This window comes from Mesoplodon mirus (assembly GCF_964341445.2).
Source record: "Mesoplodon mirus genome assembly, chromosome: 7".
NCBI lineage: Eukaryota > Metazoa > Chordata > Mammalia > Artiodactyla > Ziphiidae > Mesoplodon > Mesoplodon mirus.
In genome coordinates, this window is record NC_138983.1 from 76953759 (window position 1) to 77097937 (window position 144179).

Genomic DNA, 144179 nt, shown 5'->3' on the forward strand with positions numbered 1-144179 from the left:
ATGCGCCTACAGCCCGTGCTCCACAACGAGAGAGGCCACTTCAATGAGAGGCCGGCGCACTGCAACGAAGAGTAACCCCCGCTCTCCGCAACTAGAGAAAGCCCGCGCGCAGCAACGAACACCCAACACAGCCAAAAATAAATAAATAAATAAATAAATAAATAAATAAAAACTGTCAAGGTTATCAAAAACAAGAAAAGCCTGAGAAACTACCACAGCCCAGAGGAGCCTAAGGGGGCTTGATAACTAAATGTAATGTGGTGTCCTGGATGGAAGCCTGAAATGGAATTAAGGACACTAGGCAAAAGCCAAGGAAATCTGAATAAAGTACAGACTCTGGTTAATATTATTTTATTAATATTGGCTCATTAATTGTAAAAAAGGTACCACACTAGTGTACGGTGTCAATAATAGAGGAAATTGGGAATGAGATATATAAGAACTCTGTATTATCCCCTTAATTTTTCTGTATATCTAAAACCATTCTAAAATAGATATAGTCTATTAGATAAAACAAAAAAGGTAATGATGATTTGATTGTGACATCAGAGTAGTGATACTTTGAGATATCTATAAAACTGCCTTAGGAAATTGTCTGTGATATCTGCTGGGGATATAGGCACAGGTACTCCTAATATTATTGTGGTTTGTTGTCTGCATTTAGATTTAAAGGACATGCTAAATACTAAATTGCAGTTAGAGGTTAGTGAAATTAAAGATGTAATATTCCCATCCAGATTCCACATACACTTTGATACATATTAAGAATCCCCTGCTCTTTGGTGAGGTCTAATTTTATGAAAGTGAAACACAGAGAGATGAATTAGGTTGTTCCAGCTTTTAAAAAGCCCGCATTCTAGGGTCAAGAATTCTTACTGAGCCTTGTTGAAACTGTTTGCTACACTACCTCCTAATTTTGGAACTGCTAAACAGAGAGTTGGGAAGGCTTCCTAGAGTAAAAGTACTGCCTTGGCCTTGTGCAATTATACTGTTTAGGTTGCTGGACAAATCCAAGGATAAAACTGGCCTGGACCTAGTGATGGGCAATTCCAAAAGCAAGCTGAATGTGAGAAGTTCACTCACAGAGAACCCTAGTGTCAAAGAGCCTCTCTACTTGGGAATGGCTCAACACTGGGAAAATAAACCCTGGTTCAGCTGTAAAGAGAGCACATCCTTGGCCTTTTTCCCCCTTAAATCTGGAAACTGATGATCTGGTCAGCTTAGGAGAGGGAGGGAGGGAAGGAGGGAGGGAGGAAGATGAGAGAGAGAGAGAAACCTGTTAATAGCTGGTGCCAATTTAAAGAGAGAAGGAAAGGGCTTATTATATACGTATATGCTAATATGATTCTTAAAGCCAATTCTGATCAATCCTTCGGGAAAGAAAGAGATGCAGCCCTCTGTTAATGTGGCTTCAGCTTCTTTGTTTTCAAATGTTACAGCTGTCACCAGACCAGCCATTCCACTTGGGGCGAGGCCAGGGGGTTAGAGGGGGAACATCTGTCCACTAAGGACACCACTAAACAGCAACAAAATCTTGGGGCGACCCCTCTCTCTTTCCTCGAGTGCTTTCGCTAGCCGGTCCTACTTCCCCACTCCTTTGGGAGTTTCGTGTTCCATTACGTAGGCAAGAGGGCGAGAGGTCCCAGCTTTCCTAATTGTGAGTGGTTTGGCTGGGTGTGTACGTGCGAGTAACTGTGTATGTGTGGGGGGAAGTGGAGCTCGCTACAAGGGGCTTAGAAAAACTAGTCGCCAATTTAAAATATTTTCGGAGTGTTTGAATGATATCTTAAGAGCTAATCCCACTCTCAAATTCAGCGAAATGAACAATACAGATAAGGAAGATGAAGAGGGTGGAAAACCCACACAGCGGAATGGAGCCGTCCATGCCGCGGGAGTGACAGGGGAGCGCTCAGAGGAAAGGCGCTCTGCAGGGAAAGTCACTCTGGCTCTTCTCTCTCGGTCCACCAGCCGGCGACGCTTCTTCTGTAAAAGCATTCCTAGAAAATAACCCTACAACCGGGAAGGGTAGCGATCGTTGAGCGCAGTTTGCAGGAGCCGGTGCCCGCAGCCGGGAGAGGCCCCTCTCCCCCCGCGGCTGGCGCGGAATGTGGCGATCCGGCCAGGGGCGGGGGATGACTTCCGGCGGCCGGAGCTCGGCGCCGGGAGCAGCTGCTGCAGGTGGCAGGTGGGGTGGGGGCCGGCCGAGCTGACCACACACAGACGCGGCGCGGCGGCGCTGCGGCCCCCGGGCAGCCGGCGCCGGGGACATGCGCTGATTCGATCCCTCCGGAGAAGGTAAGCAGCCCGGCTATTATTAGCCTCGGCCACACTGCGCGGTGCTTTCTGCTTGGTTAGTAATGGGGTTTGTAATACAGAGGGAAGAAGGGGAATATCCCTGCCGCCTTCTGCAATGGGAAAAGGAGCAACAACTGAAATTGAAATGTTAATCAGCCAAGTGCTTGAGATTATTGGAGGAGCGGTGTTACTGGGCAAACAAAGAAGGCGGTCAGCCTCTGTAATCTTAAGATAATCAATCATTGCTGTGTTACACTCGCTTAGATATTGAAGAGGATTCCGAATGTAAAATAATTTGAGTTGCACTTTTACGTTGCTACCTTCAACCTTCGCTTGGTTAATTTGTGGTTTGCGAGCAGCAGGTTCTTGTCAGCAGCCTGGAGAAGTAATCGGAAATGTTCCTTCTCCTTTTGCGTTCCTCAGTCTCCTCCCTTTCCAGTTATCAGAATGGGTCTGCACATTTCAACGTCAAACATCCACTTCAATACTGAACCTTTAGAAAGAATCTCAAATTAGAGGAGAAATTTACCTCCTGGAGTTCAGCTTGGGTTGAGCAGCACTTGTCCCCACTTCTCCCTTCATTTACCATCTTCTCTTGTCAATCATTTCATTGATTCCCCCCCACACCCCGGGGATGCTGTGCTCATTAACAAACCAGCTCTTGTCAGCTCCTGTCCACCACCTCTGTTCCGTGACTGATTTTTCAAGGACCCAGAAAGGGCATTGCCTTATACCACGTTTGGACTGTTATCTGTGTCCTTCCCCAAAATGCATGGCATGAAAAATCCTTTAAGCCCAGTACCAATATGGTTTCCGATAACTCCCTTCATTGTAGTCACTGCAGCTACCAGATGGGTTTCAAGGACAGCAGAATCTATTGGGGTGTGAGAAAGAGGGCTCTACCTACATATTTTGCTCCATGTGCATAAGAATAGGTGGAAGTAGAAATGCAAATGTCAGTCTATCCCGTTTTTCTTGAAGGTTTTTTAGTCCAGCTAGGTTGTGAGACAGCTAGCTGGGTAGGGTATGGGGCAAGTCCTCCTGCAAAAGCAAGCAGTGTGTTTGTCCTAGGATTCCCCCAATAACCTCAAAAGAGTTTCCAGAGAGACTTTTCCCCCAGGCAGTCAGAAAGCCAGGGGAGGTGGCCAAGGTAAACCTCAGGTTATTTGGGCATCCTCAAGTTAGTCTCCCCTTTTAGGGGTTCTGACCTAGGATTTCCCCACAAACGCTTTGCTCCTGAGCTCAAGTGCCCATTCTTGTTGCTCACCTAGGGATGTACAATTGAATGATATTCTGTGAAATGGTGAAGATTGCTATGGTGGGGATTGCAAATGTGCCACTTCACCAACAGAGAACAGTTGTAATAAGCCAGACTGTGTGGTGTCTGTGTGCCAATATTCCATTTAAAAAGAGGCTTGTTATCTTTAAATCTGAAATTAAAGAGACGGTTTGACTCAAAAGGCCATGGATTTTATTTTAACAAATTAAAATAGGAGATCAATAAAAAAGAGGGCCAGGGTTTACAGCTAGCCTTCTTACCTTTTTTTTTTGCGGTATGCGGGCCTCTCCCTGTTGTGGCCTCTCCCGTTGCGGAGCACAGGCTCCGGACGCGCAGGCTCAGCGGCCATGGCTCACGGGCCCAGTCGCTCCGCGGCATGTGGGATCTTCCCCGACCGGGGCACGAACCCGTGTCCCCTGCATCGGCAGGCGGACTCTCAACCACTGCGCCACCAGGGAAGCCCCTTACCTTCTTTTTTAAATATTGCTTTAGAACAAGATACTGGTTCTGAAAAATCATGTTACTTCTATTATATATCGTTATTGTTTTTCTGATTACAAATTCTCTATTTATAAATACACTTGGGAAAGATTTGAGTTGGTTTCTTTGTCTCTATCTTCAGTATATGAGGCAGAAGGAGTGGAGGCGGGTGGGCAAATCCCACTCCAAATGGCCCACTCAGAGAGAACTGTTCCCCGGACCATGCAAAGCTCTGGACCGAAATTGTTTTGGCTGGTTGTTATTATTATCTTTAAATTTGGTTTGGGTTTGAAATATTAAATTTTCAATATCCTAAAATTTTGACTCAGGCACACCAAGTAGAAGAGAGAACAAAGAACAAGAATAGCAAAACTATTTTCCACCTTTCTTACCTAATTGTAAAATATTTAATTATATGAATAATTATTCTGAATAATAAGTGAAAAACATATTAAAATAATAATTCATTTTTAAGAAAGTAGCCCAAGGTTTATGAAATACAGGTTAGTGCAATTGATCTCAAGTACAGTAAAAATTTCTGTAATTTTAAAAGGTGTTTTTATGTTGAGTATTAGTACATGAAAATATGCTAATGATGGTTAGAAATTGAAATGTCTGTTACTTGGTTTCTGAAGAAACTGAATTCTTTGGCAAGAAATGGGTCAGGATTAGGGGACTGGAGCCGCCAAAGCCGGCATCATACCTGCCAGTGATTTTATAGGTGAGATGAATGCATTAAGTTATGGATTAGGGTTGGAGAAGCCTTCTGGGGAAGAAAGAAAACAAGATAGAAAATAGAATTTGTTATTTTAGTGCAACTAAGATAAGTAAATTTAAGTTATTTCTGAGTTTGGACTTCGTTATATTTCAACAATTTCTGAGGAAAGTTTCTAAATTCAAAGCCCTAGGTAGAAATAGTTGTATGATTTCCTATCCGAAACTGATTTATGACTCTATTTCCTTTGTTAAAAACGTTTCCCAGAGAAAGGCAAAATTAATTGCCCGGTGTTAAGGAGGAGGAGTAATACCAAATAGAAGGATGTACGCTATTAGTTGCTAAATGAACTGTGGGAACTTTTTTGTAGATTTGACAAGATAGAATTGAAATCAATCTGTTGCTTTCCAATCACGTAAAAAAAAAACATTTAGTCTGGTGGGTGGTCAGTGTTATCAGTAATTTAAGACTTGAGTACCGATTTAGGATTCAAAGTTGCCTCTCCTTACAAAAGGCATTTTCTGGTGCTGCATTACTGCCATTAGCTACAATTGAAAGAGACTTATCCTGAGATTTTGAAAAACAGAAAAAGAAATAGTAGGATTAATAAGGCTTTGCCTCCACTGAGAATGGGTAGAAAAAGTGCTATTTTGAAAGTTATCAATGGCCTCTTAATTGCCAGATTTCTGCGCTGTTTCAACCTGCTCTTTATGTCTTTATTTTTAAGTTCTCTTCTAAGTTCTTTTTTAAAAATTTTACTGCTTAGTGTTTTATTCACTAAAATAGCATTTTTAATTGAAGTAGAGTTGATGTGTAATATTATATAAGTTACAGGTGTAAAATATAGTGACTCACAATGTTTAAAGGTTATACTCCATTTATAGTTATTCTAAAATATTGGCTATATTTTCTGTGCTATGTAATATATCCTTATAGCTCATTTTATAATAATAGTTTGTACCTCCTAATCTCCTATCCCTATATTGTTCTTTTTTTTAAATTAAATACTTGTGTTCAAAAGTATTATTAATAAGTAATATATAAAGAGATATCTCTTTATCTAGTTTCTCAGTAATCCCCTTAAATTACCTCATGACCAGCCTAGAACAAGTGCTGTTTATTTCTAGTTTGTGCCTCATGATATCACAACTATATGTCTTCATTTGTTCCTTTCACTCACCCTGCTACACGTTGAAACCTTGCTCACAGCATACACTGCCTCTTCCATGAACCCTTCCCCATACCCACCTTCCTTCTCATTTCAGATGTGTTTCTCCCTTGTCTAAATTCCTATGGCACTTCCTATTTTGGTCTATCCTTTAGTTTGAACATGATTTGCTGTTGTAAAATAACCCTAGAGAGCAGAGTCTTTGACTAACGACTTTTTATTACCTGCAACTCATAATACAGTGCCTAGCTATGTATATGCAAAGTAGATGTTCAGCAGTTTGATGTTAGTGAAGAAATTAGCTATTATTTTCCAGGGGTGTATATCCACCTACTCTGATATCCAAGTTAGGCTCTAAATAATGTGTGCAAGTACGTTTTAGTTTAAAATCCCTATATAATAATATAGTGAAAGTACATTCAAACAGTTATATTCAACAAAAGTTATTGTGAGCTTACATGCCCTTAAGTGGATATTGGCTCATCCGTATCAAAAAGCATAGTAAGCATTACAAAAGAAAACTTCAAAGAAGACATTGTACCAGCTTTCAGTATGCTTTCATTCTACTGAAAACAAGTAAGCAGGGGAAGATGTCTTGCATAAGTAAGTACTAGTCTTAAAGCGCTCTGCTAGGTACTTTCATCTATGGTGTATAATTTCATCCTTCTACTATATGCTAATTTTACGCTGAGACTCAGAGATCTTACCTAAATGGCAGAGATTCTTTCCACATTCACATGCTGTTCTTTGAAGTGTTAACGAGTGAAGGAAAACTATAAAACATAATCAGAGTAGTTTAAAATTGTTTTGTGATCAGGCTTTCCAGTGCTTTTTAAACTTTTGGGTCTTAACATCCCCTTTAATAATTCAATAAAGGCTATGCATCCACTCCCCAAGTACATACACAACACACACACACAGAATTTTGCCTGTAATTGCAGGTGTTTGCGGACCTAATAAAGCCCTCCTTTGCAAATGCTTTAAGGACATCTACGCTGGGTTCAGTTTTTCTTTTTGCTTGTTCTATGCTTAATATTTATTTTTGTACCTATTAAAATTAAACAAATTGTTATCTGTTATAGTTGAGGTATAAACCTAAGCAGCTTCGTACTTTACAACTTTTCTTTTTGCATTTTTGTATTCTGTCCTTCTCTCTCACACAAACACACACATTTATATAAATGAGATCAAATAATACTTTTCTGTGAAGAGAATGCTTAGAATTTATTCTTAACGATTTTTCTATATATCACACGTCAGTGTTAGCTATAGTCATCATGTTGTACATTATGTCCATAGTATGTATTTATCTTACAATTGGAAGCTTGTACCTTTGACCGTCTTCCTCCAATTTCCCCTCCCCTGACCCTCTGTCTCCTGTAACCACAGGTCTGATCTCTTTTTCTATGATTGTTTTCTTTTTTTTTAGGTTCCACACATAAGTGAGATCATATAGTGTGCCTTTCTTTCTCTGACTTATTTAACTTAGCATAAAGCCTTCAAGGTCCATTTCTGTTGTCTCAAATGGTAGCATTTCTTTGTTTTCTTACAGATGAATAATATTTCAGTGTGTGTGTGTGTGTGTATACCTATAATATGTATATACCTATAAATATATAAAACAATCTCTTTACCCACTTGTCCATCAATGGGCACTTAGATTGTTTCCATGTCTTGGCTATTATAAATAATGCTGCTATGAACATGGGGGTGCAGATATCTTTTTGAGTTAGTGTTTTCATTTTCTTTGGATATATTCCTAGAAGTGGAGTTGCTAGATATATGTAGTTCTAGTGTTAATTTTTGAGGCTCCTCCATACTGTTTTCCATACTGGCTTTACCAATCTACAATCCCACCAACAGCACAAGGCTTCCCTTTTCTCCACATCCTCACGAGCATTTGTTATCTCTTGACATTTTTGAGGATGACTGTTCTAACAGGTGTGAGGTAATATCTCAATGTGGTTTTAATGTGCATTTCCCTAATGACTAGTGGTATTGAGCATCTTTTCATGTACCTGTTGGCTTTTCGTGTGTCTTCTTTGGAGGAATGTCTGTTCGGGTCCTTTGCTCATTTTTTTAATTGGGTAATTTTTTTTTTTTTTTTGCTATTGATTTGTATGAATTTTTAATTTATTTTGGATATTAACCATTATCAGATATATGGTTTACAAATACGTTTTTCCCATTCTATAGGTTGTCTTTTCAATCAGTTTGTTGATTTGTTTTTGTTTTTGTTTGCTGTGCAGAAGCTTTTTAGTTTGATGTAGTTCCATTTGTTTATTTTTTATTTTGTCGTTTGTGTTTTCAGTGTCATATCCAAAAAGTCATTACCAAATCCATGTAATGAGCTTTATTCCTATGTTTTCTTCTGGCAGTTGCATAGTTTCAGGTCTTACATTTGAGTCTTTAATCCAATTCAAGTTAGTTTTGCGAGTGGTATAAGATATTGGTCCAATTTCATTCTTTTACATGTGAATATCCAATTATCCCAGGGTTCCCTTGTATGTAACTTCTCTCTTTTCTCTTGCTGGTCTTAAAATTCTTTCTTTGTTTTTGACTTTTGTTGATTTAATTGCAATGTGTCTCAGAGTAGCCCTATTTGAGTTCAACCTGTTTGGGCTTGTTTGGGCTTCATGGATATGGATGTCCATTTCTCATCCTAGGTTTGGGAAGGTTTCATCCATTATTGCTTTAAATATACTTTTTTTTCCCTTTCTCTCTCTCTTTTCTTTTTCTGGAATTCCCGTAACATGAACATTGTTTACTTTATTGTGTCCCATAATTTCCATAGGCTTTCTTCACTCTTTTTATTCTTTTCCTTTTTGTTCCTTTCACTGGGTAATTTCTAAAGTTCTATCCTCCAGTTTGCTGATTCTTTCTTCTGCATGGTCAAATCTACCTTTGAAACTTTCTATTGAATTCTTCAGTTCAGTTATTGTATTTTTAAAATCTGGTGCTCCTGTTTTTTTGATGTTGCTATTTCCTTGTCAACCTTCTTGTCTTGTTCATGCATTGTTTTCCTAATTTCACTTAGCTGTCTGTGCTTTCTTGTAGTTCACTAAACTTCCTTAGGAGGATTATTCTGAATTCTTTGACAGTTCATAGATACTCTTTTTTTTTTTTTTTTTTTTTTTTTTTTTGCGGTGTGTGGGCCTCTCACTGTTGTGGCCTCTCCCGTTGCGGAGCACAGGCTCCGGACGTGCAGGCTCAGCGGCCATGGCTCACGGGCCCAGCCTGCTCTGTGGCATGTGGGATCCTCCCGGACCGGGGCACGAACCCGCGTCCCCTGCATCGGCAAGCAGACTCTCAACCACTGCGCCACCAGGGAAGCCCAGATCTTTATTTTTTTAAGGTCAGTTATTGGAGTTTTATTAGTTTCCTTTGGTGGTGTCATATTTGCCTAATTTTTGTGATCCTTGATTCCTTACATTGGTATCTGCATATGTGAATAATTGGGCTCTTCCTCCAGACTTTACTGGGTATTATATTCAGTAGTAGTAGTACATGGGGCTATGAATTAGTTTCCTGGCAGAGAATCAGAGCTTGTATAGGACCTGGCTCTGGACAGGACCCAGAGCCTGTATAGTTCATTGTTTGGGAACCCAAATCAGGCCAGAGTGTGCACTTAATTCCCTGGTCAGGTGAGGGCACTGGTTTTGCCCTGCAGATGGGGGAGGCCACAGGCTGTGCTGTGTGTTCAAGTGCCACTGTATCTAGGGCTGTTTAATGGGCTGTACAGCTTCCCATGTTCTCTGGCTAGGTTCCCCAGTTGGACATGCTGAAGGCTGTATTCAGTGATGAGTAGGGCTATGAATTAGATTTCCTGCCTGGGTGCAGCAGGAGAAGCAGCTGTAAAGCCAGTAAAGCTCTTTGTTGTCTTAACTCAAGCTGATCCACACTCCACGTTCTGTGGCTGAACAAGGCCACTGGCTTTGCTTTGCAGACTGTCAGCTCTGCCTACCCTTCTCTAGGCTTGAGCACTGCTGGGCCGCACAGTTTCTAGGAGTTGTCACCAATCCTTCTAGTCAGATGGGCCAGGAAGACACTCTCCACAGCAGATGGGATGGGGCTAGTCCCAGTTCCTTTGCCTGGGTGGGATGAGGAGGGGCCACTCCAGGCTACTCTTAATTTCTGAAACAGGCTCCCCAGTTGGGAGGAGCTGGGAGCTCCTCTCAGCCTTGGATATGAATTAATCTCCGTGCCTGTGCATGGTACTGGATCCCTCCACACCTGATACTGGCTCTGCTTTGTACCAGAGCCAGTGATGAGCTCTGGCTGCCTGCCTCTTGGCTGGAGCACGACTGGGCCAAATAGCTTCCAGGATTTATTGCCAGCCCTTTTGGTCAGATGGCCAGAAGACACTGTCCACAGTGGGTGGGCTGTGACTCTGCTCTTTCCCTGGCTATGGGCAAACCAGGTTCAAGGGCCAGATGCGTATCAGGTGGATCTGTAGCCTGAGTTCCCTGGTTGTAGTGCCCCGCCAACCTGGCTCTGTAGATAAGCAAAGATGCCCGTTGTGATCCCTACTTGGGCACTGCAGGTATGAATTCCATCGGTCACAATCCACGTGCTGGCTGCTGCATGCCCCTTCCCCCTTCATCACAGCCCGACTTGTAGTGGTCAAGCCCTGCAGACTCCCCTGCAGTCCCAGTGGAGCAGGTTAGAGCAGTGGCTCCCACAAAGCAGCCCCGATGTTAGTGGTGGAGCTTGCCGTCCCCCAGTTCTCTTCTCCTACTGGAGGAACCAGAGGTTCACGGGAGGCCTCACCCATGGTGCTCCACTGGCCTGGGGGAGGGGCAGCGTGGTCAACGTGTAGCTCCTTCTCTCACCCTTCGAATGCAGTCTGTCTTGGTCTCTGTGGTGCACGGGGGTGCTTCAGCCTCACCTCCATGTTCTAGGATTCTCTCAAATACTGTCCTGTTTCCAAATAATTGTTAGTTGTTCCTCCTGGGGGGGGGGACGCGGAGCCAGGAATGACCTTGGTGATGTCACCCCACCCTGGGCTTACCTTGACAATATGTGTGTTCTTTATAGCCCAGACATTTCTGGTGCTTGAAATGAGGTTCTCCTTTTATTGTTCTCCCTGCTTTAGGACCTAAAATGGGAGCTCTTCCTTAGCACTGGCACAAAGGCTGCTGAGATGACTAGGAAGCAAGTGCCATGGAGGATAGTGAATCAAAGAACCTTGATTCATGGAAAAGGAATCCCAGAAGGAGCTCTAAACGTTACACATTCCAAAGGATTTATTCAGGGTTTTCCAATCAAAATCATTTTTACAAAAAAGAAACAGTTCTCAGACTTAGAGTAGTATACTGCCAAGTATGTGGAAGAACATTGCCAGCAGTTGAGTGGTGTGGTCTGCTTTGAAATATATTCAGTTTTCTTAGGATGGACATATGTCTACTTCAGAGTTACTATTTCTTTCTACTAATGCTGTCTACAGTAATATATTTGCTTTTGCCAAGTTAAGAAAACAATGACATCCCTCCCAGGTTCTAAAACAATTACCAGCATAAAAATACATTAAAATTTTTCGCTGATACTTAAGGAAACCAGTACTAGCTAGCATTCCTACTGATGCTGGTATTCAAAGAGAGGCATGACAAAACCATTAATCTGGAAGAAACCGGGTTGGAAAGATGGAGAGAAAGAACTCAAGAGGACTACTTAAGCTGTTGCTTTCTTTACATGTCCCCAGATATGATAATAACCATATAAGCTCCTAAAATAAGTGCAATTTTATGCAAACTTCATAGTATGCCTAGTAGGAGGTAAATTTTTACTTTATTTTATAGTATATTTTTATTTTTTATTTTGGTAAAATGTCCCATAATGTAAAATTTACCATTTTAACCATTTTTAAGTGTATCATTTATTGGTATTAAGTACATTCACAATGTTGAGCAACCATTATCATTATCCATTTTAAGACCTTTCTTATTATCCCCAACAGAAACTGTACTCACTAAACAATAACCCCTTATTTCTCCCCTCCCCTTAGCCTCTGGTTAACTCTATTCTGTTTTCTGGGTTTATAATTTGCCTATTCTAACTACCTCATATAAGTGGAATCACACAATAGTTGTCCTTTTGTGTCTGGCTTCTTTCACTTAACATAGTGTTTTCAAAGTGTATCCATGTTATAGCATGTAGCAGCATTTCATTCCTTTTTAAAGCCATACAATGTATAGTGATTTTTAGTTGCAAAACACTTTTAGTACATTGTGTTTCTATTATATTAATGATATCTAGCATACATCACTACCATATTACCTTTAGTAGATGCCCAGTAATGTGTACTATGAGTGAGCCATAATTTCATTCAGTCAAAACCCATTGATAAACATTTATTAAGTTCCAAACAGTTTTATGATTTCAAGAAATGTGGTAATGGACATAGAGGTTCATGTCTTTATGTGCTGGAGCTTTTACTTTTGATGGAAGAATTCTTGGAGTGGCATGGAATGGTATTGTTGGGTCAGAGATTATGCAGAAACATTTATAATTTGAATACATACATTGACTATAAAAACCATCAACTTCTTCAACAGATAATATTCCTGTAATTTATGTAACCACTTATGACTGTCTTAACAATGAATGCAAGTAATATAAGGGAATCCACTTCATGTGATTTGAGCAAGGAAACATTCTCACTTTTTTCATTTCTAGTTCATGGAAGAAAATTCCTATACACAAGTATTGAAATATTTCAAGTCTCTGGATCACACATTTTATCATTTCAGAAATATTACAGCGTACATCACGGATGTCAGTCAAGTCTTGTAACAACAGTGTAGAAAACTAGTAACATTTATAGCTAGTTTCTTTTTAAGCTTCAGCAATGGATCAATTCTATCCAGCCTAATCTGTAATTTTAATTAGATTAATTTTTAAAATAAAAAAGATTAATTTTTAATTTAAAAGTATTTTTAGTTCATATTTATGTACCTGCATTATGGTAAATCTTTTATTTGGTGGTATTTTTCCTTAGTTTCTCTTTAGAGTATCTTTTAAAATTTATTTTTAAACAGAATAATTAAAGCCCAAAGATGAGAATGTCTCATTTAAGCTAAACTAAAGAATGTTGGAATAGCTGAAGTAGGAACACAATTGGCACAACCTTTCACTACCCTCCATAGACTGTTCTGATTTGCATGGTCCAAGAAAGGAGAAACAGATAACTTGCTGGGGATTGCATCCTGCTTTACTTAAATTAGACATTAACAGGCTAAAAGGGCAAGGATGAAGCAACATGTTTATAACATAGTTTTGAAAAGCTACTTAAAGGTGAAGGGTGGCAAGAACACAGACAGACACACCCTCGACATTTCACTACAATATTTTAAGGTATGCCTTTTCTTTGGTTGATAGGGATGGAGGGACCTATTAATAAACATTTCTCCTATTTACTTTTGTCTTTATTGCTGTCTCATCAAACCCTCCTTAAAAAACAGACATAAAACAAATAAGCATTCTGACTTTTGCCGAATAAGCACCAACAAGCTCACATCTTAAACAATGGACTGCAATGGCTGTGAGACTGAGGATGCTTGGTCATTGCAACAGTGGCAGCAACACGACCCGCTTTGTTCCCTCTGTTGTGCACTGCGGAGTCTGAGCATAGAGAGAAGCCAGTGATACCTTTAGGCCATTCCTTACACTCCTCTCCATGCTCTTTCACACTCAGGTTCTCTGGTCATCTCAGGGTAGTGAAAGACCACCAGGATGCTAATACCCTCTATCCACTCACACAACTTAATGCTTCTGACACTTGCAGAAATATGTCGAATCTGAATTGGTGGTACCCAATAGAGTCACTAAGAATAATCCGTCAGACTCACCAAATCCAAATTCAGATTTAAAGGCCATCAAATTTTAAAGATAACGAAGATTTTAAGATTTCAATATTTGTTATATATGGTCGTATGTAAAAATTTAGAAAAGTAAAATTATATGTTTAGCTTTTTAATTATAAGCTATATTCACTGGAGAATTAATGCATTTTTAAAAGAATTCATTCTGAAAAGATTACATTAGCACTTTTTTTAAACCACTACCCTCAAAAATAAATTGTGACAAATCATTGTTCACCCAAGTTTATCTATCTCTCATCTCAAGGAAGTGAGTTGTTCTTGGGGAAATTGCTTTCATCTAATTTGTGCTTTTCTGCAGTGGATCAAGCTGAAATGAAATGGGGCTGACATTCTTAACTATTATTACGTGCCCACATTTACCAGAATTACCTAATGATCAGTACCGAAGAGTTTTATAATAAATAAATATGTATGTATTGAGAGTCTCCACTGATAAAAGTTAGTTGAGACATGGCTGGTGATCCCGTAGAAGAGATATCTAGCTTATATTTCTTACGTCATCTCCATAGGAGAAAGCAATCCAGGATTGCAAAGCAAGGCATGAGACAGTAGCATTTGGTGTATTCTATAAACTTTTAGATTTCTCGGGAGCTCATTGGTATTATATATTGTGGTGAGCACTCAAATGTAAACTGTGACTTTAAAATAGTAAAATATCAAGACCGTAAAAATTCCTGCAACTTAAATGGTCAGTTTGGTATTTGGCTTTATTATAGGCATTTGCAAGATATTTATTAAACAACGAAATGAACCAATACCAGTTAATTTTGAAAACTGCCTTCCTAATACAAAAGAATTGGTATTCTACACAAGTTCCTTGTGACTATTTTTGTAGGTGTGGTGGGAATGAATTATGGATGGCACTACCCTTTCTCCTGTTTCTTGTCTGAGGTTTTGGTAAGGTGCAAGTTAGAGGTGATGGACCTTAAAGTTTGAGCAGTTCAAGACACTCAACCAGTAAGTCAGAAAGAGAAAGACAAATACCATATGCTAACACATATATATGGAATCTAAGAAAAAAAAAATGTCATGAAGAACTTAGGGGTAAGACGGGAATAAAGACACAGACCTACTAGAGAATGGCCTTGAGGATATGGAGAGGGAGAAGGGTAAGCTGTGACAAAGTGAGAGAGTGGCATGGACATATATACCAAACGTAAAATAGAAGCTAGTGGGAAGCAGCCGCATAGCACAGGGAGATCAGCTCAGTGCTTTGTGACCACCTAGAGGCGTCGGAAAAGGAGGGTGGCAGAGAGGGAGATGCAAGAGGGAAGAGATATGGGAACATATGTATAACTGATTCATTTTGTTATAAACCAGAAACTAACACACCATTGTAAAGCAATTGTATTCCAACAAAGATGAAAAAAAAAAAAAAAACAGTGAGTAGAATTCAAATAAGTACTAGTAGATATAAAAATAATAAAAAATAAATTTTGGCAATAAGATAAATAAATAAATAAACACACTCAACCAAGCACAGTCCATTTTCCCAGGACAAGAAAACATATGACATTACTCTTCTTTTTTCAACCACAATGGATTTGAACTTTTAGAAAATTGAAAATGCAAGATACAGATTTTATTGTTTTTAAGTAATTTATTTATTTATTTATTCCTGGTGGTGTTGGTTCTTCGTTGCTGTGCATGGGCTTTGTCTAGTTGTGGGGAGCTGGGGCTACTCTTCATTGCGGCGCGGGCTTCACATTGCGGTGGCTTCTCTTGTTGCAGAGCATGGGCTCTAGGGCACACCGGCTGCAGTAGTTGCGACGCACGGTCTCAGTAGTTGTGGCTTGCGGGCTCTAGAGCACAGGGTCAGTAGTTGTGGCGCATGGGCTTAGTTGCTTTGCGGCATGTGGGATCTTCCCAGACCAGGGTTCGAACCCATGTCTCCTGCATTGGCAGGTAGATTCTTAACCACTGCGCCACCAGGGAAGCCCAAGATACAGATTTTCATAAGAAAATATTAGTCAACAGTTCTCTTATCTCTATGTCTTTTTCTATCCCATTGATTGTGAAGAATACACTCATAGAGAAAGCAAAATCTACATCAGTTGAAAATTTTTTCCACCTGCATGCATGTTATAGTGGATGTGTAACATCTTCACAGGGTTTGTGAAATCACTATTTCACCACAAAAATTAAATATGACCCTAAAATGATCTGACACTAATTAGTCCATTGAATAAGGGGAGGAGGATTGGCATCTTGGTCATTGTTTAGAAGAAAAAAAAATCATTAACCTGTTAGGCAAAATACTTGTCTTTAAAATATCCCTTAATAAATATAATAGAAAATGAAATAAAATGGCAGTACAGTGTTATGAAAGGAAAGCAATTGGGTTGATCTCAAAGTGAGTATAAAAATCAATGTTTTTTGTTTAGTTTGTTAATAATTTTATTCTTAGAGCTCTCAGGCAGCTAGCTTTTGGTCATTTTTAAGATCAATCGAAAAGTCTAAACATTATTTTTAAGGTATGCAGCTCACAAGGCCCTCCTCCCCTCCTTTCTCTCTTTCTTTTAATCTTTTAGTTTATTTTGGGGAGTTTTGGCTACCATTTATGTTCTAATCATGTTTTTCAGGAAGTGAATTTGAACTTTGAACCTCACCTAGTTTGAATCCTACCTCTATTGTTTTCTATCTCTATGACTTAGGGTAAGTTACTTAACCACTGTGAATTGTTTCTGGATATTTAAAACAGGAAAATCACAGGGTTGTTGCGAAGATTAAAGAAGATAACATAAAAGGGAACTTATTGCAGTGTTTGAGACATAGTAAGGGTTAGTAAACATTTCCAGTTTTTACCTTTCTAATTCTCGTGAGCAGTTTACAATGAGATCTCATTACCACAGATTTTCCCTAAAATTATGAACCTTTTCCCACCCCTCTCCATTTTAAAGCAAACCTTGAAATGACTGAACCTCATAGGAAGATGTCTCAATGCAGGTAATCCCAGTAGCAGGAGAGGTTGAAGCTACCACAATGCAAAGTTGTCAGGCTCTGATCTGGCAGTAGCTGTGGGAATTAGTCTTAGCTTCTGTTTTTAACTCTGCAAGGAGTTGATTGGATGACCTGGAGAACTCACGTGGCATCTTATTTTCTTTCTGAATTTCTTTCTGCATCTTATTTTCTTTCTGAATTGTACCATTTGTCTAATCACTCTTTTCACTGACTCATTATCAGAAATGATATCAAGGTTGTTGAATAAGGGTGTTGATTTCAGAAGTAATGTTATAGAAAATGGGAATTGTTCCCTTTCTTCAAAGCAATAGTTGACAATTTTATTTTATTTTTTTCTGATACAGTTTTGAAGTTCCTGGGAGAGGGCAACTTTAATTTATAAAGAGTTGTTAACATTCACTTCCTCTAACAAAAGCCTTTAAAGGTAATACTACTAATTATCTGCCTTGTACCCCAGTCTTTTTTTTTAAATATGTAACTGTGGAAGTTTTTTAATGTTAATCAGTATCATTAAGTTGTCCAGAAAGGAAAATTAATCTGTTACTCCATTGTACGTCATATACAAAGGAATCTTCTTGGTATATGATATCTTTCTATTTGACTGAATCTCAATGAATTTAGAGAGTACATGTAAGAATTTTAATATTCAGAGTCTTATTCATAAACGTGCACTACTGAGTAGATTCAATCACTAGCAACACCTTTAAACTGAAATCAAACATAGAGCCTCAGTTAACGTGAAAACTTTAGTACCAGGAACACCTGCCTATGAAAACTGCACTGTTAGCACACAGATGAGCTTCAGTATGAGAACAGTTTTGGGGCTTCCCTGGTGGCGCAGTGGTTGAGAGTCCGCCTGCCGATGCAGGGGACGCGGGTTCGTGCCCCTGTCCGGGAGGATCCCACATGCCGCGGAGCGGCTGGGCCCGTGAGCCATGGCCGCTGGGCCTGCGCGTCCAGAGCCTGTGCTCCGCAACCGGAGACGCCACAAGAGTGAGAGGCCCGCGTAATGCAAAAACAAAAAACAAAAAACAATTTTGTTGGGCTTGAAAAGCACATAATTTTACATTTTTTTCTTATTTGGCTTTTTATCATTATGTGGACCATTTAGGGCTAAGGACACAAGTACAAAAACTGCCTAAAGCCTTCCATTTAATATGTAAGCCATAGTTGTCCACAAGAGAGAATTTTGTGGTGATCAGCAACTCTAGCCAAATCGGCAATAATTTACTTCAGTTGGTACAGTCTAATCATGTGTACCTAACTATGTTCTTTTAAGTAAAAAGTGTAAAACATTTTTAGTAGTAAGTTTGTCCTGAATTTCCAAGTCAATATTTTTAATCCCTGTTTGAATACTGAATTCATTAGCTATTCACCAAAGGCTTGAGGCATAGATTTTGGGCATAGTCTGCTTCTAAGAAGAGATGTAGCAAACAGTCTAAATTCCTGTTTGAAATATACATGTGCATACACATATATTATACAAAAATTTATATACAGACATTTCCCGAATTACAATGGTTCGACTTACGATTTTTCAACTTTACCATGGTGTGAAAGTGATACTCGTTTAGTAAAAACTATAGTTTGAATTTTTTCATTTTTTCAAAGTCTACTTTGAATTTAGAGTAGAAACTATACTTTTCCCAGACTACTGATATGCAGCATGATGTTCTCTTGTGATGCTGGGCAGCAGCAGCAAGCCACTCCTCCCACTCAGCGACTCGATCACAACTGACACACTTACAACCGTTCTGGTTTTCACCTTCAGTACAGTATTCAATAAAACAAATGAGATATTCAACAGATTATTATAAAATAGGCTTTGTGTTAGATGATTTTGCCCAACTTTAGGCTAATGTGAGTGTTCTGAGCACATTTAAGGTAGACTAGGCTAAACTATGACAGTTGGTAGATTGGGTGTACTATAAGCATTTACAATTTATGATATTTTCAATTGATGATGGGTTTATCAGGATGCAATGCCATAGTAAGTTAAGGAAGATGTGTGTTTTATGTGTATTATATATATTAATTATATTATCCAATTATGTGTATAAATATATATATGCATATATGTGCATGTATATATGTCTGCTTTCATGAGCATTTGCCTTCTATTTCACATATTTGATTATATTTTTTATTTTTTTATTTGGTTATATTTAAAATAAAGAGACAAGTTCTTGGAGAAGCATTTGAAGAATCTTTGTTTCCAGAGTCAAGTTTTGCAAAGAAAACTTATTTTTTCACTAGCTGTTTATTTTTCAATAGTTAAAAAAATATTTTTAAATTTCAAAGTGATTCTTTAATATATGAATACGAATATGTATTTACTTCAGGTGCTATATATGTTATTTATACATATGTGTATTTATATATATTTAAATGTTTTTAAACCTAATCTTACTGGGTTATGTCTACTATCCAATTATGTGAGAATAGTGATATTGTTGCCTTTCAGCTTGGAACATGCTTCTGTTTCATTTGATTATATTTTATCCATTAAGTGCTCTGGCCTTCCATTAGCTCTTTTGCTTTGAGGAATACATTTTATAGTGCATTAGAAATATTCTTCTCTTTTTCATGCCATAATTTTCCAGTGTCTCACAAAATCGTAATTTGGAATGTTCTGACTTGAATAGTGTTTCAGAATAGAGACTTGTCCCTTTTGGAATCATCAGATCTGTTGGTTAGGTACAGTATTTCTTATTTTTTCTGTTGGGGAAAGGGAGGAAGGAAACTGCACTATGGAATGTTCCAGTTTTTTTTTTTTTTTCTTACGCTTATACCAAAAAAATGCACTCTTCTAGTAAAACTAGAAACATGAGAGTGGAAGTTACATAGTTCCAAATTAGGACAACCTAATATACTGTAATTTTTTCAAGTAAGAGAATAACCCAGGTAGTATACTATTAACTAGATTTTTAAAAATAGCCATTTGTTGATGAATAATTCTCTTCTTTTTCCATTCTTAGTTTCATAACATTTTTACACAAAGGTTTATATTAACAAATGCCATCAGTTGTATTGTTGGTTTCCTCCTGCTTTCTGATTAGTTCTATAATTTAAAAATGCTTAAAGTCCAGACTTCTCAACTAGAAAACATAAGCACAGTAAAAGCAGTGTTTTTAAAATTAATTCTGGAATATATTTCTCTTGATGGTAAAGACATATAAGATTACAGATGTGTATGTTTGAATGCTTTATAAATAAAAGTAATATGATTAATAATAATAATCATGTATTAATTTATACTACCAGAAATTCCCTCTAAATACTTTCTAGGACACAAACATTTATGACATTTCTATATTGTTCTCATTTTATTATTTTAATGAAATATTATACAGGTAGTATTTCATAAAAACATTGCATCAATTGTAAAACAAGTTTAGGAATTTTAATTTGGTATGTAAATATGCTAACTTCTGTTGAAATTGCTATAGCTTAGGGTCAAAATTAATTTGAAGGTTATTAGTGTTATTATTCTGGTTTTTATTAGCTGCTGTCTCAAATTAATTATAAAGACAAAAATATCCCTGGCTTCGAGTTTCTGCACTATTAATGACATACCGAGATGTCTCTTGGGTATCAGTAAATGATATATTTTAGAGCATAACTTACTAAATGACTTGCCAGTTGGCAGACCACCTTTGACAATAAAATATATTTGATAGTCTACCTTTGCAAATTCATTGTACCACACAAATGTGATCTTGGTAATTGACATATGACTATTAAGCTTCAATCATTCTCCATAATATTCCTATTACCAATTATTAACAGAATAAAGGGGAGATAACAATTCTATAGTATTTATTCAGATTTTTATTTAAAGTCAAGTATAATCTATATTTCTATAGTGCTTTTTTAATCTAACACCTCACTTAAGTAGAAGGAAGTGTTCTAGAGGTTTGTTATTAGCTTTTAAATGAAGTAATCTTTAACTATCTTTTATTTAAAAATACTAAAAAAAAGTTTCATGGTCTTTAATTAAATATAAATATTGGAATTGTCTATGAAACTTTTGAAATGGTCAATCACATAAAAACATAGGGATATCCTTTAAAGCAGGGGTCCCCAACCCCCTGGCTGTGTGTTAGGAACTGGGCCGCACAGCAGGAGGTGGGCGGCGGGCGAGCGAGCGAAGTTTCATCTGCTGCTCCCCATGGCTCGCCATCGCTCCCATTACAGCCTGAACCAACTATCCTCCCCCGCCCACCCTGTTGGTGGAAAAATTGTCTTCCGGGAAACCGGTCCCTAGCTCCAAAACAGTTGGGGATCACTGCTTTAAAGCATATGAATTTCTAATATATTTATTTAGGTTATATATGCTGAACTTTTTTTTACATAATAGCTCATAGGTAACCTTCACTATTAAGTATTTTATGATGCTTAGAATCGGAAACAATACAGAAACTAACAAATTAAAATTGTTTTTTGTAAAATATCAAGTGAGAAGAGAAGAATGTTAAATAATAAATATAGCATATTCACAACTTGGTTTTGAATATCACACACATAGAGAAAAAAGACCCAAAGAAAATTTAAAAATTATTTATCAATGGTTAACTCAAGAAATAAGAGAGTCAGGGTGACCTTTACTTCCTCCCGTTCTCATTCTGTAGTTCCAAATTCATTGCAATATATATGTATTACTTTTAGAACCGTTTAAGAAGAAATGTCCCAGTTTGGATAATTTTTTTTTAACATCTAAACATTGCCGAGTATTGTTAAAATGTTCAGTTTTTATGTAGCTTTCTGGAAGATCTAGCTGGCCATAAAAAACTGAATATATTAGAGGAGGGGGAGTTTTCCCTCATCTTGAAATAATAATGATAAATAATATTTTTAAAGCATTAAATAATTTTCAAAGCACTTTTATGTACATTTTCTCCTCAGACCATCCTAACTCTCTAGAGTTGGTAGCAAAAGGATTAGACTCATTTTGCCCAGGGTGGGGGTTGGAGGGTGGGAATTGAAATTCATGAAGTTTAGCAAATTGCCCATTTAAGCCGTACACAGTTATTAAGTGGCAGGGCCAGAATTCTAACCTGTTTCATGCCATGGCCAATCTAGTGCTTTCCTCTGTGCTCTAGGAACTGGACATATTTAAGACGTAAGCACAAAAATGGAAATAGGTCTGAATCTTGCTCTAGTTGCAAATTTGCCTATAGACCTCACTGGAGCCTGAACCAGGAAAATCTATATGAATTTCTTTCTTCAACCCAAAGAAATGGCCATGTTAAATAATTCCTAGGTTTAATTTAAAAAAATCTATACTGTCTGTTTTTTCACCATATTCCAGTTTGTGTATCTTGTGTCTATCAACTTCTCCAAAGAACCATGCTTCCTACCTAAAGGATTGCATTGCTTAATAAACAAACATTGACAATTCTGATGCTAACCTGAATTAAATAATATACCAATCATTTATGAGATCCGCCTTAGTATTTTTACACTCCTGAAATATCATCTCTATAACCTGCTTTTTAAAATAGTCTGACACCTACCAAGTACTCTTTCACTTCCTACAAGAAATCAAGAAAAAGAAAGCATTTGTGTTTTTAATTTTAGTGAAGGGTTCTTGATTTAAGACTTAGTCATTTAGTGTCATTTGAATTTCAAGTGTGCCTCAAGTACTTGAGGTTCTCTCTGTATGACTTCTCCAGAGTTTCCACATATATATCATCATTAATTTCATCTTTCACTTGGGATTAGCACAAGAAAAGTTTTATTTACTACTATTTCTTAGTTTTCTTCATTTCAAATATTCAGTGCCTTGTCAAAAATAATATTATAGTCTTATACTGTTCATTGATAACAGATAATAACAAGAAATTGTGATTCTGGTTTTCAGTTAAAAAAACAAAACGAGAAACTAAAGAAATAATTACTATAACAATGTTTTTCTCCATTTAGCTAATCAGATATTCACATCAGTGAGTGTTAGATTTTGAGACTATGAATCCCAATACTAAATGTTTTATATATTCAAAGAAGTGAAAAATAATAATTATTATGCTTCCTCTGTGCTAAATACTATTTTAAAACCAGTTGGAATCCCCCCTCACAACAATCCTAAGAGGTAGGTACTGTTTGCACCTATTTTACAGCCAGACAAACTGAGGCACAGAATGATTAAATTATTCATGGTCACACAGCTAGTAAGGCACAGATACAGTATTTAAAATCAAGTCTGTTTTTGTGAGAGTCCACATTCCCAAGCCCTGTGATGAAAGCGTGTGATCCCTACTATTTGCTATATACCCATTTCCTTGCTTTGTGGAAAGAAAGGGAGTGAGGGAAGAGGAGGGAAAGGGAGGGAGGGAAAGAGGAAAAGCAGGCGGAATGGAGGGAGGCAGGAGAATTGTCAAAATTCTGCCAGCTTGTTGATACTGTGTGTTATTTCTTATAATAAGGTTGAAATTAAGGACTTGTAGAGATTAACATAGAATAAATAATTTTAAATTTCCTTAAGGGAAGTCTCTGGTAATATTATGAGATGGTGACAGCAAGTGAATTTCTGTTTAATTCTATTCCTAATTAAAATGCTACAGCAGGCTCGTATTTGGAACAAACACAGTTCTGGTAATTCTCATAGTAATAATTCTACATTTTCTTAAATTTGTTATCATTGTTTTCACCCTCAACACTCTCAGCTTATTTAATTTTAGTACCTACTCTTTTTCAAAAGTCCATAAATTTTAGTTAGGCTTAAATCATAGGAAAATTGAAGAAAGTTTAGAGCTTGTAACAGAAGGAAACCACCCCCTTCCCACCCCGAGCCCAGCTCTGTCCATTTCTATCAGAGCTACTCCACCAAGAATGGAGGAATTATTCTAATTGGTCAGATTTAGGACACATTCTATTACATAGGGTGACTGTATTTGTTTAGAGGTACACAGCAACAGTTGCACATTTCTTCTTGTCCGTTGCCTGGTCCTGTGAAAGCAGGTAAGTGGAGTGAAGATCCTCAAAGCCTAGACCTCAGTCTCTTGTTTCCGTTCCATTCCGTTCCACCAAGGTGAGCTTAATCCAGCAGAAAAGTGAGCTCTTCTGTGTTTCACCGGATGGTTCCATGCAGATGAGTCAAGTTCCATTTTGAGCCTGGAAAATCTTGCATGCTCTCTCATCAACTTCTTCCTTTTCTGAGTGTGTCCTCAGAAAATGGTAACATGCCCCCAGTAAGCCTTTACCACAGCTCTGACTCAGGGTTATTAGGAAGTAATTCCAAATCTCAGACATGTTCTGTATTTTAATCAACAGATAATTTGTACTTATAGTTAACATTTTCTCTGGATTATTCACGTGTTCTTATGCAGTTGGAACCTATTTCTGTCTTCATGTGCTTAAAGCTAGGATGAGTATGGATTTTAATCAAGATAATTTAGAAATTTTATGAAGTGTTTCTTATGTGGCAGGCACTGTTCTAGGTACTGGTGATAGAGTGTTAAACAGAGTGGTTACAATCCACACTCTAAGCAAGGGTACTTAACATGAAAATTCCAATAGGAAAGATGTACAGAAATCATACGCGAAAAACAAGAGTCAGTTTAATATGCATGGTTGGCATCTTGGGGATAGAAGAAATCTAACACAAGGAGTTTTACAAGACTGATGATATTATAGTCACTTCAGTTGAACTTTGTTTTATTTAAAACAAGCAACTTTTTTTCAAACCAAGTAAAAAAATGGACAGTAATTGTGCAACTTTATAGCTCCTTATTTAGTAAAGAGAGGGTGCTTTGACTTGTGATATGAGGCAATTTCAGTATTTTGATAAACTAACCTTCAGCATTTTAGAAATTAAGCTTTTTCATTGATGGAAATTCTAATATTTGCCCATCAGTTTTTATTTCATGCCTCTGAAATTAGATTAAATTTTCCAATTTTAAGTGGAAAACTGGCATATTATCTGTTGACACTACAGTTCCAAGTTTTATTCTAAGAAAAGGTGGGTGAGAGGAATCCCCAGCTCAAAATCCTATCCAATTTTGAATTCTGAAAGTCTTTTTTTTGATTGATTAGCAGATGTTGGTATCACATTATTTGCAATGACAGAGGACATTGTCAAGTTGTTATTAGCATTCATTGCAGCACCGGCTTCTGAGAATGTAGTAGTTTTTTTGTTTTTTGTGGGTTTTTTTGCGGTACGCGAGCCTCTCACTGTTGTGGCCCCTCCCGTTGCGGAGCACAGGCTCCGGACGCGCAGGCCCAGCGGCCATGGCTCACGGGCCCAGCCACTCGGCGGCACGTGGGATCCTCCCGTACCGGGGCACGAACCCGCGTCCCCTGCATCGACAGGCGGACTCTCAACCACTGTGCCACCAGGGAAGCCCTGTAGTAGTTTCTTTTAAACCACGTTTTCTCCTCTTGATCCATGACTCCAACTCTAAAAATATCTTGACTCATTCCTACATCATACATTCAAGAAATAATTACTGATCGCATATACTATTCCACATACCAGGCTGGTCACTAGGGAGTCAAAATGACTAAGGCACAGGCTTGGCTGTCAAGGAGACCCCAATGTAGTGAACCTTTGCTTCTTTCTCTTCAAGTGGCATTGATCCTGTGTAATCAGAAGTAATAGGGAATTAAGTAGCATTCATATTGTAATTCAATGTAGATTGAGCCAGATGATTTTCCCAAATCAGGTTTAATCAGAGATAGGGCAAGAGTGTTCTTAGGGATTTTTCCTTGATGAGCATTGTTAACTATCCTTGAGATGCAATAATAGAAGTCAGTGAGTAATTTATCAATTTGGTTTCCTATGGGAACCAAGATGAAGGACGTTTTCTCCTTTAGTGATTGACTTTCTACAGAGATAGCAAAGGCGCTTCAACTTTCCCAGACAAGCAATCACCAGTAAAGAGCAGTGATGGTAGATGTGGGTTATTTACTACCATGGGGTTGAGAATATTAGTGAGCTGCATTTTGCCCACTTGTCAAACATTTTGACATCTTGGAACAGAAAGTGTTATTTAAATATAAAAAGCATTTTCTGATGAATTGCTGTTAGTCATCCCTATGAGGAAATGACCTATTAAGTAATAGATCGGGAATAAGATTGATTTCTGCTAAAGAGTGCTTAAAGTAGCTACATGTTTCAATTTGTGGGGGTTTTTCAACCATTTGTGAGTTACCACAGTAAAAACCCCCTATAAAAAGCTATCTGAATTTACTTTCCAGCATTCTTTCCTGGGCTTTCTCTCTCTTTCCCCCTCTCCCTCTCTCTCAGATCAGAAGGAGAGCAAGGGGTCTCAAGCTTTAGCGAGAATCAGAAGGCTTGTCAAAACAATGATTTCCGGAGCCTCAGCTGGGAATTTGCATTTCTAACAAGTTTCTAGGAGAAACTTCTGCTGCTGTTACATATTTGATGAACCACTGCTCAAGTAAAAGGAATGGGAATTTAGGAAGTAGAAAGACGGAGAGCTATGAAAAGCTGAAGTCAGCCTCTGATCTTCTTCACCAAGCTGCCCAAGCTATTGGGAAGATAATCACTACTGCCCCAGGGAAGCGTATTGAAAGTCACACCAATTAGAATGGGCATCATCAGAAAATCTACAAGCAACAAATGCTGGAGAGGGTGTGGAGAAAAGGGAATCCTCTTGCACTGTTGGTGGGAATGTAAATTGATACAACCATTATGGAGAACAGTATGGAGGTTCCTTAAAAAACTAGAAATAGAACTACCATAGGACCCAGCAATCCCACTACTGCTGGCACATACCCAGAGAAAACCATAATTCAAAAAGACACGTGCACCCCAATGTTCACTGCAGCACTATTTACAATAGCCAGGTCATGGAAGCAACCTAAATGCCCACTGACAGACGAATGGATAAAAAAGACGTAGTACATATATAAAATGGAATGAACTTGGGTCATTTGTAGAGATGTGGATGGGCCTAGAGACTGTCATACAGAGTGAAGTAAGTCAGAAAGAGAAAAACAAATATCGTAAATTAACACATATATGTAGAATCTAGAAAAATGGTACAGATGAACCGGTTTGCAAGGCAGAAATAGAGACATAGATGTAGAGAAAAAACGTATGAACACCACGGGGGGAAAGCGGGGCAAGGGTGGTGGTGGTGGGATGAATTGGGAGATTGGGATTGACATGTATACACTAATATGTAGAAAATAGATAACTAATAAGAACTTGCTGTATAAATAAATAAATTTAATTTAATTAAAAAAATAATAATTGGCCTTCCTCTGAGTAAGTGATTGGCCGAGGGCATCATGTAGAATACTCTTGACTGTCCTACTCTTAAGCCCAGGTTTGCCGTGAATGAGCCATTTAACCTCTCTTTACCCCAGTCTTTCTCAGATTCAAAATAGTAATGGTAATTTCCCTTCCCTCTTGTTAAAAAACAAGACAAAACAAAAACTATGCAAATCCTGATGGTGCTTTTCCTTTGTGGAAAATTCTTTGGATTTATCCATCTATTACTCTGATGTAGTAAAGAAGAAATTTAGCAAAATTTCTCTCTGTCCATAAAGATTTTAGGCTTTTAAGCTTAACTCTTTAGCAAAAACTACCAAATGCCTATTCTCCACTGCCTGGGCCTAGACATTTCCTTGATTCTGTCTAAGAGGTGGGGAGCCACAAGGGAACAAGTACTTAAAGAGACTCTAAAAAGCCCTATCTTTTCTGCACCCCCTTCGCCACCACCGGCTCTCCAGTTTATCCACTGCTCTTCTCACTCTTTCCACACCAGGAACACCAGCCTCTTAGTTTGTACTTTCAACACTCAACGTTCTCCCATCCAAAGGCCCTTGCATTTACGATTTCATCTTCTGGAAATGTTCTAGAAAAGTAATCCATACACATATAAATAGAATATGATACTAGAGGTTATGATAATAGATAGGATATGACTACCTTCAAGTCTCTGGTCAGATGTCACCACATCAGGGAGACCTTGATCATCCTATAAAAAACAGCTGTTGTGCACCCCCATGCAGGTGCACACATTAACCTACACATGCTCCATTCCATCTCTGATATCGTTTTCTCCATATGTTTGTTCCCGTCTGCCAAACGATATATCAATATTTTGGTATTGGTTTATTTTCGGTCTCTTCCCTAGGTAGAATGCAAATTCTGTGCAGGTAGAGTCATGATTTTTTTCACTGCAGAACCTACAACAATCATTGGCACATAAGAGTCACTCAGTAAGTATTCCTAGAGTGAAAAAAAGAAAGATGATATATCCTGACCTTAGATTATCCACTGCAAATTTTGGTATCTTTTGCATTACTTGCTCAAATGATCTTATACTCCAGTCATACGTACCTATTGGCAGTTCTTTAGGACCACCATTGCTCTGTATGCCCTCGTGTCTTTTTTAAAATTTTATTTTATTTTTTAACATCTTTATTGGAATATAATTGCTTTACAATGGTGTGTTAGTTTCTGCTTTATAACAAAGTGAATCAGCCATACATATACATATATCCCCATATCTCTTCCCTCTTGCGTCTCCCTCCCACCCTCCTTATCCCACTCCTCTAGGTGGTCACAGGACATATATACACTCACTACCAAATGTGAAATAGATAGCTAGTGGGAAGCAGCCACATAGCACAGGGAGATCAGCTCTGTGGTTTGTGCCCTCTTGCTTTTTAAATCTTGCTGTAGCCTCTGCCTAGGCTGTTCATTTCTGAAACTTTTTTGTTGTCTTTCACACTTGTACATTTCCTTCAAAACACAAATCAGGTGTCCTGTTCTTCAAAAATATTTCATGATAAACTTGTTCTTTCTCTGTGTCCTCCTTCCCACCCTGGCACCCTGTCCTGGCACTTATCTACTCATTATGTTATACTATTCTGTCCAGTTGAAACTCCTTCCAGCTTTACCAGAGACCACTTGAAAGCAGGGACTGCTTCTGACATCAAAAGCACAATGCGCCAATGCCTGGCATATGACAACTACTCATAAATGATCAATAAATGAACAACAATCCACCTTATTCTTTTTCTTATCATAAGAAGCTACTCTTCCTTGCTTTAAACTTCTAAAATTGCCCCGAGGGATATAATAGTAATGAGTGTTCCTGAAAATCAAGAGAATGGGCACTTATGATAAGTAGCTTGAAGGTCAGCCAAGTGAAAAGTGGAATAGCTCTCAAACAAGGAAGAGGAGTGAGGCATTCGAGCTCCTTTAGGAGTAGCAAGTAGCAGTGATGCTGGTGTTCACACTGCCATGGAGAAAACCACTGCCATGTGAAGCTCCTAACACGAGTAAATATGTAGTGCCTCTGAGGTATGTGATAGTATGTGAGAGTAGATCATGACAGAACTCTTCAGCAACCTTGTTTCTGGATTTTACCTCATCCAGCATCACTTGGTGTATGTTGAGGTAATGCACAAATTTTACTAGGTAATTAGTCTAGGAATTATTCCTCTAGGGTAGGGAGACGCGACCTTACTCCAGTCGTGTTGCTATAACAAAATACCACCATCTGGTAGATTATAACAACAGCAACTATTGCTCACAGTCCTGGAGGCTGGGAAGTCCAAGACTAGCGTGTTTGCCTTCTGGTGAGGACCTTCCTCCTGGTTCATAAGCTGACACCACCTCCCTGTGTCCTCACATGGTAGGAAGGGCAGGGGATCTCTCTGGAGCCTCTTGTAAGGCATTAATTTCATTCATGATGGTTCCACTGTTATGACTCAAGCACTTCCCAAAGGTCCACCTACTAATACTATCACACTGGGCATTAGGGTTTCAACATAGGAATTTCAACATAGGAATTCAATGTACAAAACATTCAGACCATAGCAGATACTTGGGAGTCGAAGCTTGTTCTAAACTTTATAGCTGGGAAGACTCTGCGAAGCTAGTATGTGTGGCTGAGTCATGCATGTTTGAAGATGATAAAAGACCCATCCCAGCAGAAAAACCCTACACACAACTGAGAAACCACTGGGCATTGTGAATGAGTGTATGCCTTGGCAGAAAGATGTTACAGCTGTTCCTCCTCACATCTGTGAGTGAATTATGCATGATATTGCAAGAGGACTTTTTAAATATGAGCAATTTGGAGCAAAAATGACAGAAAAGAGAAGTGCAAAGAAACAAGGTGAGTGAGTATTGAAAGGCAGAAGTGGTATATCGGTAGGCCTGGAAATCAACTGTCAGTAATTTAAATTGATTAAATGTAGCATAGAAAATGTACAAGAAAAGGTTGAGGGGATCAAATTAACAGGCAAAAGAAACAATTTTCTCAACAGTAACATTTTTGCTGTATCAAAGTGAAAGCAATCCGTAAGAGATTGAGAAAATGAGTATATTTTCTCATTCCTTTGTCATGTGACAAAGGAATAAAATAATTCCTTTGTCACATGACTAGATCTAAGGTGAAAATTAGAACTTTATCTCAATATAAGGAGGCAGTCATTCTTAGGAAATAACATTTAAATTGAACAAGTAAAAGGAGATCAGAGGCATGAACCAAGAGATAAGAACTTGTCTCACTTGTTCGTAAACTATGGGGCCCAACTGTCGAACAATAATCAGTATGGAGGCTGCAGAGAACAAAGTTTTATTTAGGGTCTTGATAATTGCAATCCTGGAGACACAGATTCAGGTAAAACCCAGAGATGCTCTGTGGAAGAGAAAGAGTCAGGGACTTATAAAGATAAAAGGTACAAGGTTGTTAAAGCTGTCTGTCAGGGATTATGATTGACTGTGACGCAGGAAAGGAAATATTTGTCCTTAAGGGATTCTCTGTCACAAGTTATTTTAGGGTAAGAGTCCGGTAAGTATCTTGAGTTTCTGGAACGTGGACAGATGCTCTGGATGCCTGTGTCAAAGCAATAGGTAGTCAAAGTTCAGATTCCATCTCGGCTGAGATGTGCCTAAGTCACACTTCCTCAGTGGCTTCCTCAGAGGCTCCATGTGAGAGAGCTCTCCCTACCAGTAATGACTCCATTTCTATTTTCCTTTCACACAACTTACCTTCACTCCTCAGATGTGTTGGGAACTGATAAGCATATTCTCACCGTAGTACTTGTTGTCGCTCACTTGCATTAAAGTGGACCATAGCCAACATCAATAACTGATTATTGAGTTTTGTTGTATTTTTCTCAAATTCAGAGTTATTTATTTTAAAGCATCAGTAAGCAAACTATGGCCTAAAGGTGAAATCTCTTCTTGAGCTAAGAATGGTTATTACATTTTGAAAAGGTTGTAAGAAAAGAAAAAGAAAAAAGGAAAAAAAGAAAGAATATGTGTTACAGACCTATGTAGCTCATAAAGACAAAAATATTTATTACCTGGAGGGCTTAAATTTAAGGGGATATTGATGTTCACATTCATTATATATATATATATGAATATAATAAATATATTATGAATAACAACTGAATATAATAAATGTATATAATGAATGCGAAGGTTTATATATACACAGTTAAGTATAAGAGAACAATTTTGTCTTACACATTGTAGGATTTCACGCCCTAAAGGGTGGATTTCTCGATAAGAGAAAGAGAAGATATATATTTACCAGTTCATAGTTTATTGAGGACAAGAAGGAAGAGGACTGAGGCAAGTTCACTTCATTTTTGCAATGACAACATTACAGAGGAAAATGAAGTAAAAAATGTGAAACAGAAGCCTGATTGTGGAAGATGCATGAAGGGAATGAATAAGGCAATGAAAGGGGATAAACTACTTTGAGAGCTCTGATGCCAGGAGGAAAGTGGCAAGTAGTCATGTATGTCCCTGCAGGTATTTGTAGGTTGTCTTCCACTCTGAGATTTCTCTGCTGCTGACCCTCCCCTAAACAAGTGTCAGAGAGGATTGGAGCTCTGTCTTCACAGCGCTTGCTGACTTTTCAAGAGAAACATTGTACAGATAGACCCACAGACATACTGAAGTAGATATCCACAGCTCTGCTGGATGTGTAGTATTTAGCTTCTTCAGTCTGTGTGTGAAACACTTCTAACCTGTTTCCCCTACTCCAGTGCCCACAGGGCCACCAGTTTTCAACCTGTTTTCTCTGTCCTGTTAAACACACCTCTTTTTCTAGCAGCTGAATAGGAAGGAGGACCCCCGTTTCAGTTGTTATCTTCCTCGAAACTGTTCATTCTAAACGAATTCTCACATTTCCCTTCAGAATCTATCTACCATCTCCCTCTATGTCCAAACTCCTCCTGATAGACAAATTTATTGAGCGCTTAAATGTATACCAATTACCGTTTGTCAGTGGCATTTAACCCTCACAAATATTATCCACATTACACAGTTAAATACTGAGACTTAGAGAAAGTTAGAAACTTGCCAAAAGTTGCAGACTTAACAAGTGACATGTCTAGGATTCAGGCACAAAAGATTTGAGCCCAGAGGCCATGCTCTTAACCATGAAGTTAAACCCCCTAGGAAGAAGTTAACACCTGTTCAAGGGAAATGGAGGGTCCATACTAGCTCCCTTATTTATACCAGCCGCCAGAGGGGAAAGTTTAACAGAAAAGTGCTCCCATTTAATTTTTCTATTTCTTTAACCTCTGAATTAAACAATAACACATCCTCCTTAAATGTAATCTCTCTTTGATTCAAGCTTTCTGATTATTTCAGAAACTTCAGTGAATAGTTGATATCTTCATAATTTTTTTCTTTAATTTCAGAACTTTGTGAGAAGGATAATGCTATTTTCTTTTAAGTGATTAGATAATTTTGTAATTTTCTATGCTAAAAAGTATACTTACAGTATATATAAAATTCGATGTATTTAACGTGTACTTTTGTTAAAGCATTGTAAAATAACAACTGAATTGTACTCAAATAAATACATCGTTTTCCTCAACATTGACTTAATGTGCACTATAGTTCATATTTTTTTCTGATTAGTTCAGAATTATCAAATTAGAGAATTATCATTTTGAGACTGGTTTTTACTAACTCTAACTTCCATGTTCCTAATGAATAAACTAAGCTTTATTTATCCTTAATATTTTCTGACCTCTTCACTTCAATTGAAATCTGGATTGTTTTAAATGATTCCCCTACCATCTCCACCACAAATTTACCTTTCTCTTTCTCTAGTATAAGAAGAGCCAGACTGCTTCTTACATTTCTGCCACTTTCTGATTATTATTCTATGATCTCTGCATTCCCCTAATTTTAACTTACTGTTAGGAAGTAAAGTTGGCCCTCTCTCTATGCAAACCACTCCTGTATCCTCCAGAACCAGTGCCCACTTCTACTTTCCTGAACGAGGTCAACTACAGTTCACCAAGCTTACCATTTTTTAATTTTAATTAATTAATTAAAATACATTAATTTTATTGAAGTATAGTTGATTTACAGTGTGTTAGTTTTAGGTGTACAGCAAAGTGATTCAGTTATACATATACATATATCTATTCTTTTTCAGATTCTTTGCTCATATAGGTTCTCATAGACCAAGCTTACCAATTTTATAGTTTCATTGCCTGTCTGCATCTATGCCATGACCTCATTTCTCATTCACGTCTCAAAATTAAACTTTCAGAACTCTACTGCAACAACGATCAGTGGTCTAATGAACTTGTATAAGATGACCAGAAGTTGAAGTATTGTAAGCATTAGTAATATAAAAGTCCAACTAGTGTCTGTTCTGCAAATGAATATATGTTTAATACTAAAAGTTTCACCATGGTAGTGTGAGTCTTTCCAAAATTTATTACATTCCTATTATATGCCAAGCACTGACTTACTCTTTGATTTCATTTTTCCCCCAATTTTGTTTTCCAAACACAGAATGACAACTTGGTGAAAAAAACCCTGCGGCATATACCAAATACCAAGATGTGCATCCTCTGCCCATCCTCATTTCTGTATTCCCACTCATCCCATCGTAATTAGATTCTGCCACTTTTCTCCTGAGCCCTATAATAGTCTCATGTCTACTCACTTCCCATCTCTTCCCCGTCTTTTAATCTCAAATACAGTTCATACATACAGAACGTCACCTGAATGATGTTCATAACTGATGGCTGCTTGCTTTCTTAAGAATGCTTAAAAGATGCAGTGTTGGAAGAGAAAGCTGTCACCACCTGCTGACTTGTGCCCAAAGTCTCCGAGGCTGAAACTTCTGCTTTCATAAATGGGAAGGCCCAGCACAGAAGTGAAATGAAGAAGTGCCATAAAAGAACTTATGAGCCTTTTAAAGACTTCCCAGGAGATATACACACACACATACATGTACACAAGATGTTCAGTGTGACTTCAGAGAAATTCTCAGAGACCTCATATGTCTCGAACACTGGGTAAGACCTCTGCTTCCAGACGTTCTAAAATTTACTTTTGAATAATGCAACCCAGAGAGCAGTGTACTTGGACCAAATTACTTATATCCCTTATAGTATTATTTCTGGCAAATTACCCCATCTGCTTTTGGCTTGCATAACAGACAATTGCAAGAATTTCTTTTCTATCTATTGGTAGAGGTCCTCTTCCGTGACATCCTTTATACAAAGACTATATAAATGCACATAATGTCTTACATATTATTTCATAGGTTTAAGAGATACTTGGTGTCCAATGTAGAATAACATGGACTATGGGCTAACAATGTTCTCTAAAGAATAAAGTAGTTCTTTGTAAACTAGACTGTTTATATATTTCATACACACTCTGTTTCCCAGTTATTCTCTCTTATCACTTAATAAATTCTTTTGATGTCTTTTCTATATCATTTGTACTAAAGTGAAACAAAGCGAGATGTTTTTGATTGCTCCATACCTGGACAAAAGTGTTAGAATGGAAGCCTAGAGGCTGCTATGGTGGTAGCAGTCATAATGAAAATGAGAGAACCCCTAAATGGATGTGGTTTTCCTGCTTCAATTACCTGGAGATTGTTTTCCAGTGCTGACACCAGGATGTTCTGAATTTTGCTTTAGTGAAAGGAATTAGTGTTTCCTCTACAGTTTTAATTATAATTTTGTTTCCTCTAAAATTGCTATGTAATTTCATTGACCATTGAGTTAATACAAAGTGAACTCCTTGGCCTGGCCCTCCAGGCACTCCAACTGTTCTAACCTATCCCTGCTGCTCCATCACCTCCCCTTCTCCTACACATGGGCCTGTGCTGCCATCAAACTGCACAAACCTCTCTTCTCTCAAGTGCTGGGGAGTTTTCTAATCTCTGTCACTTTTCATTCTGCTGATTATGTCAGGAATTGGATTTTCTTAGATGTGATGCATATTAAATCTACTTTACATGTATAACATGTTTATATAGTTAATAAATTTGACAAAAAATTATTAAGTGATACCTAATGATGACTACGTTACAAAATCATATATATATATGCCTTTTCATATATATCCATGTCTTTCAACATTAACCTCACCCTCTACATTCTCATAATACTTAAAATATGCTTGCCTTATGTTTTCCAGGCCATTGCATGTGGTGCTCTCTTTGCCTGGAGTTCTCTCCTTCCTCCGTTCTTCTACTTGCCACCACTTCCCCATGTAATGACCCGATTTGGAGAAGACTTGTTTCTGCCCCTCTTATGGGTTCCCTTAGTACCCTATTCTAAGTTCTATTAATTCAGACTGCATTGTAACTCCCTGTTCATTGTCTTCATCATTGTGTCCCCAATGCGTATACAGCACCTAAGGTTTGGAAAGTACTCAAATAAATGAAAGTTGGTGACATTGAAATACATGTATAACTGGTTTAGAAGAGTTAAATGATCATTGTTATTGAAAGTCATAAAGATACTTATGCCTTTGACCCAGTAATCCAGGAGTCAAAAATTCACATGCTTTCAGGGTCAAGCAAGTAATCTAAATGTGCCATGTTGGCCTGGGGGGGAAGGCAATAGGAATACAGGTTACTGTACTTGCCTCACCTAAACACATTCAGATTTACACTTTTATAAATACTGTCGATACAAGCCAAACAACCATCACCCCTGTCTCATTCAAAGAAACAATTCTGTAGAGGAAAAAAATATTCATAATAATGTTATTTGTGAATCTATCTGTAATAAGGAAAAAATGAAGACAAATGGCTAGTAATAGGAATCTGATTAAATTAAATATAGATTGTATCCATTAAATATCATATATTCTTTAACATTAAAATAATCCCCCAATTGTAATATATGAAAAATGCTTTAGTTATTGGAAATAGTGAAGGAATAACACAAAACCCTGTGTTTGCTGTAATTGCAACCATGTAAAAATGTACATCCTTGTTTAAAAAAAAGGATTAATCAAAATGAAGATAACTATGTTAGGGTGCTCAAAATAGAAATGATTTTTGTAAAGTGCAGCATTTAATAATGCCGTCATTTTTCCAATCCCAGTCTCCGGAGAAAACTTTGGCAATATCTCTTGGAGACTTAGAAGATGATACCTAGCAAGCAGAACCAGGTTACTTTGGGTAAAAGTGGAAGAATATGAATTGTGGGCTGAGCTACAAATAACATTGTCATAGCAACCTCCAAAGATTTCATAGAAAAGGCATGACTTGGATTTCTCTTTTTTTTTTTTTTTTTAAGGAAAATGACTAACAAGATCCCTTTTGAAACAGTTCTGATACAGTGAGGGATAAGATACAATAAGTTTGATACAGAGTTTTGTTGAGAACTTGGGATAAACTGGCATAACCTTGAGATCAAAAGTGAGACTCCCTAGTGTAGCCTTAGCACATTTTGTGTGTGTGTATTGATTAGTTTTCAGTGACGTAACACGTATGTGATGCCAATCTGCCTTCCATGCAGATAATATTTATTTAATAATAAAATATTAAGAACAATATAATAATTCTATAATGATAATAATGGTTATTATAAGTAAAAAAGTTCAATTCTCCTTGTTAAGAGACATTTAATATATTTCTCTGATTCTTTATAATAAAGGCTTGATTATCTGTTCTCAGGGTTCTTCTGTGATACTATATATAACCTCCTGGAAACAGGACTGTGGAAATACTGATAGTATCAACGGAAATCATTGTAACTTCTTCCTTGGAAAGGGCGTATTCCATCAGTCTCATTGCCTCATTTGTTAAGCTGAATCGCCATCCTCAGTGAGAGATCATTTCAGTGTCCAAACTTCCTGCAAGGATTTATGTATTAAGCCCATTCTGTTTGAGTTGAGACCAGGAGTGTCCCGTAGGTTATTTTATGAACCCAGGTTTCCTGTAGTTTGCAAAAGCTGGCCCAGCCCACTGGCAGAAAATCTGCTTCTGATAGCATAGTCCTGTGGTAACAACTTTGGTATCTTGCACAGATAAGCAGCCTTGATATAGGTCCATGTGGTTAAGGAGGAAGACATTGTCAGTAATTACTTTTACGGGGGATATTCTAGTTAGCAATTTTTTTCCAGTTCGAGGTAAACATGTAAGTCTGGGCTTATCATAAATAGCAATATATCCAAAGTATCATTCTCAGACTACACACACATTTTTGACTCTAGCTTTCTGTGTAACGTTAGAGAAACAAACAAACAAAAAAGCATAGTCAGATCACCTGTTACCTCAAAGTAAGGAGCTGTGTGGCAGCATCAGGAGGCACAATGAGTGAAGCCAGAATTCACAAGCAGCAGGCGGAGTGGGAAACCCCTGCGGTTCAGGCCTGACCATTGAAACTGGCACCTGATTGCCCTTACAAGTACTACCTGTTTGCTCAGTTCTTGAAACAATCAAATATGTACCGTAAATATCATGGTTCTGCTAACACCTTTTGTATGTTTTCTGAAGCCACTGGTAGAACTAACCTTTTTAACCATCTGCTGAGAACAGAAGTCACGTTATAAGTCAAGTGGAACTTTGAGTTCGATTTCCATTTCTAAACATTTGACCACAAAATTAAACCTCAGATTCTTAAAGAAGAATTCTGTCTTCTGGGTAAGTGGGATCTGTCCACTCGTTCATTCAACAGTTACTGAGCTGCTGCTTCATGTAGAATGTACAAGTGGGTTAAAAGATGTTTGAGGAGATTACTGTCTCGTTAGCCATCCAACTAATCCTCACTCATGCTGAAGTTTTGAATCAGAAAAAAAAAAGAGTTGAACCAATATTTGTTAAATTTTGCACACAAATAGCCCTAGGGAGCACAGAAGGGAAGAGTTTTTCCATTGAAAAAATGTATGACTTTTCTGAATAAATTAATATGTATCTTAATCATGTATGTTTCAAATGAGGCAAAGATTAATTTAATAGAATCATTGTGTAAAACCACTACTGCTTTGAATCCTATGAAAACTTGTTGCTAATTTGAGGCTTTCAAATTTAAAGTCATAAGATAAGTTGAGCAATCAATAACCTTGAAATTTAGGAAAGTGACTGACATGGACTAGCCAGAACGTTTTTTGCAGTAATTTGATATCTAAATCTGCCCTAATCACTCTTAAAAATCAGCTAGACAGTAAAAAGTTCTCTACCTTCAAACCTCTTGATGAAGTTTTGCAGATTAATCTGAATGGGTTTAAAATTTGATGAAAGGATGGAGAGCATCTAAATTTAGTTTTTCTGGATAGCCACGTGCAAAAGAATGAGATTAGACCACTATCTTATACCATACATAGATATCAACTCAAAATGGATTAGAGACTCCAATGTAAGATCTGAAACAATAAAACTCCTAGAAGAAAACATAGGCAGTATTCGCTTTGACTTTGGTTTTAGCAATATCTTTCTGCCTGTGCCTCCTCAGGCAAGGAGACAAAAGCATAACTAAACAAATGGGACTATTATCAAACTAAAAAGCTTCTGTACAACAAAGGAAACATCAACAAAATGAAAACCTACCAAATGGGAGAAGATATTTGCAAATCATGTATCTAATATCCAAAATAGATAAAGAATTCATGCAACTCAACAACAAAAAAGCTAACAATCCAATTAAAAAATGAGCAGAGAAACTGAATAGATATTTTTCCAAAGAAGGTATATAGATGGCCAACAAGCATGTAAAAAATGTTCAACATCACTAATTATCAGGGAAATGTAAATCAAAACCACAGGGAGATATCACTTCACACCCATTAGAATGGCTATTATCAAAAAGACAAGAAATAAGTGCTGGAGAGGAAGTGAAGAAAAGGGAACCCTTGTGCACTTTTGGTGGGAATGTAAATTAGTGCAGCCACTATGGTAAATCACATGGAGATTCCTCAAAAAATTAAGAATAGAACTATCATGTGATGTAGCTATTCCGCTTGTGGGTGTTTATCCAAGGAATACAAAAACACTAATCTGAAAAGATATATGCACCCCTGTGTTCATCACAGCATTATTTAGAATAGACAAGATATGGAGACAACCTAAGTGTCCACTGATGGATGAATGGATAAAGAAGATACACACACACTTACAATGGAATAATAGCCATAAAAAGATGAAATCTTGGCATTTGGGACAACATGGATGGACCATGTGGGTATTACGTTAAGTGAAATAAACCAGATGGAGAAAGACCAATACCATATGATTTAACTCATATGTGGCATATAAAAACAAGCAAAACAAAATGAATGAAGAAACCAAACTGAAACAAGTAGATACAGAGAACAGAGTAGTGGTTAGCAGAGGAGAAGGGGGTGGAGGGAGGGCAAGATGGGTAAAGGGGGTCAACAATATGATGACAGTTGACAACCTTTTGGTGGTGAGCACACTGTAGTTTATATAAATGTCAAAATATAATATTATACACATGAACCTTATGTGTTATAAACCCATGAATATATAAATAAATAAAAATTTAATAAATAAATTTACTTTCATTAACTTATGAAACAGCAACATACTTTGCCCAATTTACTTAGCTTCAGAATTTTCATTTGTACAGTTTGAACCAGAAGAAGTACCTTTATTGGTTTATTTTTTTTTCTAAAATTCTAAGACTAAATTGTTATTACAATGTCTTCAAAAATTATTAATAGAATGCTTTCATAATTATCTCACGTAAATATTTAGGTAAATAGCTATGTAATAGCTGAATTTTCTCAAACTGTTAAAATATTATTTCTAAAGGTATATTTCAGGTTAAGAAGGATTAAGCTGCAGAGATATAACGTTTAATGATATTTCTCAAGTGATAAGAACTTACTATCAGAAGCAGGTAATATATTAGTACCCTCATTATGAAGTTCAGATTCTCCAGCAGAAAACGCTCAGGGCATATGTGAGTGATGATAATTTTTTTTCTATGCCTATATTCCTATAGCATTTCTTATCATGATGTCATTGTGTAACTGCATTTAAAGTGGGCTCTTAGGGACTTCCCTGGTGGCGCAGTGGTTAAGAATCCGCCTGTCAATACAGGGGACACAGGTTCGAGCCCTGGTCCGGGAGGATCCCACATGCCGTGGAGCAACTAAGCCCATGCGCCACAACTACTGATGCCCACGTGCCTAGAGCCCGTGCTCTGCAACAAGAGAGGCACCGCAATGAGAAGCCCGCACACCACAACGAAGAGTAGCCCCCACTCCCCGCAACTGGAGAAAGTCCACGTGCAGCAAGCAACGAAGATCCAACACAGCCAAAAATAAATAAATTTTAAAAAAAGATGATTCTTTAATAAATCAATATCAATAAATAAAGTGTGCTCTTAAGCATTTGCCAGTTAAAGAAACTCAACATAAAGACCCAAAGACCCCATCTGGGTTTGCTAAGTGATGCAGTGTTAATAAAACTGTGGCTCATTGGACTCTAGTGTGTTATAGGATTTTTTGCACACTTAGCTCTTCAACTGATTTGGTTTGGATTCTAGTCAAATTACTTGGTACCTTGGTTAAGTGGGCTTGTGAAAAATACTGCTGTATACAACCAATTCCTATGGAGCTAATAGCTATGTGTTTGCTAAGTATTTTGTGAGAAGAAAAGATCAGAGAGCAAAGAAAGCTGGATTTCCTTAAAAGCACTGAACTAACTGTAACATGTATGTAAAGACTGGGTAATTACTGGGCAGAAAGAGGCCTGCCAGTAAAAGCCAACTATATGCAGCTCCCTTCTTTTGCTGAAAATCTGTCCTAGTTTCATGTTAAATTATATATTAAAAGAATACTACATTTTTCTATAATGATGTTTTTATAATATAGAGGGTATGTTTCTGACCAAAGACTCTACATCCACAATATATGATAAAAGCAAAGGTATAATGATAAAATATCATACTCAACTCATTTAAGTAGTGAAGTATATTCTAAACCTCATAATGGACAAATATAGTCTCTGTGAGGTGGTTCTATAAGTCTCTAATATATTTTAAAAAGGTATATATCATATTCAAACGAATTTCTACTATATCTTAAATTATAACTATATAAAAGGAACACATTAACTTTAATGACCACTTATTTACACTAATATAAGTCTGTTCCCCAACAAGAAAGATGTACATATGTATATGGGTGTTTGTATGAGTTAGGTAACTGGCATCTTTTAAAAAAACTGTTCAAGAAAGTTTGAAGTAATGAATTTTCATGTAGCATGAGGAGGTAATCAAAATCATTCTCCCATATTTCCTTAATTCTAAGGTACCATATGTTGTATATGTCCTTAAGTTAGGGAAACTTTTTTTGGAAATAAAAAGCAAGTACACCAAATGTGCACATTAGAAGGAAAATTCTGGTTTTATAAATTTTATAATGAAAAAAGAAAATGGAATACATATTTTTATTTACCTTAGAATGAAATTTGAATTTAAGCTTAATTTCTACAGTAACCTTTAGAAATTTTTATTATGCAGTCTTTCTTGATGATAATTTGTAATTTGCTATGATTGATTTAGAATTTCCAAATTTCCATCCATTTTTAGAATTCAAAATTTTGGTTAAAACCATCAATTATTTGAAATCCTCTCTCAATCTAGACTGCCTGAGGCCAGTACCTGAGCTGATCCTCTAGAGAGCTTCATGGAGAGTATAATAAGGGGAGCCCTTGTTGAGTAATTTATACTTGATTAACATCCTCACGAATTGCTCCCAACTTTATTCATGATTCTGAACACTTGAGATAATTGAAATACCAAAAGAATGAGTATAAAGCTATTAGGACGAGTGGATACTTGAGCCTGCTCAGAGTCTCTTTGAGGCAGAGACTCATTTTGTGCATAAGTGTAAAGAAATATATTTTTGGAAAAATAATTCTAGTTCCAGTTAGAAGATGGTGAACTCAGAGATTTCATTTATCACTGCTCAGAGTGTTTAGAGCCATTGAAAACATTTCCCCCTAGACATTGACATGATGGACTTATTTTAATCAGCAATTACAAAAGTTGACCAAGTGCCAGGCATCAGTGAGTAGATTATTGGGCAAAAATCCGTTTTTTCCCCTTGTACACAACCTGGATGCATCCTGTCCAAGGACAGACTTAAACAGGCAAGGGAAAGTTGATTGAAAACGATTGCAGTTGGAGAGAGAGATTGGACTAAACTCTGCTGAAACAAAAGGTGGGACAGTTTATCAATTCTGGAGTGAGCTAGTGGACTGGTACTGGAGGACATTAGGAGGAGACTGGTTAATGTGATTAGGCCATCTGTGTTTGCTAATCAGCACTTATTGAAGTTAGACTCTTGCCCTCCCACAGAGAATGCGGTGCTATCTTTCTTGATGATTACATTTCGAAAAATGGCTCCCATGTCTGTGAGAAAGACATTCCTGGGTTGTAAATCTGGCAAGATTACTAGAAGAAGATTTACGTGTCAAAGGGGTGAAAAAAGAACTTGCATGTTTTTTAGAGTAAATGTTCTCAATAAGGGGAGGTCAAGGGCCTATAAGTCAGGAAGAAACCTGTCTAAAGTTTTATTAAGCTGAAAGGAATGTTAAGGCTGTCTTGGTCAATCTAAACCTTGAACACAGGTACAGATGTTTGCCAACTCTAGAGAAAAGCCTACAAGTACGACCAGCTCCCTTACCTTTAATTTCCCATCCTCCCTAATCTGATTTAGGTATTTCACTTGTGTTGTCACAGGCTTACCAATATCACAGAATTTATCGGGTCAAATTGCAATTTTTTGTCTGTTTACTACTCTTGACACTAGACTGTAAGGTACCTGAGAACAGGGATCCTGTTTACATTTGTAACCATAGGACCTACTGTAATTCCCCTTACCTCAATTAATGCCTGCTAAAATAAACTGAATTCTATAAAATTAACAGAAAAGTAACTGAGATAGGAAATAAGAATGTGGGAATTACAAAAAAATTAAGAGCCTTTAGTTTAGTAAAATGAAGATGGTAAGGGAATATGATCAGAAGCCATATATTCCTAGAAGGTATGAAATTTTCTAGTAAATCCTAGAAAACTAGAAGTTGGCCACACCCAGTGGAGATAGGAAAGAGGGCTCACATTTAATGTACACTATATGGTAGACACTATGTTAGCATGTCAAATTGAATCGTTTATCTGTGAAGAAAGCACTGCAAACCCTATTTTATAAGTAAGAAAACTGATTCCTGGAGTGGCCATATACCACTTACAGAACAGTGAACCAAGATTGAAACACTCACCTTTATGGCCCCAAGTCATAAAGCTATTAAACGTGGCTGCCTTAAACATAAATTATAATAGTTTAAGTTTAGGAGGGAAAAATGATCAATACTTTTAACTTTGCATATGAGTTGATATCCCTAAGAAGGGATCACCCTCAAAATATAAATAGAATCAATAAGTATCAGATGTATCTTTAAATACTAGAGACAAGCAAGGGTGTAAAGAAAACTGGTGATGTTTGGGGGTACCTTCCAAAACTTTTGAAGGTGGTGTCACCACAAGGAGACTCTGTCTCTTGGTGGCACCATCAGCTCTGCTTCTGGATTGGATGGATATTGAGATGACGTTAGAAGTGCTCTTCTCTTAGAGTTAGGACATTCTCTGATTCTTTAGTAATGAAATACCTTTGATTCTTTGCTTTATCACCAAAAAAGATTGTTTAAAGGAACAACCTTTTTGTTTTTCCAGATACACACTGGGAATGCTATTTACCAACTCTCACTACATGCTAGAGATATGATGGTAGTCCCCTTATATATCCCAGTATACCGTACAGAAAATATTAAGGCTACTGGCATCAGTCCCGTATGGTTAAATAAGCTATTTAAAGGAGGATATTCCTGAACTGGAGAGGGATGTCTGGGACAAGAGCAAGCAGGATGGAGAGGATTTAATCAACAATTTAGTTTTATCTGGAAGCCTGATAAAATTCAAATACCCATGTCTCGCTTACATGGGACTTATTTTTCAACATAATATGGCTTGACAATTTTTCTTAAGAATTTGGGATGAGAAGGAAAAACAATAATTTAATCTAGTCAATAAAAGGAATATTGATGTTCCTCTTATTTCTTTGAAATCCTTTGCTAAATTTCTTGACGTCACCTGACTGACTTTTGCCCTTTTCTAGAAAAAAAGCATAACAGGAGGAAGTAAGAGCTAGTGCTTTTTAGTGTACTCTTGGCATTCTTCCAACTCTTCTGGAAAACATCATTCTATCGCTTATATTCCTGTAGAACTGTAAGTTGAAATGAAGAACCCTCTTACCCAGCCTCTTACACAAAAGTATCACGATATTCTTTAAAAGACCCTATCCAAACACACATTTTAAATAATTATTAGTTCACCATCATGACCCAACAAGACTGCAAGGTTGCTTAGCAACAGAATCAGGCACTCTTAACAGGAACATGCATGGGAACAATGGTGAAAAATGATGGAGATCTTACAAAGGCAAATTCTTTGAATTAAATCTTTGTGAAACGACATCATAGGGGAAATGAGTTTTTTAACCTAAGAATTGTTTCCTGAGATTGATACATTATTTCATAGCTAAACATCAACCACTTTCCATAGAATAGATAGAACAATGGAACTTTTAGTCTTTACATAATTTAGGGCACTTACAAAACATTATTTATCAGTGTTAGCTTGAAAATGAATAATATTTCTGTGTCGTCCCATTATCTTTAAAACTGTATAGATATATAAAGAAAGGAAGTTACTTACAAAAATAAATACTGCAAATGTATTTGATTAACGATGTTCTATTTTTATGTCATACATAAGTAGACTATAAAAATTGTATTCTTTTAAATTTGAACAAGATATAAGTGTATATATATATATATATATATATATATATATGTATACATACATACACACAAACATGCATTATCTATCTAATTCCCATTTCCAGTGGAAAAAAAAAGAAAAGAAAAGAAAAGAAAAAGCCTGCAAAGCATTGTCTCTTTGGGACTCCTAGATTGACTAATTTTTGGCTGAATGGGCTGATTTTATACAACAATACCTGTAAAGGCACTAACTTCCTTCTATTAGTAAATGGAAGAAAATCCAGTACATTTGGGCTCTGTTGATGCAATATGTAAACACCCAGCAAGTTCAAAGAGTAAGCTCAACATCCTGGCAGAAGACCTCAACTTTGACCCTAGTCCCATCTCTGGCTTGGACAATTCACTTAACCACCATAGACCTCATATTCCTCATCTCTAAAAGGAGGCCTCCAAGATTATTTTCAGCTCTAAAATTCCTAAAGTTCATGTCCATCAACTCTTAAGTAGCATCATTCTTTTTTCTCACAGAAGAATTGTTTGTTTGACTGCATTGGTTATTTGACTACTGTCTTTATGTAAATACTAGAAGTAGCAGGCTTGTTCGCCAATACATTCAAGTATCAGGCAGAAAATTTTCAGTACTGGGTTTTTGTTTGTTTCTTTCTTTCTTCATGGCTGATTGCATGTTGCAGAGGTGATTTTTAGTTTCTGGAAGTTAAAAACATGCAGGTGTAGATATAATATGCTGCAGGCATTTATATCACCAGCCATAATGTTTTAAAACAACTGGCTTTTTTGCATAGTCTTTAGAAGAGGGTTAGATGAGCACTTCTGTTTTCCTTTCCTTGAGAAGTTTTATAACAACACCGAAAGGTCATCTTTAAAATGTCAGACGATATTAACAACAAAATCTTGGAAGACAGCCAGTCCACCAAGGAAACAAACCCAAAGGACTCTTTACAGATGCAAATCTTAAATAAGCAACAGAACCTGAGAGTGGGGTGAGGGCAGGGGAGAGAAATACTTTGTAGCAAAGAAATACATTCAAGAGATGCCTCATGGCCTTGAACTGTTGGAAAGGAGTAGCAGTAAACAAACCTGGCCCCCAGCAATTGCTAAAGGGCACATTCATTAGGAAGTTGGAAGCAAGAAGTCTAAGATCATGAGTCAGAGAAGCAGAATCATGAGCCACACCCACACTGGGTTCTATATGCTATTGTTAAAACCAAGAGAAGTTGATGTAAATATTTTAATTGCAAGGAATTTGAAAAAGTGGTTTTTAATCTCACTAGTTGATGCCAGGCCAGGTTTTTGATTATACAACTGAGGATGTAGCTCTATAGTCCTGACAGCTGAGTAGTAGAGAAGATGCAGTTTTCTTCCCACAAAAATACCACTTCTACTAACAATTCTAAAGGGAGAGAAAGCCTTTAACAGAGAACACATTAAAGGAGAGTCACAGTTATTTAAAACCAGAAACTTAAATATTGATGGAAGAATCAAGTAGGTTTAGGAAGAGAGCAAGCTACAGAAACTGATAAAAGCTTTGCACTTTTAGTTGAAATTTTTAAAATTATAAACAAAAATGGAGAATTCTCTGCAATTTGTATTTTATCCAGTATTCGACTAAGTGGCCTATTAGTTTAGTAGGATGAAAAGTATCTTGCTGGCAAATGTGGAAACTAATACTGAAACAGAAATAGAAGGCAGAGACATATTTTTGTAGCAGAGGATTTCACCAGCTTTGTCAAGGTTGACACAAGAATCATATTATAGTTATACTTAATATAAATGTTAGATTATGTAATACATAAATGTATATTCAGTAGAAATAGTCAATAAATTGTACATAATGTACTACAGTAGTAAATGTTAGGTTCTTTTCAATGAATACTTTATAGTGTTTTTGCGATCTTTATAAAGAGCCTAGTTTTTAAATAAATACTATTTCAAATTTGGGGAATGAGAAGTTTAAAATAAGATGAACCAGATTTCTACAATCTATTTTCTGGTGCTCAAAGTGGGCAGACTACAAAATGGAGCATGGCTGAGGCCATGTGGTAATCTGTGTGTTCCTTGCACTGTTTGAATTATATTATACATCCGTAATATGCAGGGGCACAAATCACTCATAGGTTCTGCTTTTTAGGCAAACTTTTACACATGAATAACAACTAATTAGAATAGACCTTAGCAAAACCGTGATGTTTGCTTGTTTCATCAAGCTCCACTTTCTGAGTTTCCCCTGTGAGTCTATTTATTGCTCTGTCTTCTCTATTCCCTGATACCCTCTGCAGAACACTTCTGCCCTCAAGTTCTCTTCCCTCTTGCACATCATCAGTACTTGCTTTTGGATCATTCAGGCTGAGGTAAAAATGACTACGATCTTAAAGCACAACCAGTATTTGAATTTTAATGGGAAAAAAAGATTTAAGCTAAAGGGATGAGATTCCGAGATAAAGGGATGAGAGTTGAGTGCCAACCATCAGTTAGTAGATGAGAAGACATTTTTAGGCATCAAAACTTTTCTGCATCTCTAGTCATAATACTAATTCTGCAAGCTGTATAGTTGGAGAGATGCAACCATACGAAAGGCTCAAGGTATCAGAAAATAGAAACCAAAACTACTTCCTCTTAGTTCATGAATAGGGTGTAGGTTTACTAAAGAGGACATTAAAATTACTCCCTGTTTCCTGAACCCAATCCAACCAGCAAGGGAAAGGAGTTGAATAATGTGGCATTTGAGTTGGTTAATGGCAGGGAGAATTCAGAGTGGAATTACAGATGTAAAATGGATATGAGGATGTTATTTGTGTGTATGTGTCCGTTGTGTATGTGTATAGAAGCCACCTCTGTCATCTAGGAAAAGACATTTAAATCTTCCAGAGTTATAAATTCACCGAGAAGAAACGATAAACTTCAGCATCATTTTGTTGCTCAATTGGGTCCTATTTGAGGGATGAATCAATAACAATGATTTCCTTGAATGGTGTCTCAAGGCTATTGTTTTTTTTGTTTTTTTTTTTTGTTTGTTTGTTTTTTTGTGGTACGTGGGCCTCTCACTGTTGTGGCCTCTCCCGTTGCGGAGCACAGGCTCCGGACGCGCAGGCTCAGCGGCCATGGCTCACGGGCCCAGCCGCTCCGCGGCATGTGGGATCTTCCCGGACCGGGGCACGAACCCGTGTCCCCTGCATCGGCAGGCGGACTGTCAACCACTGTGCCACCAGGGAAGCCCAAGGCTATTGTTTTTTTATGGCCCTGGTATGCAAGGGGGTTGTTCTGAAAGGACACAAACAGGTAATTCTCTCTTTCAAGGATTTTGGTCGTAGTAGTTGAGCAAAAACTACAGTATGATAGAAAGCAGTTCGTTTTCTTTGTCTCATATACAGAGTTAAAATTAAAAAGTGAAAAGACCCTACGTTTTATCATTTTATATTCAACACTTATCTACATAAGTGTTAAAACAAATTGATCTTACTACCCATTATGATTATTAAGGTACCAAAACAAATTCACTTTGAAAACGATTCCTGAATATGGATACATTTTGTATTCAGAATCACATGGAAAAAGAAGCCTCTTAATTTACATGGGCCAGTGTCCCATAGTTATTGATCATTATTCATGGGAAATAAATTAATTTTCTAACATTCCATCATTTGCTATTTTTTTTAACAAAAGAGGGATTTTATTGTTCAGCACAGGGAAATATAGCCATCATTTTATAATAATTAAATGTAGTATAATCTATAAAAATATTGAATCACTATGTTGTACACCTGAAACTAATATAATATTAGTAAATCATCTATACATCAATAAAAAGAAGTATTTTAGTTTTCTTATCAGCTGTTCTGTTCTTTGTTAAGAAGTGAGGAAAAAAACACTTACTGATTCTAAGGAAGTCAGATCCTTGATTTGCCTGATGATTATGAATATGAAAAAAGTGTTCTCTACAGAACAGTAGCTCTTAATCAAGAAAAGGCCGGCTCTAACATATTCTACAAAGAAGAGTGTGCCAAGATATAGCAATCCTTTTTGATTCTTTTGAAGTTTAAACAAATAGTGTACTCCGCATGAATTTTATCTTTCAACTAAATCATTCTACTGTGGAATTTATGATGCTATACTACTAGTTTACGAAGCAAGTGTAGTAGGCTTCACATATCTCCATATCTTATATTGATGGCATTTAAATTCTAATACCAAACTGTTATTGTTTCATAAACTAGGAGAAAATTACGCTTATAACAAGCAGGAGAAGCTGGCAGAAACAACAGATTTTCCATTCTTTGCTTTCTATTGTTTGTAAGCCTAGTTACCCTAGTTGACCAGTTAATGACAACACATGATGAAATTTTCCTGACTGCCAATTAATTAGCTCTAATTTCACTAGCTTTGTTACTGCTAAGGCTTCCACTAATTCTATGTGTGAATGTCTTCTTACCCTACTCCTCCTACTTTCCTCTTTGAACTTCCTCATATGTAGAGAACCCATTTGATTGACTTAAGCATCAGAAGATACTTATAATCAAAGAAAAAGCAAAAAAGAATGACTATAATGCCAATTAGTATAACTATTAATTAGAAATTATGTCTTGAGGATGTACAGACAGAAGAGGAGTAGAAATGATAATAGTTTAGTTTTAGGAAAGCTGTGGTACACAAATAGAACCCCAAATCACACCACAGAGAATTTTGCAGGAATTTAATATATCTGATATACACTCAATTTGTGCCCATGAATGGTGAGCAACTAGAAGTAAAGGAGAATCACATAGTTACATTTCTGGACAAATCAGGTTATCAGAATGATGTAATAATGGCAGTTTACCTCAATCACTTCTTAGGCTTTCTTATTTACTATGCTAAATGTTAAGTGAGGTTTCTGAGTAAAAGCATTACAATGACTTCAGCATTGTGGGACATGAAACACAGTGAGAACTCAGAGCAAGGAAGGAAATAAGGCAGGTAAGAAGGAAAAAGAATTGAAAGAGCTGAAAGATGTATTACTTGGCTGTCAGGTGTTAGGAGAGTTTATTTGTGCTTTTTCTTAATCTTCATAATGCTCTTGTCAGAATGGTAGTAACATACCCATTTTTTTTTTTAGATGAGCGACCTTTAACTGTAGGTTGCACTTGATTGTCTGCCAGGTTTTCAAGTCTGTGATGGGGACAGTAATGTCAGAAATTTCAATCCCAGTCAAATCAAGACCTGGTAGAAACACCATTATGGAAGTGCATAGTTTTGACCCAAATTTGACCACATTAAAATGTTGTTCTTTCTTCTCCAGGATGATAGTCTGTATTTCAAGAAGAATTCTAATTCTTGCCCCATAACAATTTCTCTGAGTTCTTTGTGCCAACTAAAGCCTTTGATTGATTTTCATATTAGCAAAGCCCTGGAATTATATGCAAAATGCTATGAATAGTTAGCAAATAGCAAAAGGATGCAGAGCCGTTATCAGATTCTCAAAACTCAATCAGATTATCTAAGAGTTTACATTAAATGAGGTAATGAATGCCCTTTCTGGATCCAAACATTATAATATTTTTAATCCTTACCGTGGTCCCTGAAATGTCTATTATCTCTAATTATCAGTAAGGGAACTGAGGCGTCGTAAAGTCTAAGTAAGTGAGAGGTCTGGAATTCAAATCCAGGTCAGTTTCAGTCTTGAACACCACTAATTCTATAGCCTACACTGCATTCTATACTCTCACTGTAGATAATCAATAAATGTTCATTTATTTCCTTTACCCCAGTTGGGGACAAAGAACATGGGTGTGTGAAAGAAAGTACAGGTTAGTTTTAACGTAAATGATATAATAATAATGCTGGTCAGCAGTTACGGAATATTCATATTGTGCTAGGAGTTGAGCATTAAGTACTCTACAGGCATTCTTTTATTTAAAATCTCATGTATATAATACCTACCTTAGGAAGTAGGTAATATAAATGTGCCAAGGTGATTGAAATAACGTGGTCACGTACAGTCAGTGAAACTGGGAAGGAGTTTTCTGGGCTGATGGTTGAATTTTGGCCAAGGCATTAAGGGGAGAAGGGATGAGCACTGGTGGGGAGACTGAAAACTTATTCATCATAGGGAGAAAGCACTGGTGGAAGCATTGTGCTGCTTGCTTAAGAACTGTTACCCTCATAACCCAAAAACTGAGGTTTTGCTGAAAGCTGAAGGCAGATTTCTTGCAGTGTGAAAAAGAACTTACTGATATCTCTTCATGTTTGAACATGACTGTTTGGCAGATTTGTTGAAATGACTCAAGTTCTCTTTCAGATCTGGACTAAATGTCTGTATCATAGCATTAGGGCCCATGAAGCAGCATTTGCAAGCCCATACTCACCTCCCCCCTTTTTAGTGTTTTGCACTCTGGAAAAGCAAACAACAGCAACAACAATATCTTATTTCCTTTTATCTATAGTTATTATTAATCTTGTCAAGAAACCCATTTGATATATTTATGCTAAACTATAAATGAGATTTTTCCAGTTTTATTGAGATTGAATTGATATATAATATTGTATCTGTCCAAGGTGTACAATGTGATGATTGATATATATATATATATATATAGTGTGAAATGACTACCACAATAAGTTTAGTTAACCTTAATTCACATAATTACAAATTTTATTTTTGTGATGAGAACTTTCAAGATCTACTCTCTTAGCAACTTTCAAACATAAAATACGGTATTGTTAACTGTAGCGACCAAGCTGTACATGACATCACGATTACTCACTTATCTTATAACGAGAAGTTTTTATCTTTTGATCATCTTCACTCATTTTCCTCACCTCCAACCCCCAGCTCTGGCAACCATCATTCCATTCTTTCTATCGTGAGTTCAGTATTTTAGATTTCACATATGAGATCCTAAAGTATTTATCTTTCTCTGTCTGACATTTCATTTAGCATAATGCCCCCCAAATCCACCCATGTGGTCACAAATAGCCAGATTTCCTTCTTTATCACGGCTGAATAATAGTAGGTTGTATGCACCCCATTTTCTTCATCCATTCATCCACAAAAATCACTGAGGTTGTTTCCATGTCTTGGCTACTGTATTGGGTTGGCCACAAAGTTCATACAGTTAATGAATACACTGTTCAATAAAACTTGGTGAAAATGAAAAATGTGTCTTTCATTTTTACTTAAAGTAAATCTTTGACAAAGCCAGCTAGGCATCCCTTTGAGTAATGACTTATATCGCATTGAAATATTTTAAACATATGAACAGTAATAGCTTAAATGACAAATGTTACTAATATTGACACAATTGATCAAGGAGAATATGTTAGAATATGTTAAAATGCAGATGGACAGTGAAAGAACAAATATAACTTTTAACTAAATATTGTCTTGATATTTAGACCATTGGTTAAGAACATGATCACAGGTTTCATCCATCTCAAGAAAGCAGAATATTTGCAGATCACTTAACATTTACTAGGTATGTTCTCAGTCTGGAAGGATATATTTCATTTACATGTGTCATTTAATTTAACCACATCCCTCTGTAATAGATAGTGTTATCCCTATTTGCAGATAGGAAACAGGTTCAGAAAGATTAAGAATGTTACCTAATTCTAGTAAGTAGCCAAGCCTAAACTGATCTAATTCCAGGGCAAAGCTCTTTCTGACACATCAGTGTGGGTCTTTATCTCTTTGAGAATTGTTGAACATTAAAAGCCTTCTTCCAGGTAAATGCATAAAGAAACAACATGAGCAATGATATAACCATATAAGTCTCACTAAATAATTGGTGTGTTTGGCCTTGCTTTTGCTGATAGATCTTTTGCAAAATTGCTTTTCTCTGACATAGTGGACTTTAAATATTTTCTTTGAAGACTTTCCTAAATTATACCTATCAGAAAGCTACTTTGCTTTAAGGCTAAAGAAAAATGAAAGCTTACTTAACTACACTTAGGTGCCAGGGTCATACTATGAACTCTACACCTGCCAGGATTCACGCTAAGATAGGGTGGCTCTGCAAACTGTCCATAGTACTGTGATTTCTTTCTGATATTTTGAAGTAGAAATAATTTAATAACTATTCACAAAAGAGAAAAACACTGTTTCTTCATCCTCAATATCATACTGCTGTAGGCTAATTCTTTTTCTCTTCTGTTGCCCCTTAGTATAGAGAGTGTGTTTTGGGGACCCTCCTTCACGATCTTCTCCATTCCAAGAGCATCTTACATAAATCCAGGACTTCTCAAGCAGCCAGTTTTGCCAGATGGTCTTAGGGTTGGTTGTACCCATATATGTATAATCCTGAACTTCTCAAGTAAGGTCCTTATAGAGCATAATGGCTAAGAGAATTGGTGCTGATACCAGACCTGAGTTCAAATCCTGCCTATGCCCCTAACTAGCTGTGTAACCTTGGAGAAGTAACTTAATCCTTAAAGGGATTAGATTTCTCACCCGGAAAATGGTATAATAAATGCATCTACCCCATATGGTTAGTGTGTAAATTAATGTAATTTGAGATGGTGCATGTTAAGCATTAGCACAGTGCCTGTCTCTTGTTAGTAATACCTGCTTTTATTATTAATTATTCTCTTTATATTCTCAGTTTCAGCTAGGTGCCTAACATATAATAGTTGTTCAGCAAATATTTACTGGATTGAACTAGCTCTGAAATTTAAGCATTGGGTCAACAGCAAAGTAGTCACCCCATCAATATTTCTCCCACAGCAAGGGAGAATAGATGGAAGCCAGCCATCATACTTTCTTTTCTTATTCTAAACTTCCCATCCAGGCCCAGCAATAAAATAATCTTCCTGAACCCCAACAATTTTGAGAATTTTTCAAATCACTCTATTTGAAAATAGTTGTGTTTCCCTAATCTAATATGTCCCAGGGCCCCAAGGTCACCAAGCTTATATTAATGAAGTCTAGTTAAGATAAATGATTACACTTAGTAAACCAACTGCTTATGAGCTCATTGGGCTTTTTAAAATTTACTATCTGCACTTCATAGAGACACAAGTATTTTGCTTTTGTAGGACACTCAGCAGTCAAAGTAGTCTTTTAAAAAGCACAAATCAGATGCTATTATTGCACTGCTTCTGACCTCTAAAGGCTGTCTATTGTAAAGAGGTTAAATTTTCAACTACTTAGCCAGGCTCACAGGGACCATGGGCTCTGGTCACTTACTACATCTTTCCCTGACCTTCATGGCGTTCGAGGCACAGTTGTCTTTTTCAGTCCCTCAGATGCAACAAGCTCTACTTCTTGCTCTCCCGGCTTTAGATTGGCTAATCCTTCTACCCAGACCAATTTCCCTCTGATCATTAAGGTCTCGGTTCAAACGCCACCACTACTATCTTGACCAAAGAGACCTGCCTCCTCAGTGCCTCTCCGTCCCATTGTCCAGTCGTATTTCTGTCGCTGTACAAAATTTATTTACATGTTTACTCCGTCTTCCTCCACCACTGGACATTTGCTTAAGAGCAAGGACTTTGTAATTTTTTGCTCACCACTGAATCTTCCAAGGCTTGCAGCAGACACTGGCACATAGAAGGTGTGTAGGAAATGTGTGTCTAATAAATGAATAAATATGTGAATGAAAAAAAACTGAAACACTAACACGAGAATATTCTCCTTTCAAAAGAATAATGAAAAATAATTTCATTCAATAAGAGTCATTCTTAGTTACTGATACATGACTTAGTAGTTCCCAATCAATTTAAAATGTTCCATTATTTTCTGATACTTCACAAGTCATTAATTAAATGTTGCTCACATTTAAGGCCAATCTGTGAGACATTATTACCTTGTCTACTCTAAAGTTCCAGCATTAACTCAGGCGGGGCTTCACCAAGTACTGACCATGTGACCTTGGCCTCTCATTGCCTCAGTTTTCTCATTTGTAACATGGGTATAATAATAGGCTTATTTCATAGGCCTATGAGGAAACCCTCATATATATGTGTGTGTGTGTGTGTCTATATATATGGATTTAAACGGTGTCTTAGGATAGTGTCTGGCACGTGAGAAGCATCACAGAGCGTTGACTGCTGCTACTAGAACCGTTATTATGAGAACTACCTGTTGAGAATAATCCTTCGTATACTGGTTTATTCCACTGGAGATAAAGGAAACTAATAGAATGTTAGAAATCAGATTAAACACAGAAAGCCAATAAAATATACCAAGACAGAAGTTGAGAGTGTAAAAGCATAGAAGAAAAAAATGGGTTTTGTGTTTCTTATTCTTTTTCTTTTTTAAAGAAGGAAAGAGCCTAGAAATAGGACAAAAACTATTCATTGGCTATACTGACATGGGGATCGCTGGTGACCTTCATAAGTAAAATTTCAGGACAGTGGGCAGTGAGATTACGGTGAGAGAAGTCAGATGGATGGAAATTATAGAGTAAATGGGACGTGAGGAAATGGAAACAATATATGAAGATAACCATTTTGAAAAGTTCAGACATGAATTGGCTAAAGAAGATATGCAGGGATTAGGGGAGGAGGGAGGCTTTCATGTTACACGTATAGTTCTTAACATTTTAAGGTGGAGTTACTAGTCTAGAATGAGGTTGAACTTTGGCAAGAATCCTTCCTAAGGAGTAGATGGGCTGTAGAAGATGCAGGGCCGTGAAGTACTTGAGAAGATGAGGGAGAATGAAATGCTCTCTGTAGTGCACACGGCCTTTTAACTTTCACTCCTGTAGTAAAAGGGAATACAAAGGTCAACGCAAATGCTAATGAATTAATGGATTTGGCAGTGGACTATTTACTGACTTCTGTGTTCTTAATGAGCTATGAAGCACCTCACCGGCTCAGAGTGAAGGAAGTAGAGAGGATGGAGGTTAAGTAAAGCTTCTAAGAAAATAGTCCTTAAGGAGAATTAGAAAGAGCTTACTGTAAGTCAGAGCAATATTTCCAGTCTTGAAAATCCATTTGAAGCTGGTGATTATTAATTTATTGGAATACCAATTTGCCCTGCCACATGATTTTTCTCCAGCTACCTGGATATAAGTTACACAGAGGCAGAAGCGAGTGAGAGATAACAATGGAGGGAAAATACAATTCGTATTTTTTTTTGACCTTTTTCCACTTCCCCGCTCCAAATCTGGGGAGCCTTCACGGACATGGCTGCCCTCCCAGCCTCCAGCAGCACTCTGTTATCAAAGCATTCAAAGAAATGGAACATAGGTTTCCAACTTATTAATTTAGCAAAATCAAAAATTATATATAATGTCTTCCGTTGTCAAAGATTTTTGCAATATAATTTGCTTCCATCTTTTGACAAGTAATTTGGCAATGTCTAGCAAGATAAAAATGTTAATAGCTTTTTACACATTAATTCTAATTCTGGAAGCTTATGCCAATAAATAATTTATAATCCAGAAAATTATTATATAAAGATGCTCATTGTCATGTCATTTGTAATAACAAAAAATTGGAAACACCTTTAATTGTTAACAATAGGAAAACAGTTTAGGAAATATCCACTTAGTAGAAAGTTACACAGTTACTATATTATAATTATAAGATGATGGAGCAAAATAGAATAATGCTTAATAAAGAAAGAATGAAGAAAGTTGACCTACAATTGTGTCTTCCTTATGACAGTAATTATGTAAACATATAAATATTTATTAAAACTTAAAACCAAAATAAAGTTTTAAATGCTCTGTACCAGTAATGGGGATTTTATGTTTGTTTCAAAATATTTTTTAACATAACTCTTATACTTTTGTTTTTTCTACTCCTTTTCTTAAGAATTTCTGATTATTACCTCATTTTTCATTCCATAGTTTCAAATAAAGTCAGCAATTTTATCATCAGAGAAGATTAGACTTATTTGACAGTTCATAATTCCAAGTTATTTGGTATAAAAAGACCATATACACTTGTAGGTGCTTTCAAAATAATATTTCGAGAATTTTTTTTTTTTGCTTAGTCTTTCCTAGTATGGAGATTCAGCAAACTACCTAAAATTGCTAGCCATTCTTTTTTCATTTTTCTCATTTTATTCATTTATCTTGCCCTTCACAGAAATGATAACAAATGAGTCTGCAGTTGCATCTGCCAATTTCTTAAATCCTCTATTATCCACATTTTGAAATCATACTTATATGAATGCTTCCAGTATTTTCAGAGCTCTTTAGTTATTATACTTGAGCATTCTGTATGAAGTATCTTATGTAAGTGTAAAATTTAGACTCAACTTCTGGAAGCTTTTGATTTCTTAGTTCAAAAGTGAGAGATCCTTAGTTCAGCCATATGATTAACAATTACTTGTATAGTAAGAAGCTCCTAAATTATTGTTTTATGGATACCTGGCAGTTTTCTTGCCATTTCTCAGAGGTTCTCTATTAAACACATTCTCTCTCTTTCTCTCTCTCTCTCTCTCTATCTCTCTCTCACACACACACATTGTGATTAAAAGCACAGACTTTGGCATTATGAAGTCTAAGGTTCAATTTCCAGTTCTGTAGTTTCTGGGCCACTTCACTTTAGGCAAGTAACCTAATGTCTTTGAACCTTGTTATTTTCATCTGTAAAATGGAGATTACAATTATATCAGACAATCATCAGAACATCCGTAATGATTTTAGAGTTTCAGAGTCAGGTACAAGCAGGCACTCAGTAAATGGCTAGTGCTTTTATTACTTTATTATTATTTAGGTCTTGGTTTTCCTTGAGTCTGTGAGTCCCCATAATGAAATGTAATTTCCAGTGGATTGAGTAATACCTATTTTCACCAAAAATTTTAACTGATAGTTCATTACTTTCTGTGCAACCCAGATTAGTTTTCTGCCTTTTTTTCTGTGCCGTCTGTAGGTGTTCAATAGATTTATTTAATAAATGTATGAATGCATGAACGCGTAGATGAATTTTTAAATGCTTCTTTTTGAGAAGGTAGAACAAATGTGACACAGTAGAACAGATAAGAAAATAGTCCATGGAAAAAATGGCAAAGTCACATATGTGCCCAGGGCCAGCCTAAGGAGAATTGCTTTTTTTTTTTTTTTTTTTTAAGGAAAAATGTGTTGAATAGCTTATTTTAATTATTTTTAAAAGTTAAGTACAGGGACTTCCCTGGCGGTCCAGTGGTTAAGACTTCACCTTCCAATGCAGGGGGTGTGGGTTCAATTCCTAGTCGGGGAGCTATGGTCCCACATGCCTCACAGCCAAGAAACCAAAACATAAAACAGAAGCAGTATTGTAACAAATTCAATAAAGACTTTAAAAAGTGGTCCACTTCCAAAAAAAAAAAAGTTAAGTACAAAAATTTGCTGATGATTTACATATTTACCACCACTAAAATAATGTGAGATTAGCTGTACTAAAACAGAATGTTGAGCTACATTCACATTAAGTGACATTATATAGTCTAAATTTATGGAAAACTTCTGAAATGGCTGATAAAAAGTAAGATGGTGAGTGACCTTTGAGCAGAAAAAGACAGAAAGAGAAATGGCCTTTTCTACATTCTATTGTGCCTCTAAGTAAAATGCTTGGTAATCTAGCTACAAAGCAATATGTCATTTGGCTTTAGGCACCTACTGTGATTTACCTTGTGAGGATCAGATTTTGCCATGGAGAGGATTTGTAAAAGTATCACACATTCCAGTACCATTGGCAACCACAGCTACCAAAAACTCCAATTTAAATTGATGAACCTAATGTCAGATGATAGTATCATTTCCTTGTGGGTGTCTTGGGAAAAGATGGGTAGGAAATGTATAAAAGTGAATACTTTATTGACTGAAATAACAATTCATCATTTTGAAAACATAAAATACATTAAAGTTGTTATAGCATCATGCATTAATATTTCACTGTACTTTAGACATCGCCTACAATCAATGTTTTCTGCCCTTTGAAACAGAATCTTGCTTGTGGTATGCATTAATCATATAAAAGATTAAACACTGAAAAGAAATTCAGCCTTTAAGGACAATTTGCTTTGATTTATTCAGTGGGTTCTTCCAAAAAGTTAATACAAGAATTATTGCTTGTTGAACTTGAGTTACAAATTCTTTCAGAGTTACTTAGTATTTTCTGTAATATCAGTATCAAGGAAGGTAAAGCAAATTTACATATTCATTAGGAAATATAGGCACATAATCATAAAACAAGACAACACAGCGTTTTTATAGACTTTATTTTTTAGAAGTGTTTTAATTTCACAGAAAAATTGAGAAGATAGTGTAAAGTGTTTCCATATACACTAGACCCATTTCCCTCTATGATGATCCACTTACATTAGTATGTTACATTGTTACAATCAGCTAACAAATATTGATACATTATCATTTACTATAGTCCATACATTAGTCCAGTTCCTTAGTTTTTACCTCATGTCCTTTTTCTATTCCAGGATTTCATCCAAAACATCACATTACATTTAGTTGCCATGTTTCCTTAGGCTCCTCTTGGGTTTGATAGCTTCTCAGATTTTCCTTGGATGACCTTGACAATTTTGAGTAGTTAGGGTTTTGTAGGATGCCCACTACTAGAATTTGTTTGATGCATTTTTCATGATAATATTGGGATTATGTGTTTTGGGGAGGAAGACCACAGAGTAGAAGGGTTATTTTGTCAGATCACATCAAGTGTACAAAGTATGAATATGCATTATGAATGCTGAGGTCGACTTGGATCACCAGGCTGAGGTAGTGTTTTTCAGGTTTCTCCATCGTAAGATGACTGTTTTCCCTTTTTCATACTGTACTTTTTTGGAAGGAAGTCAATATGCTCAGCCCACAACTAAGGAATAGGGAGTTATGCTTAAGATGGAGTACTACATAAACTATTTGGAATTCCTTTGCACTGGAGATTTATCCATTCTCCTGCATTTATGTATCCAATTATTTATTTATATCAGAAGAACTCATGGATTTTTATTTTATACTTTGGGTTATAATCTAATTCTACTTTAGTTACTTTATTCCTCAAATTGCTCTAGTCCTGACCCTTGTGAACTCTTTTCAGTTGGCTCTTGTGCCACTCTGAGGTATCCCCATCCTGTATTTTTTTTTTGGAACTTCCTTACTTTCTGACACTATAAGATGGTCTTGTATATAAATCTTGTATATTTACTGCCCTAGTCCTAGAATCAGCTATTTCTTCAAAGATAACTAGGTCTTTTTAGTGGAGAACGGTATTAGACAGCAGGATCTGGGTGTGGGGTGTGCTAATTGCTGCTCGGATGTCATTGCTTCTAGATCTTCTCAGCTGACAGAGCAAAGAGATAATATGTGTGTACATTATCCATGTATACGCACATATCTATAAGTATCTCTCTACATAGCCATGTGTATTAAGGTAATATGAAGCAATATTAAGCTAAACATGAATGTATATTGATGTTTCCAACTTTAATCTGTTACCACATAGATCATCTTAGCCTCATCTCTTGCTTATCTTTAAATTTCAACTCCAGCAAAACACTTGGCTTTTAGAAGTATGAAAATCAAATTGTAGCAACTTTGGGAAGCCACATCATCTAGTAGAATAATTCTTAAAGGGCAAGGTGTATATCATCAAATTTTAATTTACAGTCAGCAGTACTTTTTTTTTTTTTTTTTTTTTTTTTTTTTTTCCGTACGCGGGCCTCTCACTGTTGTGGCCTCTCCCGTTGCGGAGCACAGGCTCCGGATGCGCAGGCTCAGCGGCCATGGCTCACGGGCCCAGCCGCTCCGCGGCATATGGGATCCTCCCAGACCGGGGCACGAACCCGTATCCCCTGCATCGGCAGGCGGACTCTCAACCACTGCGCCACCAGGGAGGCCCAGCAGTACTTTTTAACATCAAAAGGCCTCCAGACCTCTGCTTCCAAGAAGATGAAGTAGCCCATTTCTCCCAGGTTCTCCCACTTAAAACTAAAACCCTGAACATAACAACAAACAAACATAGGAAGACGCTGAAAGGTGAAAATGAGAAGGCAGACTTAACTAGGGACTTTGGGACTTGAGGAATAACATGGTGATGAGTCCCCTGTGTTTCCTGTTGCTTCCCATACATCCTGGAGAGGGTATTACAGGCACCCCCAATCAATAACCGCCAACAGAACAACAGACAAAAAAGCTTCAAAAAACCCCACAAAACCCTGTTCCCCCTAGCCAAAGTATGAGGAAAGGGGTTGCTAAAGACAGAAGACCATTTGGGCAATAATATACACACTACTCGAGCCAAGTGCCAGTGGAATATTGCACCCATCCCCTATGTCCTGTCGTTTCAGTTGGGCCAACGTAGGATTTGATCTTCCACACCACCCCACTCCTGCCCTCCAGAAGAGCCAGCGCTCTGATTCCCCACCAGGGTTGTTTCAGTGTAGTCCAGTGGTGAGCTGAGCCTCCACCCCTTTCCATTAGCAAACAGACTTTAAAAGGTGGTGCCTGGGCTTCCCTGGTGGCGCAGTGGTTGAGAATCTGCCTGCCAATGCAGAGGACACAGGTTCGAGCCCTGGTCCGGGAAGATCCCACATGCCGCGGAGCAGCTGGGCCCGTGAGCCACAGCTACTGAGCCTGCGCTCCGCAACAAGAGAGGCCGCAACAGTGAGAGACCCGCGCACCACGATGAAGAGTGGCACCCGCTCGCCGCAACTAGAGAAAGCCCTTGCACAGAAAGGAAGACCCAACACAGCCAAATAAATAAATAAATTTACTTATTTAAAAAAAAAAAAAAAAAAAGGTGGTGCCTGACAGGCTTGTTAACACTGGGCTGCCCTCACACAGTCGTGGGGTCCAATGGTGGGACTTAGCGTCCATCTCTCCCGGACATCAATAAGAATAGGATGTTACGGGTTGGCGGGAGTAGGCACCCCACTAACCCCCAACACATGGTGTCAGTGAGACCCACTGGGGTGCTGAATCCCCAGAACCACCCTGAGGCAACAAGACAGAATGAGACGGCACGAGCAGGGCGAGTTGTCAGTCCTCTTCCTCTTACCCTGGCGTCAGTGGGGCCAGCAGGGAGCTGACCCTCTACCCACACCCGGCGTCAACAAGAAGGAATGAAGTGGGAGGAAGGAGAGCAAACACTTCACTTCTCCCCTCCCCTGTGTCAAGAAATCTACTGGGGAGATGAACTTCCACTCCTACTAAAAGGCAACACAATGATATTAATGTTCCCACTTTTGGGGGGAAGGTGTCAGAAGGGCCAGTAGGATAGCTGAACTTCTACTTGACCTGTCTGCAGTGAGACAATGTAAGTGCCCACTTTTGCTGGGGTATTGTCAGTAGGGCCCAATGGAAATCTGTACGTAACCCCCCAGTCCTCATACTACGCCTCAAATAGGATGACTTCCTTCTAAAAAGTAATAATAAAATTAAATGGGTTACAGAGTCATATAATAACTCAGAATGTTTCGAATACAATGGAAAAATACTCATGACACCAAGAACCAGGAAATCACAGAATAAATGAGAAAAGACAATAAACATACACCAACACTGAGATAAAACATCTATTGAAATGATCAGACAAGGATTTTAAATAAGCTGTCACATAAATGCTTCAATTAGCAATTATGTGTTCCTTGACAGAAATGGGGAAAATAGAAAATGTAAACAAAGAACTAGAAGCTATAACAATAAAAACAAATGAGAACAGTAGAACTGAAAAATACAACAATCAAAAAACATTGCTCAAGAATAGAGTCGAGGGCTTCCCTGGTGGCGCTGTGGTTGAGAGTCTGCCTGCGGATGCAGGGGACACGGGTTCGTGCCCCGGTCCGGGAGGATCCCACATGCCGCGGAGCGGCTGGGCTTGTGAGCCATGGCCGCTGAGCCTGCGCGTCCGGAGCCTGTGCTCCGCAGTGGGAGAGGCCACAACAGTGAGAGGCCTGCGTACCGCAAAAAAAAAAAAAAAAATAGAGTGGAGATTACAAAGCATAGAATCATGAACTTAGAAGAGATCAATACAATGTACCAAATGTACAGAGAAAAATAGACTGAGGGGTAAAGATGGGGGAAAGAACAGGATCTCAAGAACCTGTAAACAGTAACAAAAGCACTAACATTCATGTCATCAAAGTTCCAGAATGAAAAAAGAGAGCAAGTAGGACTGACAAAGTATTCAAAGAAATCATGGCTAAAAAGTTCCCAATTTTTTAGAAGACATAAACACAAATTCAAGAATCTGAACAAACCCAAAGAGGAAAAACGCAAAGATACCCTTGCCAAGACGTGTCATAACTAAACTTCTGAAAAGTAGAGACTAAAAAAATCTCGAAAGTGGACAGGAAGAAACGATGCATTGCTTATTGAGAAACACCAATTCCAATGACAGCATATTTCTTGTCTAAAACTCTGGAGTCAGAAGCATTGACACAACATTTTTCAAGTGCTAAAAGAAAAGAACTCTCAGCCACAAATTCACACTTTTTATCTCCACTTTCTTGTTTGACTTACATTAATGGACTACTAACTCATCTTTCTATATCCGGGACTGCCATCACCCTTCTCCAAAAATCTAGTCACAGTATTTCCAGAGTGATCGTTCTGAAAATGAAACAAATGTTTCTTATAAAAATACCTGATTGTGTTATGAAACTTGTCTCTCTTCTAAGTTACCAGTTAAAATCCTTCAATGGATTCCCATCTTTCTTGGAGTAAAATCTCACATCCCAACTCTCTTTGTCCTTTTGGGCTGCTGTAAGATTATACTGCAGGTTGGGTGGCTCATAAACAACAGGAATTTTTTTCTCACAGTTCTGGAGGCTGCAAGTTCAAGAATAGGGTGCCAGTATGGTCAGATGAGGGCCCTCTTCTGAGTCACAGACTTCTCATTGTAACCTCACATGGCAGAAGAGCTTAGGGAGCTCTGTGGGGTCTCTTTTATAAGAGCACTAATACCTTTATCATTTCCCAAAGGCCCCACCTACTACTACTATCACCTCCGGAAATTAAGATTTCAACGTATAAATTTGGAGGGAAACACAAAGACTAGACCATAGCACTTAGTATACATACATGGACCATTCATGGTCTGGCTTCTACCACCCTCTCCATTGTCTTCTTTTCTTACACTCCAGTGAGCATTTCTTTCTTTTTTTTTTTTTTTTCTGCGGTACGCGGGCCTCTCACTGTTGTGGCCTCTCCCGTTGTGGAGCACAGGCTCCGGACGCGCAGGCTCAGCGGCCATGGCTCACGGGCCCAGCCGCTCCGTGGCATGTGGGATCTTCCCGGACCGGGGCACGAACCCGTGTCCCCAGCATCGGCAGGCGGACTCTCAACCACTGCGCCACCAGGGAAGCCCCAGTGACATTTCTTATACTGATTATGAATGGAACTCCTTTCTGGACTGATCCTTAACCATTCATTTTCTGGCAAACATGAATTTATCTTCTCTTTTCCTCAAAAATTCACCCTTCCTTCATGTTACATATCCATTTCAATTGCCTTCTACAGGAAGCCCTACTGATATCCCCCATATACTACTGTCCACAGCATGAATTAAGGTCTTACCATGTCTTCCTATATCACTCTGTAATAATTTTTACGGTAACTATGGATTTTCTTATTTGAGTGTCACAATACATTGACTTCTAGGTGGCACGATAATGATTTTAGTAACAGTAACACTGGTGCCCAGTTTAACCCATGGCATACTTTAGGTGTTCAATAAATGCTTGTTGAATGAGTTAATGAATGAATGAATGGATGGTCAGTTTGAAATCTTAATCATGTTACTTTTCAAAAATCTGTTAAAAAGATACCCACAGTTTTCCAGAAGATTAGGGACTTAGGATCTTCAACTTGATTTAATAGAGGAAATTTTTACTCATACATCATGCTTAAATACCTCAAAGTAAAACCATTAACGCAGGAATTTAAGGTTACCCATTTGGACTTGCAAGCCAATAATTAATATCTCCTGCCCCGACTGTATTAGATGGTTTCAATGCTCCACTCATATCTCCCCAGCACTCATCATTCCAGTATATGCTGATAGACTCATGTTACCACCTGCAATTATCCACCTTAGGGCAGGCCAGAAATGTACAGGAGTTAATGTATCTGGGTGTAGCTTTCAACCAAGGACAGAGGGGACTGGAAGATAAGTACTTCAAGTTTCTCACCAATTCTTGGGATAACTCTGAGACATGTTCTATAGAGTTTCACAGAACTCCCCTGAAGTACTGGCAGCAGTTCCCTGCAGGAGTAATTTATTCAGTAATGTACCTCTGTTGGCTTCCTTCCGTGCCTCCATTCTCAATTCCCACTCCACTTCTGAGTCTTCTGGAAGCACCTCCCAGATGAACAGTTTGCATTCAAATTATTGCCTCAGGTTCTGCTTCTAGGGGAATTCAATTTATAGCCTCCTAACAATCCAGTGCTCCTTACAGAGCCATCACTGGTACAAGTACCAAGGCATGGCACATTATGTATCACTCCTCCTAAATCCTAATATTTTTAAACCGATAGGAAAGAGCATGACCTTGAGGAGAAAAATCATTTATATGAGAATGGCCAATGGATAAAGGGAAGGAGAGACAGTGCCATTTGTTTTCCATTAATGATAGTGTGAAATTTATGGGCAGATGGTCTAACAGGTGTGACTATAATTTGAGGAGCCTGCTCCCTTGGTTACAGAAGACTGCTATTGTAATTATTATGGAAGCACAACCTCATGACTTTATTGCTTCACTTGATGTAGCCTTTTCCTTTACCCTTAAATCTTTCTACATCACTGAATTGCAGCCAATAGATTTATTTTCTCCCTATGGCTCCATCACAAAAAAAAGACACACATGTGCACACACACACAGAGTTTTGTGTATGCCAGTGCTAGAAAAGACAAGCTCATGGTGCATGTATGCAATGGATATTGTACATTACAGGTCTCTGTGAAATAGTCTTCTGCAGGTTCCTATGTTTATTTTATGAATAATTAACTTTAGTAAAGTTAATTTCCTGAAGATCTTGATGAAGACTGAAGAAAGGAAGTAAATTTTAAAGAAAAAGACTTAGAAACTTGCCCTTTTTGCCCTTTCTTTGTGTCTTAATGAACAAAGGATAACTGGGACTTTTTTGAAGTCTTTGCTTGAGTTGAAGACACAAAATGCAACCTGTACTCTTATCATAATATGTTCAGTTTATGAGTACACAAACTTATAAACTGTGAATTTCCCTCAAGTTATTATACCATTTAGAAGATGTTTGCTGGGACGTTTACTTAAAACCAAACAATTGAGGTCTATATGTCCAAATAATTTCCTTCTCTCTTGCTGTCTCCATTTCAGTTTCCTGAGTTTCTGAGAGGGCCTGGTTTCCCCAAAGGAACGATTTCTGGTAGAAGTCTGAAGGTCTGACCCAAGAAAAATAATCCAGTATAGCCAATGAATTGAGGACAAGAAGTTTTCCAATCAGGTAGGAACATTTAATCTCATACATTGCAATCACCTTAAGTAAGGTGTGCTGATAGCTGGATATGATTTAACTTCTTGGAAAAAGATGCATATATAACCTACCCCACAAGGAAGCTGTTCTCAATTCCCTTAGTGGTTGTGGTGTTTATCAGAGAGTGCCTTGGGGGAAGATGAATACAATAACAGTATGATGCTTTTCTTTTCATTTTTAGCTCATTGTTGCCAAGTACCCTTGGTGACCTTGGTGCCTGTGGTTTAATCCCAGGAGGTTAGACATGTGGAACAGCACATTAACCCTTTTTAGTATTTTCTCCCAATACAAATCATTTTTATAGGTTGTCTCCATGGTCTTCTAGTTGCTTATCAAACTTAAGCATCAAGTCTTCTAAGTGAGCAATAGCCCCTGTCAGTGTGAGGAAATCAGCTTGGTTCTTATTGGGGCACATCTTCTTGGTCTTGGCACAAAGTGAGTTCACATAGGGAGTTAGAAGGAGGAGAATGGGGCATGCGAAAGGGGAGTTCTGTGTTCTCATTTACCTATGCATGTTGAAACTCCACTAACAGTTTTATTTTCATTAGCAATTTGTGATAAAAACTTAGGGTAGGGCTTCCCTGGTGGCGCAGTGGTTGAGAGTCTGCCTGCCGATGCAGGGGACACGGGTCCGTGCCCCCGTCTGGGAAGATCCCACATACCACGGAGCGGCTGGGCCCATGAGCCATGGCCGCTGAGCCTGCGCGTCCAGAGCCTGTGCTCCGCAACGGGAGAGGCCACAACAGTGAGAGGCCCGTGTACCGCAAAAAAACCAAAACTTACGGTAAAGGGAATAACGAAGCTGTCCCACTATATGGCACGACAAAAGATAGTAGTGACATCAAAATCAGGGCCTATCCATCTCATTTGCAGTTATATACTCAGTGTTTAGCATAGCATTTGATCCCTCATCAGTATTCAATAAGAAGATGCGTGTTGAATGACTTAAGGATGAATTAATGAATGAAAAAAGTTAATATGGTAGAAAATGTGTTTTATCCTTGTATTTTCGTGTGTTGACTTCTGTATTTCAAGACCCAGCACTGTAACTGACACATAGAATATAAGCAGTAAAATTTGTTGAAAGAATGAATGAGTCCCCACAATTCTAAGAAGAATTTTAAGACCAACACAGACCCCATATCTGCCAAGGTCTATGACAGAAGTATCCAGAGAAGAAAGCCTGATCTCAGCTAGTGGTAGAGCTGACAGAATTTATCTAGTTTTAATAATTTACAGCTCATCCCATTACATGTAGGCATAGTACCTACATGAGCCATACAATTAAATGTTGACTGAAAAAAAATGCACAACCTAAAAGTTGAGAATTATGTTTTATTTGGAGGACATACTGAGGACTTAAGTCAGGAGACAGCCTCTCAGATAGCTCTGAGGGACTGTTCTGAAGAGGTAAGGGAGGGCACAGGATATTTAGGGGTTTTTGCAAAAAAAAAACACAAACCCGGTAGTTGGAACATCAACATCTAGCTCCCCCAAGGTAGACTGCAGTGTGTTACCCTTCCCTCGGCCTACCCTGGGGCACCCTGAAGGGCCTACGGGTCTGAGTGTGGCCCAGCAAGCCCAGGGGAGCCGGCGGGTCCTCAGAGTTCTTGTCCTGAAACTGGCGCTGACGCGACGGGGCCACGAGTCTCTAGACACTTACTGCCGTTAAACGAATGCAGAACTGCGACTAAGGCCTCAGGGAACCTGCTTCACGCCTACCCTTCTGGATGCCAAATCAAGACCTTACGTTGAGGCTAGGGCCCCCGTTGAGATTCCCCTTAGCTCTAGAGCAGGGCAGGAAGAGCTCCCACCCAGGACCTGGAAGCACCCTCTTTCTTTCGAGAAAACTCTTTTTTTTCTCAGAGCCATGCCTGCAGGGACTAGAAACATGGCAACAACAGTGTTTTTCAGGTTTTTTCTGGCTGCAAGAATGGAGCTTTCAAAATGGGAAAACCAGGCTTTTCGCTATAGACGCCATGTCTAGATTGACACGCAGCCTAAATACGTGTGTTTTCTAACAAGTAAAAGAGACACAAGCTACCCACTGTGCCCTAAACTGAATCAACTTTTTAAAGCAGGGTGTTCTGCGACTAGCGAACGGCCTCAATGAAGGAATGCCTTCGGTCGGCCGAGGGACCTGTGTATCTTCCAGTATCCGGCAGTGTTACACGAAGAACTGTTCTTTAGTTGAAGTTGCAGTGCAAGCTGAATTTCCCCTTGAGGTATGGTGACCTCAGGTATGAGGTCCGGGGAAGAATTGCCTTCCTCCCCTTTGAAGTCCCAAACCACTACACCCAACATGTTTGTCTTTAGTTGAAAGTGGTATTTAAGGTGAGGATTTCAGCCATTTGGGAGATTTACTGAGTTCTCCTGGGTCTCTTCCATGTATACATATTATTAAATTTTGTTTGATTTTCTCCTGTTAATCTTAATCTGTCCCATGTCAATTTAATTCCTAGACTAACCAGAAAAATCTAGAAGGGTACAGGAAACTTTCTTCCTGCCCAACAGGCATTATAGTGCAGGGCACATTGCCTGCCTTTGAAAGCATCTGAACTTCTACACATTGAGAACCCTCTCCTTTCCATGCCCCTTTACCATAGGCATAAAGATTTCTGTGCACATCGAGGCTGAGAAGAACTCCTGAGTCCATCATTGTTTCTCCAGGCAGTCATGAAGACTGTCAGAGAGGAAGAACTTTTCCTCTGCCCTTCTGTAGGCAAATGGAGCAGGGGGTCCCCAAAGAAAAAGAATCAAATATAACTTTTTGACATAAGAGAAGCCATTTTAAGCCTAAATCATTTGTGATCTCAGCCTGGTCATGATGCTTGCTCTTGAACAGGTCTCAGTAATTAATGATCTTGTGAAATAAAATGGTCCCTTACCATCTGGTTCTATAAGAATGAAGTCACTAGCCACTGTAGTCTCTGACCTTGACAAAAAAGTAATCACTTGATCGAAAAGAGAACTGGAAATTTTTCTTTGAGCCAAATTTGAGGATTATAACCTGGGAAGAGCATCTCAGAAAACTCTGAAAGCTGTTCTGCCCATTAGAAACCCAGGGAGGTGTATAAGTTTTTTTTGAGACCGAGGGCTGTACATCAAATGACATGTTATTGAACGTTTACATAATTCAGATCTAAGTGCCATCCTGCTGGTCATGTAACCCCTTACAAGGTCAAGAAGAAATGTTATCTCTTAAGGAGGGAGTTGTCTTGTTGATGTTAGGAGAATGTTGCTCTTTATGGTTGAGCAAGTGTCCCTGCCTATGGGGGAGGTTTGGTCAATGTATAATGCAGATGCACAATGCACAGTGTGGGGAGAGAGGAGACCAAAGGGCAGAGAAGAGTTTATGTTTAAATTTCTCTTGTCTTGCCATAAAATATAAATTTTGTTTCACAACCTTCAACACACCCTGAATGGAATTCAGGACAGAGATCAGGAATGAGGCAGTCTATGCTCTGGGAAAACCCGGCAGAACAGGCCTTCAGATAGTTAGATATTTTCAGAAGATTTTATGAGCCCAGTTTCTTTTATCTTCTCATATCTAGAAAAGCACTAAAATCATTCATGGAGACATCTGCTCCTTGTGACTAGCAGCCACCATTTCGTGACTAGCAGCAAATTTCTGCCAAAATGTGTCCCTGATTCCATGTGTCCCCCTTCACCAAAATCACATACATGCTGACCTTCCCCCTAACTCTTTCGAGCAGTTCCTCAGAGCTATCTGAGAGGCTGTTTCCTTGGCTATAGTCCTCATTTTGCCCCAAATAAAACTTAACTCACAACTCTCAGTTTGTGCTTTTTTTTTTTTTTTTCAGTTGACAGTTTAAAACTTTCCCAATTTGGCTGTTCAAGGAGCCACCGTTTTGGGAAAATCCCTGGTGTTCTCCTTACTTGCTGCAAGTAATAAAGCCTTCCTTCTCCTGCCCTTTGGCTTGGTTGTGTCTTTTGGCTCAACAAAAGAAGTGTTTCAGGTAACACTTTTAGCTGGTCTAAGAATTAAATTGACGTGAGACTGATTAACAGGAGAAAATAAAACAAAAGTTTAATAATATGTATATCTAGGAGTCATTTTTGGCCTAAGCCATTTTGCAATGTAAGCCTGGCCAGGATGCTTGCCGTTGAAAGGGTCTCAGTAATTAATGATCTTAAGGGAACAAAATAATGCAGAATCAAAGGACTGTTTTCAGGTAAAAGAAGTAACAATAACAAAGATAATTGTAAAGGCTCCCAGTTCTCTTTCAATGGTAAAGATTAGCCTGATCAACTGGGAACATAAGGAATGATGATATTGACCTTTTCTGACCCTCATGACTTCAGTCCACTAAAGCTTGGACTCTGTGGACCACCCAAACCCCTTCATGAATATGCATATACCCTTAGCTTAAAAATTCCCCAATTTTGCTGTTCAGGAAGACACTGCTTTGAGAAAGACCCCCGGTGTTCTCTTTACTTGCTGCAAGTAACAAATCCTTTCTTCTCCCAATCTTTGTTTTTGTTGTGCCTTTCAGCTTGACACCCACCAAGAGGCAAACCCAGGTTTTTGGGTAACATTAGCTCTTTGGCTGGCAATGAAAATGACATAAGGCAGATTAACAAGAGACAATTAAATTATTATGTGCACATGGGGAATTCACATAAGTATGAAGAATTCCAAAGACAGCAAGACAAGGTGACATGTATATATTCTTGACTAAAGAGAAGTGAAACTGAGCAGGGCCCCGTGGGGCTCCTGGGCACTAAAGTCTTTCTGTGTCCCCCATTTCTTGTTTGCAGGGACTAGGCTTCAGCCTCCACAACCTTCCCTGAATTCCAAAGGGTAGGGTCAAATAGTTGCTAATCAGGGAAGGGAGGGGCTGCAGAGACAAGGGAGGAACTGTCAAGAAACAATAGTGCAGCTTTGGGACAAGATCCTGGTTCTGCCTCAAGGGAAACATAGAACAATAACTGAGCTCTTCTACAGAACTAAAACCCCCAACAAATGGAAGATGTTAACTACTTGATGAAGCATCCTTCATTCTAGAGAGAAGGTCACAGTTTGATAACCTTGAGAAGCATAGAAGCTCATCAGGAGACCACTTGAGGCCAGATTAAAGGATTGCAGGCCCTGAACACACCATAATCCTTATCAGCAACCCTGACCTTGAACCATTGCTATAAAACTCCTCACCAAATCCCCCCAGGTCGGGACACACAGTTTTGAGGGCATTAGCCTGCTGTGTCCCCCTTTGCCTGGCAACACAATAAACCTATTCTTTTCTACTTCACCCAAACTCTGCCCCCGAATTCGATTCCATACCAGTGCACAGAAGCCAAATTTCGGCATCAGAAGGAGGTATGGGTCTGAAATTTCAAGGGGAAGTAAGGTAATTCACAGGAAGTTAAAAAGAGTTAATGTTTGGTAAACAAATGTTTGCTAATCCATCCAAAGACAATGAGACACAGAGAGAATTTTTTTTTTGTGGTACGCGTGCCTCTCACTGTTGTGGCCTCTCCCCTTGTGGAGCACAGGCTCCGGACGCACAGGCCCAGCAGCCCTGGCTCATGGGCCCAGCCGCTCCGCGGCACGTGGGATCTTCCCGGACCGGGGCACGAACCCATGTCCCCAGCATCGGCAGGCGGGCTCTCAACCACTGCGCCACCAGGGAAGCCCCACAGAGAGGATTTTGATCAAATGGGCTTCTCAATGTTCCTCCTGTTCTACCACACCTAATATTATACTACATTTATCTCTAGTTATAGCTTCTTCCTGGGACAGGCCTCCTGTCTTAAATTATTTTAGGCAGTAAGGGGGAAGTTCAAAGGCTCTTCCTGAGTCTTTTGGGCCTGATTGTTTTCAGCTCAAAATAATCCACATGCCATAGTGGCACATCTTGTGGTGGCCTGCACTTAGACCCATTGGCTCCCACGTGCAAATGAGAACCATGCAATGACTCAGGGAGAGCCCTGAGCACATTATTCAGATAGACACCAACATGATGCAATTTTTCTTCGGTGTGTTCAGTGAGAGAAAGCAATCCAAGAGGCACTGCCCTTTTACTTTGGGGGAGGTTGAAAGTCCCTTCTTGGAAAGGAAAAAGAAGTACTTTTAGAGCATTGAGAAAACCTAAAACCTGTGAGTCAGTTTTTTTAAGTGCAGAGTTAATTTTACCCAAATGTGTTTTCTTAAAAATTGCAACCAGTCCAGATCAGTCTCTTCGAGGGGTGTACCAGCTGTGATATTTGCTGACTTTACACTGTTCTGAAGTTGAGGACACCTTCCCTCTACTCAGTTAGTGTTTATTTTTATTAACTTTCAAAACTGTTTTAAGTAGGAAATCTTTTACTGGAGCCTGAGGATTGATAACGTTAACCCCTGTGACACTGCTCTGTTACCTCACATCAACCAAAGAATTGTGCAGGAGCTGATCACATACCCTGTGATTCCCCTCTCTCACCTGGTATTTAAAAATGCTTTCATGAAACCCATCAGGAAAGGGGGTTCAGGGGTTTTGAGCACTAGCTGACCTGAACTCCCTGCCTGGCACCTGCAATAAACGCTGCACTTTCCTTCGCCATAACCTGGTGTCAGTAGATTTGCTTTACTGCACGTGGGAGAGCAGACCCACGTTTTTGTCATCAGCATATTTATATATATTATTATATATTGTAGGCAATGGAGATATTTTACTTCTTTCCTATTGTGCTGTTTTATTTTTTAACTGAGTTAACCATGAAAGTCAATTTTTGTTGATAGAGGAGAAAAGGTACAAATTAATGAGCTATAGTTAAAAATTTAAAGCTTTTAAAATGCTTGTTATTTATAATGAGATTTATATAATAGACAATTAGGAAATAATTCTGTATTTAAATGGTTCGATTGTGATTGTGGAACATGAAATTGGTAGTCCACAGGACATATACTAAATTTTCACCCTTAGTGATACTGTATTTGTACTGTCCATGTCAAGCTAAAATGTTGTTTTTCAACAATCTTTAGCAAACATATCTTAGTTTTATTATTCAGAGGGAATATAGGAGCTCAATTTGATATAGGGAACTTGAGCATTCCATCAACATGAATTTGAAGAATACACTAAGAATATCTTCTACATTACATTGGAGTAGTGAATCCCTGGTAATTATTTAGGGAATTCTTTTGAAAAATATAGTCACCAGGGGCAATAATTGAATTCTATTGAAATATAGAGATAGATATTAATAAGAATGGAAAATCATATTTTCATTTTATATTGCCCATATCTTCATTTTATTTGTAGGTTTTGAAAGTTTGCAAGAGAAAGATATCAGAATTTATACTTCATTCAGCAGAATCCCTTGGACCAAATGATCACACACTCAGAATGCATAAGTGGAGACATTACTGACTGTGGCCCAGGAGACAAGGACAAGACCTAGAAAAGACACAGTAAATAATGGAGGGAAAGAAAGATTGGAATAGACAGGCATTTCTCTTAATGAAAAATGTTAACAGTAGAATCCTTGAGGGAGAATCTTTGAAAACACTGGATTTCTATAACAATAAAAAATTGAGTCCCAAAGTACAATGAGAAATAACAATAATGAATAAATAGGATAAAGAAATTATATGTTAACTGGCATACATTCCAGGCGATGATCAGACTCCTGCAGAAACCAGGGCTTTCTGGCCTTTAATTCCCCTTGGGCAGAACTGCAGCGCCCCTGTCCCCAGCCTTCAGCCATCACCTCCAGGACTACAGAGGCAGAGTCCTGGCCCTCAAGTCAGGCTGCCTCACTGACTTGAATGCCCATGGAAAAGGGAACATTGATCCTGACCTGAGACACAGCCCTCAGATGTTTGTAAGCTGGAAAGTCTGCATCAGACTTCCTCCTTGCATCTCTCTAGGGTGAACGAGGGAAAACAAAACGTCCCAAAACCCTTTCCCACAGAAGAAGTCTGGGAAAAAACACATGACGATCTTGGCCTTGGTGCCAGGTGAGGCTGATATAACTAGAGCACACCTTCTCCTGGGTTTGGTACCAGAATCCAGGGCCCTGGTGGGAGGACCTGGGCTCTGCCCTGGGTTCCATGGACACAGACAAGCAAGTGTGATCTCAGCAACCTTCAAGGACCCAGATGTGAGAAAGAGGCAATGAAGACACGATGGCTGCTTCAGGGTGGCTTGGTGTCAGCCTAGAACAGCTGGACTTCATAAGGAATAACACACTGTGGAGGGAAATAATAAAGAATTTATAATAGGAACAGAAAATAGTTTTATTTGAGCCAAGCTGAGGGCTATAATCTGGGAGGCAGCCCCTCAAAAGGCTCTAAGGAGCTTCTCCACTGAAGCATGGTAGTCTTCTACTTTATCAGAACAAAGAACATACATCCAACATGACAGGGGTCTATTCCTTGAAGATTTCAAAAGAGACAGATTGAGGACATGTGTAGTGAGACAGTAGGATCCTGGCACGTGGGAAAGGAGCCTCGTCTTCGAGAGGGTGTGAACACGGGCGTCGTAAGAAGGGAGTCACTTATCCTCCTTTTTGAATCAGACATTTCTTTTCCTTAATGGTTAAAGCAGATGTGCTGCGTGTGCTTGACAGGCTCTTTCAGTTCACACAGAGTTTACACTGAACCATGTATAAGCCTAAAGGACTTCCCCATACCCCATTACATGAAAAATTTCTCCCTCAACACTATAACTTGGGGCTTGACTGATCTTGGCGATAAACCAGACACATAATACCCTCAGCTCTCTAGGCCTCTCCACCTGCAGATCCTGCTGTATCCTCCCCCCAGGGCACAGCACCACAAGAGGGTGTCAGGTGAGGGGTTTGGGACTCAGAGAACTGACTCCCGAAAGTGTTTCTGTTTTCCAAGATAAATAACAATACAGTTTGGATTCTAAAAATCATCCAAATAAGTGAAAAAAAAAATGCTAGACCAACAGTGAATCACAGCGTTTTTCATAAGATAAATGAATGTTATATAATGAAAGAGTAAATAGAGCCCAGAGGCTTTACTATGTAAAATTAAAATGGAGTTCAGTAGTGTTTAAAACACATCCAAAGGTCACATTTATGAGCTGCAAGTCCAGCTGTATTCCACAAGAATTTAGGCAAATGCATGAAAGATGAGTTATGAGTAAAGCACTATCCCCAAACTGTGGGTGTGGGGAAACTCATCCTAGCACTTTGTGCAGAACTAATACATGGCAACCATATCTGGTTTCAAAACTGATATTTTCTGCAACTAAAAAGGCAGAAATAAGCTAAATAAGCTACCTATCCCCCCTTTGTCCTTCAGTTATTAATTAAGACTCCTATTTCTTCCTCTCTTATCTATTTTTTAAATTCCAATTTCAAATGCCAAAATATTCAGCTATTATATATGATATTGTTCTCTTAATTTAGTCTCTACACAGCCTGAAATTTCTTTTTAATTTCCCTATTATATAATTAGTTTTATATTCATCAATTATGTGATATTTCCAGCAGGTACTGAGCTTTTATGCTCCAAATGTATGCCCTTCCATACTTTAATGCACTTAAATATACTTTATACTTTTACATCAATTTAAAAGGTAATCTATTGAGTGCAAATTCTGTCTTCAGCATTTTGTTGGGGTCAGCAGTGGGGAGAGAAAATGTAGAAGAGGGAAAAGACATGGCTTATTGTTCTCAAAAGAAGTTACAGAGAAACCTCTGACTTCCTTATCAAAAGGAGGCCCATTTCTTTTTCAATGTCTTTTCTTTTTTTTTTTAAATTTATTATTTATTTATTTATTTATTTATGGCTGCATTGGGTTTTCGTTGCTGCGCGTGGGCTTTCTCTAGTTGGGGCAAGCAGGGGATTCTGTTCGTTGCGGTGTGAGGGCTTCTCATTTTGGTGGCTCCTCTTGTTGCGCAGCACGGGCTCTAGGCTCGTGGGCTTCAGTAGTTGCAACATGCGGGCTCAGTAGTTGTGGCTCGCGGACTTAGTTGCTCCACGACATGTGGGATCTTCCTGGACCAGGGCTTGAACCCGTGTCCCCTGCACTGGCAGGCGGATTCTTAACCACTGTGCCACCAGGGAAGCCCTCAATGTCTTTTCTATTGACTTCAAATCTATCGGGCTTTAAAATTATTTGTGTGTGTGTGTGCTCATATTCTGACTGTCTCTCACAGCAGATTGTGAGTTCTGTGAAAGTGAGGCAGGAGATAGATGGGCCGCAGGGTAAGCAGCAGGAGTTCATTCCCTCTGGACAGAAACTCCAAAATATCAATAACAGGGCAATCGAGAAAGGAGGCTGTGCCCTGCCCAGATAAGAGATAAAAGACTAGATGTTCCTCATTCTCATAGTCAAGGAGACCTTCCCAGCTACACATGTGCAGAAGGGTTCCTTGGAGGTCAAAAAGGGAGAGGGCACCACCCCATAGTAAGTGATGTCAACTACCCATAGGCCTCTTCGCTAGAATCCATCTTGGCTAAGAGATGCACATGAACACGGGAGGACCCTGAGGTATACCAAATATGGACTCAGAACCAGGCAAAGCAAGATGATTGGTCAAAGGAAACCTGGAAGAAATTCCCCATAAAAGTGATTCAAACTACCATGCGAGCGCAACTCTCTCTCTGAGCCCGCCCATGTGTCTATCCACATGTATTCTTTGTCCTCCTAATAAACACTTTACTTGTTTCACTACTTTCCATCTCTGTGGAAATTCATTTCTACACAGCAGACAGGCCAGGACCTTGTCACTGGCCACTAGTCCCTGGTGGTCTAGTGGCTAGGATTTAGTGCTTTCACTGCCCCGGCCTGACTTCAATCTCTGGCCAGGAACCAAAATCCTGCTTCAAGCAGCTGCAGGCTGAGGCCACCTGAGATGAAAACAGGGGCAATGTTTATCTTGTTTAAGGTCATGTCTTGTTAAAAAACAAAATTCAACTGAGTAAATTTGAAAATCTGATTGGCCTTATTTGATGCTTTATGAATTGGGCAGCATCTCATCTAGTAGATAGAAGGGCACTTTGAGAAGTTACACAGAGTGGAAGGTTTTTATAGAAAGGAGGGTGGGCAAGAAAGTCATTAGCAAAAGAAAAAAAGGTTATTTGGGACCAGTACTATCTTCTCTTTGTAGGGAAGGGAAGCCTTGAGTTTTATCTTGCAGATTGCCTCTTCTTCTTGGGTTGGGGGAGATGGAGAGGGCCCCTGTGACAGATTACCACATTGGTGCTGACCAGAAGATTCCAGATTTCAGAATTAAGATAACATTTCTGGTGAAGGTTGAAATTGCAAGTAGGTTAGGTATTAAATACATGCGTGGTATCGTGGGCTTCAGCACAAATGAAACCATTTTGTGTCAGTGGTTTTCCTCCTTAATAGTCCCTAATGCAGAACTAGCAGAAACACAACAAAGATTTGTGAAAAAGTAAATGAGTGCCTAACTCAGTTGGTCAACTGGTGTAAAGAATGTGGCATAAGAATAAAAAGATCTAGAGAGCAGATGAAAGAAGCTTTTGTTTATATTTTTAAAAGGAATGTCTTCTGTGTTTTCAAATTACTGCAAATCTAATCAGCAATGTTGATGTGACTATTAAAAATGATGCTTTTTGAAAGGTTAGAGAAAGGAAAAACAAGAAAAAAATAAGGATGTTTGGCATTCTGGATGTTGGCTAAATGGCAATTTAATCACTAAGAACATATTTTATTCTATTGTCATGATATAGATGTAATATATGTAAACATATATTATTTATATGTCATACATAATATATATTTCCTTTTAATCACCCCATTGGGGTACAATTTACATACAACTGATAGCACTCATGTTAAGTGTATAGCACAGTTAGATAAATTTTGACAAATATATACAGTTGTGTAATCACTACCACAATCATGATACAGAAAATTTCCATTACCCAGAAAGTTTCCTTAGGCTCCTTTGTGGTCAATCCTCACCTTCCTACAAAAGTGATATGATTTGCTTTCAGTGACTATAGTTTTCCCATTCTCAAATTTACATAAATAGAATCTAACAGTGTGTATTTGGTTCCTGTTTTCTTTCACTCAGCATGTTTTGAGATTCATCCATGTTATGTATATTAATATTTCATTCCCCTTTATTGCTGATGTGAATTACTCATTCACTTGATGATGAACATTTGAGCTGTTTACAGTTTGCAGCCTTAACCTTTATGAAACCATCGGGATTTCCATTAGAATTCTTTAATTTCTTACCCAATTCAATGGTATGATTTGAAAGTTATCAGAAACCTGCACTTGTCAGAAAGTCTTTAGTATGAATCTTCCTGAAGATGAAGCATTTTTGCAAAAGCATCTATGAATGATAAAAAGACTTAAAAAGACACAGTTAAAGAGCTGGTTAAAATGCAATTGACAAAAAAAAATTTGTTTACTTCTGTAACATACAAATTTGACATATTCAAATTTTAGAAATTTTATTTAATTTCATATAACATAAGAATATCTATATTAATGATATTTAGTATAATCTAAATGTATAACCTAAGAAGGTTGGAGATACATTTATCCCTAATCAATTGACAGTGCCTCCCATAACATACCAAATAATCCTAATTAGTTTAATATCTCTCTTTGAGATGACTTAGGGGTCCTCTGAAACATCCCAAAGCTATCTAGAGGTCAAAATATCTTTAATTAGGATTCTATCCTTGAGAAATTTATCCAAAATGTTAAAAAGTTTCAAGACACTTGGTCAAATAGGATTACAGATCACTGTGAAACAATGCTTATCCATTTAACCAAAGTTACAATGAAAGATTTTAAAAGCAAGTACAGAAAGTTATAACAGATTATTTAAAAGGTAAAGAAAATTTACCGTCTGTAATCAAAAGCAAATCAATATTCCAAGAAAACTTTTTTCTCTTAACAGAGAGAGAAAAAAATTTTAAGTTTTTGTACCACTTTACTTTTAATCTTAAAATTCATTTACTCAATTAAATTCATTCTAATCTTAGTGAGTCCTGACAACACATAGAATTTCTTTCTAAAGATTACTTTTTCCCCAGAAATCTACAACTTTCTATATTCATATTAACTTGCCCTTTATTTTATTTCCTATTTAGAAATAACCAGCTTTAAGACAAAATTACTTCCTTTTTCTTTAACAAAATAAATTCCTATTCTTCATACCTTCTTTTAATGAAAACACACATCCTATTACCCTGTATACTAAAATGTTCTCATTATTTCTAGTGGCTTTAATTACATATTTAATTAGAATTCTCAAGTCTTAAAAACCTAAATTCCTAGTGAAAATTAAGAAGTAAGCAATTATGAGCTGTTCTTTACATTAGCATTCTGTAGATTGGCAAATTTATAAATAAATGCTATTTATAATTTCTAAAAATATGTGCTTTCTTATGGAAAATGTCTCATTGTGACACCAAACATATTTATTAATAGTCTTAAATATCTTTACTTTCTCTGTAAAAGGAAGCCAATGTTTAGTAATTAATATTTCAGTATATTATTTTATTTGGAAAAGACCTCGATATTCAATGAATTCTCATCATTTAGCTTAATTTAGTTAAACTCTAAAATTTCAAGTTACTAAAACGTCCAGAAAAGCTATTTTTAAGTAGACATTCCTAAAACATAATTATTCCCAGAGTTCACCTAAAAACTCTTGTCTCATTTACCTCTATTTTATTCACTTGTTCTCAAAAATTATGTTTAGATTACCCAAGAAAACTTTATGAGACATTAGACCAAGTCAGCCATTATCCCAAATTTAATATTGAATATTTTTCAGATCACATGAATCTGAAATTCTTTCAAGTTAGTTTCTTTTATATTTCTGAGAATTTCTGTAAGTGCTTAATTTCCTTTAAGTCAATTAAATAGAGCTCATTTACAAACTAACTTTGATAATACCATCCAAAGGAAAAGAGATATATTTATAATGTACACATGGACATACATACATTCCAGACAAACAGAGATCTCACAGTTTTCCTGCCTGAGTTTAAAAAGGACTCTTCTCCCTTTTTTTCCCCCCTCAGTCTCAGGAATTGGCGATGGTATAGACAAGAGTGAGTGAGAGTACATTAGAGCCCAGGGTAGAACATTTACATTTCAAAGGCACAGGGGGAAAAATGTAAGTTCCTCCTAGTAAGATTTGTTTCCTTCTGGTCAGAATAGTGAAGAGATACTTTTAACAAGCCAGCTTTTTCATTCGCAAAAACAAGTTTTAGAATGTCAAAAAGTGCCCCATCTGGGTCATTATTCTCCAGAGCCTAAAGAATACTGTGACCACATGATTTTAGAAAAATATCACCTTCTCCTTTTCATGGGTATGAGCCCATGAAACTAAGAGCTAAGAAATTCCCGATTCTGCAAAATACACCGTAGGGAATATAAGATGAAACAGAGCTCTGATTACCCATTCTCAGTTGTTTATGGCTGGTAATCTTAAAATCTCAAACAAACAAACAAATGTAGTGTCTCAGGGTTTCAAACTCCTCAACCCAAAAGGGAAAATCCCAACAAATGGTTAGCCACTGACAGACCCAAATGGCTAAGAGAATGAATACCCTGGTATTATCACACACAAGTTCCACTACTTACTAGAGAAATCTCAACCAGCAAAGCATGTGTCTTTTTCCCTTTACCAGAGAAATCAAAAGTGCCATGGGCCAATGATGCCTGGTCAGTGGCAAGTGTTCAGGGCCATCTCTGAGACAAAGGTGCTCAAGCAGCTGCTGAGTAGTATCCATGAGCTGCCACTGGTCAGGGGCCAGTGTGCTATGGTTGAGATGCCCACTAGGGATGGTGGCCCCTTCATGGTTGCCTAAATTATTGCCAAACCAAACACAGATTCACTCACCCAATGCAGAGCAAAGCCAATCTACTGATACCAGTTGTGGTGAAGGAAAGTACAGTGTTTATTTGCAGGATGTGAAGCAAGGATAACAAGCAGCTAATGCTCAAAAGACCCAAACTCCCTGAAGACTTTTGGGCAAGTGTTTCTAAAGACAACATTAGGAGTGAGGGTCTCAGGGTGAATTATCAGTTCATGGACATTCTTTTGATTAGTTGGTGGAGAGGTGACAGGGTGATATTTTGGGAACCTTAATCATCAGCCTTCTTGTTCCAACCAGTCTGGGACCTACATGCTTGTGATCAGCATGTAGTCAAATCCTCCATCAGGTGGAGAGCCTTAGTGTCTACAAAAAACGCTCAAGTGTCGTGGTCCATACGTGGGTTGGAAAAGAATTTCCAGACACAAGGCAGAATGTAAAGAAGATAGACTTTATTAGAGGAAAGTGTCTCTGCCAGAACAGCAGGCTGACTTCCTAGTAGTCTGGGGGAGTGGACCCCAAACATGTGCTATTGATCAGTTTTTATAGCCAGAAAACAAAGGAATGCTCCAAGGTGAAAATTTCGTTTACTAATTGGTCGAGGCACATATACTTTCCTTCTATAGGGTGGCAGTGGGACAGGGAAGATGCCTTTTCTTATTTGGGACAGGTCTCATGGCCCAGCTGGGCTCAGGAATTTCATAACCATCACAACATGGTGGGGAGGGCAATTAAGGGTCTGATAAGGGGTGTAACGCTGACACTTTTTCAGAGAGGGTTGTCCTTTGTCCTTGAAGCACCATTGTCCTTGGAGCACCACATCAAGGATATGTGTCAGACTGTTATCTATATCCCTTGAGGAGAAAGGGATATAGACAACACTGTTTTTCAATCTATTGTTACTTTTCTTGCTTGACTGCTTTTCCTTTGTTTCTGAATTTTGTCAGTTCTGTAGTCATTAACTGCTCTCTGGAAATCAAGGGAGGCCTAGGAGACTAAAGCTTTGTTCTACAAACAAGAAGCAGGGAACACTGGGAGTCTGTCACTGGGAAGGCCCCACAGGATCCTACTCAGTTTCACAATCATGAATAAAGTTGTTTCTATGAACGTTCATGTACAAATTTTGTGTGGACATATTTTTCTAATTTAAATTCCTAGGGGGTGAAATTAGGGGGTTGTATTAATGCCGAACTGTTTTCCAAAGTAGTACATCATTTCACATTTTCTTCAGGAATGTATGAGACTTCTGGTTGTTCTCCATCCTTACTAACATTTGATGCTATCAATCTTTTTAATTTTAGTCATTCTAGTAGATGTGAAGTTATTTGCATTGTGGTTTTAATTTTTCTTTGATGACTGATAATGCTGAACATTTTTAAATGTTGCTTATTTACCATTCCTGTATCTTCTTTGGTTAAGTGTCTTATTAAATTTTTTGCCCAATTTAAATTAAATTGTTTGTCTACTAAGTAGTGTTTTAGTAAAAGCTGGAGAAGAAGCAAGTTTGGCTGGATTACAGAAAACAAGGGGGAGAGTGGTAGGAATGAGGCCAAGAGAGACATGGGAGGAGGGGAGAACAGATCAAAAAGGACTTTGAGGCCTTGGTGAGAACTTTGGATTTATTGTAATTAAATTGAATTCACTGGATGATTTTGAGTATAGAGTGGCACAATCAGGCTTAAGCTTTAAGGGACCACTTTGGCAGCTCTGTGAACAGGCCAGAGGAATGGGAGTAAACACAGGATAGACCAGGAGGTTATTGCAGCAGTCAGAAAGAGAGAAACTGGTTAGTTGCAGTTCTGAATGACCTTTCCCCTCACTCTTGTTCCTGACATTCCAAACTGCATAATTTCAGATGTGGAAGACTGAGAAATGTCCTGGATTTTCTCAACAGAATAGTGACTTACTCAAGGCCTTTAAGTGGAACACACTCTACTGAGGGTTGAGAGAAAGCTGACAATAGTGGCTTGCTTAGCTTAACTCAGTGGTTATGGTTTTTAGTTGTGGTTGCAATATTATGGTTGTGTGACTCTTTGGTTAGTATTCACTTTCTCCATCTTGGAATATACGTTTGATGAGGATGGAAAAATTATCTCTGTTTTTAACTCACCACTGTAGCCTCAGTTTGAGCACAGTGTCTGCCAATTAGCATTTAGTCAATGGGTTTTTTTGTAGGGGAGTGAATGTGTGTATGTGTGAGGGAGAGAGAGAAGAGGGGCAGAAACAGAGAGGGGAAGAGACAGACATAGGGACAGGGGAACAAGTCCATATTGCAAAAGAACAGGACAATATTTTCTGTGAGTAGAATGCTCAGAGCCTGTGTACTGTGTTCTTTTCTACTTTCTCAGGTTAGATTTATCACTTCATAAATTTTCTTTATCTTATCCAAAATGAATCTACATTTTTTTTCCTTATAAGTATAAAGAAAAAGATTTTTTGGGGGGGGGAATTTTTAATGTCTCACTACAATTCAAGTACCATACATGTCTCTTTCTATTATTTGTATATCTTGAAAATATACCAGCATTATTGTCTAACACAAAGGAGGCACTAAATAAAATTTTTTCTTTGAAACATTGGTACTATAAATTATAAGAGACAGGAGCCATGTTTTCACAGCTCTGTTTCTTGAGCACCCAGCCCAATGGTATTGTGGAGATGGAATAACAATCACCATGAGCACAGGTCAGTGCTGACAAAGGGACTTGCTTTCTCTCTAAACCATTTGACTTTGTTGGTGCCCAGGGCAGGATGCTCCAAAATATGCCTCAGTGGAATATTACTTTGAATTAAAGTTACTGAAGAAATGACTGATGCAAGAGAGACACACTGACCTTCCTATCTGTCTCCATGAAAGCAGGAAGTTAATATCTCATGTGAATGGTGCCCTTCCTGTACCAGGAGGTAGAAAGACATCATTAGCACCAGAGATAGGGAATGCAGGGTCAAGAAGGCTGTATAAACCTTGTTACTTCTTTAACTCAAGAAGGTTGGCAGGGACATTTCTTCCTCCTCAACAGCTGACAGGACAACCAGGAGGCTGGCTAAACCCTGCTTCCCACCACAAGACTGCTGCAGCTGAGAGATCCTAGGACACATGACAAAGGCCAGCAGAAGGTAAAGTTTCTTCTCTCCTCAACTTCCCAGGCCTGTAAGGTCTGGTGGGAGGGAAAGTGCTTAAGAGTCTCCTTTTCTCTATCTCTAAATTTAGATTAGCAGAAGAAAATACTTATGGAGCAAGATCCTTGTGACATAGAAAATCTGGTTTATGGAAATGAGTAATCTCATCTCAGTTTTTCTTAATCCTTTCCTCCCAGAGACAGTCACTGTTTTTCTTTGTCTCTGTCTCCTGAGTCGTGTTTCATAAGGAGAAAGAACCATAGGGCAGAATACAGGCATAGGCCCTATAAGCCTGCTGTTTGAGACAGCCTCACAGACTGGTGAGTTACCAGTTCTCTCCAGTCCAGTGCCTATTAAGACAAACTTTGCTGTCAGTCCTCTATATAAAAACTGGATGAGATTTTTCCTTCTGTATTTTTCTGTGTCCTGAGAATTTGGCTTTTTGTCCAGTGAGAATATTCTCTCTGGTCTCCACCATCTGGATGGTGTACTTACTGGGGTGCATCTGGTAACCAGTTGAATTGACTGGGGTTCTGAGACACAAAGTCATAAACAGCACACTCTAGTCTTGTTGTGCCAGCTGTCAGAGGAGTTTGTCCTAAGGGGACCCAGTCCATAAGGGGCCTTTGTTGTTTCAACCTTCATTGCCTTGTTAGTGTTGGAAAAGTCCCATTCCAGCAGCATATGCCTGATGTCACAGATTAGTAGGTTTGGGATCAGAGGTGCCTCAAATTCCCAGGAGAGACCAGGGACACAGTTTGCATTATACCACCCTTACTGCCTGTGCAATGAAGGCCTTTGCTTTCTTAGGTTATCCTTGGAAATGAATTTTCACATTATAGGGGCTATATCATCCGTGCCCTCTCCATCTGAAAGTATGCTTATTTCATCCATGGTAAGGATTTATTCTAAGCCTGAAAAGTTACCTCTGGGTCGTTCCATAAAAAGGCTTACTGATTTGAGTCACTATTTGAAATTAATGAAAGGTCTTACTCCTCAATGGCCAGATGATGGATCCTTTAAATTTGCTGTATTTAAAAGATTCCCTTTTTGAGAGCTCTCATCATAAACAGCTGTCATATTGGTATTTATGGAAGGATCAAATTGAAAGGAAAAATCATGTATAACAGCTAGCCTTAGGGAATCGTTATTAAGATGAAATAACAGAAATTAAAGATCCAACATGAATTCCCCTTTTTAAGAAAAATTTTAAAAATTGCCCCATCTCCTCAGCAATTCCTTAGGCCCTCCTACAAATAATTAGGAAAAGATCAGTTGGAAGCCAATATTCAAGAGCTAATAGAAACAATTATCTTTGTCTTCCAAATCTCTACAAAACCAGAAATGCAACTTAGGAACAAGTCAAGGCCCATTTATCTTCACCAACCCCGAAACCTATTCCTCTCAAATTCTTGTAGATATTATAAAAGTTGAGGATAATTGGAGCAAAATTGTCCTGTACTTAAGAAGAAAAAGGTTTTAAAATAATAATTACCCTGAAACTTATGATAATAGAAAAATACACTCCAAAACTCACAGAAGAATATTTACACTTTTTTCTCTGTCCCTTAAAGTTATAAATCTTACCATGTCTTTGAAATGTAAACACAGCCACATTGCCTGAGACTGAGCCCAGATTATCTCAATTGTTAGAACCTGAAACTAAAATTTAAAGAAAAAAAAGGAAAGAGGTTTTTTTTTTAAACAAAAACCACCAGAAAAACCCTCTCTTGCTCAAACTCTAAATCACAGTCTCCTTAAAATTGTTTATCAAGGGCAAGTACACTTAAAGGGCAAGAAGACTTAAAAGTCTTCTCCATAAATAATAAAAGACTGTAGCTATCTGAGTGAGTAAACTTAATTTATTCCAACAAGCAATATAAAAATTCTCAAAAATATAACAAAAACGAATACAAATATTTTTCAAATTCACATGATCTAGGATAATTTTTGGTAAGTAAAATCTAGTTCAGGTTTAATGGTTTAATTAATACAGACATATCTTAAGAGTTATCAGCATTAAGTATAATAGCTTTATGCTATGTAGTTTTACTAAAAGTCAAATAAGCTCATGTTATCTCTTTTACAAAATTTCTCAGAAAAAAGTAATAATAATAATAATTTAAGATGATGGCTAACACTACTTTAACATCTTATGAAATTGTCATGAGTAATCTGAGTGATTGTTAAGAACAAATTAATTAAATAGACATAAGATAAGAATTCTTTTAGGTAAACTTTTTTTAGCAATAATTGTTTTTGCTATGTCAACTTAAATAGTTTTCTAAATGTCTTTGATAAATTGTACCCTTAGAGTTTTGCTAAGCTAAATTAAATGAATTGAATGTCTAGATCATTTCCAACTAAGACAAAATACTGAAATATTAATTGCTGAACGAGTCTAAGTTTACCTACTTTTGACCTCTTATTACACACTAAATATGTTTGGTTCCATTAGTAAACATGTCTTGTGCTTCATTAAAAGCTTGTACTATGAAGTAGAATATGTTTCTAGAAATTATGAAATGTATTTATAAGTTTGCCAAGCCACAAAATACTTACACAGTTCATAATTTTTAACTTTATCTTTACAAAAAAATTAAAGCTTCAAAGGATTAAGAATTGTAAATAATAGATGTGGTTAAAGCTACTAGGAATTATAAGGAAATTAGAATATATTTGGGGGTAAGAAAAAGTGTAAGGTATGGAGATGTTTTTGTTAATGTAAAAACTTTGTTAAGTGATTTTTGTCCTAAAGCTGGTAACTTCTAAATGGGAAAGAGAACAAGGGACAAATCAAAATGGACAGAGAAAGTTGTGAGAGGTTTGTTAAAGAGGAATCTTTAGAAAGGAATTTTATGTGTAGTCAGGTCTAAGATTGGAATGAATTTAATAAAGTGATTGAGTTTTAATATCCAAAGTAAGCTGGTAGAAAATTAAAATTTGTTTTTTCTCTCTTTTTGCAAAATTTTCTTAATTATTGGTCTGCTCTTAATGAGAAATTGTAAACAAAGACTTTTTTTTACATTTAATGTAATCTGTCTGGCAAAACAAATATTGTACATTTTGTCTTTATGAGTCTTTGATAATTTTGAAGAAAAACAGTGCTTTCAATATTAAAAGAGCTAAGTCTTTTTACACTATTTAACTATCTGTATTTACATGTGAATCTTTGTCACTTTGATTAAATTGATAACTAAATATTAATTCACAGTGACATATGATCATATTTGACAAAGTGTTTTAAAACATTTTTATTTTTGAAAAAGTAGATTTTCCCCCAAGTCAAATTCTAAATGAAGTCTTATTGACCTGGAAATAACATTCAGGTTTTCCAGAGGCCCCTTGGAACACCTTAAAAGATTTGTTTTATCTTTTTTTTTTTTTTTTTTTTTTTTTGCGGTATGCGGGCCTCTCACTGTTGTGGCCTCTCCCGTTGCGGAGCACAGGCTCCGGATGCGCAGGCCCAGCGGCCATGGCTCACGGGCCCAGCCGCTCCGCGGCATATGGGATCCTCCCAGACCGGGGCACGAACCCGTATCCCCTGCATCGGCAGGCGGACTCTCAACCACTGCGCCACCAGGGAGGCCCAGATTTGTTTTATCTTATTAGACAAGAGAGCTATGAAACTCATTAGGCTTATTTGGTATGTTACTTACATGGGAAGCATTGCTAAATAAATGATCATAAACCCTAGGTTATATCATAAGGGTGAATGTTATTAATATAAATGTTCTCGAAAGTATATGAAATTCCTAAAATTGGATATGTCCTAGTATAATGTTATCAGTCATAATTCTAGTTATTATCTTAAATGTTTTGTGTCACAGAGATAAATTTTCTTGTCAGTTCCATTAGAATGAATCAAATTTTTAGTAATGGATATTTGTCTTTTATTACTTAGACAATGGTTTTACTCAGATGCTTTTACAAAAGCTTCCTGAAAATGTGTTTCATGTTCAGAAAAATTCATGGAAAAGGATCTAACAAGTATTCTAGAACACAAGTTTCTGATGAATTTCAAATCATTACACTGAACTGAGTAAGAATTTACAAAACCCTAATGGAGAAATTGATGGTTTCATAAAACTTCTAACAAAAGATCAAACAAAACAAGAATTAATTACATGGGACTAAGTAAACTGAAGAAGATGGTTATAATATTTTATGATTTTAAAAATAAATTTATTTATTTTATTTATTTTTGGCTGCATTGGGTCTTTGTTGCTGTGTGTGGGCTTTCTCTAGTTGCAGCGAATGGCAGCTACTCTTTGTTGTGGTGCATGGGCTTCTCATTGCAGTGGCTTCTCTTGTTGTAGAGCATGGGCTCTAGGTGCATGGGCTTCAGTAGTTGTGGCTCGTGGGCTTTAGTAGTTGTGGCTCAATGGCTCTAGAACGCAGGCTCAGTAGTTGTGGCGTGTGGGCTTAGTTGCTCTGCGGCATGTGGGATCTTCCTGGACCAGGGCTTGAACCCATGTCCCCTGCACTGGCAGGCAGATTCTTAAACACTGTGCCACCAGGAAAGCCCCATTTTATGATTTTTTTTTCATGGTACGCGGGCCTCTCACTGTTGTGGCCTCTCCCGTTGCGGACCACAGGCTCCAGACGCGCAGGCTCAGCGGCCATGGCTCACAGGCTCATATCAATCAGTGTGATACACCACATCAATGAATTCAGTAAAGTCACAGAATACAAAATTAATACACAGAAATCTCCTTCATTCCTATACACTAAAAACAAAAGATCAGAAAGAGAAATTATGGAAGGAATCCCATTTACCATCACATCAAAAAGAAAAAATACCTATGAATAAATCTATCTAAGGAGACAAAAGACCTATACTCTGAAAACTCTAAGATGCTGATGAAAGAAATCGAAAGTGACACAAACAGATGGAGAGATATACCATGTGCTTGGATTGGAAGAATCAATACTGTCAAAATGACTATACTACTTAAGGCAATCTACAGATTCAATGCAATCCCTATTAAATTACCAGTGGAATTTTTATTTTAAGATTTTTTTCATGTGGACCATTTTTAAAGTCTTTATTGAATTTGTTACAATATTGCTTCTGTTTTATGTTTTTTTTTTTGTTATTTTGTTTTTTTTTTTTTTTTGGTTGCATTGCATGTGGGATCCCAACTCCCTGACCAGGGATCGAACCTGCATCCTCCTCATTGGAAGGTGAAGTCCCAACCACCGGACCGCCAGGGAAGCCCCCACCAATGGCATTTTTCACAGAACTGGAACAGAAAATTTTAAAATTTGTACAGAAACACAAACCCCCAAATAGCCAAAGCATACTATGAAAGCAAAAATGGAGTTGGAGGAATCAGGCTCACTGTCTTCAGACTATATTACAAAGCTACAGTAATCAGTATGGTACTTGCACAAAAACAGAAATATAGATCAATGGAACAGAATAGAAAGCCCAGAAATAAACCCACACAACTATGGTCAATTAATCTATGACAAAGGAGGCAGGACTATACAATGGAGAAAAGACAGTCTCTTCAATAAGTGGTACTGGGAAAACTGGACAGCTACATGTAAAAAAATGAAATTAGAACAATTTTCTAACACCACAGACAAAAATAAACTCAAAATGCATTAAAGACCTAAATGTAAGACTGGATATTATAAAACTCTTAGAGGAAAATCCAGGCAGAACACTCTTTCACAGCAGCAGTATCTTTTTGGATCCACCTCCTAGAGGAAAGAAAACAAAAACTAAAATAAACAAATGGGACCTAATAAAACTTAAAAGCTTTTGCAGAGCAAAGGAAACCATAAACAAAACAAAAAGACAACCTACAGAATGGGAGAAAATATTTGCAAATGATGAGACTGACAATGGAATAATCTCCAAAGTATACAAATAGCTCATGCAGCTCAATATCAAAAAAGCAAACAACCCAATCAAAAAATGGACAGAAGATCTAAACAGACATTTCTCCAAAGAAGACATACTGATGGGCAAAAAGCACATGAAAATCTGCTCAACATCGCTAATTATTAGAGAAATGCAAATCAAAACTACAATGAGGTATCACCTCACACCAGTCAGAGTAACCATCATCAAAACGTCTACAAACTGTAGACTACAAAAATGTTGGAGAGGGTGTGGAGAAAAGGAGTCCTCCTACACTGTTGGTGGGAATGTAAATTGGTTCAACCACTATGGAGAATATTATGGGATTCCTTAAAAAACTAAAAATAGAACTACCATATGATCCAGCAATCCTACTCTTAGGCATGTATCTGGAGAAAATTATACTTCCAAAAGATACATGCACCCCAGTGTTCAGTGCAGCACTATTCACAATAACCAGGATATGAAAGCAATTTAAATGTCCATTGACAGATGAATGGATAAAGAAGATGTGGTACATATATACAATGGAATATTACTCAGCCATAAAAATGAATGAAATAATGCCATTTGCAGTAACATGAATTGACATAGAGATTATCATACTAAGTGAAGTCATTCAGAGCAAGACAAATATCATATGATATCACTTATCTGTGGAATCTGAAAAAATGATACAAATGAACTTAATTACAAAAGAGAAACAGACTCACAGACTTAAAAAACAAACTTATGGTTACTAAAGGGAAAAGGTATGGGGAGGGATAAATTAGGAGTTTGGATTCACATATACACACTACTATATATAAAATAGATAATCAACAAGACCCTACTGTATAGCAAAGGGAACTCTACTCAATATTCTGTAATAACCTATATGGCAAAAGAATCTGAAAAAGAATGGATATGTGTATATATATAACTGAATCATTTTGCTGTACACCTGAAACTAATTCAACATTGTAAATCAACTATACTTCAATATAAAATTAAAATTAAATTTTAAAAAAAGAGATTAAAAAAAGAAGTGTCTTCCAATGCAAGGATCAGATCAAAGAACATGAATGGAATATTCCTACTGGGACGATTAGGAGGATAACACATCCTTGGTAGGTGCAGAGCCTGTTCACTTACCCTCTGACTTTCCTTGTTCCCTTTCTCTACTACATCCAATTAAGCAGATAAAAACTTTGAGAAAGCTGCCTCTTCCTTCACCAGTGCCAAGCAGGACAAACTCAAAGAGCCATTTGTCTGTCTGTCTTCCTCTGATGTTGCTTCTTCATGTCTGAGCTATTGGGAGGAGAGAGAGGCAATAAATTCTCTTAATAAAAGCAAAAAATAAAAATAAAAAATAAGCCTATATGGTCAGTCACAATCCTTGCTATACTTATATAAATAAGACCAAGTTTATTGAATCTAGACTTATTTTGCAAACAAATTTGTCTTAATTTGGCTATCTTTGATAGAAATGAGGGTGATTTTAGAGAGAAAAATTATCTTTCGGTAGAAACCAAAATACATATTGTGGATATTAGATTCTAGTGCTATTAATTTTCCTTGAAGTTTTGTTAATTACCTGAAAACTGGGCTGTATCCTGAATTTTTCTAGTTTCCTCCACTACCTGACTACAACTCTCCAAACTAATGTTTCCAAATTTTCTCCCACCCTTTTGACTTGGAATAATTGAAACTAAAACTGCCTTTTTTTCTGAAGTCCTGCATACTGAAGGTAGATATCTTAATATAAACTTCAGAGAAATCTCCACAGCAGCTCATGTTTAGACAGTCTTCTTCGTTCCTGTTGCTATATGGACCACTCAGAAAGTTTACCTGGACATCTGATGGACATTCAAACTACAAAAGATGCTTTAACCCTGACATTTAGAGATCTTCTCAACTGTCTACCCTCAGAACTCAAAAACTGATATGAAATTTGCCTCAATTATTAACCATTGTTTTTTTGTCTCCATAGCAATGCCTCTTATTAAATACCTGATTGCTTGTACAGTAAGCTTAACTTCTACTTGGAAATACTGCTTTGGAAGAGAAAATTAAGGTAAAATGATCATATGGATGGACTCTAATCCAATATGACTTGTATCTTTATAAGGGGGGAATATTAGAACACAGACTGAGGGGCAACCATGGGAGGACACAGCGAGAAGGTAGCCATCAAAGGAGAGAGACCTCAAAGAAACTAAACTTGATACTTTGATCTTGGACTTCTAGCCTCTAGAACTATGAGAAAATATATTTTGTTGTTTAAGCCACCTAGTAGCCAGTGTGGTCTTTTATTATGGCAGCCCTAGCAAACAAATACAATCACTATTAGGGAAAAAAAAAATCATGTGCTTTGTTATTCCAGTAGAATGATTTTAACACTGATTACTTCTTACCTTGAGATTATAAAAGACAGTGATAAACATTACTGTAGAGTATATATGAGTTGTGTCCTATGAAACAAAGGTAGTTAACAAACACCTCTCAGCTGTAGATGATGCCATGTGTTCATCTGATCAGCAAGAGGACATGAGTGGAAGGGAGAACCTTTTCTGCTTCAGACAAGCAACTTCCTGGGTTACCCTGAGTATGACAAAGAGGGCCATTGCTTGGGGACCAGGTCTCCAAGCAGTCACAACAGGCCTCAGGAACCCACAAGAAAATTGTGAAGGAAGAATATTACTAGCCAGGCCCATATGAATCTTTTCCTCCCATCACTGCTCTTTTGTGAAAAATTCTTCCAAATACACATTTTTGTCCCAAAATATCATGTTGGACGCTCGCTACTAGGAGCAAATTTTTCTAGCATCTCTGTTGGATGAATTTTCACACTTGCAAAATCACTCAGAAAAGAGTTCATCCTCCCAACACCTCCCCTGCACCAGTGTCCCCCTAAACAGCATCTGACCACAATATGAAGGAACTTACCTCCCAGGTAAACAGGTGCTTGAATGTGATTTAATTATCTCTGCATCCTCTCCCTGGTCTCCCTGTGAAATCCAGTCACCTCTTTGCATTAAAGCATTTCTGTGAGAAGCCCTGTAAGGTGCTGGCTATTCTCAATTCTGTCCTGCTGGTTTCTCTGAAGTGCCTAGAAGCTGTCCTCTCCACACACAAACTGTTCTGACAAACTTCATTTGAATGATTTGGATTTTAATTCTCAGTTTGCTTCTGTTCCTAAGCCTTAAGGCTTTTTTCTTTTTTTTTTTTTTTTTAACCAATTCAGAAAAAAGCATCATTAAAAAAAAGACAAGGTTGGGCGTCCCTGGTGACGCAGTGGTTGAGAGTCCGCCTGCCGTTGCAGGGGACACGGGTTCGTGCCCTGGTCCGGGAAGATCCCACATGCCGCGGAGCGGCTGGAGCCGTGAGCCATGACCGCTGAGCCTGCGTGTCCGGAGCCTGTGCTCTGCAACGGGAGAGGCCACAACAGTGAGAGGCCTGCGTACCGAAAAAAAAAAAAAAAAAAAAAAGACAAGGCTACTCGCAGATCTAACATGCTAAGCTTTAACTTAGTACGTTCTTAGGACTGATGTTTTCCAAGGAACAAACTTTCTTGTTTCCTGTGTACAAAAAGTGACAAAAAATAAAAATAGTGGTATCTTCACAGTTGAGTTCTTAACATATTTTCTGATATATGTAAAAAGAGAAAAATTGGCAAAATGAGTACCAACATTTTTAAAAATAATAATTAAGCCTAAATCCCTGGATTTACCAATTTTATAAAATAAGAAAGTAACATTTTATAAAATACAATTTTATGAAATATGATTTTATAAAATTTGTTTAGCTAAGTAACAAATGATTTGCCCACAAAACAGATTTAGCAGGTGGAGTCCAGGGGGCACATTCTACAAAATAAATTTATTGACACGGTAAAGGGTTACTAGCATAAAATTGTGGTGGGAATGAAAAGGGCAGTGACCTTCGTCCTGAAGTTTAGGAGTGATCCCTGAATTGAGAGATATCTGAGTTGAAGTGGTCACTGGAAACAAATGGTAGAGACAAATCACAGAGAGCAGACTGTATCAATTCCAGCTTCGGGACTCAGAGAAGGAAGGAAGAGCTTCAGATTTCATTGCAGAGAATGAGGCTGAGAAACTTTAAAATCAGATGCTTTTTCCCAGATCCAGGGGGCCAGCTAATGCACAAAAATGCTTAAAGCCACATAGGTATGTCACCTTTATTTCCTAGAGAAGATGTTAGCATTTTCTGAATCCTCATGTACCGTGCCTGGCACGCATTATTTTATAGCTTTCTGGAAGTTTCATCAGCACCACTGGTATATCTGTGGTACGATGTGTGTGTGGAGAGTACAGAATGCAGGTCCGGGCTGGGGGCAACGGACTCTTCTAGCTACCACAGTGAGTGGTGCCCCTGCAAACCTGAGTAAGGAAGACAACTTGCCTTTGGGTGGGTAGTGTTACAATCTGCATGTCTCGGGGCACAAATGTAAAGACCGACCCTGTTCTGGGAATGATTATGATTCTGACTGACCTCAAAGGGGTAATTATGAAACCCCTGGATCATCAGGATCTGGATGTTCCCTACTTTTTCCATGGTGTGATCATGACTGAAAGTGTGGCTGTAGATATCTGGGAACATTTCCAGAAATGTCCTCCTGTAGGAGTTAATTATAAAGTAAATGTGTATAAAAGAGAAAATAATATTGAAACCTATCAAGGGGAGTAGATCTTAAGGGTTAATATTGTAGATGGACTACTTTGGAAAAAATCTTTTTCCCTTGGAGTATTAAGAAGTCATCTCATAATTGCCATCTCTCCACATTTTGTTCTAGAGTGCCTGGTTTATTGATATCAGTGTGAGACCTGTTTTAAATAAAAATCTATTTGTAAAAATCCGGATCTGTAATATGTTCTAAATATCATTATAGTGTCTTTTAACTATAGATTAAAAATCACTTCATTTTCAACAAAATATTTTGATGTAAACATCAAATGTTTTGAAAACAAAGGGGATCTGTTTTTGTTGTTTTCTCTTTTATCTAATTTTTGTATCCATTTTGTCTGGGCATATTAAATGGTAAAAATATTTATAAGATTTGCACTAGGTGAATCTTCTTAAAAAAAAATACTGAAGGCCACAGAGTCTGGGAATATTAATATCTTTTTAATAGATTGATCCCCCTTGATTTCTTATTCTGGAGTAAAGGTACAAGTTTTTCCATGAAAATTAGACACACAAATCATCTGACAGAATGTATGACAGATGGAAAATGATTGATGGGAATTTTGCTTTAATGCACATTGTTCGTTGTAATTTTGCCCAGCTTAATGAACTGTGAATTAATAATGAGGAGCAACACATTCAATGTATTATAGTAATAAAGTGCTTTTATGGACATTTTTCATGTTTCCAGACTTTCTTGGCCACCCTGAACAATTTTAACTCAAAGGATTAAAAAATAATCGCTTATTTAACTGTGTTAAAATAGTCAACTTTGAAAAGGATATTTTCCTGTATGAACTTTTTCCTAATTGATTCCATTTTGTTCTGATCAGTAAACTTACCTGAGTAAGCTGCACTATTTAAAAAAAAGTGATCTGATAGAGTATTAGATGACATACATGACCACAGTCCATTGTTTTCTGATTCAATGACATAAGAAAGTGAAAAATTAATAATTATACATTTTTTAATTAGGAGAATAGAAAAACTAAATTTCTTGTAGAAATAAGCCCAAAGAGTCCTCGTGTCAGCCCTGCTCCTCTTAAAAGACCGTGACGCTGTAATACCAATGGATAATCTGGGAGAGAACCAGCTGTCATTAAAATAGATTTTACCAAGGCAAGGACAATAGGTTGCTTATTAGCAATGAGAAATCAGTAGTCTTTTAGAAGTGTACCCTTTGGAAAGTGTGAGCTATATAATAAATGAAAGCCTTTCATTATTCATGGTTATAAGCCAAATGTAGATTAAATGTACACTACCTTCAATTCAGATATTAAGATATCCTTCCCTCAGTAATTTTATGAGGTAACATGTATAATGTCAAGCATAGGCTAAGTCATATATTTTATAATCTTTCAAAAATTTTTAAAGCAATGTGTTAACCCTATAATGAATATAAAATGGATCCTAACTGCATGTCTTAGAAAATGTGCATTTCATAGAATTATTGAAGAATGAATCCTTAATAGCCCATCTTTTTAAGTATGTTAGCTGAACGTTATGATTGTGTAATATCATTTTAGGGCATTACCACATTTTAAGAAATAAAATAATATTCAGAAGCATAATTTTGCCAGAATGTAAAATTTAAAACCAGAAATTTGACTTGTGAAAAATCCTCACATGATTATTGGCCTGTTAAAAACTAAAGCAAACCCCACAAACCTGATGCAAGCTATTATGTGCAAAATAACGTGCTAGTTACACAGCCCTCTGGGAAGTGAATGTGAGTCCGGATGCTTCTTTCTTGGTTTATTTCATTCCTAGAGTACCTTTGTTGCAGGTTTTTCTTATGTTTCCAAAGGAAACAAGTAAGCCATCGCAAGTTTAAGTTCTGTCCTCAATAAAGTAAAAAATGTGCCAGATACCATTTGACTGGATGATAACTAAACTGGACAAATATTTTCTCTCACTGGAGACTGACAGTGTTTTAGCTGTGCTTAAAATTTGTGATTCTCCTAAAAAAAGAGTACAAATGAAAACTTATGGTTACCAGGAGATGATAAGGGGGGAAGGATAAATTGGGAGATTGGGATTGACATATACACACTACTATATTACAAAATAGGTAATAATAACCTACTGTATAGCACGGGGAACTCTACTCAATACTCTGTAATGGCCTCTGTGGGAAAAGAATCTTTAAAAAAAGTGGACATATGTACATGTATAACTGGCTCCCTTTGCTGTACACCTGAAACTAACACAAATTTGTAACTCAACTATACTCCAATAAAAATCTTTTAAAATAAAAAAATAGAGTACTACATGCATTTCTAAGAAATAAACATTATTTTCTTCATTCTTCTAAAATAAATAAAAATAAAATAATGTAATATGTGATCTTCAAGCTAATGAACACCTAAGAATGAAATTTGAAAATCTACATTTGGAATGTATAATTCTTTTGTTCAGAGGCAGTGACATTCCAAAAGAACAAAACTTCTCCAACATTTCCCCATTTAGAGTAATGCTGACAGTGAGTGTCTGGTGGATCTCAGAGGGGCACAACTGATGATATATTTATCATGCTGCCAGTTTGCTAAGTGGTTTCATATTCACTAAGAAAGACTTGTCAATGGATACTGAAGAATAGATGTGAGGTCTCTGTGAGGTCTCTGTGTGTTGTCTCTGGGTGAGATCTCTGTGTGAAGTCTCTGTATGAGGTCCCTTTGGAAGGTATCTCTGGGAAATCTGTTAAATCTGTGCTAGGTTTCTGTCTGAGGGTCTGTGAAGCAACATGAGGTCCCTGTGTGAGGTCTCAGTATGTGATCTCTGAGAAAGGTGTTTGCGTGAGAAGTCTCTCGAGAGGTGTGTCCGTGAAGTCTTTGTGTATTGTCTCTGGGTCTCTCCATTTCTTTTTTTCTTTTGGTCTCTTAATTTCTTGTCTTACTGTACCTTATGGAAGACGGAGCAGCAAGAGAAGGGCAAAGGGACTTGCTTCTTTCTGTTTTCTTGCTGTTCCATCAGCATCACCTGTCTGTGGCACTCTCCCAGCAGGAGCCAGGGGGGTCCAAGTCCAGCTTCCCCATATTCCCAGAACTCACTTCTGGGTGCCCCTGAGAGGACCCAGCAGCAGCCAGGCTCAGGTCCCAGCCCTGTCAACTCTCTCCTCTGGGTACCGACCCCTCCCACAAGTCCTGGCTTCACTCTCACTGCTCTGCCCATTCTGGAGGCTGCCTTGGGAATCGGGGCCCAGAGGTAGGGCCTGGCTCCAGGGAGAAACCAGGGGTGTGAGCAGTCCTGTGCTCACTCTGCCCCCTCCACCCCAGGTCACAGCATTTCCACGTGTTGAGGGGCCTGACAGGTATGGGGGATGGGGTCCATTTCTGTTGTCATCTGGATCAGGGGCATCAGCTGGAACCGAAATCTCCACAATGAGAAAGACACCACCTGGAGCTGTGTCCACCATGCGCCCTGCACATGGCAGAAAATACCAAATCACTCTAGAGAAATTCTTCCTCATCTCCCTGCTTTTCCATATGGACAGGGGTCAGGAGACAAGAAAAGCTGTGCCAGAAGCAGATCAGTGGAACACTCCTGGATTGCACCCTGCCCCATCCACTTTGCACAGGTCACCTCCACACCACCACGAATCCTGTCTGATTGCTTCTTCACCTGCCAGGCTCTGGGGTGATCAAGGACTGGGAGACAGGCAAGGCTTACTACACAATCACAAGCCAGTCCCCACCTCTCCCCTGGAGCAGTCCTTGGGCCATGTGTTTATGTGAAGGTCACCAGACTAGGAGTCACATCCCAAGTTCCCTAGTCCTGGCTTTTACACCTATTGTTAAGTTATCCTTTCTAAAAGTCAAGAGGTGATGATGTGTAAGCTTATTAAATATAGTATTAAGAGATTCACCTTCCCTGATTTGCTTTACTTCTATAAGTTTGACCTTCTGTTTTGACCTAAAGGTGGTTTCTCTAGGTCTGTGATCTTAGAGTTGGAATAGAGTAGAGACCCTGGCGTGGGGCCATGGTGAGCTACTGGACCCTTAACTTTTCCTCCCCTTTAGGCCTTTAGATGGTGGTTGTATGTCAGGGGGCTGTTCTTTCAGAACTGCAAATTATGGGAATCTGGTACCACTTTGCCTCCTTCCTTGGATCCAATGATTTTTCTACACCTACATCCCACCCTAAATTCACAGTGTTTGACCATCAGATAGTTACTACCCACAGTCACACCCCTATCCCATTCATCCAAAACTCCTTCTCTGGGGTTAACATAGAGTGGAAGGTAGGTGACCCATGAACGCAGCCATTCATTTATATGGGACTGGACTCAACACAGCCCTCAGCAGCCTCCCTGATACTCCCCCCACCTACACACACAGAGCTGGAAATGCCATCCTTGCTGCTGCTCTAAAGTGTAGGAAAAACAGAGGTGGGGGAGGGTGATGCTGTACATTTTATTATGGCTAAGCTAAAAGGGGTTCATAGGGCATACCTCAATCCCAACCTTCATCAGAGAGAGAAGGAACTCTTAAGAGCAGATGTTGTATATTCCCTACCAAGAGATCCAGGGGCAAGATTTCTCCTGTTTCTGAACTCAGAGCCCATACTCTATTCCCCCCAGACTTCCATCCACTTGGCTCTGACACTTCCTGGAGCCTGAATTGGAATGTCCGGCCCTATCGTGTAAACCTATCCACTACAGTTGCATAAAGTTCAAAGTAGCATAGAAGGAGGAGAAAGACTGGTTGAACCAGATCCTTGGGTGTGGGTTTCATAGGTTTTTCCCATCTCATTGCTAGAGTAATTTTGGTCTGTGTAATGACAGTATCATAAGGTGCAATGAAGGGACACGAGACAAGGAGCAAGCTTGTGATGCTACTGTCCTCCTCCCTCCATGCCCCTCCCTTCTAGAAGACAAAGTGCACAGCACAGACAGCAGCCATTACACTCTGCTTTTATTAGAAAAAAAAAAAAAAAATATATATATATATATATACATGTATTGGGGAACATTAAATACCTTGGACGTGCTAAGGAGAAAATCATTCTCTCTACATGGACTGAATGTTTACTTGGAGACATGTCTTCCTACTAAAGGGAAGACTAAAGAAGGATTTTACTGTCGACCAGGCAAGACACCTCCCCAAAGATGACAATGCCTTGGACAGTGTTGATGGCGGGCTGGGGCACCTGGAATCCTTGGCCCATACTGGCAGGTACTAACTGGAAACAAACTCTTCTTGGGGGGCAAGGATGGGAGGCACCTTAGGCCCAGCTGCTCATCGTCGAACCTTACACTTTTCAAACTATGTTGGTGTCTGACTTCCCTTTCCCTGATAGAACAACTCTGGCCCTTGGAGGTGGCTTTATGACTGCAGGCTGTATAACCCATCATTCTCCGTTGCTCTGGGTAGGAGGTAAGCCTATGGCAGCAGAAACACCCACATACTGGGACTTGGAATTCCAGTTTGTGTTCATTTAACTTTGTGGCATGAAGTCCATGGTGAATTGCTCTTTTTTCTTCTGGGATCTGTCCAACAGCTGTCATGAGTGCCTGACCCTCAGCAGTCTCACTCTTCAAGATTGATCTGCTTTTGACTGATCCGTGACTCTGGGCAGTGGCTGATATGGGCTTGAATTTTTGCAGAGCATCTCGACCATTGACTTTTTTATTGGGGAAAATCCACTTTAAAAATAGCCTCATCCTTTTTCTGAAGAGGCTTTCTGGAGGGCTATGTTTCTTCTCTGGCATGAGCTGGAGACATCTGCTCCCAATAGAGTCTGTTATTCCCCTGACCTGGGCAGGGCGGCTCATACTTCCAGCTTGAGAGGTCCCTAATTCTTTAAACCTTTCTTCATGCTCGCCTGGTTTATGCCTCCTACAGTCCTCTCTTTTGTAAGTAGGGGCAATCATCTTGCTCTGGCTCTTCCATGAGTCTTGGAGTTTTGAAGTTTTGGGCTCCTGCTGCCCTAGGTTGCTCCTTTGGGCTTCCATAAGGCCACTTGGCTCCTGGGAAGCTAACCTGTCTCTGGTGGGGACTCTCTGGGGATGGCACTGAGGCACCTGAGAAGCCAAGTTGTCTGCAGCAAGGAACATGTGTTTGGGAAAGTCCTGAAGCTGGTTGTCTGACTGTACCTTTACTTTGGAGTTAAACTCACTGGCAACCCCCATGTTAAGGCATGGCTCACCTGGATGTTGGAAAACAGACATTCTAGGTAGTAGGAAACGTTTACTGGCCCCTGGCACCTCTAAACTCCTCATATGTACATTTGTGGTTTGGGATTTTGTCAACACTTTGGTTTCCAAGATAACACTAGACTGTGGTTGAAGAGCAGGAGACTCCTTGGCCTCCACAGCCTCCCTGGCCTCTTCACCTCTCAAAGATTGGGATCCTAAGTTCACCTCCATCACTGTTACCCTATGGCAGGGGTCTCCTGAGGCCTGACCACCACTCTCCTCTGTTGGCTCATTCCTGACCATTGCTGAACTTGGACCTGGCTCTAGGCTGTCCCTCTTGACCCATTCCACAGTCTCACTCTTCCAGGTTCTGCCCACAAGGCTGAGTGTGAGGGACTGAGAAGGTGGCCTGCCCTCCTGTCCAGTCAGAGAAGCCTTTGAGGGCCCATGGTAGTCAGCAGATGGAATCGCTCCCAGGGCACTCTGGATTTCCTTACACACAGTTGAGGGGACAAGGAGAGGCCTCTTCAGGGTAGGAACTGACTCTTCTGTTATCACCTTCTCTCCTGAATGAGCCTGAGGAGGTTTCTCCAGGAACTCAGCACACTTGACTGTTGAGTGGGACCCAGACACACAGGTGGCTGAAGGGGAAGAGGCAAACTGCAGAACGGTGGAGGGTTGGAGCTTTTTCCGCTTCAAGAGATTTATGGGCTTGAGGACCTTGAGGGGGAGGGTCCACCTGTGCTTTACCCAAAACCTTCTAATGTGTGCTTCCAGCACCTCTCGAGTGTCTGGATCAAGGAAGGAAACCCTACAGGAGGTGTTCATGCAGGGTTCCCAACCCTTCAAGCAGTATCTTCCACAGGCTCCAGCAGGCACTGCTTTGCACGTCTCACTAGGAGGGTCTTGACATGAGAGCTGATGAAAGTTGCCCTTGCCAGGAAGCCTCCCCAGGCAGCTATAGGAGAGCAGATGGGGCCAGGATGGCTGGACAGGACAGGCAGGGGTGGGCACCTGCAGCCCAAGAACCCTCCTCTGCCCCCACACTGACTTCATAATGCTCCTGCTCTCCCTCACCCTAGGGCTTTAGCCACGCCCTCCCATGGCTCCCCCTCCCAGGGCTGGGGTCACATTATAGGCTCTGGGAGGAAGGACGACCCAGGAGAGAAGGGGAAAGATTATTTACCTTTGCAGAAGTGAAACCAGGTTGTGAGTCCCCTCCAGTTCTTCCAGGCAATCTCTGCAAGCTGGAAATCAGGAGACTGGGTCATGGTGGTGAAGGCAGAGGCCTAAGAGTCTTTCAGGAGGCTGAGTGCAATGGCCCTTTAGGGAAATCTTTGGAGGATTAGACTCTGGAGCCCAAGTATCAGTGTCCAAGGCCACATGTCCCTGACAGTGATGGTAAGTCTCACTTGAAAAGGGTTTGTCCTTTGCAAAGTGCCTTCACGTTAATTAACCCCTGTAGCCCTTACAACTGCCGTGTAGGGGAGAAAGGTCAGTGGTCATCACACAGAGGAATCTGAGCAAAGTTAAACAACTTGTCCACAGTTGGACTTGGAGGTCCCACTTCCCAACCCAGGCACCAATGGTCCACCACAGTCCACACACCCCATTTCTAGGTCCTCATGGCTTCATTCTAAGCACAAATTTCTGGGAAGTATCTGGGCTCTGATCTCCTTCCAACGAGCCTTCCCAAGGCTCTGTTTCCTGAAGAATAAGCTCTGCCACTGGCATCCTCAGAGACCGTGAAGCTGGGCCCTCAGGATTAGGAGAGATGGAAGCTAACTCTCGGGGGCACGCAGGACTGAATGGCAAAGGCTTACCTTTCAAAGATCCACTTTTCTTCCTACTCCTGCTCCTCCCCTTCAGCTCTACTTGATGCTGAGAGAGAAGAAGAAATGAGGGGCTAACACCCAACTCTCACTGTCATCTATCTAGGCAAGCTGTGTTCATGAACAACATGACTTTCTACATTTAACTAAAACTCTGTGGGGTTTTTTCCCCTTTTACTTATTTTTAAAGTGGATAAAAATATTTTCAGTTTTTCTTCTTTGAAGAGTGCAAAGAAGGATTTTTTTTTTTTTTTTTTTTTTTTTTTTTGCGGTACGCGGGCCTCTCACTGTTGTGGCCTCTCCCGTTGCGGAGCACAGGCTCCGGACGCACAGGCCCAGCGGCCATGGCTCATGGGCCCAGCCGCGCCGCGGCATGTGGGATCCTCCCGGACCGGGGCACGAACCCACGTCCCCTGCATTGGCAGGCGGACTCTCAACCACTGCACCACCAGGGTAGCCCAAGAAGGATTTTTTAAGTTTTAATCACCATAGATTTCTTCTGTCACTGTTCCTCTGATCAAGAAACACACACATTCTCAGACCTAAATGCCCACGTGAGCTTTGTCAGATAGGATTCTGCTTCCCAAGGCCAGACCTCCACTCCAGCCTCTTCTCTCAGGCTCTCAGGGGCTCAGCATTGCCCTTAGATCAGCCCCAACACAGAGGAAGGTCTCACTTGAGACACCCGCTGTGGGAAGGTGGCTGGTGAACCAGGGCTCAGGGGTCAGCCTTCCTGCAGAGATTGAACTCTTAGTAATCCAGTCCTTAACCATTAGTCACTGCATTGGGGACTTGCCCTGGAGCCCTCTACCATACCTGAACTCCTGGTCTACGATCTCAGACTAGAAATCCTCATGCCCACTCTAACCCCTCTCTGGCCTGGCTTTTCCCTAGAAGGATGATGTTCTCTACTTTTCTGAGAGTTCCCATCTCAGGAGTCTCTCTAGGTGGTTAAGAAAAGTGGAAATAAGAATAAGAAAAAAAGAGATAATCTCTGCTGGGATTAAGCCAAAGGTTTCTTACCTTCCTGATGTTTCTATGTTTCCTAGGTGGTGCTAAGAATGGATTACTCTGGAAGCAGGGGAGTAACATTAGGAAGAGCCCCAGTCCACACAGGAACCCAAGGATGATATCAATCACCCAGGAAGTTGGGCTGGATCTCAGCCAGATAGCAACCGTGTTTTTCAAAGAAAAGAGATTCTCCATCTTCTGAACTGCATTGCTGCCCTCAGGCAACAGAGCACTGGGAGTTCACTTGATGGCAGAACCCCAGGCCTGCATCACAGAGCTGTGGCCTTGTCACAAAGGGCTCCTGAGTGTGGGGGAGGGGCAATAAGAGAAAGAGGCTGAATCACTGCCCTTCCTTCCCATCCAGACCCACAGACACCTGCACCCTCCTGGGGCTTCCAGATCCCTCCTTCCAACTACTCTCATCCTGTCAGAGAGACCTAGTCAATTTTCTGTTCATTCCATCTGGAACCTGGTTCCTTCATCCATTAGAGACCTTTACTTGAGGCCCACCAACTTGATAACTCTTGAACATCTTAAGCTGACCCTGGAAGACTGGCTGTTTCACAGACATTTTTACTCAGGATTTCCTTTGTCCTCAGCTCCAACTTTCCCACGTCATGTTTGTGTCTTGTGTAAACCCAGGGATAGAACTTGAATTTCTTTTACACTTATTTAGTTTTGTGAATTTTGAATAGTGTATGTTTTGCCTCATTTTCTATCAGAGGGAACTACACACAAAAATTAAAATAATTTATTTTTCAAAATTCATAAGTATGAAAGAATTATAAATAGTTATGTAATAGGGAAGAACAAATCTGACTCCACATCAGATCTTTTTTACTTTAATCTTTATGCTTTGTTGCCTGAGCTAACTCTGTCCATCCCTGTGACCCAGGCTGGCTCTGCACTTTTTGTAAAACAATGTTGCCTAGAGCCTGAAATATACAGGATAGCCTATTTCTAAGGCTCTGACTTTTAAGAGCCCATTCATGGAGATAAAAAGTTGCAGAACAGAGAAGAATAATTGTTTTGTTGGCGGTTTACAGGAACACGTGACCTGACCAGGATCTGACCCATCTGGCCAGCTGCTAGAGCAAAGGATCCAACACCAAGATATTTGCAACAATTAGCCATGCCCCTCCCTCACCTTGCCTTTAAAAAGGCTTTGCTGAAAGCCTTCAGGGAGTTTGGGGTTTTTCCTGGGCATGAGCCACGTGTCTTCTTGCATGGCACTGTGTAAACCTTTCTCTGCTCCAAACTCTGATGTTTCAGTATTTAGCCTCACTGTGCATCAGGCACACAGACTTGCATCTGGTAACAGTTAAACCTTCAAATGATATTTTTGTAAGTTTGTAGTGTTTATAATTCTGGAGTTAGTAAACCTTTAAACTGCACAAAAACTTTTGGGACACACTGCAAACACGCACACACACACGTACTCATTTTCCTTAACCAATCTAGTACTTTCAAATCCAATAATCCATAATTTTCTACTTAAAAAAAAATCGTTCATATGTTGTCTCAACCCAACTTCTTAGTTTGCAACGATAAGACAGTCCCCACTCTCCAGATAAATTTTGAATCCATTAGGGCTGCTATAACAATATACCATAGACTGGGTAGATTAAAGACAAGAGACACTTATTATCACAGTTCTGGAGGCTGGGAAGCCCAAGATCAAGTCACCAGTATGGCCACCTCGTAGTGAGAGCTCTCTTCTTGGTTCACAGCTGGAGCCTTCTCTCTGTATCCTCATATGATGGGAGGAGGCTAGAGATATCTCTGGAGTCTCTTTTATAAGGCACTAATCCCATTCATGAAAGCTCATAAGCACTTTTGCATGGCCCGGCCTCCTATCTTTAAGAGGTAGGATTTCAACATGTAAATTTTGAGAGAACATTAACATTCAGACATGTGCACGCATTCTATACCCGGAAGCTAGGAATGGGTTAGGGTGAGCCAAGGTCCTGACCCTAAAGGGCTGTAGGGTGAAGAGTAGGACTAGGGGTCAAACCCTTGGGGCTGAGCCAGGTCTTGAGCAGCCTCTTCAGATATCCCTAGTGTGTTATGTATGTATTCTCTTTTCTGAGTGTGCCTTGCCTTTCCTGCCCCATCCTCCCAGCCCCCTGAAGCTTCAAGTCCAGCCTGACTAGAAAGGGAGCTTTGAGTCTTACACAAAATTCCCTTATGACACCACTTCCTATCCCTTAACAGTAACACAAGATTCACTGAAGGATTCACATGGTAAATATGTCTTAATGCCCCATGAGGGCTTTAAAATAATGTGTATTCTCTGCTTGTTGGTCATAATTTTATACAGTTTTAGTGGGAACGTGGGCATGTGAGTTTATTTGGCTATATTGCCATGAATGTGCACTTTCACAAACATATCTCCTACATCTACTATTTTTCCTACAGTCTTTTCCTCCCATATGATAGTCTCACCTTAATTCCACCTTTTATCAAAATTTAGACTTAGGTCTGTCACCATGTGGACATGCTTTGTAACAAAATAGCTTCAACCGAGGAGGTCAGTGGAAGGCCTGGACCAGCTATCTTGGTTCCATGATAGTAAGCAAAGGATCGCAAACTCCCATGTTAAGCTTAAGCAGAAAGCAAAGTTTAGTTAAGCATAGGTACACTCTCAGAGAGGGAGAGAGAGAAGGAGAGAGAAAGAGCAGGCTGTTTCTGAGAACAGGCTATTTCAGCGAAGTGAAGCAAGCCCAAAGCAAAGTATATCGAAGCAAAGGTACACTCTCGGGGTGGGGGGGGATGGGTGTACTGTTTCTGCAAATTGAAAGCAGCATTCCTATAAAGGCTTACGAGCGCTTTTAAGGAGCATTTTGCAGAGAGGTGGGGGTGAGTGACAAGGATCATTATTTGATTGACAGTCCTGAGCTATGGAACAAGTTTTCTGCTGCGCATGCTCTCATCCTTGAATCCCCAAGAAATGCCTACTGGGTGGGGGGAGGGGCAAAACCACATGTAATTTATTGTAATTATGGTATAATGAGTTTGGATTTACTGTAGGTTATACACCTGTCTGGTCTGGGCATGCACAGCCTGGAGAAGTCCCCTTGTGTTACTGTGCCTCTCTTTAACAGGATAAGCTGCCCACCACCCGACCATAGTTTCTCCCGTTCTGGGTGGAGTCAAGGGAGAGTCCCCAGATGGCTGGGTGTGACTCAATTTCTTCTTCTTGTCTTTCTCACCACTGTCACCTCCTTGCTGCTAATGTCTGACTAACTACCTAACAGGTCTTCTTTGCATTCATATTTGCTCTCTAAATTTTCTCTATTACTTGATTTTCAATATGTTTTGTTTGATGGGGGTTTTTTTTGAAATTTAAAAATCTTATGATAACATTTACCTTGATTTATTTAATTATTGTTCTACTGTTATTGATTTCTGCCATCTTATTTTATGCTTTATTTTCTACATTTTCTTTATTGTTTCTTTTTTTCCCTTCTTTGGCATCTTCCATTTTACAGGTCAAGGGTACTTATGTTTGTTTGACATTTGGGAATTTTTAGTATTGTAATGGTTTTATATCTTGAATTATGTTAATTTTCTCAATTTCTTACCCGTGGATGAAAAATGTTCCCTGCCATATCAGTAGACAAAGGATGTTGCAGTCATCAAGTCAGACGTCAAAGCAGGAACCCTCAACTGTGCACCTTGAGGGGATTCGGGATGGAGAAAAACAGGGTACTGGTTCTAGAGTTAAGGTGCATATCAAAGGAATGATTTCACGGAGCCCAGATTCTTTCATCTTCTCATACATAGAAAAATGCTAAAGTCCTTAACTTGAGAGGTCTAGTTTTCTTTAATTAATAGTAATCTTTTGATGTTCTGACTACCTGGTTTTTCTTGACTGCTCCCTTAGGTCTTCTGAGCAGTTCCTCAGAGTGATCTGACAGGCTGTGTTCTGGGCTTAAGTCCTCAGAAAATCTGCCAAATAAAACATAATTCTCCTTTTGGGTTGTGCATACTTTTCAGTCAGCAGTCTTGGCAACCAATGAAGGGGCCCAGAGCAGACTTTTCTTCTTTGCCTGAACTCTATGAGGATCCAGAGTCCTGGCACCAGCAGAGGCTTCTTGGGCCTGTCCGCTTTCTCCGAGAGTCCAGACGAATTTGGGTGAGTATCTCCTGGTTCTTGGATCTCCAGTTTTGGTTGATGATCCTAAGTTTTATTCAGTGGTGTTAAACTCTTCTCTTGAGTAGTAGGTTATCCTTGAAACTTGGTTTCAAGAAGAAGTACCTGGGTCATCCTCAGTGAAAGACACTGGGAAGATTTTTACTCAGTTTAAACACTGAGAGTTTAACCTCGGTAGAAAAACACTGGGAAGACTTTTGCTCAAGTGGGTTAGCCTCACTTAAAAGACACTGGGAAGATCTTGCTCAGTTTAGACACTGCGTGGTTTATCCTCAGTTGGAAGACTGGGGAGACTTTGCTCAGGTGAAAGACACTGAGTAAAAGTTGGACTGGGTAATTAGGTGGAAGACTAACCTGTCTTCCTTGAATTGGCTACTTTAATAGAGTTTGTCAAAATAAAAGTGATCTTCACAAATTGAACTCAGAATGGGGAACTTAGCTTTCAATACAAAAGGAAAAGGAACAACAACAGATTTCCAGCTTCCAACGGATATCCTGGCCAGGTTTATGTACATACAAAATTTACATTTACAAGTGCTTACTTTCTTGGGACTTAAAGAAAATCTTGCCCTAAAAATGACTAAGATAGGACTCTTTTATTGCATATGCAGTTAAGTTAGAAAAAGCTGGCTTGATAAAAACGTCTTTTCAGAATTCTGACTTCAAAAAAACAAAAGGCTTTCTAGGGGAAACTTGCATTTCTCTTCCTGTGTCTTTGAAATGTTAAGTGTTCTGATATTCTTCAGTGTGTGTGTGTGTGTGTGTGTGTGTGTGTGTGTTTTGAGAACTTGGTCACTACCATCCAAAAGTACTTATATGGTGTACATTTGCCAATTTCCTCACTTCCGTTGTGAAAGGAGTTCCCTATTCCTAAGAAAATGGACCTATGTCCGACTGACACAGAAGATGGAGATTTAGCCCAGTGCATTTATATATGTATATCTATTAAATTTATGTATATATATATAATGCCTAATGGAAACATCTCAGATGTTCTATTTGGTATTTTTCTTTAATTTTACTTATAAAATTGTGACCATTTTTTAACTCAAAAGAGGAGAACTTTAAAAATTAATTAAGAACACATCCTCAGTAGTCTAAGGTTCAGAGTGACTTGGCAGAGAAAATTGCTGAATGGTTAGATAATAGTGCTGGTGTGCTTGGCTATTGTAACACTTTACATTTGAGTTTCTCTTCCTTGAAATTACAAGAACTATATGACTCAAGAGAAAGATTGATAATTAGGAATATTCTGCTTGCTTTATTTTTTTTTTATTATTTTGTTGTTGTTGTTGCGGTACGCGGGCCTCTCACTGCTGTGGCCTCTCCCGTTGCGGAGCACAGGCTCCGGACGCGCGGGCCCAGCGGCCATGGCCCACGGACCCAGCCGCTCCGCGGCATGTGGGATCCTCCCGGACCGGAGCACGAACCTGTGTCCCCTGCATCGGCAGGCGGACTCCCAACCACTGTGCCACCAGGGAAGCCCCTCTGCTTGCTTTTCATAGAGCCTGTTGAAGAACATTTTCATTATTTGCAGGTCATAGGAAGGAACCTTCCTGATCTAAGTTTTGAACAAGTAGTGTGGCAACACAAAGCTATGACTTAAAAAGGAAATTTGAAATGACCTATTTCTTTTGGCCTCTCAATCCAGATATCTGTCAGTAAAATGCGTCACTTTTCAGTCAAATGGGTGGTCAGCAATATAATTTTTTATTGGGAAGCTGAAAGACACCATTGCCAAGCAGAGCACCTGCCGTGTTCACATCTATATTTGAGCATCTTTCGTTTTCCCAAGGGGTGCAAGGGAAGAGAAGGCAGGCAGAGAAATGCACTTGAATAAAGCTTTTCAAGATGGATAGAACAGAGAGCATTCCCAGAGGCGGGTCAAGTTCAACCCAAGAACAACTCTCTCAGTGCTTTCACAACTAGGAAAAATACAAGACCAGTAGTAACTCAGCTCTCAAATCAGTGCTGAAATCCAGCAGAAGGTTGTTAATATTGATACGGTTAACATACATCAAATAGGATTACTGAATTTTTCTGAATCCAACTGAACTCCCAGGATTGTTTGGTTTCAAAGGCTGTTGGGCTCAAGATGCATTTGGTTTTAAATAATCCTTCCTAAAATGTTCAGCTTTCAGTCTAATATGATTGAAACCCAGCTTGAGTGTGTCTTATAATACACTGGACTGGAAAGACTATGGGCATTGAATTATTCAAAACATGGCAGGCGAGGGAGTGATATGTGGGGAGGATGTGATCATAGAAATGAGTGAGACTTGATATGTCTTGTTATCTCATTTGATTTACCTGTTAGAACTCTTCCAAATATTAGAGGAAAGAAATCAATATCAATTTTCACCTGTCACGTTCCACACTTCAATGATGAATGAATGTCAAATTTGACCACAGTTTTCTGTACCACCTGCTCTGAAATAATATTTCTGGGCCTTTATTAAAAAGGTAAAATTTTCATTGAATTTCCAAATATGATTCTGCAGTGGCTAATTCAGCTTGTTTTATTAGTAAGCAAGTTCTGATGAGTAATACTAATTTAATAAGCCTGCATGTGAGGTTAAAGTGTCAACTATTCCCGCCGAAGGTGATGAGATATGACTGTGATGTGGTGGTAGGGCACTCACCTTCCTGAACGAACCCTGCGAGCACACAGTTCTTGGGAGAAACCAGTACAAATCTGATATCATTTTGCATGTCTCCTGTAGCAGTGGAATGCACACACATACAAACATGATCATGGGTGAAAAAACACACATGCGCACCTTAGAGGCTTACATTAATTTCTGAATATAGTTCTCCGGAAAGAAAAAGCTTTACTGATGATTTGTATTTTTATACTTTATTGTTTTATCCATACTGAAACACTTCATGAAATCACTTCCTGTTTTGTTGTCCATGGAATCCTTTCCATTTTGAGATGCTAAATATAAATCGAAATAGTGATTATAGTCCTTGGCCATGAAAGACTAAGTTACAGAGAACCCGGTGACTGGAGGTCAGAGCTGCCACGGAATTATTCTCTGCTCCAGAGACCATCAGAATATCACTGTGTACCCACTTAAGGATAGAATGCTGCTATTGAGAAACGAGCTCTCTTTTATTTCTACTAAAAGGAGAGAACAGTAGGGGACCTTGGCTGCGCGAGTGTATGAGACTTTCTCTGTTTTGGACAATAAGCCAAAAACAATACATGAAATAGCCTCACGCCTTTTGTCTTTTGTACCCAGCTCCTTCCTGTATTGCTCCTGATCAATTACACTTAAATCAACAAGAGTTGCTTGAACATTTTGACAGTTATGTTCCCCATACCCTGAAAGGGTTACTGAGATAAAGCTATTTCAAAAATACTCCCTCCAAATTTTTTCAGGGTGGCATCAATGAAAGTAACTTAGAGGAAAAAAACTTGAGTTCCTGGCCTACCACTCTAAGGCCAGGCAAGCATAAACCTTCAGAGCAAAACCTAAGTTTGCTCCCAGTTGAGAATTTGGTTTCCACGGTCTTATATAAAAAGTATATGGAGACTTTAATTCCCTATAAGCCCTTTCCAAAGAGTGAATACAGTTCATCATTCGTAAGAGATGATGAAAGTTACAATTTTGTTGAATAGGTGGAATATATATTACATATAATATACATATTTATTTTTTATATATATATATATAATATATATATAAAGTTACTATTCAGAGTCCTAAAACGTGGATTTTTCTTACTTACCAAGAATGAACAGTAACTTGATCTCTAAACAATAAAGCACCTGGTCATAACAGAATCATAACAAATATTTGATATCAGAATGAATTCACTGTTCAGGTGTAAAGAGGGAATAGCTTCAGTTTTCCTCTTTCGTGCACCCCATTATTGCATCCTGGACAGAGGGGATTTTCTTGATTTTAATCTAAAGGAGAAACGGTCACTTTTGTTGAGATGGAAATTGACCACCCCAGTAGGCAGAGGCACTGTTTTTATTTGGCTGAATTCATGTTTCTAGTGATAATTCAAGGTGTAATAGGGTTTTCTCAGCCACTCCAAAATCTGAAAATGATAAGCATCTCACCAGAGTTTCAGGATGGCCCATTACCTATTCTGTGGAACGGATATACAAAATACCATGTTTCATCAATGTCTTCTTTGACTTATTAATGAATGGACAACTACTGAGTTAAGACAGTGTCTCATCCTTGCTTCAAAAAAATAAAAACAAAAAAACCCCACAAACACAAAAAAACTGTTAACAATGAAAACTTATTATGCCAGGCCTTAGTATGGCCTGACTTGGAAATTTAGTTTCAGAGGCTTTTGTGAATATACCAAGGGAAGAGGACCTAGGTGTATCTTATTCCCACAGGCCGCCAATAAATATTTGCTTAACGGACAAAAAATTAATATATAGTATAGGAGAGAACCTGACAGATGCTTAACATTATTGAGTGATAGCAATGCCCAAACTCATCTGTGATCAAACACTATGAAAGTATCCTCCTAAGGATAAACTTATTACAAATAAGAAGTGAAAATTCAATTATGCAGATACTTTCAGTGTCAGCTCTGATATGCAAAAAGCATGGAAGTTGTCACTGTATCTTGTCCTTACAAGATAATGCTGTACAAAATGAAAATCAATGACTTTTCTCAGACGTGATTAATAAAACATGTAACTATGAAAGAATTTTCAAATGGTAATTATGTATGTGTATATATGTGTCTCTGAAAAATCTGTGTCAAAGAAAACTGAGGCTATCAGTATAAACTTCTTTAACTTCTATCTCTTCTTACCTTTATTTCCTCCCAAACTTACCAGTATCCATCCAGCTCGAAGGATACAAGTGATTTTTATATACTGTGCAAGGTGTTTTTTTCTTATTCATATGTCCATGTTTCCCCAATTCTCTAAATTATTATCTACATCTTCAGGATCTCCTTTATTGGTTCCTTCATTTCAACATATAAAATATAAGTCCTTCTCATTCTAAAAAATTCTTTTTTGCTAATTACTTTCTCTTTTCATCCAAACTCCTTGAGAGTAGCCTATTCCCACTGTCCTCACTAGCCCCGCCTGGCCCCGACAGGCAGCCCTACACCCTCAGTTTATTGCCATCTGGCTTTTTGTCCACCACTTCACTGCACTGCTCTAAGGTCACTGGGGACCTAACTGCCCAAATCCAATGGACACTCACATTCTCTGAAGGATGACACTGTCATCTACTTCCTCCTTCTTGAAACTCTATCACCTCTCTCCTTCCCAGAATTCTTTCTCTGCTTATTACTTAAACGTTGTCAGTACTCACAATTCTCTGAAATCTCATCCATTTTCATGATTTTAATGACTGCTGGTATGTGCTGAGGACATTCAAATTTTTATCTTTCCATGTCTTCACGTGCATGTCCAGTTATCTACCAGTTTGTCTTCGGAATTCTACAGGTGCTTTAAAATTCTACATGTCCAGAACTAAAGTCTTTTCCCCACTTCAGTTCTTTATCCCCTATTTCCAAACTCAATGATACCACCACCCAACCTTAGTCACACAGATGGGGGTTCAGCCTCCGCCTCCTACTTCTTCCTTACTTCCCAAGGTCAAGTCTTGCTGGTAATTTCCTAAATACAATTAGAACTTATTTCCTCCCTTCATCTATACCTTATTTCAGACCCCTTTCTTCTTGCTATTACCTGGTCTAGAAGTTACGAAATTGCTGTTTGGTGGAACCAGTTGTTAGACATTCTATTAAAAAAGGACTCTAGAGTCAAATAGCTTTGAGGATGGCTGTGTACCATACGCCTGCTGTGACGATCCAGAATGAACATTAGCCTACAGCAGCCCCGAAAAGCTGTACAGTAAAGAAACCTGATTAACTTTACTTAAGCCAGGTTTTCCCTTCTGCCGGCCTAGAAACCTTTCAGTAGGGACAGGAGAGGAGGTGGCAGCGTGAAAATCCCACTTGAAAATATAAAGCACTGCTCCTCAGAAGAGTGGGGCATAATTATCTCCAGGCTTCTTCAGATTCCTCATCCATACTGACGTCAGTGGTCTAAAATGCCACCTGAACTTGTCCCTTCCATTCTTAGCTATTTTCTGAGGAAACCAGCTCCACACACATGGGTGGTTAAGACCCGCTCTCCTCCTCCTCGCTGCCTCCTTTAAGGGCACTTGCCGCTGCCTGGGGACACTGCACTGATCCTCCAGAGCCTGTGCCTGTGGCTCTGTGACACACCCCTCGCACACTCACGGCTCTGGACTTCCGCTGTCCACTCTGCCTTGAGTATCCTTGCCTTTCACCAGCTGACTCACCAGTTTCTCACGAGTCCTTTAAGACTTAGCTTAGGGACTGCCTCTTTTGATGACTTTTCTTTGCCTCACGGCTCCCCCTCTTCTTCCACAAACACTGACTAAACGCCCTGAATATACCCGTCACAGCAGGTCACGTGCAGGATGAGACATCTGCTGTGCGTCTTCCCCTCTCACTCCACTGCTAAAGGGCCAACACTACATCTTGCTCGTTGTTTCACTCCTCTAACACTCAACCCATGACTAAGGAACTAACTAGTACTGTAGTAGCCCTCTTAGTAACAATCAGGCAGGACCTTCTACCAGAAATCTGACACTCCAGCTTTTCTCTGATCTCACCTTTCAGTCTGACTGAACTAAAGACTTATCTGTACATGTTTTACCAGGGAGACATCATTTAATCCAGAGATGTGTCATCACATACTCTTACATACTCTGCCATTTAAAAGTTCTGCTCAGATGGGGGAAGGAGACAGGTGTGCTTTCTGACAGCCCCACTGTTTTTGCACTTCTACTGGTCACTGGCTTCTCTCAGTGCCTTCCTTAAACCCTTCTTCTCTTAACAAGGAAACAGGATAACAAAGTAATTAAGAGCCTGGTTACAGCCTATGTGTGAACAGAAACATAGCCAAGGACATAGAGAATAGACTGGCGGTTGCCAAGGAGGAGGGGGTGGGAGAGGGTTGGATTGGGAGTTTGGGATTAGCAGATGCAAACTGGTGTATATACAGGATGGATAAACAAAAAGGTCCTACATGCGACTTCCCTGGTGGCGCAGTGGTTAAGCATATGCCTGCCAATGCAGGGGACATGGGTTCAAGCCCTGGTCCGGGAAGATCCCACATGCCAGAGAGCAACTAAGCCAGATGTCACAACTACTGAAGTCCAGGCACCTAGAGCCCGTGCTCTGCAACAAGAGAAGCCACCACAATGAGAAGCATGTGCACCTCAACTAGAGGAAGCCCGCATGAAGCAACAAAGGCCAAACACAGCCAAAAATAAATACATACATACATACATACATACATTTATTTTTAAAAAGTGCATGTATTTAAAAAAACCCCAAAAAGGTCCTACTGTAGAGCACAGGGAACTATATTCTATATCCTGTGATAAACCGTAATGGAAAAGAATATGAAAAAGAATGTACATCAATGTGTAACTGAGTCACTTTCCTGTACAGCAGTAATTAACACAACACTGTAATTCAAGTGTATGTCAATAAAAAATAAAATTAAAAAAAAATGCCAGAAAAATGGTCACATAAGGGGAACTTCCCTGGTGGTCCAGTGGTTAAGACTTCGCCTTCCAATGGAGGGGGTGAGGGTTCAATCCCTGGTCGGGGAGCTAAGATCCCACATGCCTTGAGGCCAAAAAACCAAAATATAAAACAGAAGCAATACTGTAACAAATGCAATAAACACTTTAAAAATGGTTGACATCAGAAAAGATCTTTAAAGAAAAAATTCACATAAATCAGAAACAAATGAAAGATAATAAAGTCCATACATTAAAAAAAAAAAAAGAGCATGGGTTCGGGTCACATTGCAACTTCCCACTTACTTATAGCTGTGTAATTCTGGGCAACTCACATAATGTCTCCTCAGACTGTTCATCTATAAAATGGGGATGGTAAGAGTTCCCTACCTCAGAGCGTTGCTGTAATCCATAAACACGGTTAAGTGCCTTGGTAAATGTTTGAGGCTCTCTGGTTATTATGAATTAAAATATGTCAATGGCTTCTGGCCGTGTGATTTATAATAGTTTGATGTTTAACCAAATGGTAAAACTATTCCATTTATTATTCCCATCTCTTTTTAACCCTTAGCCTGCTTTGTTGTTTATGTTTTCTCCCACCACAGAGTGCTAGTTCCAGGAGAGTAAAGGCTTTATTTTGTTCACTGCTGAAAGCAACAGCACCCAGAAAAGTACTGTACATATGAAGCCCTCAGTAAACACTAGCTGAATGAATGGTGCAAAGTGTTACAAGGAAAAGTACACCCAAACTTTCATTATAATAAAAAAGTATAGATAAAAAAATCTTTCTCTAATGGCTTCCAGTCAAGTAACTGAAAACACCATATGCTATAATAAAAACATAAGTAATTTATGAAAATTTGAAGGCAAAAACATAATTTTAAAAGATTTAGACCTATGTTAGGCGTGATAGAGTATGGATGCTTTCTTGAAATTCACAATCAGATCCAAGAGTATCACTTTCAGACTGTTCTAGTAGACTGAGTTTACTTTTAGTTGTCTTTGATGAAACAGTCACTATTCTACTCTCTTTCTTAACAGAAATGTGTTTTTTCGAAGACTCACTTTTAATTGGTTTATTAACCAAAGAATTATTTTGCCCAATTCCTTTGCTTTTCTGCTTTACAGGTGAGTCAGAGCAGGAATGCAGGTCCTTCCCAGGTTGTTTCTTAGCAGAGTAGTTTTTGGTCAATTCACCTGCTTTGCTCATTTTCTCTGAAGAAGACCTGCTATTTCTAGATAATTCCTCTTCTTTTCTTTGACTTCCAGTTCCAGAAATGACATCTGCTGAAGGAGAACATGTTCTAGCAATGAAATCTTCAAAAGACTCCTGCTGCTGCTCTGTGACTGGCACCCCCAGGTTGTCTTTGGAAGTTTCTAAGGCCTCCTGAGTAGACGCTGGGACACGGAAGGAGTCGAGAGGCAAAGGAATCCTAGCATCACCTGTAATTTTCGGAAAGTGGAGGGGAAGACAAAAGACAAGACAAAAATTCAGTGATGAACAAAGCCAACCATTAAAAAGTAGAGTTCAAAACTTCAATGTTACTCTGTAATCTTATTATTAACACAGTCAATTGATTAATCAGAAGATTTCAGAGCCAGTTTTTTTTGTAATTATATCTTGCCAAGTGATTCTCAGCTTAACCTAGCTACATCCAAGGCTATGTCCGCTACGTTTTCAGACTTTGGTGATTGGGGTAGTTATTACCCATTTCCTTTCCCTCACTAAAAATAAAACCCTATTCTGTAAGATAATTAATTTCTTTGCTATCCTCCAGGCACATGTAAACCGTATATAGTTTGTGACCAGACTGTGTTCTCAAGCTGTCAGTTCCCAAGGCCACTCTGAGATTGGCTGATGGGGGCTCCAAGTAAGGCTAGAGGAAAAGCTGACAGGTTTTCCCCTCCCATTCCCATAACCAGGTGATTCACTCTAATATGTTACCTATTAGCTATGTCTGGATTACTTATTTTAAAAATTATATCAGTATGTGTACCTTCATTAGTGTTCCTTCATTGTAAGCTGACTGCATACAAATAGAAACCTAGATAAAATATGAACAGAATAGACATTTATACAATTTAAAATCTGGAATATTCTCTCTAATGTCTTCTTTCTTCATTAAGGATAGTTTGCTTTAACTCATAAATTTTCTAAAGAACTTCCAGTCTCCTTATTTACAAAAGTACAGTATCATGAAATGGGCACACATTTACTAATCTCAGATTTGGAAAGGACTCCAGAGTCTTCTAGCTCCCGAGCATGTGAACTATTCGAGACTGATCATTATTGTTTTCTCTCTGACTTGGTCATTTCCTTTTTGCTAATCACTCTTAGAATCATTAAGTGCTGTTCTGTCCATTTACTTGGCTATTTTGCATTTGTTATGGGGCACTCTGTTTTGATTCTTTTTTTTTTTTTTTTTTTTTTTGTGGTACGCGGGCCTCTCACTGTTGTGGCCTCTCCCGTTGCGGAGCACAAGCTCCAGACGCGCAGGCTCAGCGGCCATGGCTCACGGGCCCAGCCGCTCCGCGGCATGTGGGATCTTCCCGGACCGGGGCACGAACCCTTGTCCCCTGCATTGGCAGGCGGACTCTCAACCACTGCACCACCAGGGAAGCCCCCTCTCTGTTTTGATTCTGATTTTCCTTCTTCAAGTGCCTTCTTTTCTTCTTTAGGTAGACTACTAACAGTAGAATTCACCTGGGGACGACCTAGTAAATGAAAATCTGACTGATCTATACCAGCCATTTTGGCCAACTGCCCAAGCCTAGACGAGAGGAGGAAAGGAGAAAAGACAAAGGTTATTATAATCACAGAAGAGCAGTTTAGATTTCCCCAGACCTACAATCATGAAATACTTCTAAAATCTTTTTTTTTTTTTTTTTTTTGCGGTACGCGGGCCTCTCACTCCTGTGGCCTCTCCCGTTGCGGAGCACAGCCTCCGGACGCGCAGGCTCAGCGGCCATGGCTCACGGGCCCAGCCGCTCCGCGCCATGCGGGATCCTCCCAGACCGGGGCACGAACCCTTAGCCCCTGCATCGGCAGGCGGACTCTCAACCACCCCGCCACCAGGGAAGTCTTACTTCTAAAATCTTAAAAGCCAACATCCTACTCCAGACTACAAGCCTCTCTCTCCCCCAAATCCTCAGCCCTTTCCAGATTCATCCTCTAGGAGACATCCCACTGTCTCACTAGCAGCTTCAATATGTACCGTGCACCCTGTCCACTGCCTGTCACACCTCCATTCCCACACTTCTTTACCACCTTTCCTCCAGTTTCCAAGAATGTGTTTGTTCCTTCCTTCCCAACACCAACACCAATTCATTCACTGACAAAACACCGCTCCATCAACTATCAATCTCCACTTCCCTCTTTCAGCAAAATTGCTCCTGGTTGAGAACCACTGACCTATATCTCCCCTGCAGATTAATAATCATTTTTATGTCTAAGGCAAAGATAACTTTAATTCAAACTTATCAAACAAGCAAAAGAAGTGAAAGATAGGAAAATTCTTATGCATTCCCGACTATTTTCAATGAAAACTGCCTTTAATTTAGTCTTTACAAAACAACTATACCTACTAATTACTCTGTCTACAGGTTACTCTTTTATAATGGGCTCCCCACTCTACCAAAGCAGGCTTCCCTATTTGCATTTCTTAAAAAATTTAATTCCTCATTTTAAAACGTCAACTATATTACCTATAATTACACTAAATTTGGCTAAATATAGCCACGTAAGTGATGAAAATTGCTCCAGTTCCTCAGCAAACTACCATTAGAGTCGCAAAGAGAAGAATGCCATGAAGAGAAATGAACTAACCCAGCATCTTTAAGGAGAACCAGGAAAGCATGGAACTTCTGAAGAGAATTCTCAGTGCTGCCCAAAACACCTTCATCATCCAGGATCATGCTTGTCAATGAGTGGGCATGAAGGGCTTCAGACAAAGAGAAAGTTGTGTTTCTTAACTGGGCATTTTCATGTTCCAGCTATACAAGAAGACTGAAAACGTCTGACATGATTTTTTCTCATTGTCATCAAAAGTAGTCTTGCCTTGGGCTTCCCTGGTGGCGCAGTGGTTGCGAGTCCGCCTGCCGATGCAGGGGACACGGGTTCGTGCCCCAGTCCGGGAAGATCCCACATGCTGCGTAGCGGCTGGGCCCGTGAGCCATGGCCGCTGAGCCTGTGCGTCCGGAGTCTGTGCTCCGCAACGGGAGAGGCCACAACAGTGAGAGGCTCACATACCGCAAAAAAAAACCCCCAAAAAACAACAAACAAACAAACAAAAAGTAGTCTTGCCTAGTTTCAAGGAACAAAACTAAAACACTCAAAATGTAATTAATTTATAATTAATGTAACCCTCCGCCAGTAAAGACAGAGACCTTATCACATAATAACCAAAACTCACAGGCACCCAACAAAGTTTCCTATATAACACTTAGGTGGTATATAAATAAACCCAAGCTACCGTTTTATTAATGATCTTTCACAAAAGATCACATTTCTAACTGGTTCAATTCATAATGGAGCCTCATTCCACATTAGAAAATGACCTGCTTTAAGTTTCCCTTAAATTAGAAAGTGAGTTATAGAATCTGATTTGAACAAAACATATTACAACTCTGCTGAATGTTAAGAATTAACTTTAGTGAGTAAAATATCTAATGCTTACGTTTAAAAGTCCTAAATCATACCCAACCCGATTTATTAAATGTACGATCACCAATATTTTCTTTGGCTTCTTCAACATATTCACCCCCGTGCACTCTTCCCCTTCTGCTCATCATCTACGCACTTAAAACCCCCTGTAAGCTCAACTCTCGTATTTCTCAGAAAGGCCGTTAATGTTCATGATGCCCCTTTTGCCTTACATGAGCAGGTGCTCAACATTTATTGAATGAGTGTCTGCCAATCCAATGGATGCACTTTCAAAAATTCCTCCCTACACTCACCCTGTGATAAATGATATTTAGATAGAACTTTTTAGATTATGCCCTGCTTTCATGCACATTACCTAATGTAATTCTCATAGTATATATTTTTATCTTTCATTGCATTCTTAGAAGTTTTCCAATATCTTAAATTTATTTCAATGATTCACTTTCCTAATTCATTGCCAGGAGAGTCTCATCATGTCTTTTATGTTACTGTATATACAATACAGGCACAGAAGGTGCCTTCTTGAACAAAGAATCATGAACAGGAAATAAGCTAATGTCATATAAAAGCACACACAAACACACACACATACACAAAACCAGATTTTCACATCTTTAAAAACATGCTTTCTGGAATATAGATCATATGATCACTAAATACCAGTACATGCAAAAGTCCATATGATACCACCAATTTGCAACATATTACAGTTCTAAAGCTTACAAAATATGTGTATATGGCTTAAAATCAAATCGAAATAAAACCAAAACACTCTCAAAAGCAGATGAAACGTGTTTACCTCACTGACTCGTCTATCAGCCTTCAGTCTTATTACTCTTTCCTCCTTTAACTGCTTTAGGCACTGCTCCAGGGTTTCCTAAGCAAACAGAGTCAATATTATAACTAATTCATAGTATAATATCCAAAAGCCTTTCCAGCTATTGGTCTCATCAGGATTTAGGGGCAGAGCCAGAAGTGAACTCAGATTTTAGTCTGCTACGGGTCATATCATACCATGCCAGTGAAATGAATGATCAAAATCTATCAAATTTGCAAAGATTTATTTAAATTCCACTCTTTCCAACATAAATTTGTGGCAGCCCACCATAAAAGGCATATGCATATAACATAGTAAGTCAGAAATAAGAAGTTACGACCAAGAAAGAAAAATTCTATTTTTATTTGTGGGTCTCTTTATAGCAGGAAGTCCTATTAACGAACCTGCTTAGCATACCTGAATTGCATAATTGCAGTTTCAAAAGCATGTTTTAAAAAAGTAATCACTTTTAAAGCAATTTACAGTCAAGCACTGTTCCTGGAGTTCCCTGGGTATTAAATAATCGAATCATCAAAACCCTAAGAGGGGACTTCCCTACTGGCACAGTGGTTAAGAATCCGCCTGCCAGTGCAGGGGACACGGGTTCGAGCCCTAGTCCAGGAAGAACCCACATGCCGCAGAGCAACTAAGCCTGTGCGTCACGACTACTGAGCCTACGCTCTAGAACCCACGTGCCACAACTCCTGAAGCCTGCGCGCCTAGAGCCTGTGCTCCGCAATAAGAGAAGCCACCGCACCGCAACGAAGAGTAGCCCCCCGCTCGACGCAACTGGAGAAAGCTGGCGAGCAGCAACGAAGACCCAATGCGGCCAAAAATAAATTTATAAAACAAAAAACCCTACGAGGAAAGAACGATCACTAACTCCATGTTATTTTACAGATGAGGGAAACAGAGGCAGAGAAGTAGAGTAAGTAGAGCAGCACAGCCGAGGTCACACCACTAAGTAGCAGAGCCACACTGTGGACTCAGGAAGCTGGCTGCCATTCCTGCTCACGGAGGTGGTAGTCTTCCCTTCACCAAGGTCACTGAAATAAAATGAACACTGATAAACTATCTTAGGAGTTTTAGGAACTAAGACACTTCGGTCCTTGAAGTGGGGACACTGCTTGCAATAGGCAGAATTCTGACAGAGCCCCCAAGATGACCACTTACTGAAGTACACAAACCTTCCACTTATCCAATCAAACTCTAAATGTAGGTGCTGTAGTGAAGGGATTTTGCACATGGAATTAAGGTTCAACATCAGTTGTTCTTTTAAGATAGGGAGATTATTTTAGGTGGATGTGGCCTACTCAGGCACCCCATGAAAAGGACCTGAACTCTTCCTGAATTGAAGTACAAAAGGGACAAGAGGGAGACTCTCCATTGCTGGCTCTGAAGAGGTCCAATGCTGCGGCAGGGAAGGCAAGCGAGAGGCCTCTAGGAGCTGAAACTCTCCCCCGACTGACAGCCAGCAAGGAAATGGGGACCTCTGTCCTGCAACTGCAGAATCTGAATTATGCCAACAAGCCGGAAGAAGCCTGTAGGCATTCTTTCCCAGAGCCTCTGGACGCTAACACAGCCAGACTGACATCTTCATTTCAGCTCTGTGGCCCACACAAACTATGGTGAACATCCAACGTTTGGGGCTCAATATCTTACACTTAAATTTCACGTGCTTTAACACTCTCAGGAGGGAACCCACATGTTCCCATGTGTATCTGAGCAGGAAGCCCAGTCACGCTGTGCCTGGACTTCTGACCTACAGAACTCTGAGCTAGTCAAATAGGTATTGTTTTCAGTCAGTAAGAGTGTAGTAAAAGAATTAATATTCTACTCAACCTCCAGGTTCGTGAGCAAAATAAATGATTGTCATTGTTTTAGGCCACTGTTTTGGGGTGGTTTCTTATGCAGTGATAAACAATCATAATACCTATACTTATGAAAACAGTAAGGTATATTTATACATGTTAACTGCTTTGAACAATCACTTAAAGAATGAGGAACTCTATTACCTGTCATCATTGGGAGAGGAGCTGGTATCACTGTCTGGACAGTAGCTTTTGGTACCTAACAACAATCCTACATCAGGAGTTTACCCTAAGGAAATCAAAGATGTGGGCAAAGATTTATCTACCAACATGATGTCATAAGATTGTTGATAACCAAACCCTAGAAGAAAGCTAAGAGCCTCCGAATTGGGACTGGTTTAAATAAAAACAGCTCATCGTCTGAAGGAATGCGCTATGAAGCCACTAAGAATGACAAGAGGTCTCAACCAGAGTTCATGAATGGGCTTCAGGAGTGCTACATTCAAAATATATCTGTGCGTTTTTCCTGGGAGATGATGCATAAGCTTAATCAAATTCTCTGATGTAGAAGAGTAGTTAGTGACATGGCAAAATATTTCGGATACTTTTTTAAGACAAAAGAGCAGATTAGGTGTGTGTACATGCAGAGGTGGCTTTTATTTCCTTCAAGAAGTTCACTGTTTTCAAACATTTGCTCAATGAACATATATTTTTATATTCAGAACATGTTTAAAAAATTGAGAGTCTAAGAACTTCAAATTCTTTAATGTTTCATTACTAAAGCCAGTCAAGTTTTCAATGGGGAAAAAGGGAAAAAAATTGCAAAATTCCTCTACTTTTAATATAATGGTTTAATCAATCTTCTAAAACTGATTTCAAAGAAATTCTAAACAAATAAACAAAAAAACAAAAAACCCTCAGCACGGTCAGAGGAAGCTACACTAAAATTCCTGACTGGTTCTAAATAGCACATCAAAGTGCAATTACATGCAACAGTTTCTCCCTCTAATGGAGGGAATTAGAACACAGTGTTCAATTTTTGTGAAAAAGTGTACCCTCCTCCTACAAAGTATTCAGAATTCATGTCCCTTACATGGAAATATGGAACCAAAAAAGTTAGAAAGTAAAATTGCTTGATATTCTATTACTTAAGTAAGACTAATGATAAGGCTTTGGAATAATTTTCCTTCCTGCCATCTGCTCTCCATTCCACCCTTCTGTACACCGGCTAGGGTGATTTTTCTGGGACAAAGCTCCCATCATATTGGATATCAAATTTTATGTTCAACTTTTCTCCATTTAACATTGAAATCAATCATTTCTCATATAATCAGGGGATTCATAACCTTGATTTTTTTGTGCGGGCTACAAAATATTCCACTGAGTGGGTTTACTGGTTAACCATTTTACACATTTAAATTCTTTCCAACTTTTCAGTATTATCAGACAAAATAACCGTTTTTATGCATGAAGGCCTTTTTCCATATTGAGAATTACATTCTTACAATAAATCCATAAAAATGAGTTTGAGATCAAAGCAAATAAACATTTTTAAGGCTCTGAGGTACCTACGTCCAGACTTCTTTCCAAAAGATTTCTGAGATTTTACACTGCCATCAGCGATGTATCACTTGGTATATAACCTCTACTATAACTGTTGGCTTACTTCCTCACTTAGAGTGCAAGTTATTTGAAGATAGGGGGTGTATTTTATTAAGTGTTTATCCCCAGCACCTGTGCCTAGCACAACGTAGACGGTCAATAAATAATTGCTTAATAAGGAGAATCCCTGCCACACACGTACATATAAGATGTACGTGTGTGAAAGACAGACTGTGTGTTTTTCTCTAACTGGATAGATGAAAACTTGTCATCTTCTTTAGTGTGCAATTTTTTTGCTTATAATTAGTCATTAAATTTCTCTTTTAGATTATATTGTAAATATTCAGATTCTCTGAGGCAAATGGGCCTGGCACTACCCATTAGCTACAGAACCTTGGACAAGTTCTATAACTCTAGGCCTCAACTTCCTCATCTATAAAATGGAGATAAGCTCCCATATTACAGAGCTCTTGTGAGAATTACATGAGTTAAAACACATATAAAATTAGAAGAGTGCTTGGTACATAGAATATGTGCAATTAATGCTGAATGAATGAACATGCGAATGCAAACAGTAGTGAAGGGCTTAAAATGAAACGGTCTCATCCCACTCCCACATCCAGCACTCAAGAAGCGACCGATTCTTTACGCAGTTTTTAATTGTAAAATACGATATGTGTACTGAGAAGTGCACAGAACAAAACTGTCAATGTGACAAATAAAAAGAGAATACTTACATAAGCACTACTCGAATCTGAAAGTATTGAGACTTGTCAGCATCGCAAAAACCCCCCATATCCTTTTCTCATCACAAGCTCCTTCCCTCTTCCCGGTTAAACACCAACCTCACTTCTTGACAGTCATTTCCTTTAACCTGCATGCATCCCTAACAAAAGAGTTTAGTTGTGTCAACATCTAACTTTATGTACAGGATCATAGTATATGAAGTCTTTTCTATCTTATTTCTTTCTCTCAACATTGGTTTAAAAAATTCATCCAGGGCCTCCCTGGTGGCGCAGTGGTTGAGAGTCCGCCTGCCGATGCAGGGGATAAGGGTTCGTGCCCCCGTCTGGGAGGATCCCATATGCCGCGGAGTGGCTGGGCCCGTGAGCCATGGCCGCTGAGCCTGTGCATCCGGAGCCTGTGCTCCGCGACGGGAGAGGCCATACCAGTGAGAGGCCCGCGTACCGCAAAAAAAAAAAAAAAAAAAAAAAAAAAAAAAAAATTCATCCACATTGCTGCCTGTAGCTCTAGTTCATTCAGTTTTATTGCTGGATAGTTTTCCCACTGTACAAATACACATCATTTATTTAATTTTTGACTCTTAATGGACATTTGGTTTGTTTTCAGTTTGTGCTAATGCAAATCATGGACAGGAATCCTGCTGTACCCGTTATTCTGGTGCATTTACACAGGGCGGGGGTGAGGGCTGCTGGCTCACAGGCTATTTATATACCTTCAGTTGACGGAGAGGGCTAAATGCTTTCCAAAGTAGTTGTGTCGGTTTATACTCCAGTATAAACAGGGTAGAAGATTCCCATAGTACTTCAGGTCTACAATACCTGATACTACCAGACTTTTTATTTATGTATTTGTCAATCTGATTGACATGTAGTTTCCTTGGTTTTGACTCACTTTTCACTTATTACTTAATGAAGTTGTACACTTTTCTGTGTTTACTGGCTGTATGGATTTCCTTTTTTATGAGGTTTACGTCAAATATTGTTATTTTTTATTATTTTATTATTATTATTTACTTTTGGCTGTATTGGGTCTTCGTTGCTGCGTGCAGGTTTTCTCTAGTTACAGCGAGCGGGGGCTACTCTTCATTGCGGTGGCTTCTCTTGTTATGAAGCACAGGATCTAGGCGTGCAGGCTTCAGTAGTTGTGGCTCACGGGCTCTAGAGCACAGGCTCCGTAGTTCTGGTGCATGGGCTTCGCTGCTCCGTGGCATGTGGGATCTTCCCGGACCAGGGCTCGAACCCGTGTCCCCTGCCTTGGGAGGCAGTTTCTTAACCACTGCGCCATCAGGGAGGTCCAACTATTGTTATTTTGAATTCTTCTCCATTTCCAAGTAATACTCTTACATGACTATTTTCTCACTAAATTGGAGGCATTATCTGTTCACTTTCTAACTTACTAATAAGTAAGGGTTTAGTTCCTCTACACTCTTTCCTATGTCCACACTGCTCAGTAAAGTTATGTCATAATGAGTTATTCCACTGCTCATGATCTCTTTGACTTGTAGTCATATACTTAAAAACCTACATTGTTGATCAACTAGAAACTCTCTCAACGTCACGCTTTGTAAAATGAGGACATTCATACCATCTTCCCTTTTTTCTACCTCCTGTCTACCTTCCAAACCTAGCTGTTACGTTGTCAAAGTTGAAATTTATATTCTGTTCTATGTGCAGTTAAGTCTTCTGTTATTTGAGAGTCAGTACGGAGTAAGGTTTAAGAGAACAGGCGGAGAGCCTAAACTCAAAGCCTCGATCCAACCTTAAATTAGGTACAGCCTGGGCAAGTTCCTTCCCTGTCTTAGCTTCCTGTTCTCAAAAGTGGGAATGATATTAGCACCAACCTCATAAGGCTATTCAGAGGATTAAATGAGTTAATATATGCAAAAACACTTAGAGCCTAATATATACTAAGTACATACCAGTACACAATACATTTCAGTACATACCAAGTTAATACTCATACATACTAAGTATAGTTTACTTTAGTTATTTGTGATTACATGCACGTTGACAATAAAAGCTGCAAACCAAGACAGTATTGCCATTATTACAATGAAATTAATATTGCCCACTGCAGATGTACTGTGTCTCTGTGTATAGACTACACCTCGTTCCATACTGTGCCAGTGTCACTGCCCTTGTGCAGGGTGACCACATACCCCAAGCCGCCTTGGGCTGTTCCAGTTTATACCTGTTGTCCTGATGTTACAGCATTAGAGTGCCTCCTTACACTATTGAAGTGTAAGGAGTTTGGACAAGTTCCGGTTTGGACAACAAATTAGATACGTGGTCATTACCCCTGTGTGTCACTGAAAAGGGGGACATCTATAGTGTCAAGCTGAAGTGGATTCTTCCCCTTCCTCATCAATAGTAGGTTAAAAATCAACCATAGTTCAGTGTGCTTCAGGTTTATGTCCGTAGAGCCTTTTCTCCTCTGGAGTTCAAGTTCCTTCTCCTCTTCCTCTCCCTCCTCCCTTCCAACAGTGCCTAACACCTAGTAAGTACGATATGCCTCAAGGTGTTTCTAAGCTCTCAATCACACAATCAATAGAAGCCTCTCCACTCTAGACTAGCTGCAATCTGCACTGAATCCCCTATTACCTTCCTTCTTGGTTTATTGCCTCATTTTGCTGGATTATGTCTATAAATAGCTTAAGGTGTAGCACAGGAGGTCAATTCTTCAAATTTCTTTCTGTACAAAATATCTTCTTCAGCCTCCACGTATGACTGATAGTTTGGCTGGATACAAACCCCTAGGGTGAAAATTATGTGCCTGAAAAACTTTGGAGGTATCTTTCTAATGCCTTCCAGGATCCATGGTGCTCATGACAAGTATGATAAAGTCAGATTTTAACCTTTTTTTTTAGGTGACCAGTATTTTTCTCTCTGGAATGGATGTATCCTCTCAGTATTTTATTCTATTTTAATTTATTTTTTCAGTATTTGAAAGTTTCACAATGAAGGGTGCCTAGGTATGAGTCTATTCTTGCTCATCTTGCATAACTATTTTCAATCTGAGGCCTGATGTCTACTTTCAGCTGTGGGGAATTTTGTTGCCCTTTGACAGCTTCCCTCCATTTTTTTTCTGGGTCTGGACTTTCTAATAGTAACATGTGGGATCTCCCAGATGCAGCCTCTCTAACATATTTCTATCACATTTTCCATTGTGTCTTTCTTTTTTATATACTGAGAAATTTTTTAAATTCCTACTGAATTTATTTCAGCAACCATATTTGCATTTCCAGGAGACCCCTCTTGCTTTCTGACCATTCTCCTTTTCATTAATACCCTAGTCTTATTTTATAGTTGCTAGCTCTTTTTAAACCTCTCTCGGGATACTAATTAGGGTTTTTTCTTAAATTATTCTGTTCCCTAAATTGTCCCTGGTCCTACTAGGATATGTTTGCACTCTTTCCCCCTCTCTCATATTGTAAGCTTTACTCAACTAACAGGCAAAAGACAGTTATTTTCTATTTAAGAATGAGCGCAGAAAGCTCCCTGAAGTCAACGATTGATTGGCTTCTTATGCAGGAAGAAGCGGGGAGTAACTGTAACAGGATCTCCCCCAAACACAATTTTCGAGGGTGTAAAAACTCACAGTAGCTGCCCCAGTTCTCGCCAGTTTCACTGTTTTCAAAATGAAATCATCTCATTTCAGGAGGGTGAGGGCGGGGCTGGGAGTCCACTCCTCCAAACACATCCCTTCAATGAGCTCCCCTATTTGTCACACTTTTAACTAACTCCACCCTCTCTCCTACATGCGCACCTGAGCATGGGGCTACTTTTTCAGATGGGGTCAGAATCCTCCTCAGTTGCTCGTGGTCCCTGTGCATATTCTAGGTGATGCTTTTCCTCTGTTCTACTGCTTCAGTTTCACACTCTTCCACCTGTCTTCTCTCTTTCAAAACTATGTTGAAATCTCTTGATTGTTGTGGGCATATATACTTAAACACTTTGATACCATCATTGTAGTGTCTTGTCAAAACAGAGAAGAGCTAAAAGGGTTCTCAGTGTATTCTGAATCTGCTATTCTGTGGTCCCAGTGTTTAAACTTCTTGGACTTCCCCACTGTCTATTACTGCTTTTACAAATACAATCTCATGGTCTATTCGTGAAGGAAATGAATACACCACATCTAAAATAACAAGGAATGCGGGTTAGATGCTCTAGGGTCTTGTCATACTCTGCCATTTACTAATAAACCACTTACGTTCTACAAATTGTAGGTGCTCATTTATAAAACGAAAGGGAGTAACTCCACTTGAACTATAGATTTCTCCTACTCTAACATTTCATAATTTTCTAAGTTCTTTTCTTAAAATTTCTCTATATTATCATTAATTTTAATTAAAAAATAAAAATCTAACTTTCTCTTTTGAAAATCAAAGAGTAATTCCCGTAGTCCTACAATAATGGGATAATCAGTTCTGAAACCTGTCAAGTGTCATGTTTCATATGAAGAGAAAGTCATATTAAATAATTTTTAAAAATTAAACATGGACTTTGTAGCACAAAGACAAGGTCCCCCCAAATGGTGTTCCTTTATTTACTAGAAATGTTCAGCTCTGCATTAAAGTTGAAATAAAATAAATATATTAATTTTGAGGTGCAAAAATTTCTTAGAAAAATCAATTTTTCTTTTCTGCCCATACAAACAAAAGTATGGAATGACATTAGAGGTCAGGTTTATTTGGTAATGGAATGTAGCTTCTTGATATTTTTGATTTTAGGAAAGGAGAATATCAACATCAAAACTTTTTTCAACTTTACTTTTATTTAAAATGAGGCCATATTTTCCTCTTATAAAAAGAGAGTTCAACTAGAACTGTCAATTTTCTCATCTGTAAAACAAGAGCACTGAATCAGCTGACTGTAGTCATTCAGAACTCAATTTCCTTATCTTATGACCACTAAGCTTCTCCCTAAATCTAATATACTAAGGTTCTAAGGAAAGGAAAATATATTACTAACGACATGTTTTGATTTTCGTTTCTTAGAGTTCAAATGTCCACCATTCACCTTGGTCTAAGCTTAAGGAACCATTCAAGGGGATACAATGCAGGTGGGAGGAGAAAACAGAACCCTCACACAAGCTGTGCTGTGTTGCGATCAGCCTTCCGTTTGAAAAATAATCTTCTCTATAGCTTTAAAGTGATAACTTTGTACCTGCAATGCTTCTTGTTTCAAACGGATTTTCTCTGGCTCCTCCTGAACACGTTCTGAGGAATCATCGACCTCTTCGATTTCTGAGGAGGAAGGACTCTCTACTGTCACAGTCACAGGAAATTCTGATGGACCTGAGTGTCACAAGAAGAAGATAGGAAACCACAGAGTTGTTACACTAAAGTGCAAAGAAAGAAGACAAGATTGTATAAAAGACAACACAAGCCAGATACCAAATATCCAAATATTAGAGGACATTTAACAAAAGTGATCTGCGGTATCATTATTTATAAATGTCTCTCACTGCTCCTTAGTCTAAAACAGGCAATGACTAAGTAAAAGTACAGGAACTTATTTTTGCTATGTTACTGTACAGACCTCTGTTGTACGTGGTTAGGATTAGTAATGGGAATTGCCCATATTATTTTATTAAGTTTCTTTCACAGAAGCCAAGTGAAGATCCAAGGTAAACATTTCTTCTCAGATCAACTTTATACTGCAAATGAAAAATTTATTCTTCACCATCAGACAAAACCAGTCTGGAAGAAAATGTAGTTTTTCAGAGGAAAATACATCAGTAAAGGGACTGATGAATAATCAGGAAGTCAACATATCTAAGCTGTGAATAATAGACATTAGAATTTTAAAAGATAAATCACATACACACACACAACTAAAACTGACCCATCAAAAACTTCATCTTCTCACCACCCTTAAGCCAAAACTAGGGCAACAATTCTCCCAGCAAGCTTCACTGCCACTGCAGTGTTGTTCAATAGGACATTTCCAAACATTTAAAACTGACCTGGCCACAACCCCATAAAAGTCTACACATCATAAAGAACTGTGCTGGGATTATATAACCACGCAGAGGACAAGTCACTAGGACATCATGTTGACAACAAGCAGCAAACCCTGCAGCCTAGGAAAACCCTAACAGGAGAACGAGGTGCACACCCCTCTCTCCGGGAACGCAAGGCCAGGACTGACACCCAAGATGCTCTTCTCTCAACCTCAGCAGTGGTGCCTTTCACAGAGCAACTAGGCAGTCTCCCAAGACCACTGGGAAGGAGAATCTGATACTGACAGTATTCGCTTGCCACGAGGCCATAAGCGAGGGAATGTGTGTGGCCTTGGTGAGAGAGCAGAGGTTTGGGAGGTGTTGCTTTATATTGGCTTTCAGATCAGGAATTTGTACATATAGCCCGCAAACAACGTTTCTTGGAAACATACGAATATTCTTGAGTATGACAGCTCCATGTGAGGGGTCAGAAATGGCAGTCAAGTTCGTTTCACTGGGTAACAGCTGATTTGCGGACTGGAAAACAGGCTTCCTTGTTTACAGACATAGCCACAAGGCCGCCCGTTGTGTGCCAAATCCACACAACTACACAGTTGCATTGGGAGAGCGACCAAACATGTTTTACATGGATTTATTTCAGAGAGGGAAATGCTTCATGTAAGGCTCTGTCAATTTAAAAAGCAAGAAGAATGACCATCCACCTTTCCCAATTCAAGCCCTATATATCATAAATATGATAGCTACACACCACCAACTGATTACATACATCACGAGCTTTGATGAATGGAAAGCCCCTAAAAAGATAGCAACAAAACGAAGTTAGATCTTCATGTAAATACATCACCAGTTAAACCCAGTTAATACAACTATTTAGTAGTATGAACAGTATCCATACAGAATTGTGTATAAAAATAAATAAACTCAAAACAAGGACCTGGAGGGCTCTGCTACGGAGAAAACACAGCAGAATTCAGCCTACTGGCTTGCTAATAACTCTCTGAACTGCTGCGAGGCCCCTTCAGCTCCTATGTTCAGGATGGTTGAGATTTCAGTCTCTCTTCTTTAAATGGTGATATTAATCGTTCTCTAATTTACCCCCCTGTGTGACGAGGATGGACCTGCGATTAAGTGTCTCAGGAAGAAGACAGGAAACCACAGAGCTGTGAAACTCAAGTGCAAACACTGGGGATTCAACACTATAGTTTATGCAACAGCAATTCACATTACCATTTGCAAAAAAGTAGTCGGTTGTCCAGTGGGGATTAGAAACATCCATTTAACATGAGCAACTGAACAGATATTTTACACAGGAACTACTTCAAGTACTATTTAAAATCAATTCTCTTTGTTTTCTTAAGCAATTGTTAATCCCCAATTTCCTGATTACTACCAAGTAAGTCACCTGAAGATCATCTAGAGCCATCTATTTCACTTAGCAAGCCTAAAGCTATAATTCAACCATTTTATTTACTGTTCTGTGACAAAAATTACTATGAACAGCTATCCCCTGGATAAGAAATCAGGTAATGCTAGTTTGACTCACTAAATCTGATTTACTGAGTTAATAAGCCAGTTCATTTAGAATAGCTCTAATGCATATTTTTCATCCATTCTGCATTAAACTATTTCCCATGCCTAAAATGTCTTTTTTCCCATTCGTACGTATCCAAATTCCTACTTCTGTGCTGTAGGGCTTCGCTCAACTACACCTGCCTTTAATCAAACTTTTCTCACATGCACAATTGGTGATCATTTTAGTCTCCTCAAGACTCCCACGGAGTTACCTCTGTTGTGACACTTGAGAAACAACTTGAAACTCCCAATTACTTTAAATTTTTCTTCCTTAGAGGGCTCATTAGGCAGAAGCCAAGCCATGTGTGAGTTACCTTTTTTCCTCTACACAAAGCACCAGAGACCACCCACATAATACAAGTTCCAAAATAAAGAACTCTAATTTTGACTGAAAAAGACAGGGAATGCAAACAGCTTACCTGTTGCTTTTTGCACGTTCTGCAGGACACAATGGCCGGAAACCAGACACTCCAGGTGGTAGCGCTTCAGGAGGGTAGCATTCTTTACCAGCAGAGTGTTTCCTTCCATTACTTACAGGCTTCTTTGCGGCCAAGACTACGTTTGACAAAGCATGAAAACAAGGAATCAAGATGCACCAAAGGTCTACAGAGCAACTGTCACACGTGCACACGTCGAAAGGAATCAAAAAGGCACTTGACAATGATGCCAAGCCCATTTAAAAAGAGGATCGGTTTTGTACAAAGGTTTTACATAAGCCAGCATTTTTTTTTTTTTTTTTTTTTTTTTTTGCGGTACGCGGGCTTCTCACTGTTGTGGCCTCTCCCGTTGGGGAGCACAGGCTCCGGACGCGCAGGCTCAGCGGCCATGGCTCACGGGCCCAGCCGCTCCGCGGCATGTGGGATCTTCCCAGACCAGGGCACGAACCCGTGTCCCCTGCATCAGCAGGCGGACTCTCAACCACTGCGCCACCAGGGAAGCCCTAAGCCAGCATTTTTAAAAAATATAAGTTCTCTACAGTAACAAGTTATTTTAACTAAAACAGAAGTATTGACATGTGCAGAAATGCAAAAATAAAGTTTAAAAAAAGATCCCAAAGTATGATACATTTTATGTATCATGCAGAAACACTCAAGTTTCCTGAATCGTAGAACACCTTTGGCATTTCTGAATCTCAAGGACACAGAAACACAGATATACCCATGACTTCTGCCAAACAGAATCTTCAGAAGTAGACCAAAAGTTAAATTTAAGATGAATTTTTCTATGTAAAAACAATACAAGTTATAAGGCTGCAAGTTGCTGGGGGGTAGGTGAGTCAATTTTACCTTCCTATAAGCCTGTCAACCTTCACTGCTCCTTTGATTTCATATAGAAAACACAAAAAAACCAAATGAAACCCACTGGATGAAAGAGTGAAATGTGGAGACTTACCCTATATTTCAGTAGTAAAGAGGCAAGTATCTTTATATGAAACATTTGGTTGCAGAAACTAGACCTACGTGTTAATATTTTACTTAGAACAAGCCATATATTAAAATTCACATTTAAATATTTAATTTGAATTTACTGAAAACAAACATCATAGGTTAAAATGGTTATATTTATCCTTCACAGCTACTATATTTTATTTTATTTATTTATTTTAATAGATCTTGATTGGAGTATAATTGCTTCACAATTCTGTGTTAGTTTCTGTTACACAACAAAGCGAATCAGCCATATATGCATACACATGTCCCCATATCCCACCCTCTTGAGCCTCCCTCCCACCCTCCCTATCCCACCCCTCTAGGTCATCGCAAAGCACCAAGCTGATCTCCCTGTGCTATGCTGCTGCTTTCTACTATATTTTAGCAGCATTAGGATGCAGGGTAAAATGGAGTGTATGTGGTAATATAGGACAAATATTTCATAGAGTGTAGCTTATTGATAATCACCACACGATCCTGTGTGATTTACATGCCTCTTAAAAATATATAGGAGCTCAGTTCATTTTGTGCTATTTTATTGTGTTTTTTAACTTCATTGCCATCAAAAAAAATGTTTGTATGCATACGGTTTGTATGTGTATACCCTTCCTTTACTTTCAGAAACTAATGCAAATACATTTGTATTAAAATTTTTTTAAATTACACTCTTCTTGTTAGGAGATTAAAAAATTTCTAATAAAAGTTCCCATCTTTTATTAGGCATACATAAGTACAATACAAATGTGACACAATTCACACCATTATTTCACTCCTATACTCACCTGGATCTAGGTATATACCCAGATACTGATTTGGCTTACCTCTATGTCTCCAAATAACTGAGGCAAATACAAAAAAAAGCCCAAGAAATAAAATTACTCTTAAAAGAGCTCAATGAGCTTGTATACTTCAGTTACATTTCCACTTTGTTTAATCATGCTAACTAAAAAAAAATGTTTAACTGTTCTCATTCCATGATGCCCTATTATTCTGTACTAATTTTACAGAATTCCTAATATGTTTTACATATACATGTTTTATTTATATATCTTTCCATTTCTAATATCATAGCAAAAGTCAGTGTAGCTATTTTAAGAATGCTTTACATAGGATATAAATTTTTAATAATAATATCTAATTAGTGTGATATCACAAATCTTAACTTCTTTGAATGTACTATTTGATTATTAAAATATCACTCTCTTGAAATAACAATTGGCAGACGATCATAAGTTTTTTGACTTCATAAACACTCTTAACAACTTATTTAATACACTATTGTCCAAGCAAGTTAATAGAGAATCAAAAACATACAACTTGAAGTATAAAAAAAAAAAAGCTGTATTTATGAAGATGTTTACAATAGTTCATTTGAGGTTATTTCCAATTTTTCACCAATTTAAGAAATTGACCTACTCAATGAAACCTTGTCAATGCAATGTTAAAAAGTATAACTATGAATCACAGAATTTAAATTTAGTATGAAAAGAATGGCAAATTATATTGAAGCTATGTGGAATTATGTTTATAGACAGCAGGAAGAGAAAATAAAAATGTAAATATTGCTTGATAGGATAATGGGATTAGAGGTGTATTATGCTAATACAATACCGTTATAAAACCCAAAAATCTTCAAACAACACATTTTTAAAAAATTGTGGTAAACTACACAAAACAGAAAATTTATAATTTTAACCATTTTAAAGTGGACCGTTCAGTGATATGAAGTCAACAAAGTTTTAAAACTTTCAGAGGGCACCTGAATAAAAGATGTGTTGTCCACTGGTGATTTTAATGTATCTGGTATATAACTAAAGTCACCACAAAACTCTTTCTGGGAAATTGGCAGATCATAAACATAAAAAATTTATTTTGCCTTTTATTAAACCTTATTGTTTTGCTGTTTCAAAATTCAAATTTACTCACAAGAAAGAGTCAGTTTCATATTAGATTTGGTTTCACAAATGCTGCTCCTGCTATTCATTCTTATCACCAAAAAAAAAAGACTATTTGTGACTAACGATAATATGTTACAGAAAATAAAAAGTTAAAAGGTTTTCAATCTGCATATCTGGGAACCTAAATTAAAGCATCACACAACATTTTCAAAAACAGAAAAGCCATTTGATTTGACTCAAATCTTAGTTTTAAGATGGCAGAAAGTACCTTGATAATTTTCTTTTAAGAAAGAAAGAAAACCAAGCCATTAAAGAGAAATTCTTCCGAGAGAACTGAAACATGTTATATACCTCTGACTTGGCACTCCTTCCATCTGGAGAACTTTTTTGGTAACTGTTTTCATCACAGAGTGATCTAAAGTAAAATGAATTGAAATTAGAGTAATTATTTTCCAGTGAGTGGCTATTTCCATTTAAAACCAAAAGCCAACTAATTATTGCTTTTCCCATACATTTAAATATGAAATCTACATTATATAATTATACACTTATTTCCCCTTGTGTATTCTAATTTCTTCCTCAGAAACCTAAGATGCCATCTTGCAGACTGCCCACAGTGGCTACTATTTGGGCAGCAGCAAAGGTCAACTTGAAACATTTTGCATCTAAAGTGGCTTTGGCTACCTTTGGATACAAAGTACAGTCTGAGCACCGTCCAGACGCTTAGATACCTAAAGAGCATCTAAGATATCAAACCAGGGCATCCAAGGTAACAAACCAAGTCCTGATATTCCCTCAAAAGCTGCTCCTCCCATCAGCCCCCTTCTTCTAAGGGATACTACCCAGTTGCACACATAATCATCAACGACTTGTCTCCTTGTTACTATTTCTTTCATACCTCACATCTATCTGCAGGTCTTGATAGCTACACCCTCAAAACACAACCTGAATTCAACCACTTTTCACTTGCTGCAAACTTCCAACCTAACCTAGGCCATAAACATCTCTTATTTGGAGCACTGGGATAGTCTCCTAACTGGTCACCCTGTTCCTCTTTTTTTTTTTTTTTTTTTTTTTTTTTTTTTTTGAGGTACACGGGCCTCTCACTGTTGTGGCCTCTCCCGTTGCGGAGCACAGGCTCAGGACGCGCAGGCTCAGCGGCCATGGCTCACGGGCCTAGCCGTTCCGCGGCACGTGGGATCTTCCCGGACCGGGGCACGAACCCGCGTCCCATGCATCGGCAGGCGGATTCTCAACCACTGCGCCACCAGGAAAGCCCCCTGTTCCTCTTCTTTATCCTCCCAAGTCCCTTCTCTATACCAGGTCACCTTATTCAGATACGATTTGCATCATGCCTTTTTCCAGTTCAAACCCCTCTACTCATTTAGAATAATCCACATCTTTACTCTGGCCTTCAAGACTTTACAAGAGCAGACCCCTGGCTAGCTCCTTGACCTCATGTCATACCACACTCTTCTTCACTCGGTACTCTGCCCAGATTGGTCTCCTTGCTTTTCCTTAAATACTCCACCCACCTACATGCCTACATACTCATTGCCTCCTTGTCCTGGAATGTGCTTACTCCACATCTTCCATGGCTTGCTCCTCTCTTCATTCAGGTCTCCGTTCAAATGCCACTTCTCCAGTGAAGCTGTCCCCTAACAAACCTATCCAATGGAGTCCTACCTGCTCTCCCTCACTCTCCTTACATTAAGATAGTTTTGCACTTCCTACTCTCTAACATTATATGACTTATCTATTTACTCATTTCTATCTGATCTCCTTCACTAGAATGTAAGCTCCATGAGGGCAAGACTTTTGTCTGTCTGGTTCACTGCTTTATCCCTAGTCCCTAAACCCGTCTCTGGCACACAGAAGATGATTACAAAATTACTTGTGAATCTGACAAATGAATAAAGTACTCCTGGCAAGAATTCAGAGGTTGCACAGGAAAGAAAGAATGCTCTTGGTGGAAGCAGGCTTAGTATCTAGGTTCACCTCTATTCAGAGTAGAGATAAGAAAAATTGACAAGTATAATTCACTTTAATTAGTACCTTAGCTGCTAAAAACATAAGGGAAGTGCAACACTAGAAAAGTACAGTTGAAGCTTGAACAACATGGGTTTGAACCTCACGGGTCCACTGACACACGCATAGTTTTCAATACATATGTACTATCGTCCTACATGATCCAAGGTTGGTTGAATCCACACATGTGGAACCACTGACTATAAACTTATACCCAGATCTTCAACTGCGTAGGGGTCGACACCCCTAAGCCCACGTTGTTCAAGGGCCCACTGTATATGATGAGGAAAGTTAAACACATTAAGTTTTAAAAAACTGTCAATACCTGAACAAATTTTTTGTTTTGCTATGTGTTTATCAATGTAAAAAAAGTGACCACATACCAACAAGCAGATTTTTTCTTATATCCAGAACGAGCAGAGTTCTGTTGGTTTCAAGGGCCTTTAGGAAAGCCTTTGCTCCTTCACTGGTGAGGCCGCACTGCTGCAGGTCAAGTGCTTTTCGATGAAAGACAAAAGGTCACTTGCTAACTCTACAGATTTAACATATAGAAAACTCTCATTTTCTCACGTGTGGAAGAGTCCTGCACAAGACAAGTCATGGCAGGTTTGTAATTTTGGGTATGGAAAAAAACAGAAACATATACGCACACACATAATGCATAATCCAATTTAAAAACCTCTTCTTGGATGTGCAATGATAACCCTGGCTTTAGTACCAATAAATCAGACAACATATTTTACAATTACAGAACTGAAGAATAACTGTATATAACCTATGAGCAAAAAGCATCACAAAATGAATCTCAGTTCATAATTAGCAAGGGCGGCAGGGGCGTGTAAACCTCACAAGCAAAACCTGGTGGAGCTCAGAAATGCACTGCATTCTTCTGATCATGATCTTCAGCTCCAAATCACACTTGAAACTAGTTCAAAGGGGAAAACAAAATAGAAGAAATGTAATAACTGTTAGTTTTAGAGGAAAAAAAGACAAGTCTAAGAGGATACAAATAATAAAAACTTTCAACAATGTGTGAATACAGAATACATACTAAAAACCTATCATGAAAGTATGATGGTCAAGAACCCTCGCAGTAAAAGGTCAGACAAAAACCAGAAAAACGGATCATGAATTCTAGTAGTTCTGGGGCTGAACAACCTACTCATTTAAACCAAAGGGATCATCACTAAAGCACAGGTATTAAAAAATATTACATGAAAGGAAACTATCATGAGTCTTTTGTTTAAGTGTTGTGTGGACCATCACATTAAAATAACTGGAGTCTTTCAACACCCCCATGACACACAGAAATAGCAAGTCAGACATACGGATCTGACAGGATATGATACAACCCTTACAAGCTCTCACTACAGAAGAATGGACACAGGGTATAATTAACCAAATAGCCAAATTAATACAAACAGCCAGTAAACCTCACCAGTCAATCAAATGAATACAAAATAAAACACAATGTGGTTATTCTCCTATCAGATGAAGCCAAGATTCTGTAAGAAAAGCCTTTAAATAATGTCTATACCCTTTGGATCCAACAACTCTCTTTCTAAGAATTTAACCAAAAGAAATAGTCAGAGATATAGGTAAGGATATATATCAGAGTACTATTTGTAACTGAAAAACTGGGCAAAGCTTATATACAAGAATGGATAAGCTATGTGCACTGTGGCATATTCATATAATGGAATACTGAACAATCACAAAAAATGATGCAGGAGATGCAAATTTACTGACTTGCTAAAATGCTCATACTAAATTAATTGAAAAAAGTTATAAAATTGGGAGTAATCCCACTTGCATAGAAAATGGAGAGGTACTCATTTTTGTAGTTTTACATTTTTTTACAAGTGCTACAGGCCAGTGTTTGTGAGAGGCAGGCTTCGCATCTACTGTTGGGGTGGACTACAAATTGGCATAGCCTTTCTGGGTGGTAATTTGGCCATGTGTATCAAATGTCTTAAAAATAGGTCACACTTAGTCATTCCACTTGTAGTACCTTATTTTACAGAAGTAATCCCGATGGACACAGAGATGTATATACAACGTATTCACATTGTTTCTGACAGGGAAAAGCAAACTGTCTAAATAGAATTGCAAAGAATCGATTAAACTATGGGACATCAATACGACACAATACTACATGATACATCATTAAGTGAAAAAAGCAGGAATATGAAATAGCAGGTATACTACAATTCTATTTTTGTAATCCCTAAGTGTACATATATATTTGTAGAAAAAAAAAGACTGAAAGTATATACGTCAAAATGAACAGTGATTATATCTGGGTATTAAAATTATAGGTAATTGTTCTCTTGTTACTCTGTATTTTCTATAAAGGATATATGCAACTCTTAGAGAAAGTTTAAAAGCAAAATAAAAGCTATCAGTACAATGAGGCTTTAAAAAATCCTATCACAATAGTATCATGCCAAAAGCTAAGCATATTTCATATTAAAAATTCAATATTTTCAATTTTAGAATTTCCCTCTAAGCCATAAATCCTCACTAAGAGATTCTGCCAAAGCACTTGCACCCAGGTCACCAATGAGCATGTTGCAGTTCAGAGTGATGCGCCTCAAACCAGTCATGCAGTCAAGATCACGTCTCCTGGAATGAAGACTCTCAGCCCAGGTTTCTTCATGCCTTCTGGTAGTCTGATACTTCAAAGATTTAATGGGATGAAATTAAGATGCTTGAATAAGGAAACAGGGTGTGCCTGAGTATGGCTTATTCTGTCAGAGATTTACACACACACACAGATCAAGCATATATGCCAGGAGCATCAACCTGAGAAATTCAACAGTCACTTCTGGTTTACGAGTCCAGTGACCCAGATTCTGCTCGGTCAGTGATTAGATTCTAGCCACTGCATTTCCTGTTTCTGAACACTTATGTAAAGTTGGACAACTCAATTACAGTCTATGAATTATTTTCCTTATCTTCTAAGTCAGGGAATTGGTTCTAAATCCTATCTTTGCTGAGGCCCTATATTTCATCATCCTGTCCTCCAATGGCCTCCAAACACCTGACTGGGCAAACCATAAGAAAACTTTTTAATATGCATCTTATTTATTAACAAATTATATACACAAAGTTCCATACATAGAATTTATGTACATGATAAACTACACAGATTTTTAAAAATAATACAAAGGTAAAAATGTTCTCATATTTTCTTTTCCTAACTCCTAAGGCATTATTTTATTTTATTTATTTTTTTATAAAGATTTATGTATTTATTTATTTGTTTGTTTGTTTGGCTGTGCCGGGTCTTTAGTTGCAGCATGCCGGATCTTTTAGTTGTGGCATGTGGGCTCTTAGTTATGGCAGGCACGTGGGATCTAGTTCCTTGAGCAGGGATCGAACCCAAGCCCCCTACATTGGGAGCACATAGTGTTAACTGCTGGACCGCCAGGGAAGTCTCAAGCATTATTTAAAAAACTATATTTACAAAATGTATCTCACATGCTACCTTGGGTGTGCACACAAGCTTTAGAGGCCTGGACTATGCAGAGCCAGTTTGATGTGCCTTGGGAAAATAATGGTTTGACATTTAAGCAAAAGTACTGTCTTGAAGACATTCAATTCTTTATGTTCATAAAGTAAATTTTGGTAACAGGGAACACTGACTGTAAATGAAAAAAGTCTTATTACATTCCTGAAAAAGTAAAAGACTCAAAGTGCCTTTGTTACTCTAAAAGGAAAATCATTAGTGTCATTTTTCTATTAACAATAACTTATTAAAGCTCCAAGCAGAAACAACAGCAATCACTTACACAGTGCTTAGTATGTGCCAGGCACTATTTATACAAATAAGTGCATTTAAACCTCATAATGAGGCATAGAGGTTAAGTGATTTGCCCATGGTCACTAGCTATGAAATGGGAGAAAGGAATTCACTCTGTCTACAAGAGGCGGGCAGGTCAGGCGTGGATCAAGGCCGGAGAGGACGACACCTCTAGGCCACAGCAAGTAAGGGCTGAGTGCGATGCCCCAACCGAAGAAAACTGCCCCACACCGAGCGGTCTCCTGACACCCCGAGCAGGTGCTGGCCTCCGAAAACACGTGTGGGAGCAGTGGGGACAGAGCTCCTGAAGCAAAAAGGAACCGCAGTTGATTATGGAAGATTCTCACAAGAATAACGCTTCAGAGACAGCACCTCAGTCTGGTTCAACAGTTCAGGGAGCTCATATTTCTCATATTCCTCAACAGATGTCATTAAGAGGATCTGCGCCAGTGACAATTGTACCTCTTCCTGGAGAGCAAGTACAGGTTCAGGGGGTCATCCAGACAGCTCAGTCTTCTGTAATTCACCCACCACACGTGCAAACGGTATCATCTTTATCAGAAAGTGAAGAGTCTCAGGACTCATCTGACAGCATAGGCTCCTCACAGAAAACCCACGGGATCCTAGCACGGCGCCCATCTTACAGAAAAATTTTGAAAGACCTATCTTCTGAAGATACACGGGGCAGAAAAGGAGACGGAGAAAATCCTGGAGTTTCTGCTGTCACTTCTATGTCTGTTCCAACTCCCATCTATCAGACTAGCACCGGACAGTACATTGCCATTGCCCCAAATGGAGCCTTACAGCTGGCCAGTCCAGGCACAGATGGAGTACAGGGGCTTCAGACATTAACCATGACAAATTCAGGCAGTACTCAACAAGGTACAACAATTCTCCAGTATGCACAGACCTCTGATGGACAGCAAATACTTGTGCCCAGCAACCAGGTGGTTGTACAAACTGCATCAGGAGATATGCAGACATATCAGATCCGTACCACACCTTCAGCTACTTCGCTACCACAAACCGTGGTGATGACATCTCCCGTAACCCTTACATCTCAGACAACTAAGACAGATGACCCCCAACTGAAAAGAGAAATAAGGTTGATGAAAAATAGAGATCCTGTAATGTGGAGAGCTGTGATTGGAACTAATAACATAGATGGGCGTCAGCCACACTCCAAGATGATGAAAGTTAAAGCGATCATTATCCATCCAGACTTCGATGTGGAATCTTATGAAAATGATATTGCGCTTTTTCATTTAAAGAAAGCAGTGAGATATAATGATTATATTCAGCCTATCTGTCTACCTTTTGGTGTTTTCCAAAGACTGAACCGAAACACGAAGTGTTTTATAAGTGGATGGGGAAGAACAAAAGAAGAAGGTAATATTACAAAAAAATTACACGAAGCAGAAGTGCATTATATTTCTCGAAGTTTTTGTAATTCTGACAAGAGCTATGGGGATATAATTCCTTACACTTCATTTTGTGCAGGTGATGAAGATGGAGTTTTTGATACTTGCAGGGGTGATAGTGGTGGACCATTCATGTGCTACTTACCAGAACGTAAACGATATTTCGTAATGGGAATTACCAGTTACGGATATGGCTGTGGTCGAAAAAATTTTCCTGGTGTCTACAGTGGGCCATCCTTCTACCAAAAGTGGCTGACAGATCACTTCTACCAGAACTGGAAGCAGGCTCTCGAAGAGATATTTGCACAGTCATGCTCATGGCAGCATTATTCACAATAGCCAAAATGCAAAAGCAACCCAAGTGTCCATCAACAGATGAATGGATAAACAAAATGTGGTATACACATACAATGGAACATTATTCAGCCTTAAAAAGTAAAGATATTGTGTCACATGATACAACATGGATGAACCTTGAGGACATTATGTAAAGAGAAATAAGCCAGTCACAAAAGAACAAATATTGTATGATTCCAATTATATGAGGTATCTAGAGTAGTTAAATTCATAGAGACAAAAAGAATGGTAGTTGTCAGGTGCTGGGAAAGGGGGAGAAATGGAGAATTACTGTTTAATTGGTACAGAGTTTTGCATGATTAAAAGAGTCTGTGGATGGCTGGTGGTGATGGTAGCACAACACTATGCATGTACTTAATGTCCCTGAACTGCATACTTAAAAATGGTTGATTGTAAATTTCAAAAAAAAAAAAAAAAAAAAGAAATGGGAGAAAGGAGATTTGAACCTAGGCCATTTGGCTTCCGCACCCAAGTTCCTGACTGTTTTCTACCTCAGGGGTCAATGGACTTGCCCTGTACAGGCTCAAAGAATTTTTCAATTTTTAAAATCTAAATTTAAACATTTCCAGATTTGTGGGCTATACAGTTTCTGTTGCAACTACTCTGCCCCACTGGTGTGGGGTGAAAGGAGCCACAACTACCATGTAAACAATGGGTGCGACTATGTTCCAGAAACACTTCCTTTACAAAG

At 38.7% G+C, this 144179-nt stretch overlaps 2 protein-coding genes and 1 long non-coding RNA gene across 4 annotated transcripts; 2 read left to right on the forward strand and 1 right to left on the reverse strand.

Annotated features, from left to right (window-relative positions):
* The first annotated feature begins 2196 nt into the window (after positions 1 to 2196).
* Positions 2197 to 116733, forward strand: LOC309807108. 2 transcript variants are annotated; one of them, XR_014294508.1, is made up of 5 exons: positions 2197 to 2295; positions 66045 to 66171; positions 91969 to 92052; positions 107661 to 107799; positions 116646 to 116733. It is a non-coding gene; the product is annotated as an uncharacterized lncRNA (long non-coding RNA). The 2 variants fall into 2 exon arrangements; XR_014294509.1 differs by lacking the exon at positions 91969 to 92052.
* On the reverse strand, positions 99134 to 101702 carry LOC309807975 (putative spermatogenesis-associated protein 31C1; the record flags this gene model as incomplete). The annotated part of the gene is made up of 2 exons (XM_082627985.1): positions 99831 to 101702; positions 99134 to 99144 (listed from the first exon to the last, which is right to left on the reverse strand). Exons 1-2 carry the CDS (start codon positions 101644 to 101646, stop codon positions 99134 to 99136), a joined length of 1827 nt encoding a protein of 608 aa, XP_082484111.1. The 5' UTR covers positions 101647 to 101702.
* Positions 116734 to 141609: 24876 nt separating the features above from the next.
* LOC309808457 (uncharacterized protein) lies at positions 141610 to 143854 on the forward strand. Its single transcript, XM_082628766.1, has one exon. It carries the CDS (start codon positions 142043 to 142045, stop codon positions 143468 to 143470), a length of 1428 nt encoding a protein of 475 aa, XP_082484892.1. The 5' UTR covers positions 141610 to 142042; the 3' UTR covers positions 143471 to 143854.
* Positions 143855 to 144179: the final 325 nt, after the last annotated feature.

Coding starts and splice junctions, on each gene's coding strand:
- LOC309808457 (XM_082628766.1), top strand. CDS start 142,043: ATGGAAGATTCTCACAAGAATAACGCTTCAGAGACAGCACCTCAGTCT.